At 44.7% G+C, this 119,275-nt stretch overlaps 3 protein-coding genes and 1 long non-coding RNA gene across 7 annotated transcripts in view; 3 read left to right on the top strand and 1 right to left on the bottom strand.

The window, feature by feature from the left end:
* The first annotated feature begins 18,275 nt into the window (after window positions 1–18,275).
* Window positions 18,276–67,429, top strand: zmynd19 (zinc finger, MYND-type containing 19). Its single transcript, XM_060048860.1, has 6 exons — window positions 18,276–18,552; window positions 28,839–28,898; window positions 43,242–43,348; window positions 63,141–63,281; window positions 63,762–63,942; window positions 65,451–67,429. The coding sequence occupies exons 1-6, from the start codon at window positions 18,502–18,504 to the stop codon at window positions 65,592–65,594; spliced, it is 684 nt and encodes a 227-aa protein (XP_059904843.1). The 5' UTR covers window positions 18,276–18,501; the 3' UTR covers window positions 65,595–67,429.
* A 1,189-nt stretch (window positions 67,430–68,618) lies between these two features.
* Window positions 68,619–69,737, bottom strand: LOC132455523 (uncharacterized). Its single transcript, XR_009525262.1, has 2 exons — window positions 69,301–69,737; window positions 68,619–68,825 (listed from the first exon to the last, which is right to left on the bottom strand). It is a non-coding gene; the product is annotated as an uncharacterized LOC132455523 (long non-coding RNA).
* A 2,838-nt stretch (window positions 69,738–72,575) lies between these two features.
* tmem141 (transmembrane protein 141) lies at window positions 72,576–85,368 on the top strand. 4 transcript variants are annotated; one of them, XM_060050622.1, is made up of 5 exons: window positions 72,583–72,757; window positions 72,939–73,005; window positions 74,085–74,168; window positions 81,714–81,824; window positions 85,040–85,368. In XM_060050622.1, exons 1-5 carry the CDS (start codon window positions 72,704–72,706, stop codon window positions 85,177–85,179), a joined length of 456 nt encoding a protein of 151 aa, XP_059906605.1. In that variant the 5' UTR covers window positions 72,583–72,703; the 3' UTR covers window positions 85,180–85,368. The 4 variants fall into 4 exon arrangements, with proteins under 4 accessions (XP_059906607.1, XP_059906605.1, XP_059906608.1 ...); XM_060050623.1 differs by lacking the exon at window positions 85,040–85,368 and adding an exon at window positions 82,590–82,806 and having other exon boundaries at window positions 72,588–72,757; XM_060050624.1 differs by lacking the exon at window positions 74,085–74,168 and having other exon boundaries at window positions 72,576–72,757.
* Window positions 85,369–114,333: 28,965 nt separating this feature from the next.
* The window catches only part of sapcd2 (suppressor APC domain containing 2), a 17,999-nt gene continuing 13,057 nt past the window's right edge, over window positions 114,334–119,275 (top strand). Inside the window, exons 1-2 of the mRNA XM_060048828.1 lie at window positions 114,334–115,380; window positions 118,987–119,120. Coding sequence (XP_059904811.1) covers window positions 114,591–115,380; window positions 118,987–119,120 — 924 coding nt within the window. The 5' untranslated portion in view covers window positions 114,334–114,590. The remainder of the gene's footprint in view (window positions 115,381–118,986; window positions 119,121–119,275) is intronic.

Below are 119,275 nucleotides of genomic sequence, written 5' to 3'. Positions count from 1 at the left end.
ATTTGGTAAACGTTTGAAAGAAGATTAACAGTTACAAATTGACCGAGTTGCGAAGTCTGAAGTAGTTGAAGTGTCAGAAATTGGGCCGATGGATTTGACGTCCTCCAAATTTCTTTCATTCCCAATTTCTTCCAATTTCTCCCAATTTATTCGTCCTCCATATTTCCTAATATGTCACCTTTAAAGTGTAATTCTGGCAAAAATTGAAGCAAGGGTCTTTGCTTTGGCCTGTAAACTCATTAAATACTTTTTTCATTAAAAAGTCGAGTATAGTGTTCGCCCGGCGCAATGTTTGGCTTTCATGTTATTGGCTAGGGGCACAGCGAACAGGCTTCAAAATTTGTATTTTTAACCACTATAGGGCAAAATAGCACCAAACCTCTGCAGTAGCATGATTAGGGTCCCTACACATAAGACGAAGCATCAACAACTTAGTTAGCGTTAGGGGTGTAACGATTCATGCGATGCATCGATGAATCGATTGTCAGTCCTACCGATTCAACTAAATTTATCTGCTAAAATAAATAAATAGAATGAATCGCTTTGGCTTCACCAATAATCGATATAAATGCTTTAAATCGTATGAATCGATTATGATTAATGTTTTAAGACTTAGTTTACACGTTTATTTTGTGAAGTGCAGCTCGGTAATCCGTAACTCTGTCATCAGCTAGTCAGCTTGCAAGGAAGTCCCACGAGAGTTTTTTTTCTCCCTCACCCTCTACTGGTGCATTTCAAACATGGCAGAGAGCGGCAGCGAGATTGTTAATGCACCAGCAAACTTGAAATCCAAAGTGTGGAAGCATTTTGGCTTCGCAAAGAATAATGGTAAAATTGACAAGGGGTGTGTGACGGGGCGCATAGCTTCCGTCAATGTTGCCTGTGTGTGTTTGTCTTGTTTGCAGGGATGCAAACACATGTATGACAAAAAAAGAGAGAGCTACCCGAAGTCTGAAAAAATATGACGGCATGATATCCTATTATCATGAGAAGGCCTATGCTATATGCTATATGCCAAGAAAGATAAAAAATATATTAGTTACTCAGTTAAAGTGACTTTTTAAACTAAGTTAATTTATTTTCACAAACACACACCTCTGCATTGGATATGTGATCACAGGTACAGGTACTGGCAGTGTAGGCCTGGCACTGTCCCTGATCTTATCTGCTGCTTAGGGGGTTTCTGGAAGAGGGTTTCGGAGAAGCTGTGCAACACTTTGTGTACTTATTGTTGTTGTCACTTTCCTCCGTTGAATGTCTGCCTTACAGTGTGCATACAGGGCATGTACACCCCTGCTGGCAGAATTAATTTCTTTAATGCAGAGTGTGCATTTAGCACATCCTTTTTTCAATTTTTTTTTGAAAAAGTCAGACAGTGGAAAGTTATGCTTCACTGTATTCACCTTAATCGTGCCTTCTAATTTTAGCCATGATGACCACTTCCAACTGACCTTGCACCCTGCGTCCTGCTGTACAATAAGTGCATCCGACCTTCTCCGATATTTCCCACCACTATCCTCGGGCCGGGTCAGGCCGGGCCTTTGATCGAGCGTTTTTATTTTTATTTGTATCATTGGTTTATTGGCCTAATCTGAGGAGAAATCTATGCCATAAACAGAAATATTATAGGCCTTTATTACACAGGTCTTCTCAATGCCGTGGAACGCTCCGTTCACTTTGGAAGCTAGTCCGGTGACTTATTAACCCCAGTGTCTTCCGTTGCAAAGTGACGTCACCGTCTTTGCGGACAATTTATTATTGCACTGCTGATCAACACTACGAATAATAATAATAATACATTTAATTTAGAGGCACCTTTCAAGGCACCCAAGGTCACCTTACAGAGCATAAAGTCATCATAAATCTTTTAAAAACAAGACATTGTGAAAAAATGATGAATGAATGCTGGTAACGAATAAATTGTAAAAAGGCGCACCATGTGAAGTTATTTTTTTAGTTTCGGCAAGTAGCCGTGTTATAAGCGGGATCATGCATAGAACGTCGCCGGTCATTTTCGAAAATAAGCCCCTTCAGGGCGAAGCAAGACGCCTTCGCTGCGCGTCGGTGTACTGTTCGCCCTGTCGGTTCTTATTTTCCCGATAATGACCGGCGTTCTATACATTATCCCTTACATATATGTTTAGCTGAGTAAGCCTAGTAACAAATGTGTACAAAGTTACATATGTGTTAAAATAATTCCTCATCCTCATCGTCATCCGCTTATCCGGGGTCGGGTCGCGGGGGGAGCAGCTCAAGCAGGGGGCCCCAGACTTCCCTTTCCCGGGCCACATTGACCAGCTCTGACGGGGGGATCCCGAGGCGTTCCCAGGCCAGTGTTGAGATATAATCTCTCCACCTAGTCCTGGGTCTTCCCCGAGGTCTCCTCCCCACTGGACGTGCCTGAAACACCTCCCAAGGAAGGCGCCCAGTGGGCATCCTTACCAGATGCCCGAACCACCTCAGCTGACTCCTTTCTAAGTAAAGGAGCAGCGGCTCTAATCCGAGTTCCTCACGGATGGCTGAGCTTCTCACCCTATCCCTAAGGGAGACGCCAGCCACCCTTCTGAGAAAACTCATCTCGGCCGCTTGTACCCGCGATCTCGTCCTTTCGGTCATCACCCAGCCCTCATGACCATAGGTGAGGATAGGAACGAAGATCGACCGGTAGATCGAGAGCTTTGCCTTGCGGCTCAGCTCTCTTTTCGTTACAACGGTGCGGTAAAGCGAACGCAATACCGCCCCCGCTGCTCCGATTCTCCGGCCAATCTCACGCTCCATAGTACCCTCACTCGCGAACAAGACCCCGAGGTACTTGAACTCCTTCACTTGGGCTAAGGACTCATTTCCTACCCGGAGTAAGCAATCCACCGGTTTCCTGCTAAGAGTCATGGCCTCAGATTTAGCGGTGCTGATCCTCATCCCAGCCGATTCACACTCGGCCGCCAGCCGATCAAGTGAGTGCTGAAGGTCACAGGCCGATGATCCAATGAGGACCACATCATCTGCAAAAAGCAGTGACGAGATCCTCAGACCACCGAACTGCAACCCCTCCCCACCATGACTACGCCTCGATATCCTGTCCATGTATATCACAAACAGGATTGGTGACAAGGCGCAGCCCTGGCGGAGACCAGCACCCACTGAGAACGAAACTGACTGGCTGCCGAGAACACGAACACAGCTCTCGCTTTGGGAGTACAAAGATTGGATGGCCCTGAGGATAGACCCCCTTACCCCATACTCCCGCAGCACCTCCCACAGTTTCTCCCGGGGGACCCGGTCATACGCCTTCTCCAGATCCACAAAACACATGTAGACCGGATGGGCATACTCCCAGGCCCCCTCCAGGATCCTTGCGAGAGTGAAGAGCTGGTCCGTAGTTCCACGTCCGGGGCGAAAACCGCATTGTTCCTCTTCAATCTGAGGTTCGACGATCGGCCGAACCCTCCTTTCCAGCACCTTGGAGTAGACTTTACCAGGGAGGCTGAGAAGTGTGATACCCCGGTAATTGGCACACACTCTCTGGTCCCCCTTTTTGAACAGGGGAACCACCACCCCGGTTTGCCACTCCTTTGGCACTGTACCCGACTCCCACGCGATGTTGAATAGGCGTGTCAACCATGACAGCCCCTCAACACCCAGAGCCTTTAGCATTTCTGGCTGGATCTCATCAATCCCTGGGGCTTTGCCACTGCGGAGATGTTTGACTACCTCAGTGACCTCCACCAGGGAAATTGACGACGAAACACCATCAACCTCGAGCTCTGCCTCCAACATAGAGGGCGTGGTATTCGGATTCAGGAGTTCCTCAAAGTGTTCCTTCCAACGTCCGACGACCTCCTCAGTTGAGGTCAACAGAGTCCCATCCTTACTGTACACAGCTTGGATGGTTCCCCGTTTCCCCCTCCTGAGGTGCCGGATAGTCTTCCAGAAACACTTTGGTGCCGACCGAAAGTCCTTCTCCATGGCCTCTCCGAACTTCTCCCACACCCGCTGCTTAGCCTCCGACACGGCAGCCGCTGCAGCCCTTCGAGCCTGTCGGTACCCTGCAACCGAGTCAGGAGTCCTCCAGGATATCATATCCCGGAAGGCCTCCTTCTTCAGTCGGACGGCTTCCCTGACCACCGTAGTCCACCACGGTGTCCGAGGGTTACCGCCCCTTGAGGAGCCTAAGACCCTGAGGCCACAGCTAGCCACCGCAGCTTCAGCAATGGAGGCTTTGAACACCGCCCACTCCGGCTCAATGCCCCCAACCTCCACAGGAATGCCAGAAAAGCTCCGCCGGAGGTGTGAGTTGAAGATACCTAGGACGGGGGCCTCCTCCAGACGTTCCCAGTTCACCCGCACTACTCGTTTGGGCTTACCAGGTCTATCCGGAAATTTCCCCCATTCCCTGATCCAACTCACAACCAGATGGTGGTCGGTTGACAGTTCCGCCCCTCTCTTTACCCGAGTGTCCAAAACATGCGGCCTCAGATCAGATGACACGATCACGAAATCGATCATCGATCTTCGGCCTAGGGTACTCTGGTACCAGGTACACTTATGAGCACCCTTATGTTCGAACATGGTGTTTGTTATGGATAATCCATGACTAGCACAGAAGTCCAATAACAAACGACCGCTCGGGTTTAGATCAGGGAGGCCGTTCCTCCCCACCACGCCTCTCCAGGTGTCTCCATCGTTGCCCACGTGGGCGTTGAAGTCTCCCAGCAGAACTACGGAGTCCCCTACTGGAGCCCCATACAGGACTCCATTCAGGGTCTCCAAGAAGGCCGAGTACTCTGAGCTGCTGTTTGGTGCATACGCACAAACAACAGTCAGAGTTTTCCCCCCTACAACCCTTAGGCGCAGGGAGGCGACCCTCTCGTCTACCGGGGTAAACTCCAACACCGCGGCGCTCAGCCGGGGATTTATGAGTATCCCCACACCCGCCCGGCGCCTCACGCCCTTGGCAACTCCGGAGAAGAATAGAGTCCAACCCTTATCCAGGAGTACGGTACCAGAGCTGAGACTGTGCGTGGAGGTAAGCCCCACCAGATCTAACTGATAGCGCTCCACCTCCCTCACAAGCTCCGGTTCCTTTCCCCACAGCGAGGTGACGTTCCACGTCCCCAGAGCCAGCTTCTGCCGCCCGGGTCTGGTCCGTCGAGACCCCTGACCTTCGCTGCCACCCATGTGGCTGCGCACCCGACCCCAACGGGTCTTCCCACAGGTGGTGGGCCCATGGGATGAAGAGAGGGGGGGTGCCACGTAGTTTGTTCGGGGTGTGCCCGACCGGGCTCCGTGGCAAACCCGGCCACCAGGCGCTCGCCATCGAGCCCTCCGTCTGGGCCTGGCTCCAGACGGGGGCCCCGGGCTTCCTCCGGGCCGGGTCACATCTCCTCTTTTTTCGTTATTCATTGGAGTTTTGTGAACCATTCTTAGTCTGGCCCCTCACCTGAGACCACTCTGCCATGAGAGACCCTACCAGGAGCACAAGGCTCCAGACAACACAGCTCTCAGGTTCACAGGGACACGCAAACCTCTCCACCACGATAAGGTGACGGTTCCAGGAGAGGGTTAAAATAATTGTCGGGTTGAAATCGGGCTAGGGCTCCTAATTACAGTTAATGTGTCGGGTCGGGCCGGGCTCGGACAGAACGTGCACGGGCTCGGGGTCGTGCTTGATTTTCTGAGCCGATCCAAGTTCTACCGTGCGCATGCGCATCCAATATTTTGACGCGACGGCAAGGGCGAAAAGAAAAACTCTTCGGATCTGCACGAACCACACAGGGCCCCAAAATGTATGATAAAAAAGCGACTTGCGCCAAAAAGCGCGCCGTTTGCATGTCTGTGTTTGACTATGTATTCCGTTACCTTCCTACTGTTTTAAAATCATTTATCAACCATGTCATTTATCATGCGCGCTACGACAGTTTAATACAATCTTGCAAGTACCATCATTACAACGTTCTGTTTAATACCATTTACTAGTGATGGCAGTGTGACACGCTTCGATACGTACTTCAAACCCTGATCTACAACTCCCAAGAAGCACTGCTTCGAAGCTTGCTTCAGAGCAAAAAAAATCACGTGACATGTGACGTCCGAAGCAGCAACTGGTTCGTTGCCTGAATGAATCCGACTGGTCCGCGGCTCGGTGGAGAAGCTTTGAGCAAAAAAAAAGAAACCGACTCAATCCATAAGGCAGCCTACCTCAATACAAATCTTTGAGTGTCTAACCCCATCCCAAATAATCACCCCCTAGAGTTACTCAAGCACACCCAACCAACCTTGCCCGAAGCCAGCTGGTCACCGCCTAATTATTTAATGAAAAAAAAAAACACAATCGATGCTACAATCGTTTACGGGAGTTGTGCATAGTAGAGTATGTAATAGAACGACGTAAGGTATCGATTAGAGTAGGCTAGGGGTTAACACACTGACTGTGGAGTGGAGGACCCGGGTTCGAATCCCATTCCTGGGGGGAAAGTTTTTATATGCTGTTTCAATTATATCCTAGCCTACATCAGTTAGCCTATCTGGACAGAAGGCTAGGCATATCCCTTTAAGAACAATTTAGACATCTGTATTTAGATCAATCTTTATTCGTGAAAAGATCATGCTATTAAGTATTTGGGTTTGTGTGTTTGTGCGTCAAATAGTTTTCAAATCATTATTTCGATCATTATTTGTCAAAGTTCAGGTACAGGTACGGGTACAGCGAAATTTGGGAGAGCTCCCCCCTGGTGCTTAAAAAAGAGAGGAAAAGGAATATACATAAACAATACATACAGTTTGATAAAAAAATAAACATTAATACACATCTAATATGAAAAAAAACTAAAACTGAGTTACAGTGCAGTTTAATGAGTTGTAAACATGATAACCCAATATTGCACAAGTCCTTAGAAAGTGAGTGAGGCAGGTAGATAAATAGAAGGTTCACAGTAGGTAATTGCACAGTTCCCTAGTAGCTGCCACATGTTATGTGCGAGTGCGCTATAGTACGAGAGGTCAGGTTTTGGCAACGTTCAACGTCTGTATGGCCCTGGGGTAGAAGCTAGATTTTGTTTGGTTTTGTTTAGTTTGTCCGTGCAGCCATAGTCCTGAAACGGATCCCTGAGCGCAGCAGCACAAAGTGTTCGTTACCCGGGTGGGTTGGATCCCTGGAGATCTTGGTAGCCTTCTTGAGGCAGCGGATGTTGTACAGTTCCTCCAGAGAGGGGAGAGGGCAGCCAATGATCTTGTGGGCCGAATTAACGACCCGCTGTAGTGCCTTTCTCTCTGCAGCTGTGCAACTGGAGAACCACACGCAGATACAGTATGTGCTTATGCTCTCTACTGAACAGTGGTAGAAGGTCACAAGCAACTCCGACCTAAGGTGGTAGTTCCTGAAGACTCGCTGTTGTGCCTTCTTGATGATGGCTGTGTTGTTGGTCCAGGACAGGTCCTCCTGGATGTGCACCCCCAGGAAGCAGAAGGCTGCGACCCTCTCCATGCAGCCACCGTCAATGAGCAGGGGTTGGAACACTGTCTTCTTCCTCCTGAAGTCGATCATGACCTCCCGGGTTTTGAGCTGGTTCAGCAGCAGGTTATTAGCCTTGCACTTCTTGCTCAGCTGCTCCACCTCGTCCCGGTATGTGGTCTCGTTTCCCCCTAAGATGCGGCCCACCACGGTGGTGTCGTCCGCATACTATGTGATGTCATTGCTTGGGTGGACGGGATGAAGTCGTGTGTATAGAGGGGGTAGAGCAGGGGGCTCAGCACGCAGCCCTGACGGGACCCGGTGCTGAGTCTGAGGGCTGTGGAGGTGTGGGAGCCCACCCGCACCCTCTGGGGGCGGTCAGACAGGAAGTCCTTAATCGAGGTGCAAGTGTTGAGTGGTAGTCCCAGGTTTGTCAGTTTGAACACCAGTCTGTCCGGAAGTATAGTGTTGAACGCCAAGCTGAAATCCATGAAGAGCATTCTGGAGTGGAGAGCCATCGCGATGGCGTCTTCTGTGGACCTTTTGTCTCGGTAGGCAAACTGGTGTGGGTCTAGTCTGGGCGACATGGATGAGATGATGTGGCTACGGACCAGCTTTTCAAAGCACTTCATGGTGATGGGTGTGAATGCCACCGGGCGGTAGTCGTTGAGGCAGCTCACCGTGCTTTTCTTTGGGACCGGGATGATTGTGGAGTTTTTCAGGCAGGGTGGGACTATGGCCTGGGACAGGGACCGGTTAAAGATCTTGGTGAGGACTCAGGTCAGCTGGTCAGCACAGTTCCTTAGCACCCGTCCCGGAAAAACGTCCGGCCCCGCTGCTTTTCTGGGGTTTAACGCCTTCAGTGTGCGTCTCACCTCGTGTTCTGTGAGGGTGAGGCTGCTGGGGGCTGGTGGGTGTGGGGGTTGTGATATGGCTACCCCCCTCTGCCCCATCTTGAATAGCCCGTAGAAGGAGTTCAGCTCTTCCGCCAGCTGTGGGTTAGCCCCGTCCGCTGAGAAGCTGTTGGCTCTGAAGTTGGTCATGTGCTGGACCCAATGCCACACCCGCCTCGAGTCGTTGCTCCGGAAGCAGTCTTCGATCTTGCCCTTGTACTCCACCTTGGCCTCTTTGATGCCTTGGTTCAGGTTGGCCCTGGCGATGTTGTAGAGGGCCTTGTCCTTTGACCTGAATGCGGAGTCTCTCTCTCTGAGCAGCTGCAGCACCTTTCTGTTCATCTGTTGGGGTAAACCCGGACACGCTTGTCCACAGTGAACGAGTCTGCACAGTTCCTGCCGCGTTGGAGGACCGTTGATGTGAACCGTTCGAGGTCCTCATGCTCGTATTTCTCCCATCCTGTGTCATGGAGACTGATCTGTAGTGGCGTGGAGTCTGCTGGCCAGGTTTTGACCATCCTAGTGGTGATTGGAGCACTTTTCCTGATGGGGGTGTACGCTGGAATCAGAAAGATTGACACATGGTCTGACTGGCCTAGGTGAGTCAGCGGTCTAGCTATGTAGGCTAGTTTAATGTTGGTATAAAGATTTCCCAGTGTATTTGCTCCCCTCGTGGCTAGGGTTGAGCACCGAAACTCGGTTCCAGTAGGGAACCGGTTCCGACGTAAACGGTTGTAACGAGATCGAATAAGAACGTACATTTCCGTTCCTCATAACGGTGCCTGACGTTTTTTAACGCCCCCTGCCCCGCCCCCATGGTGTTGCGGCGTCAACTTGCGTTAGTGCTGGGCGCTATACCGGTTCTCACTGAATAACGATGTGTATTTTCGTTAGGATATGATTTTTTTATACACCGCCATACCGGTGTATTTGATTACACAACGTTCGGAACGCAGCGCTGCGCGACACCGTTTCAGACGGGACCCTTTTCAATGTTGCGGTAAACACGCATGGTACGACTACGACTTTCTTTATAGGTCCATGACTGCGAGGCGTGGTATTTCAGGCCAACTGGTAAAATAGTGTGTCACGGCTTTCAAACATATAAACCATGAAGCCTATGGGCGCTTCGAGACTCGGGACGGACTTGTCAACGCGCTGTGGCATCGCTTACTTGATGTTGTTTTGATTGAAGATCGGCAGGTTGTAGTGTGTGTGTGTGTGTGTGTGTGTGTGTGTGTGTGTGTGTGTGTGTGTGTGTGTGTGTGTGTGTGTGTGTGTGTGTGTGTTGCGAGCTAATGTAATTTTAAAGTAACAAACAAACTCAAAGCCGATGCATGCATCCAAAACTTGCTGTTCAAAAACCAAATAAACAAATCAAAAACAGAGTCGTTATTCGCTTCAAATACTTTTTCTTTTCAAAACTTGGGAATTAATACAGCGGTACCGAGCGGTTGAAAACAATGTTGGCGTCTCCTTTGGCTGCCTTGCGCACATGAGTTATATTACTTAATATGACTTTGGCAGTAATGTTGCGCCATGTTGGTGCCTGCCTGCTTTCAGTGAGTAATTACAATTATTTGTAATTTTAAAAAGATATGTATCAGTCACAGCACTCACAGCAGCCTCTTCGGGTAAGTCGAGTAATTTAATGCCAACCATAAATCTTGCATATCAAGTAGGCTAGCAAACACCGTTGCCATTCAACTCAGTGTCCGCTGACATACTGCTTAATGCAAGTGTGTGCGGTTTCGTTTTTTTAAGTACCGGTTTGAGAACCGTTTTAGCACCGGAACCGTTTGAAAAGTACAGAGTAGGCACCGGTATCGGATAAAACCCAAGCGATACCCAACCCTACTCGTGGCACATTTAGGCTACGTTTACACGATGACGGTCTGACCAGAAGACGCAAAAGTGGCGTTGCGTCTTCACTTTTTATTCCGCGTTTAGACAAGCGTTTTCGGGAGGAAATCTGCGTGCATACGGTGACGCAAAAGTGTGTGGAATTCGATTGGGTATGCATGCCAGGCGGCTAGGTGGTGCTGTGATACACTATCACACAACACCGCCATGTCTGAGCGCATGCGTAGAATCTTCCTTCTTCTCGTATCCGTGCCGCAAAAACCAAAAAGATCCTTCTCTGTTCAGTAACACTATCTGTACATATCCTGTACATTTCGTGGAAAGACTCCTGTACGCTTGTTAGAGCTGCCAGAGCAGCTTGAAGGTCTGACGCATGGAAATAATCGGACATGTTTGTTTATTTCCTTGTACTGGCACATGTATGTGACGTAAACGCGTACGCGACGTGAGCAGATCTGAGCAGTGTTTTGCGTCTTGGCAGTGTAGACGGAAACGCTACGGTGGAGCGTATTCTACTTTTCCACTCTGGAGGGTGGTTTCAGATTTATGCGTTTTCATGCCCTAAAAACACCGTCACCGTCTAAACGAAAGGCACTTCCGATAAAATATTTCGTCGTTTTCACCTGCAAGCGTCCTCGTGTAAACGGGGCCTTAATGTGCTGGTAGAATTTCAGAAGTACTACCTTTAGATTGGCGTGATTAAAGTCCCCCGCGATGATCTTGACTGCCTCAGGGTCCATGCTCTGCTGTTTTCTGATGCCGTCATGTAGCTGAGCTAGTGCTTTGTTTGCATCAGCGTCGGGAGGTACGTAAACAGCTGTGAACAGCACGGCATTGAATTCCCTCGGGAGGTATGTAGGCCGGCATTTAACTGTGATATAATCTAACTCCGGGGAACAGTGGCTACTCACAGTTCTAGTGTGGGAGCTCCAGCTGTCTTTAGCGAAAATTAGTAGGCCGCCACCGCGTTGTTTCCCACTAGCCTTAGTTCTATCAGCTCAGTGGATATACGGCTTTCCAATGCTACCGCAGAGTCTGCAATGGATGCCCGGAGCCAGGATTCCGTGAAAATAAGCACACAGCTATCCTTCACGATGTTGTTAGTTGAAACCCGCAGCCTCAGTTCGTCTTTCTTGTTAGCGATTATTCTTACGTTGGAGAGGATAATACTCGGCAATATACAAATTTCATTCTATAATTTTTTGCAGGGGAAGGAGGGGTGGGCAGCTGAAACAAGTCGTAGTGAAACAAATGTTGTTTCGGCCCAGCCTCCAAGAGGGCTCAGTGAACGGCTCTGTTAACTTTTTGTGTCCAAGGTTTTTTCTTTTACTTAACATAAATGACGTTGATGGTTTTTAGGCACTGTGGTGACTTTTTATCACTTAAAGTCGCCGAGGGATTTGTAGACTGCTTTAGCTGTTGGACGTGTACACGTTCCTCTTCTTGCGATCATATATTGATCCATTTATTCAAAATATCCAAAGACAAAGAACGGGTTCATTATGGTATCATTGTCAAAAAGTATTTTTATTCTGTTGTTATTTTTACTGCTCTGTATTTATCTTTGCTCTGTTTTGATGTTGTGCAAATGATCTTTTAACAATAATGCATGCAACTCATCCTCAAAGGTGCCCATAAATAAAACCGATTTTATTATTATTATTATTAATATAACATTATGGCTCCATCAAAAGCAATGTGCACCTGCCATTTACAGTAATCAGTTATACTACCTAGACATCTTTAATCTTATTTTACATAAAGTAGGCCTGATTTCCTCTGAATGTTGAAATAAAAAAAATCTCAAAATTGTATTTCTGTGAATCAGATCCCTGTCCATCATACTCCAAGTTGTTGTCTTCCTGCACACCTCATTGCCTCCTCCATCGATTGCTGCCATAGCCCTCTCCCTGGACAATATTTCACGATAAATATATTTCAGGATCCAGTTTGAGATTCAGTTTCAGTATTAGGCCTACTTGTTTTTGAAACCTGAAGTGGGACTGGCACCCTCATATCTGTTATTTTTAAAACTGCTCGTCATGAGAGTTTAAAATCACATTCTTCCTCACTTGCTTTAATCCATGATTATTAGTTTTATAATCACGTTATTTGATTTAAAATGTGTTGCTTGCTGGTTCCATGGCTTATAATAGGTCCATGGTTCCATGTGGATAATTTCAGACTCCTTCACTTCCTAACATCTTGACTGAATTGGTGAGTTCCCTGGGTACACCAGCTCATGGGTCTGTGTATATTTTTGATCATTTGATTCTCGTTTCCGGAACAGAAAAATACATAAAAAAACAAGTGGTAATTAGGATTTTTGTTTTAAATTACAAAAATTAAAATCTACAAGGCGTTTTTCTTTATCAGGTCAAAATGGGACGTAAGCCCGCATTCATTCATTTTTTTTAACACTCACTCGCGGTAAAAAAAATAATTCTCACGATCAAATACTCATCAATCCTAAAAGTTATGGGCATGTACACGATGTCTGTGTCAAGAAAATATGTGTTTGCTGTACGGTGTTTGCAGATGCATTGATTTAAAAGTACAACTTATTACCGCTGTATCAGCTGATCTTTCCCAAATAATTTACCAAGAATGTGTGACTAGGTAGATGAGAAGCAAAGTGTATGCGCAAGGTGCACAAGCAACATTATGCATGCGCCCTTAAAATAGCATCTGAACAACGTGGTTTCTGAAACTGCAAAATAGCACCAGGGAACGTTTGCGCTAGAACACGCCTCTGTAACACCCTAAGGCCGCGTTCACATCTAGCGTTTTTTTAAATCTGCCAGCGCTTGTTTTACACTATATTCCTATGGAGCAGAGCGTTTCTGGAAAAAGTCACGGCCGCTTTTTTAAAAGCCTCTCCCAGCGTTTTTTTCTGCCATATGGAGCGTTGAAAAAAGTTCAACTTTCAGGAAGAAAGCGGCCGACGTCAGGCGTCTTTTGGGCAACTGACCAATCACAAGCGGAACATTGACACTTCTTCACGAAGGAACATTCTACTGTCAAAACAAGAAACATTGGCAGACAAATCACTCGGGAAAGTGCCGGTGGAGCGATTAATAGTTTTAATTGCAGAACATGTCGAGATCTACAACATGTCTAATGGGCTCTAGCCTGGATACGTAGTAGGCGAATAATGTCGGGTCTAGAATGGATTCGTTGCTAGGCGATAGAAAAAACGCTCTCGGCGCTTTTAGGGCCAAAAACGCTGCCAGCTTTTCTTTTTGTTGAAAAAACGGTTGGCTCAACTTTTCCCTATTACAAAAACGCTAGATGTGAACGTGGCCTAAGAAGGGGAGAAGTTAATAACCACACTCGACACATTGCTCTCTCTGTCGCGCCGTCGACAAGAAATGAGGCATCGTGGCCGAGAGCTTTCCGGGTTGGGTAAGCGTAGCTAACCAATCAAAAGGTACTCTTCCAGGACACGTTTAAAATGACTTTTTAAACCTTATAGTTATGAACTATTTGAGTAAATTCTCTTTTAAACTCTCTTTAACCATTTTAATTGCTTATTGTATTTACAATATTACAATAATAGATTCCTAGCATTTTAATTGCTTATTGTATTTACAATATTACAATAATAGATTCCTTATGAAATCAATCAAAATATATCTATTACACCTCCTCCTTTCACCGAACCACCCCTTGGGGCGCAAAATCATTCCCTAATTTACCGACGCGTGGCGAAGGAGGGAAAAAAACGCTCTGCGCCAGTTGCAAACTAGCAACGACACATGCGCCAGTGAGAAAGTAAATTTCGCCGGATGCAAGATAGGGCCCAGAGTGTTAATGTCTGATTTCAAATCACAGAAAAGTGAGATTTCAGTTTGTTTGTTTTTTTTGTTTTTTTTAAGTGCTTCGAAATTGTCAGCATAGTGTCAGTACATATGACAAAGTAATTTCAGGTTATTTTATCGATCTATTCTAAATTAGTCTCACAAAAGCAGTGACACATATGCATGTAATATCTGATGATTAAATGGAGTCCCAAATTTTGTTACACTGATAAAGGCAGTAAAATAGGATTGTATCTTGAATAACAGAGAATGTAAAATCATATCCTATGCATGTCATATCAAGTTTAAATTCATGAAAGTAGGTCAAATGTTATGTACCCACTGTTTGTAGCTGAAGCAAGAATTGTTGAAAGCTCAAACTTGATCACGATTTAAGATGGATGATCTTGAGAATATAAGTTTGAAGATGTATAAAACAGTATGAAAAAAGAACAGTCAGATATTCATGTTAGGAGATGAATCAGTATGATGTGCACTTAGTATATATACATTAATATAAAAGCATGTCTTTGACACGTGTAGAGCATGTATGTTTTATTTTACGTCCTTTTTTTTCTTTGGACAGGTTCCTCTGTCACGAAGGAACCACACTTAAGAACCACTGATATGCCAGGATGTCATGCACGGTGACTTTCACCCCAACCCAACCATCTCCTGTCCTCAAGGACCATCCTGATAAAGATAATTCATAAACATTGTGTATGCCTATTGTATACTCTTGACGGGTAGTGTGTGCATTTGTTGCTTATGTGTTCGTATACATGTGTGTGGGTGTGTGTCTGTGTGTTTGTGTACATTTTTGGTTGCTCTTGGTGCATGTTTGTGCGTGTAATTTGTGTTTGCGTTGTGTGAATTGGTCTACACAAGTTGGTGTATTTGCGTGTGTTGCTCTGTGAGTTCAGTTTGTATTGTGTGTGATTTTTCTTTTTTGTTCATTTTCCCCTCGCTGCCCCCAATACCAAAAATCTTGTGTGTGTGTGTGTGTGTGTGTGTGTGTGTCTGTGGAATTTGTGTTGATAAAAAAAAGTATAATGATGTTTATGTTTTTCTTCTCGTGTTTTATGTGCGTGCAATAATTTGTGAGTCCTCTCACTCTGTGTGTGTGTGTGTGCGTGTTATAATTTTTGTCATGCGCTTTATTATGTGGATGTGTGTGTTCATAGGCTTCAGTTAGAGTGTTGATTGGTATCCTTTTTGGGTGTGATAGAGGTACGCACATTTTCCACGTTCTCTTTCACAAACACACACACACACACACACACACAGTTCACATGGGCAGAATATACACGCATATACCGTAGGTAGCAAATTCGTGTTTTGGTTTGTATATTTGTCCACATAGATATATTTCTATATCTCATGTTTTTATTGACAAAGAGTTCACTTAAAATACACACACTTATTTCACACATGCGCTACATACAAACTCTCTCTCACACACACACCCTCTCTCTTTCTCTCTCTCCGTGTCTCTCTTTCTCCAAACACGCACGCACGCACACACACACACACACACACACACACACACACACACACACACACACACACACACACACACACACACACACACACACACACACACACACACACACACACATTTTGTACACCCTAAACACTACAGTGGACAGCGTAACTTAAGTCCACACACGCGCAAAATATTCATGACGTATACCTAATACCTCTGAACCAATCTGGAGGCAGGATTTTACTGTAATAGGTAAACCTGTTTGGGAAAAAGAGATTTTCTTCTGGGCCCTCTATAGTATCGCTTCTTATTTCAATTTCTTAACATCTTGTGAAAGAGGAAACCAAGGCTCAGTCTCATTCCTTTGCTCCAAGCAAAATCTCAACCCTACGCCTCGCTGTTGCGCCTTCAAGCTCAGCATAGGGTCATCACATTTTTATTGAGGGGTAAGGGGAAAGGGTTCAAATTTTCGAAGGGCACCCTTGCAACACTACAGGTGTGACTTGCTCCCACAATACCTTGCGAGAAAATGGAAAATCAAGAAAAATCCTAGGCAAGATAACCATCCACTAATAATCATGAAATAAATGATGATGACCATCGCATTATCATTATGCCGTTTGAATAGGCATTTTCTTTATAACAAGCACAACTACTAAAACTCCCGGAGCAGAGCTCCCGGACTCACACCGTGGGCTCGCAGCACTGCCACCGGCAGACCGGCTGCCGGCTCCGCGGCCCGGGAGCTGCCGGGCCCATCATCCATGTTCCATTTTGTTCAACAAAATGGGTTGTTTTATGACTACATATATGGCCCTGATGACCATGATCCTCTGTTTGTGCTATTGTACAATGATAGTCACATTTATTCATAGTCACTTTATGTAATGTCGGGCACTTTGTTTACAGTTCAGTCACTTTGCACACTTTATTTACAGTCATTGCTCATTATTTTTGCATTGTTGAATTATTAATCAGTTATTATATATTGTACATAAAATGTGGCCATATAACCTAGTCCTTCCATATAATTCCTTTTTATTTGTTATGTTTTCTTTCAGGAGATCACCGAGGCCGCTGCCATCACAGAGCCCATCCCTCCACCTCAAGCACCTCTTCTGCATTTGGTAGCCCTAGGCTAAAGGGCTGATATAGTCCCACATTCACGCAACGAAAGGACCACGCAGACGCTTCGACGCAGTCGTGAACCTGTTTTGGTTCTGCGTCGGGTTTAAGTGAGTGGACCAATCACAGCCCTTGCTGCTGCGTCGCCTCGACGGAAGGTTAAAATATTTTGGAGGCGCACGTCAGGCCCTTGCGGTGGACGCAATGAGGGTCCGCAAGGACGTAACGGGTACCTCATCCCCATGTGTTGTGTGAATGTGGGATCATAACTAGGGATCGTCCGATATTCGCGTTTTTTACGTGTATCGGTATTGGCCGATACGCGGCTGATTTTCGCCGATATTTTTTTCGGCAATTATTTATTTTTTTTACTTGTTCTACCTCACCTGTTTTTAATTTTTTGTTAAATATTGTTCATCTACTTGTTCTTACTTGTTCTATCTCACCTGTGTTTACTATTTGTTAAATATTGTTTTTTATATTGAAGTTCAATAAATGTTCCTTTTTTTAAATTGAGACTTGTAACATTTGTTTTTTGATTTTTAATCATTTTTTTTTATGATTGAGGGAGCAAAAGCAGTATCGGCTCTAAATATCGGCTCAAGAAAATCGGTATCGGTGTATCGGCGTATCGGCTAAGGCTGATGAAAAAATATCGGCATCGCATCTGCCCTAAAAAATCTGTATCGGTCGATCCCTAATCATAACCAGCCCTTAACCCCCGCAACCCCCAGGAACATAAAAATATTAACCATCCACTGATGGTTTAAAACAAACCGTTTGTTGAGCCCCTTTGAAAGAGTTATTGATAAAATGTGATGGTTGATGCCTTTTTGTAATGTGCAATATTAGTTCCATTATATCACTGGTTCTTGTATGTATGATATTTATGTTTTACATGGATGGCATACTACCTCAAGTTCTATGATTGTTCTGTTTTTATCTTTTATGTTGATCTTAATGTTGTGAGCATGAATAATATTCTTATCTAATCATATCGTGTTTTTCCATGTGGGTAAGGTTGCATTCCTAAGACATTCAAACTATACAGTGAAATTCAAGTGAAAGATATTGTATGAAAAGATCAAAAAATTTAAATTAAAATAAAGATCAAAACCCTGTCAATGACTACTAATGACGTAGTGTAACTGGGTCTTGAAGGGTTGTTGTCCCATTTCGTAGGAGTAGGGTTGAGGGGTAGGGTTAAGGGTTTGGAACAAGGGGTGTAACAGGATTGGGCCCAAGACAACACTAAGCAGGACAGGGATTTTTGGTGGGTTCACATCGCTGGAAATTATGGGGAAAACATTTTTGACACCTCATGACGCTCTTATGATTCTACTTCCGTTCGGCAACTGGGGCCAGATTTTGATAACAGACGTACCCAGTTGGTGACATGGTTTACTAGTGACGCACATGAACATGGCGGAACATTAACGTTTTATTTTATAAAAAATAATCAGCCGTCTCGTTATCATCACCAGGACCATGAACGCGCCTTTAGCGCCAAAACTTCTGACGACTGTTGACGCTGAGAGGAAATGTGATTGGCTTCTGCTTTAATGGGCAGGGCCTTAGAAAATGTCTCTGTATCCTATTGGTCTGCGGAGAAGAGGGGGCTGATGTCAAACTGCACACATGTAAAACCATTTGTTAGGGTTAGGGTATTATTGGTTGGTGATATTTAGGCGTTTTGTCCCGCCCATTAAACGTTGTTCGGCTCTCCTCCGCCAGCGGTGTGTCGGCCGGTTCTTTCTGAAGCCACAACCACCACACCATCCAGACAGGTTGATTATCGGGGCTGCGGGGTCGCCCTGACGAGTTGAAAACGGGAAAACGGTGAAGCTGAACATCCGCTTCGTCCACTGACCGTCTGATCTCCCGATGTCGGACTTCAAGCTCGGGATCGTTCGGCTGGGCCGTGTGGCCGGGAAGGTGAGCTGGATCAGGCTGCCATGTGCGACAAGGGAGGGCCCGGCGGTATCAGACCTCCTGAAGTGTTTAAAGTCTAACAACGGCTAATATGAGGACAGCTTACATTGACAACGGTCGTGACATGCGGTTCATGATGTATACACCGTGTGAGGAGCTGTTTACACCCCGCACTATGTCGGCTTTCCCTCCGCCAGGCACAGCGTTGCAAAGCTAGCGTTGGCTAGCTAAATAGCAACTTACGTTAGCGGATAATTAACCCTGACAATAACGCATGCAGTACCTGGGAACCATAACCCATGGATACAAGCTCTACTCTTTTCAGTCTAGTTCATGTTATAGTTATAAAAAAAAAAATGGTATAATATGCCACTGCTTTGTTATAGAGCATTTGCATCGGGTTGGCATTCTACCTTAAGTTTACGTTAGCTGTGGCTAGCTAGCTACCTGTGATGCTTTAAACGTCTCCTCTGTGGGCCACTGCGTGTGGAACACTACAAATATGTGTGGACCACTAAGGGGAAAGACGACTCCACTCTTTGGTATAAAGCAATTCTTTTTATTGAAGTTGCATAATCTTGACATGCACTTCGGCGTTGGATTTGTATGCACATTATCTTGTCGCTATCAACATGGGTTAAATTCATCCATCGAGCAACAATGACTCCTGTTGGGGATTGACGTTCACTATTTGGGATGTCTGAGCCCGGTTTATTGTACATGTCTAATTTCATTGCTAATATCTCTGATCCTTTCCTCGATTTAACTTTATGCAGACTATAACCATTATTGACTTGCAACCTACAGCAATTCTGCTGTAATCTAGAAAGTAAACTGATAATTGCTCTGACAGACGGACTGATCTGATCTGTTATAATTTTTTTTCTATGATAATGATGAGACATAACCATAACACAGTGGCGGCATATCAACAGCACAATAGTGCTGAGTATTAATTGTCATTGTTGGGCCAAACTGTTACAAAGCGTGAATTGGCAAATATATATAACGTAATCACGCATTACCATGCGTTTCGTAGCCGGGATCGCGTGGACATTGAAACTGTTTAAAGGTCCCATGACATGCCACCGGGGCGGTTTCCCAAAGTGAAGGCTGCAGCCTTGCTAGAACACTGGTCGCGTCCTATGAAGATGAGACTAGAGTGCTGGCTCGATTGCTGCCTAGCGTTTGTAAAGTTCGAACTTTGGACCGACTTGTTAGTGTGGAAGCGCTTCCGCTTGTAAACGCATGTGAGCTTATGAATAAACCAATCAAGCTGATATTATTTGAATTTTGTCAGTTGTGAATACGGTCATGTCTCCTTCGCATGGAGCCTCTTTGAAGAAGTCGAAGTTTGATCGAATTGTCTTTATAAAAAAAAATATATATCATTTTTTATAAAACTAAGTGAAATTGTCTGAGAACTTAATTTATGCATCACGTTTACAGTATGGTTGATTGCTATTATGCAGGGGAAAAAAAGACATTGTTGGTAAACATGTGTTTATTTGGATATATTATTTAACTGATCTGATTCATTCATGTATACCTATTACCTACCAGTGCTATGAACACATAAGGCCAAGGCCTATGAGTTTTTCAATTGGTGTTATTCAGGCCTATCTCCTAAAATTTCTAAAACTTGCGTGGATTTATTTTTATGTTGCGATAAGGACCTGAGAGATATCAATGATGTCACGTGGTGCGTGCGCTGAAACAAACTGGATATACCCGGCTGGCTTAGGCCCAGTTCAGACCAAAGATTTGCGTCGCAACTCCTTGCGACTCCTTTTGACGAGACGGGCTGCGACGTTCTAAAACTGGGCAGTTCACACTGCTGCAACGGGCGGAGACGTCAGGTGGTTTGTACCCACTTCGCGAGTTCGCTTCTGTTAGTTCAAAGTAATTTAAAAGAATGGGGAAATGCACATTTTCGGACCTCTGGCTGGAGGAATCGATCTTTAAAGAATGATCTCAAAAAGAACATTTGTTTGACCGGTTATATGCTATAGACCCTATAGTATCTGTGGTATAAAGGCTGGGACAAATTTCGAATTATAAATGTAACGTTAGCTCTCTAGCTCAGCTGACTAAAATACCTCCCAAGTCGTAGCTAAGGTCCGTCCTATTTATGTGAAAAACTTTATATTTGGATTGTAAAACGCATGAAAATATAAATGAATGATCTTAATTCCTTTTCTTTGGCAAGTGACCGGTATAATGCCGCGTTTCCACTGCAGGGTGCGGAACGGATCGGATCGCAAAGGTGCGGTAGGGAGGGGGCGGTATAGCCCAGCTCAGTTCCGAGGTTGCGTTTCCACTGCCGACAGTACCCTTTGTGGTAGGCCGGATGTCGATCGCCGCGGCAGCTACGTAAACATCGTAAACAACGTCTTCCTCGCCCAAGCAAGCGTTTTACGCAACATGTTAATTGTAAAGAATAATACCTCGAGGCTACTGTTTGTTTGTTTTTATCCCTGCGTCACCCGGAAGTGATGATTCTGTCGACCAATCAACGGAGGGGGTGTGTAGCTAGAATTTCCCGGGACCCTTTCAGGCGTCTCGTCTCGTTTTCGGTACCCCAACGGAGGAGTCCCGAGAACGAGGCCGGAACGGGTACGGCAAAGTCCGGGTCACGCCCACTTTTGGCGGTGGAAACGTGACCCGATCCGCACCTATCCGATCCGTTCCGCACCCTGCAGTGGAAACGCGCCATAAGCGGGATAATGCCCTTTGAGGTGTCAAAAACCTGTTTGATCGATCGTAATTAAAGGGGACTACTTTTTGAGGGAGATTAACTCAGAGCATACTAGGGCTGTCACTTTTTCCAAAAATGAAATTCGAACGAATTTCGAATGTCCATAATTAATTTGAATACATTCGAATACATTCGACCCCCCCCCCCCCCCCCCCATAGAACTATTAAAAAAAAGAAAAAAAAGAAACACGACAACAACTGTTGTCGTGTTTCTTTTTATTTCTTGTGGAAATCACGTATACCTACTGAATTCATAACAGCACAGGATAAAAACACATCTTTGATAACACATTTGTAAACACAACAAGAGGAAGCTCCGACACACAAGTGCGGCTGTCTTTTACGCATTAACAATAACTGCTCGGAGCGCGATATGCGGAGCGCATGTCGTCCATGGCACACACAGCCTATATAAACGAACAATCTGTGAGGCCGACCTCCAACACGGCATGCTGCTCTTTTGTACTTGTAAAGAAAATTACTAGTAGTCTCGCAGCTCTCCGTTACCGCTGCAGCTGCAGCCGCTACAGGCTGCCCATCGCGCCCAGCGCAGCAGCGGACTTTTCTCCCTGTCGTGTGCGATCAGTGTCGGTCTCCGTTTCAATGAGCTCGTGTGAAAGGCTTTCAGTCACGAGATGTTTCTGTGCAGGGGAAAGGTGGACTAACCGGGAGAAGCGGGGATCCAGGAGGGCCGCTTTATTGAGGAAAAGCCACTCGCCGCTCTCTTCTTTATAGCGCATTTTTACAGTTCGAATGGAGAATTACACTTCGAATTCGAACTTTTCACCCCACCTTCGAACGAATATTCGAACTTCGAATAAAAAGTGACAGCCCTAGAGCATACATTTAATAAGCATGCAATACGAATAAGAAAAAGCATGATCAGTGAAGTATTTGAATTGTTTTATTATGTTGGCAAGCAAGAAGTAGAATAAATGGGATAATCAGTCTTATTAAAACGGTTTGTGCAACCAACCGCACAACAAGACATGATTGCGGCTCTTGTCGCTCTCGTCTCTTTCTGCCTATGACAGGCTTGTAGAGCGGGGAGCGACGTAGACTGATAATCCCTCTATAGAAAGTACACTGGTGTGAATTTGCGCTACGGTATGGATTTTGACGTTACCGTGAGACCGGTGTGACCGGTACAGGGGTTGACATTAAGGTTTCAAAAGCACTGGCCCATCGGGCAAGTACAGGTCAGGTTCAACTTGCCCGAATGTGATGTTCACTTGCCCAAATTATAATCAGAATCTTGAACAGGCCTCTTTTTGCCAGGCACGCGGCCTGGTTTTGGGGGGGCTCAGAAAAATCATCCTAGCTCAGACTGAAGCTGAATGTTAGCTTCCACACATGTTGTGTTTAAAAAATAACAAACTTCCCTTTGTTTACTTATTTATCGAGCGATCACATCGTGTCATGAAGTGATTTCAGTCCACCGTTGCAACCTATTAAAGCTATCGCCAAGTTATATGTAGACCTGCATGATTTCATGCAAATATACTTAACTAAATGTCAGAGGTAGTAGCAAAGATACGTCTTTTTTAACTTTCACGTTTCTTGTAGCTCTAACTGAATAATCACAATCGCGTTTCTAGTAGTGTTGTCAGTCACGATTAGGGCTGCAACTAATGATTATTTCAATAATCGATTAATCTGTCTTATTTTTTCGATTAATCGATTAATCTGATAAAAATGAAACATTTGGAATTGCCGCATCTTTATTCAAAAACTGAACATTACTTCAAATTCACAGTGCAGACTGAAGTGTAAAAACACCACGTTATTGCTCCAACGTCCCAGAACTATTAAAAGTAATATTAAATAATAAAAAATTAAAAAAACATAACTGGGATAACACAAAAAAAAACATACAATGTATGATATACCTTAATATGTATATGAGGGATGTCCATGGTTAACCGGTCGAACCTATTGATACCATTTTCGAGACTCCTTGAAATAGAACTTGTAATATTGCTTTAATTGCTGATAAGATGATAGTTCAAGATAGGACATTGAACAGGTCATAATTGAACGCATTTGAACGCATCAATCATATTACTGAGCCGACCTGAACACATCACATTTGACATTGTTTGTGACCATTGGTTAGTTTTTAAGCTAACTAGCTCTATATCCTGCCGATTTTAACATGGATTTAAAAACTGCATTACTATTTTTAACTGACGTGACTTTCTACACCCTCCGGTTGCGTGATTACTACCGCTGCTTTGAATGACTGTTGATGCACGCGGTTCCGAGCCCGTCTGCACAACGTCTACAGCAGCAGCAGCTGACAGAGTTTTCGGTTGGACTAGACGGATACTGAGTTGAAGGAGTTTTTTTAACCCAAAGACAGTGAAGGTCCAACACTTTTATGTAGGCCTACAGTCCAGTTTTAAGATATGACCAAAATACAAGCTGTGGTCGCTCACACTAAAGCTCGCTGTGGGCGTGCATGAACCATGAACCAACCTGTCGGCGGCTGGTTGTAAACAGTGCTGCGCCTATGAGTAACTTATTAATCGTGCGACACAACGAATCGACGACCAAATTCGTTGCCAACGCATTTATTAATCGATTATCGATTCGTTGTTGCAGCCCTAGTCACGATACTGGATTTTCTAACTTTGACACTATGCTTGGAAAAATATCGATATTCTATACCATTTTCGATATCAGGGGAAAAGTTCAGGAAAGAACATACCCAAAGTAAATAGAGTATATCTCCACAACTGCAAGGGCGATAATGTCATCTTTATGCCAAAAGAAAGATTGTTGTGCAAGTGAAATATTCAATGGGGATGATACTTGGTTAAAGTGAATAAAGCCATGGAACACGGCATAAGTGGAAGATAACATTTCCACCTGAAATAATTATCAGTTGGTCGTTATCATTTGGGAGCGATGTCTTACTCTGAGACACAAATAAAGGTAGATATCTTACAATTTTGACACTTGACACCTCTATTTAAATTTCAGGGCAAATATATTCGAATGCACCAAGCCAAACACTCGCAAATAAACATATGGCCACTAGATTTCGATGAAGAATGTTTTCTGATTGAAGGCAATTTACCTATTTCCTAAGAAACCTTCTCTTATTCATTGATTGAAAATACCATGTTTAGTTGCAAAATTTGGCCCAGACACTGGGTTATCTGTTTATGGTGGTTTTATTCGACCAGAATCAACTTTGTGGACAAAAATCACAAAGGTAATACTTCATTTTTGTTTGTTAAAAGAAAAGGGGACGTTTCTTCTTAAGTTGTTATTTGCGAGTTTTAGTCACAGAATGATATGGTTTGGACTGTTGGAATAAGTGGAGGCTCAGCTTTCATGTAATATATAGTTTGTGAGGGTCCAATTTCGTGAAAAAGATCGCTATTGCTGTGCATGTGCACAGTTATGAAACCCAAAACCGTGTTCTTGCATATGACTTTCCTTGGTAATTTGCCTCAATCCTAAGTACTTCCAAACTGCACTCCTCCATCACTACTCCATTTTCCTTCTACCTAAACCGTTCGCGGAGGCGCTGCACTTGCGATGCTAGCTTTGTTGGCTAACCTTTAGCCAACACCTTCGAATCACGGCCAGAGAACGCACTGCGAGTGACAGAAGGCGGGGCTATATTCGTACTGAAGTGAAGCGCAGACATGCAAACGGCGCGCTTTTTGGCGCGAGTCGCTTTTTTATCATACATTTTGGGGACCTGTGGTTCGTGCAGATCCGAAGAGTTTTTCTTTTGGGGGGGGGGGGGGTCGATCGGTGCGTCGATCGGTGCTCGCGTACAGGTGCCAATATTCCGTAATCTGATTGACTGAGACCCCCCGTGCCTTCGAGGTAAAGAAAAGTGATTCCGGAAATGATTTTGTTAGGGGACCAATCACAGCCCTTGCCGTTGTGTCAAAATATTGGATGCGCATGCGCACGGTAGAACTTGGATCGGGCTCAGAAAATCAAGCCCGACCCCGAGCCCGTGCACGTTCTGTCCGAGCCCGGCCCGACCCGACACATTAACTGTAATTAGGAGCCCTAGCCCGATTTCAACCCGACAATTATTTTAACACATATGTAACTTTGTACACATTTGTTACTAGGCTTACTCAGCTAAATATATATGTAACGGATAATGTATAGAACGCCGGTCATTATCGGGAAAATAAGACCCGACAGGGCGAACAGTACACCGACGCGCAGCGGAGGCGTCTTGCTTCGCCCTGAAGGGGCTTATTTTCGAAAATGACCGGCGACGTTCTATGCATGATCCCGCTTATAACACGGCTACTTGCCGAAACTAAAAAAATAACTTCACATGGTGCGCCTTTTTACAATTTATTCGTTACCAGCATTCATTCATCATTTTTTCACAATGTCTTGTTTTTAAAAGATTTATGATGACTTTATGCTCTGTAAGGTGACCTTGGGTGCCTTGAAAGGCGCCTCTAAATTAAATTTATTATTATTATTATTCGTAGTGTATCAGCAGTGCAATAATAAATTGTCCGCAAAGACGGTGACGTCACTTAGCAACGGAAGACACTGGGGTTAACAAGTCACCGGACTAGCTTCCAAAGTGAACGGAGCGTTCCACGGCATTGAGAAGACCTGTGTAATAAAGGCCTATAATATTTCTGTTTATGGCATAGATTTCTCCTCAGATTAGGCCAATAAACCAATGATACAAATAAAAATAAAAACACTCGATCAAAGGCCCGGCCTGACCCGGCCCGAGGATAGTGGTGGGAAATATCGGAGAAGGTCGGATGCACTTATTGTACAGCAGGACGCAGGGTGCAAGTGCAGTTGGAAGTGGTCATCATGGCTAAAATTAGAAGGCACGATTAAGGTGAATACAGTGAAGCATAACTTTCCACTGTCTGACTTTTTAAAAAAAAAATAGAAAAAAGGATGTGCTAAATGCACACTCTGCATTAAAGAAATTAATTATGCCAGCAGGGGTGTACATGCCCTGTATGCACACTGTAAGGCAGACATTCATCGGAGGAAAGTGACAACAACAATAAGTACACAAAGTGTTGCACAGCTTCTCCGAAACCCTCTTCCAGAAACCCCCTAAGCAGCAGATTAGATCAGGGACAGTGCAAGGCCTACACTGCCAGTACCTGTACCTGTGATCACATATCCAATGCAGAGGTGTGTGTTTGTGAAAATAAATTAACTTAGTTTAAAAAGTCACTTTAACTGAGTAACTAATATATTTTTTATCTTTCTAGGCATATAGCATATAGCTATAGGCCTTCTCATGATAATAGGATATCATGCCGTCATATTTTTTCAGACTTCGGGTAGCTCTCTTTTTTTGTCATACATGTGTTTGCATCCCTGGAAGCGTGTCTGTTAACTTGCTTTCCGAGAGAAGAGAAGACGGCGCGCTGATCAATTGCAAATACTTATACTTTGTGTTATTTTGCGGCAAACAAGGTTGTTCTGCAGTTTCTAAAAACATTTGAATGAATAGCCTTTATATTAACATCCAACCAAAATCCACTTGCCCGTTCGGGCAACCAGAAATCAATCTCAACTTGCCCAAATATGACTTTTGGTTGGCCCGGGCAAGCGGGCAACCGTTAATGTCGAGGCCTGCCGGTAGACAGCCACATTTACATGGACACTTCTGATCCGATTAGTAGTGGAAGAACGGCTCAATCGGAATAAAAAATTATCATATATATACGGCTCAATCAGAATACAATTCTCTGATCTGAATAGAATTCCATGCGGAATAGAAGAAGTGGTGTAGTCCGCTATAGTCGACATGTATATTCCGATTGGTTTGGGATGGGTTCGGCTACTTTTTAACTTGGAGAGATGGTATCGGCAGCTGCTGTATTTTGCAATTGGTCAGTCGGTACTTTTATGCATACCGAACTTGACCACTGTCATTGAAAGTGGATTTTTTGCCTGATTCACGTCTTACTTCTCACTCCGTAAGTCTGGTAACTTATCAACCCCAGCGTGTCCGGTTTCTAAGCGAAGTCAACGTCTTTGGTGGACTATTTCTCTGCTGTTTGTATAGAACGTCGCTGGTCATTATCGAAAAAAAGACCCTTCAGGGCGAAGCAAGACACCTTCGCTTCGCATCGCGGTCCGGTTCGCCCTGTCTGGGCTTATTTAGGCCTACCCGATAATGACCGGCGTTCTGTACTATAACATTATCCCTTGCATATCATATAAGTCCAGACCAACACAACGGTTGTGTGCGAGAGATATACGAACGTAAGCTTACCACTTTTGTAAATGCCATAGGCCTATATACAGTACATTCTGATTGCATGATAGGAATAGATCTATTCCGATTAGAAATCGAATCGGATCAGAAGTGTCCATGTTAACGCGGCTAGTGTTGTGTGTACCACAGTACTACGCGGTACTATTTCATGCAAAACCTTAACACTGTGATAACAATATTAACAAGTTAATTATAACTTAACTTCAACACTGGACACAAAAACTCTCTCTCTGACACTCTCTGTCTATGTCTACTTTGTGACATATTGATTAAAAACTAGGGATCAAGTCCCGTTGGGACATCTTGATTAATCCAACTCCTATGGTCTCTCTCTTGAAGTCGTGCTGGTATTAAAAAATATGGTGAAGGTATTAAAAATGGTATTAAAAGGTAGTAAATTCAACTCAAGAATTTCTGTATAAACCCTGATAAAAAGCAATATGGCACAAAATATTTCTGCCATTTTTATTATCCCGTGCAGCGTGTGAACGCAGAGGATTGTGGGTATTTTATGCTCGTCGAGGATCCAGCGATGCATCCTTGAAAATCTCGGAATTCTCTAAAACAGGACACGAAAAGGGTGCGAATTTCCTAGTGTTCTCAACATTAGAACAGTGCTTTTCGGCGTTCTATGATTTAGCATCCTTAAAAAGGCAACCGTTGAGCATGCTTCCTTCACATTGGGAAACAGCCCAGGTGTGAGTGTGATGAGCTTTATGACATCACAAGTGGGCGTGCCAATCTAGATGTGTGACGGATAGTTTCTACGGTCCACTGGGTTGACTGGTAGACTGATCTATCACAGATCTATCACCTTTCACACACAGGTGGACATGCCCACTTGTGACGTCATAAGAGTCCGATTTTCAAACGGCTTGTAACGTTGCACTCACACTTGGTGGCATGTCAAGGGACCTTTTAAATATCACTAGTCTCTATAGTTCTAACAATAAATTGATTAATAGAAGTCCCCAGGTTTTCACAGGAACATTATCTTCCTCCCTCCCATTGGCTACCGGTTCCCGTAGGGTCGATGCACGTGTTTTCCCTGGAAGGAGTCGGTTAATGTCCAAACAATGTGTTGGGTGGTATGCAGCTCTGCCGCCACGAAGGGGGGCTTTTTTTTTTTCCTTCACTTGTGTGATGTCCATGTACTTGCATTTAAAAATAGTGTTATTGTATAACTGTTCCTCTTCTCTAGGTAAGAATGCTATTTTTATTTTTGTACAACAGGTTTTGTTATCATGACCCTGTTTTGTTGTTTTCCTTTTCCAGACAAAATACACACTAATTGATGAGCAGGACATACCTCTGGTGGAAAACTATGCCTTTGAGGTAAGCTGCAGAACTGAGTATACATGATCTGTATTCAACACTGGCTGTAGGCATTAAATGTAAACTAAACAAATGCAAGAACGGGACTGGAGCTGTGTAAATTGACACCTGATTCAACTCTGAGCAGGTGAACAATTCATTTTTAAGTCAAAGTTGAAATATTATAGCTCTAACATCATCCTAGCTCAGACTGAAGCTGATAGTTAGCTTCCACACATGCACGTTTTTAAAATAATAACAAACTTCTTCGTTTTCTTATTTACCTAACGGTCACATCGTACCATGAAGTGGTTTCAGTCCAACGTTTTAACCATTTAACGCTGTCGCCCTGTTATATGTAGACCTGCATGCTTTTATCGGTATTTTATGCAAATGCACATAAATGTCCAAGGTGGAAGCAAAGTTATGTCTTTTTTAACTTTGAAGTTTCTTGTAGGTCTAACTGACTAACCACAATCGCGTTCACAGTAGTGTTGTCACGATACTGATTTTTTTTACTTTGATACTATACCTGGGGGAAAAAACGATATTCTATACCATTTTCGATACCAGGGGAAAATATTTTTTTTCAGAAAATAGTGTACCCAAAGTAAATGGAGTATCTCGACAACTGCAAGGGCTATAATATGTAATCTTGGTGCCAATAGAAAGATTGTTGTGCAAGTGAAATATTCAATGTGGATTCTACTTGATTAGCGTGAATAAAGCTGGAACACGGCATAAGTGGAAGATTACATTTCCACCTGAAATAATTATCAGTTGGTAATTATCAGTTGGTATAACTGTCATACTATGATACACAAACGGGTAGATATCTTACAATTTTGACACTTGACAGCACCTCTATTTAAAGTTCAAGGCAAAAGAATGACACCATGCCAAACACTCGCAAGTACACATGGCCACTAGATTGCGTTGAACATGTGTTCTGATTGAAGGCAATTTACCCGTTTCCTCAGAAACCTTCTCTTAGACATTGATTATAAACACCCTGTTTAGTTGAAAAATTTGGGCCAGACACTGGATTATCTGTTTATGGTGGTTTTATGCCATCATTTTCAACTTTGTTGACAAAAATCACAAAGGTAAAACTTTATTCACAGAATGATATGGTTTGACTGTCGGAATCAGTGGAGGCTCAGCTTTTATATAATCTATAGTTTGTGCAGGTCCAATTTCGTGAAAAAGGTCGCTATTGCTGTGCTTGTGCACAGTTATGTGTTTGACTTTACATGAGTCTTGTGACCTGCCTTGGTAATTTACCTCAATCCAAAGCAGGGCTCTAAAGTGCGACCAATTTGGTCGCACATGCGACCTAATTTCTCAATGGTGCGACTAAAAAAAATCAGAGGTCGCACCGGTGCAGCCAGCTGTTCAAAAAGAAAAAACCTCCAAGATAACCACCATTGCATGTCTTCGTGATATTATATATACAAATATTATATTATATACTATTATATTATATATAGAGCTCCGGGAGTCGCAAACGGTAACATTCACTTTATCCTCCATGCTGCAGTTCACCCCGGACTGAACTGCACTGAGTTTGACGGTTGAACGCTGATTGGCTGTTACGTTACACATGTGACTCAGTGGCCACGCTGTTGAACGCGGATTGGCTGAAATTTGCGTCAAAGTTCAAATATTTCAACTCGAGCGAATTTGTTGCACCACAAATCCTCGTGAACGCGCTCGCCTGTGCACGCTGCACGGCGAAAGTGTTGCGCGATAAATCAAAACTTGTCGCCGGTTTTCTCTCGCAAAAATTTTGCCCGATACGCGTCTATACGTTCACTTTGTATGGGATCCTGTCGCCCCGTCGGGTTTGGTGTGAACACACAGTTTAGACAGAGGGAGTGGATGTGGAGGAGTGTGACCAGACATCCCCGTTTTGGGTGACCTGTCCCCGGTCATAAAGTGTGTGTGTGTGTGTGTGTGTGTGTGTGTGTGTGTGTGTGTGTGTGTGTGTGTGTGTGTGTGTGTGTGTGTGTGTGTGTGTGTGTGTGTGTGTGTGTGTGTGTGTGTGTGTGTGTGTGTGTGTGTGTGTGTGTGTGTGTGTGTGTTAAAGTAAGTTGTTTATCTGAACTGAAGACCTAACGTAACGTTATAAAAGTCAGTGGACGTTAACATTATGAAAATGTTTTCATATCTGTCATTAGTGACGCTGTAACGTTAGCATGAGATTACCAGATGATGACATTGTATGTGGCTCTGTTTTGGAAGAGGGGGAGGTGGAAGACTGCTTTGGTAACATATGATTTTCCTGTAGGCATAGGAACATGAGACTGTTAAAAATAATAAATAATAAATCAATGGTTGATAGTTGTGTAACTTCTGTATTTTGTGTCGGGCTGTGTGGGTAACTAATGACTGTAGTAGTTATAAATGCAGACCATCTGATTAGCTGATGCCCTGAGTCATGTAGCCTATAATATTAATATACTCATATGTTTTGACTTGGTCATTATTATTAATTACATCTTGATGATATTTACGATATTTATTTATGATAATATTTAATGATTTTTCACAGTGTGTTTCACGGCATGTGACTGCAATTGAGGATAGTCCATAAGACATAGAGCCATGAGATGTTCAGTTTGAAGTTTCAGTTTAAAACACTTGCACTTTTAATTTAGATTTTCTTTTTATTTCATTTATCTTGAGATGTTTTTAGTTAGATTTCAGCTCAGTGAAGCACTTTAAGCACCAACATTTTTCAGTGAAATTACCTTTCTTGTGCAAACATTCAAATAAAGAACTTTATGTTGACCAGATTCTTAGTTCATTTACAAGTCAATAATGCCCATATGGGCAGCTATTTAAAAAACATGAACCTGTGAAACTGCAGTGTTGAATGCGATAGGTCGAAAATTTGGGTGCACCTAACATTTGCGCTGGTGCACCTAAAAAATAAAGTTAGGCGCACCAGTGCAACCAGTGAAAAAAGTTAGTTTAGAGCCCTGCAAAGTACTTCTCAACCGCACTCCTCCGTCACTACTCCGTTTTCCTTCTCTACCTAAACCGGTTGCGCAGGCACTGCACTTTAGATGCTAGCTCTGTTGGCTAACCCTTAGCTAGCAATCTCACACAGAGCATTGAGACTAGTGCCGAAACTGCCAAAGACCGCACTGTGAGTGAGTGACGGGAGGCGGGGCTATGTTGGCCCTGAAGCAATGCGTGCCCTTAACCCGCTGTCCGAGAGAAGAAAAGACAGCGCATTGATCAATTGCAAATATATCTATTTTGTGTGATTTGGCGGAAAAAAATAGGTTGTTCTGCAGTTTTTAAAAACACTTGAATAAATAAACTTTACATTAACCAACCAAGATGTGTGCTGGATAGATCAGTCTATCAGCCTACCCAGTGGACTGTAGCAAACGTTGCTCATCTATCAGTCACACATCTAGGTGGACACGCCCACCTGCAATGTCATAAGGGGCAGATTTCCAAAATGACTTGAAACGGCTAATCACACCACACCTGGTGGCATGTCATTGGACCTTTAAGCAGAAAGATCTTGGGTATTCAACCGATATGGACTAGTGCTGCCACTAACGACTAATCTTTCGACAAATTTTAGATTAGTTGACTAATCTAAACAACCAATTAAAAAAAAAGTCACGTTTATTTTCATTGTTTCCATTTTATTTTGAACTCGACTGAAGGGCCAAAACATAAAATGTCACCCGAGCCATGAACATTACAAATAACTTAAATGTTACCAAATCAAAAATAACATGTAAACAATATAAATAACTTTTATATAACCAAATATAAAATTAAGCGCTGAAAGCAGGCAGGCACGCAGCTAGCTGATCTCGTTTACACTTGCGTGCATGGCGGGGTTTAAAACATTGCTGCCAAAGCCCTATTTAGTAATCAAATGCAGGTGCGCAAGGCACACACAGACTGAAGGAGAAATTGTTTTCAACTGCTCGGTACCATACTGTATCAATTCCCAAGTTTCGAAAAGAAAATATTAGAAGCGAATAAGCGACTCCCGTTTTTTGAACAAATAGTTTTGGATGCATGCTTTGATTTTGTTTGTTAATTATAATGAAATCGCATACGCTCGCAACGCAAGCACCCGCTACAACCTGCCGATCTTCAATCCAAACAACGTGATGCCGCAGCGCGTTGACAATTCCGTCCCGAGGTGTCCATAGGCTTTATGGTTTATATGTATCAAAGCCGTGCCGCACTCTTTTACCAATTGGCCTGAAATTCTCGACTTCATTCGGAGGACTCACCTGCCTCAGCCATTTTTCATATCAAAGCAGTTAGGTGGGGGGAGGGGGAAGAAAGAGGATAGCAGATTCACCAGCAGGGCGCGCACAGCGCACAGATTTGTGTGGAGGTGAATTATAGTGAGCTGTTCGAGACGAGATAACAAAAATAAATAGGCGGTCAATAGTAAAATGACTCGTCTACTGAAAAATTGCCGTCTACTAATCGGGGGAGCACTAATATTGACGCGCCGCAGCGATCTGAAGTGGGGAAGTAAAGATGCGGGCACTAGTAGGTGTTCCGCAAGACTGGCAATGTGTATCTGCCCAGGTGGCGGTTGGGCCACAGCAACAGTGGCACTCTGGTGTGGTCGTAACGCCAGGACTCCAGACTTAACTTCTTTCAGCAGAAGCACTGTGGCCCCTAAGGGGCGCAACCAGAGATGTTAGGGGCACACAACGTTAATCAACAAATATTCACAATTCTTCTAATTTCACTGTATTACTAATACTTATTTGATACAATAGATGCAGAAAGTACAATGTGATGTTTCAAATTCAGTGTCAAGTTTTGTGCACTTTTGAAGATGCAACATGGAGGGTACACCGACAGCACCATCGCTGTCATGTCTATATATATATATATATATATATATATATATATATATATATATATATATATATATATATATATATATATATATATATATATATATATATATATATATATATTAACGGCGCTAATACAAACCAATTTTAACGGCGTTAATTTTTTTTTACCGCGCGATAAACGCTATTTATTTAAAAAAACTTTTTTTTTCTTTGCCTCAAAACAAAGAAGTAGCCTGACTGCTATGTTCAAGGCAGTGTTTGTATGTTCATCGTTTAATTACACTATAGGCATTTTTTTTGTATTGTCCTGATTTGATCAGTATATGCCAATGTTATCAATAAAAAAAAACATTTGCACAAGGCAAGCCGATGCACTTCTCCATGTTGATAAGAGGATTAAAATTAGAAATGAATGGGACAAAGAAATCAAGGGATATTTAGAATATAAATAAAATTGCGATTAATCGTGAGTTAACCATGGCATTAATCGCGATTAAATAATTTAATCGTGATTAAAATATTTGATTGCATTAATGTCAGTTGACTCGTGATTAGTCGCCCATTTTTTTATATTCTTAATATCCCTTGATTTCGTGCTGCTAGCCTTTTAGTGAGATCAGATTGTTGAGAAGGCTAGTAATAAAATATATTTGGTAAGATTGATATAAGAAGAGAGACCCGCAGTGAATTCAACCCGGTCCACTTGACATCGGGTAGGTGCATGACGGTGGTAGGCCTACCGTAAATCTTCAATAGCCCAGGCTTTTATTTCTTTCAATCACAGAACTTTCGAACAAAACTCTTGCTCAGCAAAGATGGAAAATATAAAATTTATTATTTAAACCAGTATGAATATTCGTACTGTACGTAGGCCTATACACATTACCAGGCTACACACACGCGCACACGCACACACCTTTCTACATTATAGGAGATGGCCCCAGTCTTTAGTCAAGTTCTGTGTCTTGCAGTTTAGAGTAGGTTTGACTGTGCGTTCACACCAAACGGTAATCGGGAGAATTCCAAGTGGGCCATTAACGTTTCGGGGCCGATTACTGCGGGATACCAATATTGCGTTTATAAAAGTTCCTTCCAGCGCTGTGCGCACGCAACCTCTCACTCACTCAACGACGCAACACTCACAAACTGTCAACATCGCAACGAATTCAATTTTGTCAAAGAGGGGAGTAACTGAGCGGCCCCTCCCGAAGTGGCACAGCCCAAGTGGGCCTTGAACTGCGATTGGTCAGAAAGACGTAACAGCTAATGACAACATTGAACTCTCGTGCAGGCTCGAACAGAGTGACACACAAAGACACACACCCATGACATGCTATTTTATGTATTCTTTAATATAGGTATTAGTGGGCAACTAACACAGTATTCAAAGACGTTCCCGAAATTCAGCCGTGGTGCAGAGTTACAGCCACTCCGAGCCAGTCGCACATTGAGCTTCCCCCAAATGCGCTGTTTTGGTGTCTGTAGCTATAATGCAAATGAGGAGGAGCGAGGCGGGTCAAGGAGGAGGGTGGGGGTGTGGCCCTGAGCAGCTTGCAGCCACGGTACCATGCGCTCTGTTTACAGTGGATGTATCGCAATGGCGAGGCGCACAGCCTTTAGCCGTGTTCTGTAAATATTCTAGAACACACGGGAGTCCTGGAGCTCTATATCTAAATATTATCATATAGCCTACATAGATATCTATATCATATAATATATATTATCACGGGCCATAGCTGTGTGAGCCGATATTATGAATCTCAAACGACCGCGTTGGGTTCTCCGACGTTCCTGGTTCTTCAACGTCCTCATCAATGTGAAGTAGACTGAACCACGACAAGGAGGAGAAAGGGATCGTTGCCGGGCAGCGCTTGGGCACCTCCCCGTCCGGCGGTGGTCCCTCCAGCGGGTCTCAAGCGGGAGACATTCGCCGCCAACAATCCCTTTCTCCTCCATGTCGTGGTTCATGTTCTTGAGGGAGTCAAAGCCAAAGTTACTTCCCCCCAATTCATTCTCAACCTTGGCTGAGATAACCCCCAATACGAGTCTCGTTGTAGAAATACCAGAGACGAGAGTCCGACGTGTTATGCGCCATAACGCCAAAAGCAGAACGGTTATCCAAATAACAAGGAAGTGTACAACACTTGCGTTACAGTCCTGGAGCTCTATATCTAAATAATATCATATAATACATAGAAATTAGGGCTGTAACGATGCACAAATTCACGATTCGGTTTGTATCACGATTTTTGACCCACGGTTCGATACATCCCACGATTCTTTTAAATTTAAAAAGCATTTTATTTAAACAACACTTAAATACCAATTATCTTAATGTAACATTTAATAACAAATAATTTGGAACACTGAACAGATTTGATCCGAAAGAATACTATTAAAGTATAGCTAAATTAATAAAGAAATAACCAAAGATTGCAGTTGGAGGATGCTTTTTGCTGGTAGGCATAATAGGGCCCCTTTGACTGTTTGGTTGGTTTATTCAAATATCCTTATTAGCGCTTCTTATTAGGCTATGTAGCTTAAATAATGACATAATCAGGCCGTATAGAATGCAACATGTTTAATAGCCTAACTTTCAATAGATGAGGAAAAACATGAACGTCGCAATAACGAGGCATAGTGTTACGAGTAGCATATGTGTGTGCGGGAGAATGGCAGTGTGCGTATGCGTGTGTGAGTGACGTCAGCGAGTGAGTGGACGAGCGAGGAGAGCGAGCGGTAGCGCGTGTTTCTAGTGAAGAAGCGAACGAGTCCGGTAGAATAAAGTACCCATCCTGTCAATAATCGGTGGCCGCTTCATTCCGACCTATAAGCAGACGAACTGCCAGTCAAATCACACAATACAATAGAGACAGGATCACACAGGCATTTTTTTTCGCGCTTAGCCCACTCTGGATAAATGTCGTTCATATCGCATATGAGGACTTCGACGGCTGTGGAGAAATGCAATCCTCCGTAGCCACGGAGAGCTTGGATCACAGAGAGGGCATCTCGTCACATATTTACGGCATCGATAGGAGGGGGCGCTGTCAGCAGACTATTATTTAGACAAATTATTAGCAAATTTCAATCGGACAATTTGACCGAAGAGTTAGAAAGGGCATATCGCGCTTCTGCCTTCTCACACCGCGAGACAGGTTCGTGGCTTTGAGTATCGCGATTTTCGGTTTGATACGCGTATCGTTACAGCCCTAATAGAAATCTATATCATTTAATACATATTATCACGGCCAAAAGCTGTGCGCCTCCAGACGATATTATGAATCACAAACGACTTTGTCGGGTTCTGCGACGTCTCTGGTTCTTCCACTTTCACATCAACCTGAAGTCGACTGAACCGGGCGCTGCCTGCTGCCGGCTGCCCGCTGCCGGGCGATGGTGCCTCGCGGCAACCGGCGGCATGTCGCAGTTCATGTACTTCAGCGAGTCAAAGCCAAAGTTCCTTTCCCCCAATTCCTTCTCAACCATGGCTCAGATAACCCCCACAACAGTCTCGTTGTGGAAATACAAGACGCGTCAAAGAACCGACAAGAAACACTTCCGTTACAGTGCGTGTATTCACACACACACACACACGCGCACACGTGGCGCTCACACGGTCGAGTCTCATTGGCGGGCCAACGTCTCTGGGCGGGCCAGGCAGAGTAAGGGGAGGAGCTGAGATTATTGGTGACGTCATGAATACAGACATTCCAAATCAGCGCACTTGAGCCTCCGTTTTTTCAAAGGCGAGCAGAACAGCTAGTGCTCGTTTTACACCAAACGCAAGTTTTAGCCATTGGGGGACCATAGGCAGGCTAGGAGAACTCATATTTATGTTAGAAAACCTCATAAAGTGAGATTTTCATGTCATGGGACCTTTAAGAAGTTTTTTACCCGCTCCGTATCCTTGCTTGCCCCAACAAGTTTGTGCGGCGTGCTTGTTGTTTTGTTTCCGGTGTAGATCCGGTATGGTGTTGTAGTTTTTCTATCATGACTAGGACTAATTGCACGATAAAAATCGTCGTTAAAATTGGTTTGCATTAAACCGACAGCACTTATATCTACCGTATTGGTCCGAATATAAGACCCCCCCGAAATAGGTCCGGAAAAGTCTTATATTCTTCTTGTATTCGGGGTCTTGTATTCAGAGTTCAGCTTCTCCTCTTCGCCTCTCCCTTTAAATGTCAATACTAGGGATGGGCACGAGTAGTAAATTCCAAACTCGAGTGATCGAAGGAATTCCTCGAAGATCAATCGAGTACTCGTTTAATAGAATCTATTTTTAGAATGCAACGCATCTGCAGCAGGAATAGGCCTAATGATGAACAGCAATATTACAAACCAAACATGTAATGCTTATTCTCCATCAAAACAGTCAGTTATCAGAGTATTCATTATTGATTTTTGCAAACGTTCAAAATACATTTTCCTTACAAAAATAAATATGCGTCTCACAATTTAAATCACGTCGAACCAAGGCCTGTAACGGTTTAAAAAAAAAAAAACGAAACAAGTAGCCTAACCATTGCAAATAATTTAAAGCTGCAAATAAAACGGCAGCAAATGGACTATGGAAATACTCAGCGTTGTGATCTTCACTACACGGCCGGGATTACATCTGCCTCTTGCGGCGGTGAAATAGCCGACACACTTGGTGCGGGGTCTGCGGGTCTGCTTTCCCGAACTCACCGTTGTTTCAGGAGCATATGTTGCCGAATAGTACTTGTAGTACTCTGGTAGCTTGATTTCGCTTGGCATTTTTTACATTTCACCTTATGATCTCCTATTTAAAGTATTTCAATTCTTCGCTTTGCTTTAACCGCCATCTCTTAACTTTTTTAATTGTGGCGTGCCTGCACACGGCACAGCACGCGCCACACAGAAATTTGATGCATTTCATTTTCTTTGTGCCCACGGCATGCGTTAGTGGCGCCGCACAGAAAATTGATACATTTGCTTCAGAAAACTTTGTTTGTGTGTATATGCAATCTCGAGTTTGCCTGTCCACCAACCGAGTTCATTTGTAACGAGGAGTACTCGAGTAATCGATTCCCATCACTAGTCAATACTAAGGCTGGGGGTAAACGATTATTTATTAAACGATTAATCGGGCGATTATTTTATCGATTATTCGACTAATCTAATGACTAATTGGACGATTATCTATTTTTCTGTTGCTCGATTAATAAAAACCATAATGTATCTCAAATAAATACCAAAAAATTCTTAATAATATACTTTATTTAATACGGAACCCGTAAAGGGACATGAAAAAAAATGTGTGCGTATACTCTCTTGCGCTCCGCCTCCAACTACGAGATGGTTAGTTACATCTTTCCTGCTGTCGGCTCCCAGACCGAGGAGCAACGGTGATACGTTCCCTCCAGGGCCGATGCTCTCTCGGGGGCATGACCCTTCACTTTGACCGACAGTGAGTCTGCTTATAGGTCGGAATATGATGGAATGAAGCGGCCACTGATTCTTGACAGGCTGGGTACTTTATTCTTACACACAACCGGACTCGTTCATGACTTCATTAGACTGACACGCAAGCTATCGCTCGCTCTCCTCGCTCGTCCACCTACTCGCTGAGGACACACACACACACACACACACACTGCCAGTGATATGCGCACGATATTTCCCCGTGCTCATGAGATACTTTCTCGTGCGCACGAGATACTTTCCTTTTATTGTGACTTTCGTCCATTTCTCTGTTGAAAATCGTCGACGGAGAAATTTGACGTCGACGAATTTTTGACGTTACAGCTCTAGTCAATACACATCCGTGGCGCCAAAAATTGGTTCCGGGAAGTAGTCCTGTTTAAAGATGGAAAGACAGGCTGACCATTTAGAGACAAGTGGCTCAAAAGTGGGTCAGGTCAATCATCAACAGCGGAGGAGCTATGATGCCAATTTTTAAATAATGGTCGTCAATAAGGCAGAGTCAAGTAACAACTGCCAAGCTGCCAAGAAGTTCGGGGTCACGGAGTGTAACGTAAGAAGTTGGCGAGCACAAAAAAGTCTTGAATATGCCAAGTCAGCGCAAATCTGGTCTGCAAATCTTTTTTTCTAAATGTTTGTGTTGAAAACGGGGGGTCGTCTTATAATCAGGGTCGTCTTATATTCGGACCAATTGTGTGTGTGTGTGTGTGTGTTTGTGTGTAAAGTCCCTATTAACAAAGTGCTTGGTAATCTTTCGGTCATTCCACAGTTAAAAACAATTTAACAAATATATGTAAACATTAGAAAAAAAGGGTTAGAAAAAAGGGTTTGTTAAAAACTAGGGATGCACCGAATATCCTTTCGGCCGAAGGAGTAAAACGGCCGAACATAATACACAGAGAAAAAAATAAATAAATAAATTTACTAGGGCTGTGCAATTAATCGAATTTCGATCGCGATATCAATTTTGGGGTCAAACGATCTCCAAACTCGTATAATCGAGTTGAAACGATTAATTTGACATTTTCCATTTTAAAGTAGGCCTAGAGAGTTTATGAAAGTTTATGAAAGAGACGCGCATGCGAAAGCATTCAACGCGGCGAGAGGGAGTACAATCTAACAGGCGTGCTGCATCAGGAAGTATGCCGTTGGCAGGAGGCGGGACATGCCAGTGAACCGCCAATCAGCAGCATCGACTGTTGACACATGTTGGAGTAGACCTACCGCGTGGAATCTAAAGTTTCAGTAACGTTACAGTTTGATGAACGATAACAAGCTCCTATAGCAGACTTTAACTAAGAGTTCTTTAAGGCAGAACTGCCAAGTACATCTTGTATATGTATTTCTGTTTAACAACAATATGATTTTTATTAGCCATGTGTTTGTTATGGCTTTGTGACTTTTAACTTTGCTATGGAGAAATGCTGGGACCGTTGTTCTCTAGACATTAAATAGGTTAAGTTAATTTTGGATACTTATACGTGTTTCTGTGATATTTGATTGTCTTAATATATTGTATTCATGAAATGTTTTATAAAAATCAAATGTTAGATTCAGAATGTTGTGGCAGACAGTACACTTACACACGAAAAAGGTTTTATTTTGGATACTTATAATATACGTGTTTCTATGTCATAATTGATTGTATCAATAAATGCATGTTTTCAAACTCAAAAATAATCGTTTGAATAATCGTGATATCAATATTGACCAAAATAATCGTGATTATGATTTTTCCCATAATCGAGCAGCCCTAAAATTTACTCATTTATTTAAAGGTACATTGTTCTTAAATTCTTGCTATAATGTCTGCCGGAATGTTAGAAAACGTTCAGTATTAAATAAATATTTTGTATCAAAATTTACAGAAAAGCAAGACAAAAAAAATGTCATTGTTTGATTTATGCAATGGTGAAAAATTAAAGGAAAATGAATGAAAAACAGTAAAAGCCACATTTGGTATTCGTTTTCGGCCTTCGGCCAACTGTTTCAGTATATTCGGTTTCGGTTTCGGCCAAGAATTTTCATTTTGGTGCATCCCTATTAAAAACAGATAAACAGTTCTAATCTATCCCAACAGTTTCCACATGTGCGTGCATGCGTTCAACGAGCACGGAAGCAACAGTTTCACTTGAGTTCTCCCGCTTGTCTTCGCGCTTGATAGAACGCTGCGCTTCCTCTCTGCCCGCTTGCCCCTCTATGGCACCTGAAGCAGACGCCTAAAGAGGACTCTTTTGATGTGTTATCGTGGTGGGGAGAGCACGGTTGTTCATTTCCCAATATTGCTCAGATTGCCAGATTTATCCTCGCTATCCCTGCCCAGTGCTCCAGCGCAGCAAGCGAGCGAGACTTCTCCGGTGCTGGAAATGATATTGAGGAGCAGAGGAGTCAACGAAAACCATCATCAGTGGATGATGTGCTATTTTTGCAAAGCAATCTAAAGCAACACGTCAAACCTCAGATAGTGTAACTCACCGGGGTTCTATCTAATGTTTTCCTTCGGGTGTGGATCGGGTGTCGGAATAAATTTATAGCGGGTCGGGTGCGGAACGTAATTCACTCTACTGTCGGAACACGGGTCAGATACGATTTTAGTATTGCGAGTACTGCTTTGCAAAATAAGACCTGTGCAGGACTCTGGCACTAGGGCTGGCCCGAATTATTCGAATACTCGTTTATTCGTTTATTTTTTCACGTACGTTACCAGAGCGAGGGAGGCAAACTATAAGCGACACCAAGCAGAGAAGTGAGAGAGGTGGAGGAAGAATAGATATCTTGTTTCCCTTTACTTTATAACACAACATTAGCGGGATCTCGGGAGGAAAAGTAATGCTTAGCGAAATGCTAACTTTAGCTTAGCTGTTAGTTTACGTTCGCTGTACAGCGCCGCGCCCATCAACTGTGACTGGCTTGCTGCAGAGCGTGAGCGTCTTGGGAATACCCGGTCAATATAATGGATATAATATGGACACATAAGACAATCAATATTCTGTATTTGTTAAGGATTTATTGTACAAATTCCCTGAAAAGATGCACGTTCCAGGATGAATTTGAAAAGCCCCCGTAAGGGCTGAGATGGCAGAGAGGACAGCTGATTATTAATGTTTTTGATTCATTATTCTGTAGGCCATATAACCGTGCAGGCCTTGTCAAAGTTGGCAAAATGCATAGAAGACACACAGCATTGTAGGCTAGACGATGTCATCCATGCTACAATGACTTCCATTAGCAGTATCTCGGCTTTAGTTTTAAATGTTTCCATCCCTCGGATGTAGACATCAAAATAAATTGCTGCTCAGACAGAGATTTACACCCCGTAGCGTTAAACTCGGTTTCCGGACAGCCCCTCTGTCTCTGATGCAATTATCAAAATCAACGGACTTCTAGAAAGCGCTCCCCATGTACATCAAACGCACTGTCGCAAAATATAGGTCTTATTTCAGTAACGATGATAAAATGACATTACTAGGTTGATGATCATATAAGACATAACGTTTACGGGGAACGCAAGCAACTCTTTCCAGCTCCTGCAACAGTCATGCTGTCGAGGGCAGGTGTTTGCAGCACACAAAGATGCAGATGCCAGCTCAAGCCACAAAGTGCCTGCAAAAAAGCAGGTTACCTTGGAAGCAGCTATCATTCCTTATGACAAGATAGGGCCCTGGCAGTTCATCACAAATGTGGATATATAACATCATAAAAATATGATCCCTATTTATACTGTAAAAAAATAGGGGTTCATTAAGATGCTGCAACCAAATATTAATATATTATACCAAAACAGCGTCAATAGGCAAAGTCACCGTAGTTTGAGAGGGCTTGACTTTGAGTGTACAGGAATTGGTCGGCCAGCAGCATCATTGCCGTGAGGAAAAAGGGACCCCACCCATTAAATCTGTGTGAAGGAAGGTGATGGACTTATATTATGTGAGGTTGCAATGGCTTTCAAGGAATGTCATTTTCTGAAGCTTGGTCCTGAATAATATCCCTTAATAACACCCTTAGAAGTCAATTACGTATTCTAATGGCATGATTTTCATCCACTGACTCCTAGGCACGCATGGAGGTAGATGCAGACGGCAATGGAGCCAAGATCTTTGCCTATGCTTTCGACATCGGTAAAGGGCGCTGGGCAGGAAGACCCCTGCACGAGCTGCTCTGGTGAGTGAGGCTTCCGATTGGTTGTCCATCTGCTCTGTTGAGTGAGCATTCCTATTAGTTGTCCAAGTGCTCTGATGAAGGAGAAGCCCTCCTATTGGTTGTCTAAGGGCTCTGATGTATCCGAAGGCCTATTGGTTGTCCAAGTGCTCTGATTAAGTGGTAGCCCCATGGAAGTACTTCTCCTGTAATATTGATCTCACTTAAGTATCCTAGAGTAGGGCTCTCAATTTTGAGTAATGAACTTTGAATGGATATCGAATATCAAGCAAAATTACCGATACCGGTGCCTACTCTGTACTTTTTAAACGGTTCCGGTGCTTAAACAGTTCTCAAACCGGTACTTAAAAAAACGAAACTGCACACAATTGCATACATGCACGACTTGTTATGAGTTTCACATTTAGCAGAAAGTCAGCAGACGCTGAGTTGAATGGCTACGGTATTTGCTAGCCTACTTGATATGCAAGATTTATGGTTGGCATTAAATTACTCAACTTACCAGAAGAGGAAAGGCTGCTGTGAGTGCTGTGACTGATATAATTTTTTTAAATAAAAATAATTACAACTAATTAGGGATGCACCGAATTTTCGGCCGAAAATGGCCCAAAAGCGCATTTTGCAGTTTTCGGCCGATATACTTTCATCTCCGAAACAACACGGCCGAAACAGAAATTTGTGATGTCGCAAACAAAAAGCGCGGCCAGCACTTGCTCGTCAGTGTGGATGTTTTTCAATGTTTCTGAGAAAGACCCACATATAGCGATTTGCAAAAATTGCAATGCCTTGATTTTAATGAAGTTAGTACAGTCATAGCCATAAATGCAATGGTACTAGGGTTGCCGCGGTGTGGACACTGAGTATAAATGGTATAAACTTTGAAACTAGGTCAACCGCCATCTTCTCCGTCAACTCTCCTCTCGCACTCGGTGACAGCGTCTGGCAGCGCGCCAATTCTCGGTGACAGCGTCTTATAACGTTCTATATATAATAGTATAATATAATATAATTTTATATATAATATCACGGCCAAAAGCTCTGTGCGCCTCCGGATGGCCGTAGCGCGGGGAGCTCTCGTAGAGATTGGGCTTCGCGGTGTTTGTTTACCGGCGTTGCTATGGTTACCGGTCTTGTGTGTTCCAACGCTTTATTAGGTCGCCTATCTATTAGGTTTGTATATATTTTTTTTTTATGAAAAAACTAGGGCTGTAACGATACACCAACTCACGATTCGGTTTGTATCCCGATTTTTGACCCACGGTTCGATATATCCCACCATTTTTATTATGTAAAAAATCGACAATTAAAACAATTATCTTAATGTAACATTTAATAACAAATTTGGAACACTGAACAGATTTGAACAGAAAGAATACTATTAAAGTATAGCTAAATTAATAAATAAATAACCAAAGATTGTAGTTGGAGGATGCTTGCAGGTATGCAAAAAACCTCAACTAGTTTGGTGGTTTAGTCAAATATCCTATTGGCGCTTCTTATTAGGCTATAGGGATGGGAATTGAGAACCGGTTCTTGTTCAGAACCGGTGCCGAGTCAACCGATTCCTTGGAATCATTAGCAAGCCTGCTTAACGATTCCGCTTATCGGTTCCGGTCGCGGCAAATGCATCATGACGCATCACTAAACAATAATAAAACCGAAATAATTGTTTTTGGCAAATCCGAACTGCTGGATGGCATCGACAGTGTTCTTGGTCCCCTTGCCTCCTACAGCTGCCCTTCTGTCAGAAACCTCAGTTATTTTCGACTGGTTTTAAATTTAACAAGCAAATAAGCTCAGTCGTGAAGACAAGCTTCTTCCAGCTGCGACTCCTAGCTAAAGTAAAGCCGTATCTCCCACCAAAGGACTTTGAAAGAGTCATTCACCTGTTCATAATGTCCCGTCTAGACTACTGTAATTCTCTTTACTTTGGTGTGGACCAATGTCTGCTCCGTCGCCTGCAACTGGTCCAAAATGCTGCTGCACGTCTCCTTACTGGGAAAAGGCGATATGACCACATTACCCCTGTCCTGGCCTCTCTTCACTGGCTTCCTGTGGTTTTTAGAATTAAATTCAAAGTCCTGTTGTTTACTTTTAAATCTCTACATGGGCTGGCACCTAAATATATGTCAGAGCTGGTCTGCATCCATGCTCCATCTAGAGAAATTCGGTCAGCTCAGCAGATGCTGCTGGATGTACCCAGGTGCAGACAAAAAACAAAAGGCGACAGAGCCTTCGCTGTGGCCGCTCCTAATCTTTGGAACAGTCTCCCCCTGAGTCTGAGATCTGCCCAGTCTATAGATCAGTTCAAAACGCAACTAAAGACTCACTTTTTTACATTGGCTTTTAATACAGATTAAGATTTTATTTTATCTTATTCATTGTTGTTGCTAATATGCAATATTAAGCCTTCTTGTTCTTTGTTTTGTTTTTTATATTGTATTTGTGTACAGCACTTTGGTCAACTACTGTTGTTTTAAAATGTGCTATATAAATAAACTTGACTTGACTTGACGGCACACACACGCTGCTTTGTTTTGGTTCAGAACGTAGCAAACATAGCGCCGCCGAGGAAGAAGCCATTGTGCGTTCACATCAAACGCGACGGGGCGACAAGATCCCATACAAAGTGAACGTAGAGACGTGTATCGGGCGAATTTTTGCTGTGATGATAGCCAATCAGCGTTCAACAGCGTGACAACTGAGTGACATGTGTAAAGTAACAGCCAATCAGCGTTCAACCGTCAAACTCAGTTCAGTACAGTCCGGGCTGAACTGCAGCATGGAGGAGAAAGTGATTGTTGCCGTTTGCGACTCCCGGAGCTCTATATATAATAGTATAAACTATAATATAATTGTATAGATAATATCACGGCCAACAGCTCTGCGCCTCCGGATGGCCGTAGAGAGGGGAGCTCTCATAGGGATTGGGCTTCTCGGGGTTTGTTTACCGGTGTTGCTATGGTTTCCGGTCTTGTGTGTTCCAACGGTTTATTAGGTAGCTCTGTCTAATCAATACTTCATTTTGTTTAGGGTTAGGCAGCGTGAGAATCGGAGCAGCGGGGGCGGTATTGCATTCGCTTTACCGCACCGTTGTTACGAAAAGAGAGCTGAGCCGCAAGGCAAAGCTCTCGATCTACCGGTCGATCTTCGTTCCTATCCTCACCTATGGTCATGAGGGTTGGGTGATGACCGAAAGGACGAGATTGCGGATACTAGCGGCCGAGATGAGTTTTCTCAGAAGGGTGGCTGGCGTCTCCCTTAAGGATAGGGTGAGAAGCTCAGCCATCCGTGAGGAACTCGGATTAGAGCCGCTGCTCCTTTACTTAGAAAGAAGTCAGCTGAGGTGGTTCGGGCATCTGGTAAGGATGCCCACTGGGCGCCTCCCTTGGGAGGTGTTTCAGGCACGTCCAGTGGGGAGGAGACCTCGGGGAAGACCCAGGACTACGTGGAGAGTTTATATCTCAATACTGGCCTGGGAACGCCCCGGGAACCCTCGTCAGAGCTGGTCAATGTGGCCCGGGAAAGGGAAGTCTGGGGCCCCATGCTTGAGCTGCTCCCCCCGCAACCCAACCCCGGATAAGCGGATGAAGTTGAGATGAGATACTCGTTGAAAGCAGGCAGGCACGCAGCTATGCTGCACGGTTTGCACTTGCGTGCATGGCGCAACATTAGGTTACTGCCAAAGTCATTAAGTATATAACATTGTTTTAAACCGCTCGGTACCGCGCCGTATTAGTTCGCAAGTTTTGAAAAGAATATAAAGTACTTGAAGCGAATAAGCAACTCTGTTTTTGGTTTGTTTATTTGGTTTTGAACAGATAGTTTTTGATGCATGCATCGGCTTTGAGTTTGTTTAATTGTTTGGTTACTTTCATGGACCTATAAACAATAGGCTTCGAATACTTGTTGGTTTTTCCGAGTGAATATTCGAATACTCGTTCCAGAAAAAAACACCATCAAAAACAAAATTAATAATCCCTATATACTCTCTGGAACCGATTTTGACAGTATCTGCATATTTTGTTGAAGATTTAATAGCTTTTGAACGTTAATTAGTAGGCCTAAGTAGGTTGAGGTTCCTTCGTTTTTCCCTGTGAAAGCGAACAGCTGTTGCTCCGTTCCAAATTAGCTGTTCTCTGCCATCTCAGCCCTTACGGGAGCTTTTTAATTCATCCTGGAACGTGCATCTTTTCAGGGAATTTGTACAATAAATCCATAACAAATACCGAATATTGAAAAAAAAAAACTAGGCTCCGAATACTGATTTAAGCTTTGAATACTAATTTTCCGAACGAGTATTCGAATATTTGAATATTTCAGGCTAGCCCTAGTTGTAACGAGACATACCCAAAGTAAATAGCGTATATCTCTAAAACGGCAAGGGCTATAATATGTAATCTTGATGCCAAAAGAAAGATTGGTGTGCAAGTGAAATATTCAATGTGGATACTACTTGGTTAGAGTGAATAAAGCTGGAACACGGAGTAATTGGAAGATAACATTTCCACCTGAAATAGCTATCTGTTGGTAGACCTGTAGTACTATGAGACACAAACAGGTAGATATTTTGAGAACCCATTATACAATTTGGAAACTTCACCCCTCTTTTGAAAGTTCAGGGCAATTATCATTGACTGACACCAAACGAAACACTCACAAATACACATATGGCCACTAGATGGTGCTGAAGGACATGTGTTCTGATTGAACGGAATTTATCTATTTTACTCAGAAACCTTCTGTCATTGATTGTAAACACCATGGTTAAGCTACGGCCGCACCAAACGCGTTACGCGCGTAAGAGGCATAGAAAATCAGCATTTTTGTATAGGGAACCCTTGGTTAAGGCGTGTAGATGTGTTACACGAGCTAAAGCAGCGTGTTAGCTGCGTTTTTACGCACCTAACGCGCCCAACTCACCTACGTGCGGAGTTCAACATTTTTTACTTTTTACGCTCCTGCGCGTGACGCATAGCCGATCAGCGTTGAGCTTGACCCGAGGTCACTGGCAGAGTGACGGAGTAAGCACAGAAGCAGAAAGAACATGGAATACCAAGTCATCGTTTCAGTGCGTTTCCTACATTCCTCGGACTCCCACAACAAAAACAGCGCAGCAATGGTGGTGATCTCGGCCATGTTTGTGGAGCAAAAGATAAATAGAGGGGGAAAAATAAGTTCTACATTTTTCATTCGGTGACAGCAAATCATGAATTACTAAGTTTAAGAATAGAACTCCATGTATATTCTGCTAAAGAGAAGCCCAGGTCCTGTTCCAATTTTGTCCATAGGGGCGTGTCTTAGATCCAACGTCCTGCCATACAAGGTAGAGATGATTCTCTTTTGGGATGGGTTTAAGAAAGAGAAATATCCATAAGGGTTGTGTCTTCTGGTATTGAATAGCTGGATCTTTTGATACAATATTTATTTTGGATCAAACATAATACAAGAACAACATAATGTATAAAACCAGAATAAATCGCCTTATTGACTATGATTTTCGGGATTTTCCATTTTCTCGCAGGGTATTGCGGCAGCAAGTCACAACTGTAGCGTGGGTGCCCATCGAAAATCGTAACTTCAAGGGGATGTTAGCCCTCCCGCTTACCCTACCTTAAAATGGCTTTCCGGACATGACTCGCTGCACGTGAACACGCAACATCGAGGCATAGGGTTGAGAATTTGGTTGGAGCAAAGGATTGAGACTGAGCTTAAATTAGTTGTTCAATTGATGCTAAAGTTTTACCAATAAACAAGACCTTGAAGCTAGGGCTGGGCGATTTGGCCTAAAAATAAAATCTCGATTTTTTTCTAACTAATGGACGATTTTCGATTTAAACCTCTTTTTTTTTCTGTTTTTCTCTAAACAAATTCCATTGAAACCCATGTACGTGTGTGGCGCTTATGGGGTGTCGCACCACACTCACCAACGCAGGGGTCTACAACCCGCTGATTTAAGAGTATAACGATTATCAACAATCATGGAAAGCTGAGTAGGTTTATCAGTTTTAATAACAGTATGAACAAATAGAACACAAAAATGACAAGTTGTCCTTTGTATATCTATAGTAGCAATAGCACATGCTAAACAAGGACAAAATCTACTCAGAATAATTGAATGAACTGTTTACATCCATGGCTAACCAGTGCATGAGAAGGAGATGACAGGAGACTAATGTTTCACTCTTTCAATTGCTCTAATTTGAGCTCTTACTGTTATCTAACATACCATACAGTAATTTAATTGTGTAAAAGTGTGAAATTACTGCACCTTAAAAATGACCATGAATTAGCTATACTCTCATTTGCATAGTGATTAACATTATGAATTTCAATTGTGTATACCAACTGTATGTTGGCTGACATTTACCTATAACTTTTTTTCCCTCCACTCTAACCAAGGATGCCTGTTTTTAAATTCCCTAGCCTGACACCCAGTCTGAAAGGCTGGCCAGGGGTTCTCATCTAAAAGTAACGAGGAGATATAAAGTGGGATTAAAACATTGTCTTCTGTTGACTACTTATTATGTGGTTTACAGATTCATATGGGAGGACTGGACACACGCACGCACGCACGCACGCACGCACACGTGAGAAGGAGGGGCTCGGCCCGCCAACTAACGTGCAGAGATGCAGGGGCAGCTTCGCGCTTCGTAACAGCTTCGAATTTTATGAATGGTGAATGTAGGAGATAACTTCCCCTGCTTAAAGTATTTTATTGCAGTTATACCCAACCGATATTTCCGAAAAATAAACACAGAAGTGAAAGATCTGTCACAAGACGATTGATACGTATCCGTGCACATTTTTAAGTGGGTATACGCAAATCCTGGTGCGTTCCTAGTGGGTATACGGCGTATACCTGCGTATCACGTAGACTACACCACTGCTTGTAACTAAGAGAACACACATGTGAGTTGTTGATCACAAATTATTTGTATACATAACGTCATCTTTGCAAAAGACGTTTAACTGAAAAGTGTTTCAATCGACCCGGCTCTCCCCCAAGTCTGTCGGGGGCGAGGTGAATGTGATTGCAGTAGGCTGAGTTTTGCGCGCGTTCTGGAAAGTGAGAGAGGAGGCTACTACGGAGTCTATTCAGCAAAACAAATTGGAAGAGTCTAGAACTGTTTTTAAATCGCGATTTTTCGGTTCAGCCATTTCACAAACCGTAGGAAAGAAAAAATGCAAATTAATCGATTAAACCGAAAAAATCGCCCAGCCCTACTTGAAGCGCACAATACCCTTCCTATGCCACTCTTTAAAGACAGGTTCTTGGGTTGATGGTTCAAAAAGGTGGTTTGATGCAATAGGGCTCAGTAGGGAGAAGTTCTGCAACCCAAAATATTTCCTTAACTGAGCGCATATCCTTAAAGAGTGTTTAACCCCCAGATTTTTTAAAGATTTAATCATGGGGAGTGGAAGTGGGGTTCCAAGTAGGGCTGGGCGATATATCGATATTTTTTCAAACGCAATATGAAACGAGACCATATCGTCAATATCGATATAATTTAATTTGCGTTGAAATTACAGCACATTTGTTCCAAATAACACCTGTCTCTCCCGCTCTGCCTCCGGCTCACACACACAGTCTCTGCCTGCCCCCCCCCACCCCTGACTCACGTCACTTTTTGAAACATGAGCCGTGTTCGAAATCGTTCACTATTCATTGGGTATTTTAAGTGCACTATATTGTGCATGAAATTAACCACTGAGAATTCGAACACCACTACAAAATGGCGAGCACCCTATATAGTGCACTATATCCGTGATAGGGAACGATTTCGAACACAGCTATGGAGTCCGCCTGCGCATGCAGCTCCGAGGAGCTTGTTTGCAAGCGAAAGACCAACGGCTCCATAGTATGGAAATGGTTTGGATATAAGTTGTCTGACGAATTACAAAATCACGTAATTTGTGGAGTGTGCTTAAAAACTGTCGCAACCAAAGGGTTGCAATTCTGTCCATAATATTCCGGAGGTGCGCACAGCTTTTGGCCGTGATATTATATATTATAATGTTCTCAAATACGAGGCGGAGGCAGTGTCTAGTCCACGGTTTATTCAACCATCAAACTGTATTCAATTCTGAACGGTAGGAATATTAATTGTAAATCGAAACGGTAGGTAGGTATAGTAATAACGGTAACTCCACAGTAACTTCAAGGTTTCTCACTCCGCGAGACCAAACATAAAACATTAAAGGTCCCATGACATGAAAATCTCACTTTGAGGTTTTCTAACATAAATATGAGTTCCCCTAGCCTGCCTATGGTCCCCCAGTGGCTAAAACTTGCGTTTGGTGTAAAACGAGCACTAGCTGTTCTGCTCGCCTTTGAAAAAACGGAGGCTCAAGCGCGCTGATTTGGAATGTCTTGGTCTGTCACAAAGCATCTAAGCTCCTCCCCTTACTCTGCCTGGCCCGCCCAGAGACGTTGGCCCGCCAATGAGACACGACCGTGCGAGCGCCACATGTGTGTGTGAACGCACACACTGTAAAGCAAGTGTTTCTTGTCGGTTCGTTGACGTCTCTTGTATTTCCACAACGAGACTGTATTGGGGGTTATCTGAGCCATGGTTGAGAAGGAATTGGGGGAAAGGAACTTTGGCTTTGACTCGCTGAAGTACATGAACTGCGACATGCCTCCCGTGTGTTCTAGAATATTTACAGAACACGGCTAAAGGCTATGTGCGCCTCGCCATTGCGATACATCCACTGTAAACAGAGCGCATGGTACCGTGGCTGCACGGCAGAATTTCGGGAACGTCTTTGAATACTGTAGTTGTCCACTAATACCTATATTAAAGAATACATAAAATAGCATGTCATGTCCGCCCCCCCCACGTAGTCGTTACGGTTCATAATATTTCGGAGGCGCACAAAGCTTTTGGCCGTGATGTTATATATTATAATGTTCTCTAATACGAGGCGGAGGCAGTGTCTAGTCCACGGTTTATTCAACCATCAAACTGTATTCAATTCCGAACGGTAGAAATAGTAATATCAAATCTGCGCACGGAGCACGCCCAAGTAATGCAGGTATGGACATATTATCAACTATGTTATTCCATGGCTACCCAGTCAGGGCAATTCAGCTGAATGTGAAAGACCAAAATGCAAGGCAGCACAGGTTAGCAGCCCAATAGTAAAAGCCAAAGTTTGGTAGAGCCAGGCCCCCAGCAGCTATGGCTTTTTGAAGGTGGGTCTTATTGAGACAAGGTCGCTTACCTCTCGATAAATAGGATGAAAGAATTGAATCAAGCTGGTAAAAGAATGACATGGGGATAAAAAACGGTAAGGCCTCAAACGGGTACAAAAATTTTGGTAGGTAATTTTGATTGAGTTCATCCGAATGTAGCACACTTGGATAATTAAACTCAAGAGTGACTTGAAGAATAGTTTATTTTACTGGGTTCTGTAAACATACACAGACATTGCGACACATTTGTTAACGACACGTTCTGTCCGCCATGTCTCAATACTGCTCTACAACATGTGTAGTTTTTACTATGTCTGTTTACTTCCTAACTAATTATTACACAGTTCACAAAAATACATATTAATGCACATGGTAATTACTAGGGGTGTAACGATACATCGATGTAGATCGATACATCGATTGATTGGCGAACGATCCAACTGCATCGATGCAACGGCCAAACATCGATGCATATCGCAGTATTACACCCTTTTATTATTATATATCTCCTTTCGCGGGTGTTTGTGAAACTATTTCTGCGCAAAGCGCCAAGCCGCTCGTATCCATTCACCGGTTAAACGAGGCAACAGCGAGCACGTGTGTGAGCGCGAGGATGTCTAGTTTCGGTTTGTGTTGCCAGATTGGGCATATGTCCCGTTTTTCCAGCCTAACGTGATTAAAAGTAGCCAAATCGGGCTGGAAAATGTGCCCAATCTGGCAACACGGACGGCTTATCTTAACAGCCAAGATGATTCCGAGGGATGTTTTGTTTTTAGAAGAAAACTATCCACACAGATAGGTTGGGAATGGTCTACGTTCAAAATGAAAGATCATTACAGGCTTTCATTTAAGCCATAAAAAACCTTTGGCACTTAAATGCAATTATGTGGCACTTTATTATTTGTATTAAAAATGGATTTTTTTGTTTTAAATATCCGGAAGAGCAAAGAAATAAAATGATGAAATTATAATTAAGTTGATGTGAGTTGATGTGATTGTAAGAGGTTGTGTTAAATGGGCATATGATATCGTCTCATATCGATCGCATGCCCCTGAATCGAAATCGTATCGCGGCAGACTTTTGATATCGGCAAATATCGTATCGTCGTCCAATGAATCGATATAATATCGTATCGTGATTTAACCAGAGATTTACACCCCTAGTAATTACTAACAATGGAAATGCATTAAAGAAAAGTACATTGTGGCTCCTGATAATATCCTCAGTTCTTAACCTTGGTATACAAAGTAAACGAACACAATCTACATAAATGTACCACCACCGGACCCTAATGGCACCGGGAGAAGATTAGCTTAGCTGCTAGCTAAGATGTTGCTTATGACGGTATCGCAACCCTTTAATACAACATTCACGGCAGAGGTAACCAGCCAACTCTTCCAAATTTCGGATATTTGCCTGAATGCGTTGAACGCCTGTAATATAGGTTCTTCCATTCTTTCCTTAAAATGCAAGTTTGGGAATGTTGAGACTGCTCAAAAGGTCAAGCATTACCTTAGGATCCGGTTGAGATTTGGAAGTGTTAGTTATCTGTAGGGCTGCAACTAACGATTATTTAAATAATCGATTAATCTGTCGATTATTTTTTCGATTAATCGATGAATCGGATATAAAAAAAAGAAATTGGAATTGCCGCATCTTTATTCAAAAACTGAACATTACTTCAAATTCACAGTGCAGACTGAAATGTAAAAACACCAGGTTATTGCTCCAACGTCCCCAAACTATGAGAAGTAATATTAAATGATAAAAAGATTAAAAAAACATAACTGGGATAACACAAAAAAGAAACATACAATGTATGATGTACTTTTATATGTATATAAGGGATGTCCATGGTTACCTGGTCAAACCTATTGATACCATTTTCGAGACTCCTTGAAATAGAACTTGTAATATTGCTTTAATTGCTGTTAAGATGATGATAGTTCAAGATAGGACATTAAACAGGTCATAATTAATTCTATCTTTACTATCTATTTTATATTACTGGGAAAACAAGTCTTCACCAAAATCTCAATTTTTATTTTTTTTTTTTGCTGCTGCATTTGAACGCATCAATCGTATTTCTGAGCCGACCTGAACACATCACATTTGACACTGTTTGTGACCATTGGTTAGTTGTTTTTTTAAGCTAACTATCTCTATATCCTGCCGATTTTAACATGGATTTAAAAACTGCATTACTATTTTTAACTGACGGGACTTTCTACACCGTCCGGTTGTTTGATTACTACCGCTGCTTTGAATGACTGTTGATGTACGCGGTGCCGACTCCGAGCCCGTCTGCCCAACGTCTGCAGCAGCAGCAGCTGACAGAATTTTCGGTTGGACTACTAGACGGATACTGAGTTGAAGGAGTTTTTTTTAACCCAAAGACAGTGAAGGTACAACACTTTTATGTAGGCCTACAGTCCAGTTTTAAGATATGACAAATACAAGCTGTGGTCGCTCACACTGAAGCTCGCTGTGGGCGTGCATGAACCGTGAACCAACCTGTCGGCGGCTGGCTGTAAACAGTGCTGCGCCTATGAATAACTTATTAATCGCGCGACACAACGAATCGACGACCAAATTCGTTGCCATCGCATTTAGTAATCGATTTTTATCGATTTTATCGATACGTTGTTGCAGCCCTAGTTATCTGACCACTTAATTTTTGCAGTGTAAGATATGATCTGCCCCTAAGGTAAGCCTTAAGGGCATCCCACAGTATCAAGCGAGATGTTTCAGGGGATATATTAGTAGGATGATTTTTTTTTATCTCACCTTTGATAAACTCCACAAACGTATCATCCGAGAGCAAAGTTGAGTTTAATCGCCACTGCTTGCCCTTTTTAGGGAGATCTGAAAGGGACAAGGCCAGAGAAATAGGGGCATGGTCAGGAATGAACCAAGAGTACAAGTTGGTTATCAAGAAAGAAATAATAAATTCCAGGATAAGTATCATGGACATAAGAGAACCTTTAGTATTCCTTATCTTGTGGGTTTAAAGAGCGCCACACATCACATACACCATCATTTGAGATAAATGCTTGAATAAAATAAGCTGATTTACTAACTGTACTGGAGTTTGTAGAGGATCTGTCCTAAAAAAAAGGGTCTAACCAACAATTGAAATCACCAAGTATTACATAGTATGTGTTCAGGTCTGGAAGTAATGAAATAAAAAAAAAACACATCTACTTTAGGGGTATGCAGTGTTTCCCACAGACAGGTAGCAAACACCATCGATTTCCTCCCCTTGGCACCGGTGAGGGAATCGAGTGTCAAGGTGCCGTGGGAGTCAGTCATCGGGTTGTATGCACGAGAGTGTGTGAAGCGGGCGGTGCTGATCACTTTCTGAAGCTGCGATGATAAATATACACCTGTATGCTCATCTTTTGTCACCTGTCCCAATTTTTAAAGTTACAAAAAGCATTTTAAATTATTCCGCTCAATATTAATTCTTTAAAGTAAGTTCTTGAATAGGAGAAAACTAAACATTTTTAAAAGAACCCTGCCTGCACTCCTTGCGCCAATTCCATACATTACAGGTCAGGCCATTATAATTAGTTTGCTCATCATACAAATAGCTGGGGCCTCATTTATCAACCGTGCGTAGTTAAGGATCTAAATTCTCTTAACATTGAAATTTAGGATGTGCTTAGGTAAAAAGAAATCAGTATTTATCAAACGTGCGTAAGGCAATCGTACGCACATCAGTAAGTAATGAATCCTGATAAATCCCACCTGTTCTTAAGTACCATGCACTTTCATGCTCAGACCATTTGCGTTCAGAAACGCCTCTTATTAACCATAGATGGTCAGACTGCCATATATGGTCAGACAGCTCCAGCAAGTCCCCTTGCTGGAGATGCTTCCCCAGAAATCCGTCCCCGGATAAGCGTTTTGAAGAGGAGGATGAGGTAACAAAGCATCCCTTTATTAACCATGTGAATGTGTTTTTCCCCTCACCACTATAATGGCAAAGAGCGAAGAAAATAAACTTCCAACACAAAAATCGAAACACTCATCAAAGAGGTTGAATTAAACCAAAAGTTACTTTTGGCTAACTTGGTGGGAGGCATTACAAATAAAAGAAAGCTTGCTGCATGGGAAAAAGTGACGGATACAGTTATTTCAGTTGGGTCGGGAGTCACAGCCCACAGACGTGAGTTGTCTGCAACTCGTCAAGCAGATCGGCATGATCTTTGAAAACGCCCTCCCTGCAGAGAGCAGTTTGCCAAGTCATCCAATAACGCAAGATAAGCCATTGCACTAAATTTAAAACCTTTTTCATAGCTGACTTTTATAGGGTTTGACACTAATTTGTCTGTTTAAAATTAGACAAAGTAGTAGTTATTTAATGTTTTTTAATTAAAGGCAACACGGGACATATGTGGATTTTGATTGCTTCATGCATACGTTGACACTCTTAAATGCTTTGCTTTTTGCTTGTAATATCGCTATTCTACCACTAGATTTGTTCCGTATGCCAGGTCAGGGCTGTGCTTATATTTACACTAGGGATGAGCCAGTCGCGACCGATTTGTTCACATCGAACAAATCCCGAAGGTGAACGACAAGAACTGGTTCCCCAAAACAAGAGAACTGGTTCTTTGATTCTTTTTTTTTAACTTAAAACAAAAATATTGTCGCTTAAATAAAATATTCAAACGAACAGAGCTTCGTCTCCACGCAACCTTGTATTGATTGAGTCTACTACGTTCTCAAAGATTCAGCCAATGAGAGGTAGCAATGGTGTTGCCATGGCACCTGGGTAAACAAATGACAAGGTGGTACCGTCCGCCACACAAGTTAACTAATTGCTGTAGGCTTCCTTATCATGCAAGCACTTTATACGTTTTCTTTTTATTTTGTTCTACAACACAGCATGCTTTAATAAAGTATTTTTTTACCTACCATTACGAGTCTTGTTTGGTCTAATATTAATAAGCAGTGCTTAGAGCTACTTGGAAGACGTCATTTAATTCTTACTGCACCACTTTATTTATTAAGGATATTTATGAAAAAAAAGGCACGTATGTGCTTTATATATGCTTAATATTTGCACTTAACCTGGGTAATTTCGCCAGAAAATTAGAAAGTCAAAGTAGTAGGCTACGTGCATGCATGTTGAACATTTATTCCATAATTTCAATGACCAACATATCCCGTCACACTTGGTATGGGCCGAGTTGTTCGGCGCCGAACTTAAAGGAGAAAGAGGGGGGGGGGGGGGTGGGTCTTGATTTATATTTTAATGTCAAACTTTTTTTAGAGAACAGAGAAATAACTATCATGCCATTCGACGTTGGGCCAATCATATATCTCCCTATATTTCCTAAAATAGACTTGACCTCCATCAGTTTATTGGATAAACGCCTTTTCCCAATCCCAGGAGTCTTTGTTCCATTCTACGTCAATTCAAGAACAAAGAAATTAAATTGCAGTTCGTATTTTTTATTTATGACCATGAAAGTTCTGTAATGCCTGAATAATGAAGAATTAAATGTAAAGTAAAAAGTGGTATAAATATTGGTGGGACGTTTGGTTATACTATATAGTATATCTTGTGTATTTTCACGGAGGGTAGAGCCTAGAAGTCGTTTAAATTATGCTCAGGGCCGTCTCGCGGGGGGGGGCAGACACCTGTGAGATTCCCTGTCAAATGACGTAATCTGACGTAACGAACAAATCAAACGAACAAATCGTTATAGTGAACTGAAAGAACTGATTCCCCGAAAAGAATCATTTTGCCCATCCACAATTTACACGCATTCCTGAGTATAAGTACATCGCACCAAAACTGACAGCTGTCTACTGAAAACTTCTTTCTCGAATGCCGCAAGAGTTTGTTGTTACAGGTGACGTAAAGAGGTCAGCCGGTTGCTCTATTACCTAGTTGAAATGGGTACAGCGCCACCTATCGTACCAGGGTATGACATGCTTCGGCCAATGAATCGATGTTCCCAATGCCATGTATAATCGGACAATTGCAGTGGTCCAATTGAGGAGTATAGTCAAACTATGGCTTTAATCGGATTTAAAGGGGACATATTATACCATCAGGTGTGAGTGTGATTAGCCATTACAAGCTGTTTTAAAAATGGGCACTATTGTGACATCACAGGTGGGCGTGTCCACCTAGATGTGTGACGGATAGATGAGTAACGTTTGCTACAGTCCACTGGGTAGGCTGGTTGACTGATCTATCCAGCACACATCTAGGTGAACGCGCCCATCTGTGATGTCACAATGCTGCACATTTTCTAACCTGCTTGTAATGGCTAATCACACTCGCACCTGGTGGTATGATATGTCCCCTTTAAGCTGTGCATTAGGTAAACGTCCGGAGCGTTACCTCTCATCCAGTGGAACAAGTCCTAAAACAGTCTAACGCCATAAGGTCACCTTTTTATTGCTCTCCATAACTTTTATATAATGTGAATGAGTTTTTACCAAGAAGCATGTTGCATTCCATGCAACCCGTAATCCGTGTTTTCACAACCTTCTACCCATGAAAATGCCCTGGAATGGCAGACAAACCCGCAACTCACTACCCGTGAACTCGTACCAGACCGATTCCCTCCCAGTTCCAGCTCGTAACTTATGAGCTAAAAATTTTCCCTGGAACGCAGCATCAGGTGTAGAGAAATGCTTGTCTTTATTTGAAGCACAATTATATATAAAAATAAAGTGTTTCAAGTTTCTCACTGAGCTGAAATGGAACATTTCAAACTAAAAAATAAAACATTTCTAAATAAAATGGCTTGTGCGGTTATTCAGACTCTCTGAATAACTACTCTCAGTAGTAGGGCAGGTTGGAACAGTGGGCTTATTTTTTTACCTCCCTTATCTTTCCCCCTCTTTTGTCGCGTTTATTTTCTTTATCCGTTTCAGTTATTCTGGCGCTCAGGTCGTTCGCAATTTAGTAATTCTTAATAAATATTGACATCAGTAGTTTTAGTTATATAAACTAAGATGATTAGAGCACTATACAACTGTATTAGTAATACAGAAACATGAGAAATACAGTATTACTCATGTTTCTCACCAAAAACTAAATTTACCGCTTCTTTGTCACATTTGAACTAGGGGTGTAACGGTACACGTATTTGTACCAAACCGTCACGGTACAGGCACTTTGGAGCGGTTACAGAGGTGTACCGCGGTACGTAAATGTGGCATGTAGGTCTAGCTGCCTAAGCCCACGTTGAAATATTTTTGATGTTGAATGTTGATGGCGCAGTTGTTGAAATAAACAGATTGATTTCATACAAATCATAAAAGCCTCTCCCTGTGTCATTGCGTGTGCGTGTATCCGAGGTGCGTGCGTGGGGGGTAGGCATGGGCATTCGATTAAGTTGTCTTAGTCGATCGTCGGGAGAATTAACGATCATTCAACGATTAATCAACGATCGATTAATCGTTAATAATTTTACATTAAAATGTAGTTCCGACCAACTGTATAACAGTACCGGGACTTTTAACCATACATGTATCACTCCCCTGTTTATGTTCTGCTAGCTAATGTGTGTGTTGCTTTGCAACAGTTCAGTCCCAGTCGCGGATCGATTTGTGTTGGCGGTGCCAAGTAAATCATTAAATAAACAAACAAATGTTAACTAATTAATGGTGCTTGTAGAACTGTTGTATAAAAGCAATATCGCACTTGAGGTCGTGCTGTTGTAGTGATTATCTGCACGGCTGTGATTATCTTCGGCACAATCACAGCCATGCTGATACAACGCACTCCCTCTCGTGTGATTTTGCTTAAGTATTTATATGCTATATTCAAAACGAAATGAAAATACAAAAAGTGTGTTTTCCTCATTGGGATCTTTATTATTAGATGAACAACTCAGTTAAATCAGATCCGTTCAATAGTTATGCGCTACTCTGCTCTAAGCAATTGAGCCTGCAGCTCGAAGCCGGTGCTCATAAATATAACTAAAAATAAACACAACCCTAGTTTCTTCCCAAAATAATAACAATAATAATATAAAAAAAAATCATGTTATAACTTGACCAAAAATATATTATACTTTATTCAGGTTTTACCAAATGTAACGCAAAATATGAAAAAAAGGAAGAGAAAGAAGGCAGAGAAAAATGAATTGGGCTTAGTAACAAAGCTTCTGAAAATAGAACCAGTAACTCACACAACTTCAGCACCAGTCTACGGATTTTTGTTCGGTAAGATGAGCATGTTGACATGCTGGGGTCAGACGCGACCGCAGCCTGGTGACCATCAGTCCAGCCGACGAAAACACCCGCTCTGTGGGGGCCGACGTTGCTGTGATGCACAAATACCTCCGCGCCAACTTGGCAAGGCGGGGGAACAACTTTCCACCAGCCTGTAGGGGTGCAATCCAGGGGCTCAGAAAGTTCTTTATTTCTGCTTCGATGCCAACCTCGCCTTGAGTGGAAGGCCTATAGTGCTCCCCAAGAAGTCATTTTTTAAATCATAATGGTCCCAAATCAGACTTCGCCGTGGCCTCGTCCGCTTCTTGATTACTTTTGAAATACATCGCCGTGTTCCAATATCCATACTATCCGTATTTACTAGCCTAAGTTTGAGTACGTAGGGCGTTCCGATTCAGATCGGGCGAAAATAAGTGTACCGAAAGGACGCGGATGGTGTACTCAAAAAGGTCAAATCGCGAAGTGTGTGGCGATGTACACTTTTCGTACTCAACGGCAGCCATCTTGGCTACGTAGCGGAAGAGGGCGGAACCAGGCTGAGCCAAAGTCGCCGCATTTTCCACATAGCCTGCATTAATAGTCATTTTGTGGTTTTTAAAGCTGCTAGGCGTAAGGAGTTCACCGCTCAAAGCGGGATGTTTATTGCGGGGGAGGTGCCGCAAATTTAAGTATTGCCCCCATGTGGTAAAATGTTTAATTGCACACTGCATTCGTTTAATCGATGAAAAATGTACGTAATCTATGAAATTCTTAACGATCAATTAGTCGGATCGTCGATTAATCATGCCCATCCCTAGTGGGGGGTTATTGATTGAGCGATTTTCAAATATTATTCGAATACTTATTATTATTCGAAAAAAAGTATTTTTTCCAGAAATACACATCCCTAGCACTCGCATTTGAAAAGGCACCATCCAGGTGTTACTATCACTGTTGCTGTGGGAAAAAAAGGAGCTGTGCAAACCCAGCTCACCACACTATTTCAACAACCCCTGTCTGGGAATTCAGAAATGCAAATGCCATAACCAAGTTCATTGGTGTTTTCATTGCTGCTGACCTATGGCCATTCTCCGTTGTTGACGAACAAGCAGTTTTAAAAAAAAAAATCCCCTTAACTACGAACCGTACCGTACCGTGACTTACAAACCGAGTTACGTACCGAACTGTGACATTTGTGTACCGTTACACCCCTAATTTGAACGCATCATGATAACCTAACAGTGGTTTTACTGAGCCAACCTCAACACATCATCACGCAGCACATCTGAAACTTTATTTACTTTTTAAGATAGCTAGCTTGTATGCTGCTGATTGTAACACTGATTTCACAATTGGATTACTATTTTTAACTGACGGGACTAGCGACAATGTCTGTGTGATTACCGCTCGTAGTTTGAGTGGATGATTAAGACGGGCCCATCTGAGGTGCGACAGGAGAAGGAGGAGACAGTCATTTCGACTCGGAAACAGTCGAAGGTACTGCATTTGGTCTTTATTTGATGCACGATGCTGTGGGACTGGCCATTGAGGTTGTGTTCCCCCCTTTACAATAATTGATTTTCGCCTGTTCAGCCATTCTCGCGAGCAAACTCAACTGCCAGAATTCACTTGTTTTACTTGTAATACCTGTTTGCTTACAATTCCATTCAAAAACATTGGTGGACACGCTGCAGTGATTGGATTGATTTGATTTAAATGACATGACGCGAATCGAGGGACAAAACATTACGTTACAGGACCTACGGGACGAAAAAAATTATCAATGAACGACACGACTCGATAGTGGTATCGATAAGCCCAAACGTTAATGATTTTCGGGTTTTGAAAAAAGTGGCACCGGGTCCCCATCCCTAACCATGAGTGTGAGTTTGATTACAGGAGAACACAGAGAGATGATGCGATTGCGAGGAAATTTATTTTCTCACCCGGGCAGCGTCAGGTGCACCAGCGTGACCTGTAAATAATATTAGTCGCACCCTTAAATATTTGGTCGCACTCTGGAGCCCTGGACATTTTCTTCAATAAACAAAGCTTTTGCCGTTGTCCAGAAATACCATTTGCTGTGTTTGCTTGTTATTATCTGCCTGTCACACGGCAGTGACGACTGTCTACCAATAAACGGACGCCGTGTGTAGCTCGAATTTGTTGGTACCATTTTAGACCACTCGGTACCCCAAAGGAGGAGAACCGATTTATACTGAAATGCAGGAGGGGGAAATATGACAAGGGTCTGATCACAATAGTTTTCATGGTACTGAGCACCTGACGTGAAATAAAGGATGGGGCCGCACACACTTATAGTCTTGGGGGCACAATTCTGTTTAAAATAAACATTCACCACTATAACATGATCAGTTTAATCTGATCTATATTGGACGTGTCCACAGGGAGAAACACAGAGGAGGCATCGCCCCCAGTTTCCAAGTGGTCCACATCAATTCGGTCACTGTGGACAATCGCCTAGACAACCTACGCCTGGTGCCAGCGGGATGGAGCCCTAAGCCAGAGGAGATCTCCAGCAAGCAAAGGTATTTTCTCACATTTTGGTGTTCAGAATGAACATTTCTAGGCCTCTTCTGTTACAGGCTACACATGCCATGTCTCAGATTGGTCTCATTCTGTATGCTTCTACATGTACTGCGGTCCTTGAGGGTACTTTATTCAATGCTTTATATGCAGGCCTTGAGCACGCCAGTGTTGGCTTTGCACACGGTGGTTAAAAGAAGAATAAAGAAAAGTCTTCAATGTTACTCATCAATAATCATATAGCCAGGTCAAACAGTTAGACTGCATCATTTATTGATATAAAGTTGAGATGGCCCTTTTCAATGGAGCTCTTATTTCTTGGAATATCGATATGCTGGGATAAGCGTATTTGTTTCTGCTCCCAAGGGATCTTGGCATAAGCGCTGACCTTATGATGGATAATGTGACGTATTCATCACCTGTGGCCAAATGTATTTTTAAAGTATTTTGTGTGATTCGGTCCTCTTGTTCTGTGGTGCCAGGGAGCAGTCTCTGTACTGGCTGGCCATCCAGCAGGTGCCTGCGGACCCGGTCGAGGAGCAGTACCTGGAGCTGAGCCGGACCCGCTACTACAACGCCAATGGGGAGCTGGTGGAGGAGGAGGAGTGCTCCTGTACCTACTACGAGTGTCACTACCCGCCCTGCTCACTCATCGAGAGGAGGGTACGTCTGCTCTTTCCCACAGGCTTCTTCCAGAAAGAAAAAATCCATTGTTTTAGGATTGGTTTTGGATTGTCCCATTTGGTGTTGATTGGGCGGCTCAAATTGTTACCTGCTTCACATAATTTGGATCAACTGAGCTGTGGAAAGCTTTTTATTAGCAGTAGCTTGACGTACACTTATTAGGGGGGCATTTCGCGTTTGCTCATTTCAAAGTGGACCGGCCCACCAGGAAACCTCCCAATCTTCCCGATCTCCAGCCCCTGCTGCAGAGCGAATTCAAATCGCCGGTAAGAACGGTACCCATTCCAACACTGTAATCAATCTAAACTATAACCGCATTTCACATTAATCGCATCGTTTGCTGCGTTACCAGCGTTGTCTATGCTGACTTAGCGGGATGTTCAATATCAATAAGGCTGAGTTCATGAGGCTAACATTATCTTTTCTGAGTCAACAATAATTCTGCGCAGGTGTGTTGAGCACAGTATATCATACTAAACATTGGTAAACTCCAGATGTCGCAGACCGTCTTCACTGTGCCAAATATCCTGCTGCTTTGGGTTTTCCTTTGTAGGCGAGTTGAGAGGAGGAGCAGGTGAATCCGCTGTCAGTGCGTGTGCATGTACCAGTGATACGCGGGTTGATCCAATAAGTGGTAGTGTACCCGTGCACCATTGGCATGTGTGCACGCTTGTCTCTGTGTGCGTGTGCGTACGAGAATGACAGGGAGAAAGAGTGCTATGCGGAGATGAATGAACGGGACGATATTTATGTTTCAAAAATCGCCTAATAAATAAATAAATGCAGAATCAATTTGTGGCGCTCGGTGTTGATTCTTTGGCGCTGTGCCACACATTGGTATATGTATGGGAAACACTTGAGTTTTCAGAATTCCTTTTTTTTACGATTTGTGCTAATTTTATCATCAGATACTTGAATTAACAAAACGTCAACAAAGATGTATAACGGTACAGAACTGGCTGTTTAGAACGCTCTTCAGGAGTTATCTGTTGTTCAAACATTCGGGCCAGTGAGATTTTTTTTTTAAGGCAGTTCTTATTTTCGCGCAACGTTTGCACGAGGACTTCGCCATCTCAGATGGCATCTTTGACATGTTTCTGAAAGTAGTTGTGAGTTGACGACCCCCCTCTCAAAATACCGCGATCAAAAACTGCATCATGTATTTATGGCTACTCTGTTATAGTCTGTAATTAAATAATTAAGGTTACTGCAATAATCAGGCCAACTTTTGATATTATTTCTTGATAAATTATGAAAAATGTAGCATATTCTGCAATATTCCACGTTTTACAGTCGATCCCACTTTTAGTACCAGATACCGCGATTCCCTAGATCTCCATTAGAACCCTGAGTATTGGATATCCACAATGTTCACCTGGGATCACACATCATGGGCTTGATAGATATGTATTAGCAATAGCAACGTCTAAGCATGTGAACTCCTCCCACCTGTCCCTCTCTGATCACCCTGTGTTGTGTCCCCACAGCTGCGGGAGTTCAACATCTGTGGCCGCTGCCAGGTGGCGCGGTACTGCGGCTCCCAGTGCCAGCAGCGGGACTGGCCGGCCCACAAGAAGCAGTGCCGCGAGCGCAAGCGTGCGCTGGCGCTGGAGTCGGAGCCGGAGCGGTGATGCCCCTCCCCTCCCTCCTCTGCACTGGAGACGCAGGGGGGGGCGGTGTTAAGACATTGTGGAGAAGCCGACAGAAGGCGAGTGGGGGTGGATTGGTTGGGGACACAAAGTGCAAAACGGATAAATATCTGCTGACGGGAGACTTAGGCCGAGGACAATGATGGTGGCTGCTTGCGACTGGAAGTGTGTGTGTGTGTGTGTGTGTGTGTGTGTGTGTGTGTGTGTGTGTGTGTGTGTGTGTGTGTGTGTGTGTGTGTGTGTGTGTGTGTGTGTGTGTGTGTGTGTGTGTGTGTGTGTGTGTGTGTGTGTGTGTGTGTGTGTGTGTGTGTCCTTGGACCACAGTCGACTACAGATCTCCAAAGAAACTCTGAGGAGCAGGCTCAGAAGGCTACAAGTGATGGTTACGGACAGGTCTCTTTCACATGGCCACCATCCAACCCCAGATCAATCCTCCTGACCACATCCAAGTTGGCGGTCATGCTTCTCTGAAACCAGCTGCCACCACATGCCACAGATGGACTCCACTGATTGAAAATAACACTACCAGTATTGAGTAGGTGTACGTATGCGTGTGTCATGCCATTATGGACTGAAGGTCATTTGAAGAAGTGGGCTGGGTGTTTATGTATTGTTTGTTCTTTTTGCAAAAGGGGCCATATTATGGATTTTCAGTTTCATAAGTTAACTATTTGGTCCTAATCATAAATATTGTGGGTGGATGTTTTAGTTGGGGAGGGAGGGCTTGGGGGAAGTTCATTTATTTTGTTCTTTGTTGAACCAGCCGTTAAATAAAGGCTTTACACTTCATCTTCAAGAGATGTGGCCTCTGGGTTTGGTTTTTAAAAGGATCAAAGGAGAACTGTGATACTGTACTGTTGAATAGACGAGAGCTAACTCCATGCCCCCTGTTGGTTGATTGACTTGCTATTGGGAGATTCATGTTTACAGCTGGTCCTGATCTTCATTGGCACTCCTTCGTGGTTGAACCGCATCAACTACAAAATAGTCTGATATTGTCCAGGTTTGTATGAGGAGGTTTCTTGAAGGGGTTTGCTTGACTTGAATTGACATCCAGGGTCTTTGTTGTGATCCAGTGGCTCTTGGAGGTGCATTCATTGAAGCAGCTCACACCTTTGCGGTCACTAAATTCAACATGATATCCGTGCAGAAAAAACACTTTGAAACCCTAATTTATGTTTCGCAGGGTGTGCTAATTTCTACAATCCATGCTTTCAGTTTTATCCTCGTGAAAAAAAATCCCATATTGCACGAAAAGTCACTTGAACTTCCACTCGTATTGTAACAATGGTTGAGAGTCAACGTTTTGTTATCGTTTCCTTTGTAAGAATGTATGAGAACTGAAGTGATCCTACAGTCCAGTTTAATATTAAGCCCTTTGTGACATCACAAATGGCCAGGTAGGATCATTCCAAGATCACAAACTCATCTTCAAGAGCTGAATCGATTCTCCGAAGTGTTAATGGGCCTTTTTTTTTTTTACTTTTTTATACTTCCCAGCCTGGTCCCCGATTCTGTTTACACTGCATTTGACGTAATGCAGAATCTTTTCATTTGTCCTATTATGTGTCCTGGGTTGTGTCTGATACTTGCATACAACCATGTACCACAATGTTTTGGTCGTCATATGTGAACAGGTTATTGAACACTGCTCAATGTTAAAGAATTGTTCTTGGTGTGGATGAGGGGTAATTGGTTAATTAGAGAATCTTTATTGTTTTAACTAATCAGAAGAGTAACAGTATGTGAAAGGAATTATGGTGGGGAATAGCGCATTTGTTCACTGTAAAATGCTCAAATAAAAAAGTAAAGTTTGATTTGTGTTTGATTAAGTGCAACTGTCACTGAATTGAACCCGATGTTAATAGACTTATTCCACCAACTATGGGTCTGCTCGTTCTATTTTCCAGGGGGCTTAAAGGGAAACTAGGCAACTTTGGCCACCTCTTCGCTGTTTTTTTTGGTGTGCGCTCGCAATGAGCTCCCCCTACAGGATCGGAGGAGATATTTTACAACACTGTCATAACTCGTTTACCACCCTTCCCTTCGTACACTTCTACGCTAGCCATGTGCATTTGCTTAACAAGCCGGCGAATGCGTGGTGCGATGTCCGAGGTAGATGTTCATAAAGAGTAGACGAGGTTATACATTTTGAAAGGGTGTATGTTACAATAGAGCTGTCAAGCGATTAAAATATTTAATCGTGATTAATCGCATTGATGTCATAGTTAACTCACGATTAATCGCAAATTATTTTTCTATGCTAAATATCCCTTGATTTTTTTTGTCCCATAATTCTTCTCATTTTAATTCTCTTATCAACATGGTGAAGTGCATCGGCTTGTCTTGTGCAAATGATTTTTTATTGATAACATTGGCATATACTGATCAAAACAGGACGATACAAAAAAAGAGCCTATAGTGCAATTAAACGACTGCTTTGAACAAATGTCATTTGAACATAGCAGTCAGGCTACTGCTTCTTTGTTTTGAGCCAAAGCAAAAAAAAAAATATTTGCGTTAATCGCGTGATAATTTTTTTAACGCTGTTAAAATTGGTTTGCGTTAACGCCGTTAACGCGTTTAACTGACAGCTCTACAATAAACCCATCCTTCTTTATAGTTGAAGGAGAGATATTGTATCCTAGATTAGAATTGTTTTATCTTTGGTTGAACAGAACGATCAGTGTAAGAGTGTTGGCCAACATAATACATAACGATAGAATGAACAATTTGCACAGCAGTCCTACATTTTCTGTATCTGCTGAAGTACGTCCCTTGTGTACAAAATTACAGGGAATGGATTCAGAGATCGAGACGGTATGCTGTCGCTAATCCCCGCAGGAGTTGCCATAGGCAGATGCTGTGCAGGATCAGGGAAACACTTACGTTTACGTGTAAATGCCTGCAAATAATCATTGTACATAAATATAATTGTATATGGTTTTAAAATGTTTCCATTTTTTTTAAATAACATGTTTGTACTATTTGTTCAATAATACACACTTTGGTTAGAATTTTTTTTATTTTGGATATTGAAAGAAATGCAAGTGACAGTTCTTTTTTTGGTGTAACATCTTCTTGAGGGTTCTCTGGATTTCCTCGTGACACGGGTACCCGCACAAGTTCAGATGTGGGTGGTGTTTGTACCGGGGCAGGTAGTCCGAGCCGTCTTGGGTCATCAAGCCTCATGTTGTTTGCCAACACTTGTAACTAAGAAAAAATACAAAGCAATCTTTTTACAAACATGTTTACAAACGGGGAACTACAACAAAGGTATAACATGGCTAAAGCTATAATTGAGGTTCACGTATCGTAACATTTCTGATACTGATGAATATGTGCTAACTAGCAGCTCTCGTGCAGGTATTATATGGCCAGCCTGACATATCACATGATACAGGCTATACACTCTTAAACAATCTGAAGGCATTTGAATAGCGGTCTAGTGATCTAGATAAACAAGAACCTGGATTCGGGGATTTAGCCTGTATCTGGGGGACGAGACAGACGAACATCAAAACAACCATGAAAACAAATGGTTTGGTAGCGAGGACGCTAACATCCCAGCAAGCTAGAAACATACAGGGCTCGCCACAAAACAGTCAAGCAAACATTTTTTTACAGAGACTATCAACATTAAGAAGCCACAATACAAAGAGGACAAAGTTCACCCAAGGGTACTTACAATTTGAAGAGCAACACAAGGCCATGGCAAGTCGGCATCCGATTTGCAGTCTTCTTTTTCTTTCAGAAAAGCTCACCCAACGTTTACTCGTGTCTGGCCTCTCTGTCGGTCAGTCTGTCGGTCCTTTTCTCTCTTTAGTCGGCTGATCCATGAAGAATGTAACAATCCCTTCGCTACTTGTGGGTGGTTGTGGGTCTGTAGTGCCATAAAGCAATTCGGTGCTGCGCGAGACCCGAGACTCCGGCGAGAATGGGTGGTGGGTCGCCGACAGAAACTTGCATATTCCCTTTTTTCCGCCATTATGCGCAAAGAGTCAAAACAGCGACCAATCGACCAATAAGTGTTATAGAACTCTTAACCTGTTATGTTAATGTAAATTGAGCCAAAAAAGTTGCATAGTTCCCCTTTAAAGCCTTTCTACTTTAGTCTCCTGCCCCCGGCCCTGGTATATAAAGAGGAACCATCATAAGCATTTAGATGACACCTGTGTTCATCCCAGGATAATGATAATAATAACAATAATAATTTATCCGTTTTTTATAGCGCTTTTCTAAATACTCAAAGAAGCTTTACAAATAAGAAAGGAATACATACAGACAGTACAGACACCACAACAATAGGCAACACATTAAGAGAGTGGAAGATGGCGGAGGATGAGCAAATGTCAAATGTTGTAAGTGGTCCTGAAGAGATAGGTTTCAAGTTGACTTTTGAATGAACAGAGCGTATCAGAGTTTTGGATGGTCAGAGGGAGGGAGTTCCAGAGGGAGTAGGGGCGGCGAAGGCGAAGACTTTGTCCCCCAGGGTGCGATACTTGGTCTTGGTGATGGAGGTGAGAAGGTTGGCAATGGCATCAGCGGAGCGTTGGTGGCGAGTGGGGGAGTGGCGATGAAGGAGATCTCTTATGTACGAGGGTGCAAAGTTGTTTAAGGTTTTGTAGGTGGTGAGGAGAATCTTGAAATTGATGCGTTGTTTTATTGGAAGTTAATGAGTTGACGGAGGATGGGAGTAATGTGTTCTCCGGAGGGGGAGTTAGTAAGCAATCAGGCAGCAGAGTTTTGTACATATTGCAATTTTTGAAGAATAGTGGAGGGGAGGCCATACAGAATGCTATTGCAATAGTCAAGTCTGCAAGTGATGAAGGCGTGGATTAGTGTTTCGGCAGCTGAGGATGAAAGGGTGGGTCGAAGGCGTGCAATGTTGCAGAGGTGAAAGAAGGATCTGACGCTGTTTATGTGTGACTTGAAGGAGAGTGTGGGGTCCATGATGATGCCGAGGTTGCTGACCAGGGGGGAGGGAGTGACAGAGTGACCATCGATCCAAAGTGAGAAGTTCTGGTAGGTGGGGATGATGGTTTTTGGGCCGAAGATGATAATTTCAGTTTTATTGCTGTTGAGTTTGAGGAAGTTGTGGTCCATCCAGGTTTTGATGTCCGTGAGACAGTTGGTGAGAGTGGATAGGATGGCAGGAGTAATGGCTGTGGTGGTGATATATAGTTTGGTATCGTCGGCGTAACAGTGAAATTGAAGACCATGGCGGGGGATGATGTGACCTAGTGGGAGCATGTAGAGGATGAAGAGGATGGGGCCAAGCACTGTGCCTTGGGGGACTCCGTGTGAGACAGGGATGGTGTGGGATTTGTGGTTGTTGATGGAGATGTATTGTCATCTTTCAGACAGGTAGAAGGTGAACCAGGAGAGGGCGGAGTCAGTGATGCCAATGGATTGCAGACAGCTGAGGAGGATGGAGTGATTGACGGTATCAAAGGCAGCACTGAGGTCGAGGAGGAGGAGGAGAATGGTGAGGGAGCCGGAGTCAGAGGAGAGTAGGAGGTCGTTGGTGACTTTAAGTAGGGCTGTTTCAGTACTGTGTGTTCGGAAGACGGATTGGAATGTTTCGTATAGGTTAATATTGGATAGGAGGTATTGATTGAGTTGTGTTGCGACGGCTCTTTCCAGTAGTTTTGAGAGGAATGTGCGGTTGGAGATGGGTCTGAAGTTGTTGGGGTCGTCGGAGTCAAGGCCAGGTTTTTTAAGGAGGGGGGTGACGGCAGGAAGCTTAAGAGGTGGGGGAACGGTGCCAGAGTTAGGGAGGAGTTGATGGTGTCTGTGATGAGCGTGGCGAGAGAGGTGAAACATATGGCGACACATTAGTGCCATAAAGTGATAAAACATGCATTTGGGCGTATTATATCATAACACACGCGTAGATATTAATTGCGAGCGCGCAAATTATCTCTGCGCGCGAGTGCACTCAGAGCGCTGCTCCCCGAGCGAGGAAAACAGCTCCTCGAGAGCATTACCTCGTTGCAAGCGAGAGTGGGATATAACTTCGGTCGCACAAAACAGCCTCAGCCTCTCGCGAATGATGTTCTGCTCTCGCGCGAATTTAGTTTTGGCACTATGGGGATGAAACCTCTGTTAAGGGTGGTTTGGATTTGAAAGACATGCAAAGGGAAGGAAGTGTGGCTCTGCGATTTATAAATTGTGAAAAAATGCAATTTATTTATTAATCCAATTACAAATCGTTAACTCCGCAATTAATTAAATGTGACTGAATGGTCCTGGTAGCATGTACAACAGATGGCATGTGATTTAACCTTCACAGTATCTACCAACTACTGCCTTAGTTAAGCCTAGTTTAATTTGTATCTTCCATTATATCAAATATAAGGCATGTTATAATATTGTTACTTAGATAGGGCAACAGGACCCTGATACAGAGCCCAGTGGTACGGCCCTGGTGATCCACAGAGAGAAACAAGTAGAGAGGGTGGGATCTACCTGGTGAAGAGTCTGAAGGTTTAGATGGAGGAATATTTATAATTTATTATGGGGGCCGTTTGTTAACTTTTGCTGCTGAAAAACATGTCACTTGTTCCACATTTAGCTCGAGCTTTGCACCATTTTTCCCGGATATGGCAAATGAATACCCCTCCGAAGTGCACTGCAATCCTCTGGTCACTTTTTCAGAAAATTTGAATTATATGTTCAATCGAATCTACATTTTATATCTTAATCTAAATCTTATATCTAATCGAATCCTGAATCAAAATAATGAATCTGAAGCTATATCTTATGCATAACTAAATCTTTATATCTAAATCTGAATCCTAAAGCTTTCTGTGATTTCATATAAAATTCCCTCTTCATTTTAATAAATCAACATTAAGCTTCCCAATGCAATTGCAGTGTTTCTATATGATTATTTTCCCAATCATGCCTCCAGGCCACTGAGCGTCGCTCCATGTCCCTGCTGCCGTCTCATCCTCTTTATGTCTTCTTGTGTTTATGTTCTTTGTTGGCGTCATTCGGAAGGGGAACCTTTCATAACATCACTTTTGTTTGCCCTATGGTTTGCTCGAGCCGCGTACATTTTCATAGACTTTGCAACGACAGGCTAAATGGTTAATATAGGACTGAGGAGAGTAGACGATGCCCTGGCTGCTAAACACCCGGTGGGTATATTGGTTCTGATTAGTTTACTTTTACTCCAGGATAGGGATGTAATGTTAGACAACAAATGAGTAAACAACTGATCAGTTGTTACTGCACAATCATGCTTTCAGCAACGGTAGAGGATTAATAATTACATCAGTAAGGAGATGATGTTGACATGTTGTTTTTTGTAATTATCAGGGTCTACAACAATATGCTGCTTGTCAGTCATCAGCCTTCATGAAGGGCACTGGGACGTTTCTCTTAGGTAACCACTCTGATGACACCATAATAAGCCATAGTAGCCTTGAATGTGACTATTCATACTTTGCACGTGACGTCACGACGACTGGCTGGCGGGCAAGAACAACGTCCTCTAGACACCTAATCAAGGATCTGCCAGGACGTCGCCAGTTCTACCATACGAACCGAAAGTTGGTATTTTGAGGTGAAAACGATATGCCAGATAGTTGCTGTGCGATTGAATGCATCAACCGAGTGAAGCCGGGGTTATGTTTTCATATGTTTGCCATAAGTAATGTATTTATAAAACTACGGAGTAAATCTGCCGTCATGGGGATCGCCAGTGTTGCCAGATCGGGCGGGAAACCTGGCCCAATCTGGCAACGTTGGCGGAGGCTTCACTAAACGATCCTAAGCAGTTTTATTTCAGAGTGCAGCAAAAGACTGCTGCGCTGGAACTTCAGAAATGCTTGAGAAAATGTAACTTGTGTGGACGCTACCGCATTACATTACTTGGTCAATAAAAGAGCTACTTAAAAGTTATTTGATTCAGAAAAAAACTATTTGTTGGTGGTTTTGCGAGCAGCTAGATACTCACTCACCTTTGCTTTGATTATGAAGATATTCCTGTTTTTCCCCTCCCATACGACAACGTTGTTAACCCACCCACTCTTGAAAAAAAGTTAGTTATCCGTACGTTTGTAGGCTTTCATTTTTTGTGCAGTATAAGGTGACGGATTCTCTATAAGATAAATATAAATATCTCCAAACTCCAAGTCTGGTCGAGACCTTGCCAACTTCCAAGCAATGAACACATCAGCGGGTGCTGTGTATGGATCACAAGTTCCGAGTATGTTTATCTTTTCTTGATATCTCATTTGAACATTTATGTTTAAATAGTTGATTGATAGTAGTATTGAAAATCTGAAAGGCTGCAATTCCCCTGGCTGGCCGCTGTTCGTCGCCATTTTGTCGGAGTTTGTTGTCCTCCAGGTAGCCATGGTAGTCACGTGACTGCAAAGTATGAATGGACCACAGACGTATGGCTATCGTCATTGCACATTGGCATTTTTGCATTTTTAACCCTGTCATGTATAATTCTAGGTACTGCTGGTTTTTTTGTTCTTCAAAAAGCTTTACAAAAGAGGCTTCCTTATGCACTTCAGTGGAACCTGCTCGTTTCATTTGGTAAGAAATGCATGAAAAACGTCCGGTCAGGGATTGATTTCATACGTTGAAATATTGTATTTTTTCTGCACCTCCCGGATACCCGCAATGTTTATAACTTCACTGGGGTTGGGTAATAGAGTGGCGAAGTCACGCCCCTTCCGGTAGGGCTCATGGGACCTATGAGATCGAAAAATATGAATGGGTGTCAATGGAGAGAAAATAATTATTTTCTGGTCCCAGTCTTTATATGCCCTGGATTACACATTTGTTGTTTGTGGATTTAAATGATCATTTTTCATGCAAAGAAAACTAAAAATGTTCGTGAAGAAGTTTGATAATTTTAGGTTTTATGTGAGGCCGCTTTGTGAACTACAGCTCTTCGCTGCTCTCGACGCATATGATATACGTCACCACACCCGCCCTTGGAACTCGGCACAGAGATGGCGATCTCTCTGCCCCACTTCACCGCTTTTTCCAAGGGGAGGATAAAAGCATCGAAAGAGGTGAAAACCATTATAAGTCGGGGCACGTGCAGAGTTTCAGTTATGCCGATGGGAAGATTGTCGGTCTTCTCCACGCCAGTCGCAGGGAGCGTGACATCACATACGAGCCGTGTAGTCTTTCTCGTTGTGTTTTCTCTACAGCCTTTATCTGAACAATTGCACAATAAACGTTCGAACTCTTTGCATGAAAAATTATCCTTTAAATCCACAAACAACATATGTGTAATCCAGGGCATATAAAGACCGGGACCGGGATCATATTTTTCGATCTCATAGGTCCCATGAGCCCTACCGGAAGGGGTGTGACTTCGCCACTCTATAGAGGGCGATAGAGGGTCTAATAGACCTCTGAAGAATAAGTCCCGCCTCCGAGCCTCCCGGTTCCCTCGATCAAATTTCTGTGGGAAATAACATTGGGTTGTTGTATGATCGTCAATAACAAACTCGGAATCGTTCACTATCACGGATATAGTGCACTATATAGGGTGCTCGCCATTTTGTAGGGGGGTTCGAATTGGACTTAAAATGCCCAAAATTTGACTGAACATATGATGTTCCCTACACGTTCCTCCCGTATACCACAATGCAATGCGGTCGTGTTTTTCCGGAGGAGAAGAAGAAGCCGAATATCTGCGAAAACGAATACATACTTAGCTCGCTCGTTTGGCTCGTTAACTAAACACAATGGGCCAATTGCTCTGTCAGTTAGCATTGCTGTGCTTTAAAAACGTACTCCTTAAAACTGAGGTTTTGGAGTTTAACAAGCAGCTGCGCACAAGGTTGAACGTGATTGCTGTGTAACGACTCCTACAGGATCAGCTGATTCCTAGCTGACTCAGAATAAACTGCTTGGAAACTGGAAGTACTCCGATTTCTAGTATACCCCAGCAGATGCAGTCTTAACTTAATGGTGGATGCATTTTGTGCTATAATTACCAACAAAAACTTAATGGGAATGTAAAGTGAACTTTAATATAATAAAACTATCATAAATAAAAACACTAATAATGTGTTGACATATATTATGAAATAGTCTAGGCTACTTTTTTGGAAATCTGAGTCTGGAAACATGCCCTCAACTACGTCAATCAATTACTTGTCATTGTTTTCTCTTGGTGTGTGTATGCAAACTTGATTAATTAATTAATTGAAGACGAACTAATAGGCCTATGCAAGTTATTAGGGTAATGTCAAGCCTATTAATTCTCGGAGAAGGAGAGTAAGGATTATGTCGATTAACATGTCGCGGATAGAGAACTACAACGAGAGCAAAAAAAAATATTTGCAGAGAGCAAAAAAAAAATCCTAGTTGGGCACTTTAAGAAACTCCTATATTGTAGCCTGTATTGTACTGAAGGCCTATCTGGTGTAATAAGTGTAAATGTATCATACCTATTAATAATAATTCATAAAACTAATTGTGTGTGTGTGTGTGTGTCGGAGATGGAGCCTTGTTTCATCCTGCAAACTGGTTTAGTCTCCTCTATAACAGTTAGTCAGTTTCGAGATTAACATGCACAAAATACGCCCTCTACTGATGTGAATTACTCTGAAGACACAGCAATTGAGATCAAGGTATAATGCAGCTGCAGGCCAAACCACAAGTACATATGACACAGCAATGGAGCTTAAGACGTCACGTGACTTCTTGAGTTTAAAACCGTGTTAAACTCTTAAAAGTGTCTAAACTAGCGACAGAGCAATTGCCTCAACAAATTTTGGGCTATTACAGCTTACAATCGGAACACATAACCATAGTTAACAAAACCACACTTTCACACCATCGAAATGTCAACAATTTATTTGCGATTTAACATAGAAAATGTTACATTCAAAATAAAAGAAATAAAAGAAAACCCTGATCAAGGAAATGTAACATTCAACATCAATACAACCTCCAGCTTTCCTCGTGAGTGCTCGGTTTGTTTATATTGTGGTGAATATCAAAAGCAGAGGCGTGCTATATTCTTTCAGTGACTTTATTGAAAGATCCCGAGTTCACCGTAACCACAACCAAAGCTCAACGAGCACCCCTTAACCACAACAAAGCTCAACGTCTTTTTAACTCCTCCCCTAACTTCCGCACCGCAAAGCATGATGGGAACACATCAACCAATAGCAGTCGTATAACAAAACAACAAACATAACCCCGGCGCTACATTGCCCCCCACCAGAATGTCGCCTGTCCTCAGCCGACAACAAAGTCCTGATAGCAACGGGGAGGCCGCCGCCGCCTGTGAGCCCGTGGGGTCGCATGCCCCAACCCACCACTGTCTGTTCGAGTCGGAGGACTCGTCGGTGTGAGTGGAGCCGTGCTGGGTGAGCTGTGTTTGTCGGGAAGTCCGGCCGCCAGGGGTGCCAAGCAGTCTCTGTGTAGCACCACCACCCGCCCATGGGCACACATCTCACCCGATACACAACATCGGAAAGTTGTTCCAGCATCTCACCGGGCCCCATCCACTGGCTGGTCAGTTTGGGGGAGACCCCCTTTTTCCGGGTTGGGTTGTAGACCCACACCCTCTCCCCAGGCATGAAGGAGTGGCCCTGGCAACGGAGGTCATACCCCCGCTTTTGTCGTGCCCCCGCCTGTTCCTGACGCTGCCTGGCAAACTTGTGAGCCTCTGCCAGACGCTGCTGGTTGTCCCGCAGGTACTCGAAGCCCAGTATCTTGGGGAGATCAGTGTCGGGGGGGGGGGGGTGCCGAAGGCTAGGTCCACAGGCGTCCGCAGCTCTCTGCCGAAAACATAAGTGTGGCTGGCGTGCACCCCGTGCTCTCTTGCACCGCTGAGCGGTGCAAGGTGGCGGTCCCAGTCTCGCTGGTGTCGTGAGGTGACGATGGCCAGTTGCGTGGGAAGCGTCCAGTTGAACCGCTCCACTAGCCCGTCGCTCTGGGGATGGAGTGGCGTTGTCCTGGTCTTGCTTACCCCCATGCGTTTGCACACCTCAGCAAAGACTTGAGCCTCAAAGTTCCGCCCCTGATCGCTGTGCAGTTCTTGAGGTGCCCCGAACCGACAGAACATCTCACACACCAGACGCTCGGCTGTGGTCACCGCACTCTGGTCGGGGACCGCATACGCCTCCGGTTGTCAACCCACTGTCCCACCCTGGCCAGTGTGGGGTCACTCTCCTGTGCCGCCTGCCACTTCTGGTCTTCCATTGCAGTCAGCCAACCTTCACCTGGCCCGACCTGTCCCGTGGCAGCTACCCGGAGAGTAGCTCCATCTCCCTCCTCCTGGTGTTCAGTGTCTGCAGTCCTCACAGGGGCGTCGGGACAGGGCATCTGCATTGCTGTGCAGACGCCCAGCTCGGTCCTGTAGGGCCTCGATCCTCCGGGCCACCTGACTCTCAGGCTCCTAGAAGCTGAGCAACCAGGTCAGGGACACGTGGTCCATCCGGAGAAGGAACCGCTGGCCGTAGAGGTAGGGGCAAAAGTATTTGAACGCCTCAACCACCGCCAGGAGCTCACGTCGGGTGACGCAGTAGTTGACAAGGAGCGACTGTAGTAAGCCATCACCCTCTTGCCCCCTGCTCCCCCTTGTGACAGGACTGCCCCCAGTCCCATGTCACTGGCATCCGTGTCCACTACGAAGCTGCGGCCAGGGTCAGGAAGGGCCAGGATGGTTGCGGTTGTCAGAGCAGCACGGAGCTGGGCGAAGGCGGCTGCACAGTTTTCCTCCCAGCTGAACTCTCTCCCCTTGTCCGTGAGACGGTGCAGGGGGGCGGCAATTGATGCAAAAGTCACGGACGAACCGTCGATAGTATGAGGCGAGCCCCAGAAAGCTGCGCACCTCACCGACATTTCGGGGGATGGGCCAATTCCTCACCGCCTCCACCTTGGCAGGGTCCGTAGCCACGCCTTCTGGCCCAACCACATGGCCCAGGAACCTGGTCTTGCGCTGCAGTAGGTTGCACTTTTTGAGGTGTAGGCGCAGGCCTGCACCCCGAATGGCTTGGAAGACCTGGCGGAGGTTCTGCAGGTCCAGCTCGAAGTCCCTGGCGTGGACCAGAAGGTCATCAAGGTAGACCACGCACTGTTTTCCATGGACGTGAGTCAGAACCCTCTCCATAAGTCTCTTTTACGTGGCGGGAGCATTGCAGAGACCAAAGGGCATCACCCTGAACTGCCAGAGCCCTTGGCTGATGGTGAAAGCCGTCTTGGGTCTTACATCTGGTGCCAGCTCCACCTGCCAGGAGCCGCTCCGCAGGTCTAGTGAGCTGAACCACTGAGACCCTGCGACTTTGTCCAAGGCGTCATCTATGCGGGGCAAGGGATAAGAGTCCTTTCTGGTTACATCGTTCAAGTGACGATAGTCCACACAGAACCTCCAGGTGTCGTCCTTCTTTTTGACCGGGAGGGCAGGGGCAGCCCAGGGGGATGGCTCTATCACCCCCGCCTCAGCCATCTCCCGGATCATCTGCTCTGCTGCTTCTTGTTTGGCGAACCCTAGTCGGCGGGCTCGCAGTCTAATGGGCACGGCCGTGCCAGTGTCAATTGAGTGCTGCACCAGGTTAGTTTAGATGCAGTCCTGATTTCTTGCAGCAAAAATGTCTGTAAACTGCTGGAGCAGGTCTCGCAGCTGTTGACTCTGCTGAGCATCGAGTCCTTCACTGCTCCGCTGGTACAGTTCCTGGATCGCGTTGTCAACATCTGACGATGGGGGCTGAGGAGTCTTAGCCTCCACGGAGGTCGCTGTTGTCGTCTCAGGGGATGGCGGCGTCGATGGTGTGGCGCCTGGTGAACACAGCTGGGCTTGTGTACACCCTATCTTCCCCCCTTGACGGCGCTGGAGGGTCAGCGTCTCCGTGCCGAAGTGAATGGTGTTCCTTAACACATCCACCCTAGCCCCCCAACGAGTCAGTAGATCCAGCCCGATGATGCAGGGGTCTAGAATTTCGGCCACCCAAAACTTGTGGGTGGTTTCGGTGTTCCCCACCTTCACTGGCAGCGGGATTCTCCCCAGCATCCCAGCTAGTCCGGTCACTGTTCAGATCTTACAGTCGGTGGGCGTCCATCCTGTCTCTGGAAGCACCCCTGGGCGCACAATGGAGATGGTGGAGCCCGTGTCCACGAGGGCCCAGCAGGGGTGTCCCTTGATGGAACAGAGGAGGTAGAGGCCTTGTGCGTGGCCCAATCTACCAATCTTGTCGTTGTTCTCAATGGGGTCTATGGTCCGTTGGACGGGTGGCAGTCTCCCCAGGGTGCCTACCCGCATTAGTTTCCCAACTGTGGGGCTCTGTGGTGTTTTGGTGCGGGGGCGAGGCAGTCCGGGGCCCAGTGCCCCACCTCTCCACAGCGCCAGAACGGTTTTGTTGAAACGGCGTTCCCGGGACACGTGGGTTGGTCGACGTCGGTCTGGTCGAGTTGGCGACGGACGAGCCTGGAAGACGACCCTTCCCTCGACATTCCCTTCTTCATCGCTGACGTCGGCCCGGAACCTGGTCGTTTGCATGGGATCGTAATAGCCTCCACCCTCTTTGACTCATCCAGCGCAGCGTTGAGGCTGGTCGGTGCCATGATACGGAGGTGTTCTTTCAGTCTCTCTGGTGTGAGGCCATGGATGAAGCGCCCAGGGCTAGCTCCTCAAGGGCTGCTTCCTCAAACGTGGGGTAGCCCCGACATGCATAGAAGTGCACAGATGCGGCATAAGTACCCAGCGTCTCACCCTCTTGGCGGCGCCAGCGGGTCAGCTGGTCCCTCATGTTGTCCTTTGAAACCCGTTTGCCAAAGCGTCGTTCCAACGCAGCCGCCAGTATCGCGTAGTTTAGTCGCTCGGTGAGCGTAAGGTCGAGCAAGACCTGCTGCGCCTTTTCCTCTAGTGCTAGAGCATCGTGGGCAGCAGTGGCTTGGTTGTTCCACTGGTTATTCACTGCAGCAAGTCCAACTTGCGCTAGGTACGGCTCCAGGGCTGTAATGCCGGCGTATCGTGGGAGCTTGAAGGTGTCCCGTGGTGATGGGCTAGCGATGGGCATGCTGGCAGCAGCGGCCGGCGGTGAGGCGGTCAGCGGCGTCCTCCCGGCGGCGGTCGGCGACGTCCTCTCGGCGGCGACGATTGACGGCAAGCTCTCCACAACGGTCCGCGACGTCCTCTCCACGGCGGCGGTGAGCTCTCAGCTCCACTCAGCGGCGCCCTCCTGACGGCGGCGGTCAGCGACGCCCTCTCCTCGGTCAGTGGTGGCAGTCTCTCTGCGCTGGTCACTCGTCGGCGGTCAGCGTGCTCCACTTCGGCTGACACCCCTCTTGCATGGCGGCGGGGAGCACTGGCACCGTCGGTCGATCACTGACCTCCACAGGAAGATCTTCGCCAAGACGCTGAAGAAGAACTTCAATCTCGTGGATTTTCTTCGCTAAATAGCTTCTTGACATAGCCAACTTCGTATATAAAAATATAAAATCTGTTATAAAATCCTGTCTTCATCACGCAAATTGACGCAAATTACGTTTAGAAATGTTCAGCGTAGTGTCGGAATTCTCGTTTGTTCGTTCCCTCTATAGCCTATAGTGCACTATATCATCAACACTATATAGGGAATAGTGAGTAAGTGAATAGGGACGATTTCGATCCCAGCTTCTATTGGTGGCGAAGAAGTAAAAGCTGCGTCATGTTTTGAACTACACGCTTTTTCCATCTAGTTTTGAATGGTTTTTTTTTGCAGACAATCACAAAAAAACGATTTGAACCTAAATGGAAAAAGTGTGTAGTTCAAATTGTGACGCAGCTTTTACTATTTCGCACCTACAGTATTTGTTATGTACGATCATTCAAAAAATCCATGTTATTTCCCATAGACATTTGTGACCGAGGGAACCGGCGCCTCGGAAGCGGGACTTCTTTTTCAGAGGTCTTTTGCTGACAAGCACAAAGCGTTGGACCTACAAAATAGACAGTTTTTTAAACGTAAATGAACAGTGTGAGAATAATAAGGGGTATTTTTAACATACAGGCATGAAACCCTGATCTAGAAATGCCCCCAGATCCAATTATTAACCCTAAAAAGGCATTATGTGATAGCTTTAAATCACTGTAATGAGATCACACCGAACATCACCTTCTGCCCCTAGTGGCCTCGTCTGTCGGAAGCTACGCAGTGACGCGCTGGGAGACCAGGAAATGCACTGAGCTGTGGTTGCTGTTGGAAAAAGGAGAAATTCCAGATCCAACTCCATCAAAAGGTGAGTACATGGTTAGGGTGCACTCACACTAGGCCATCTGGCCGTGGCCGTTTTAGCACCTAACCGTGCTCAAATCTGCCAGTATGAGTGTGGCCAGTGTGGCCAGGCCGGGCCAATTTGGCCACTTGGGAGAGGTGTGCTGCTACGGCACGGGCCACTACGGTACAGATGCTAATGAGCCGACACGCGCACACGCACGGCTACGCAACCTGAGCTGGATGACGTATAGTCAATGCGACGACCACGGACATAATAAAGGCGACGAGCCTTCTTTCCCATTAAACGGTAAACATCGCGTCAAGCAGTTCAACTGTTGGTGTGTTCTCTGTGTTGTTATCCATTGTTGTTAAAACTCTGACAGGCGGCAGACTTTATTATGCAGCGGACGCCTGGTGATGACGTGTTACGACGTGATTAAGTATGTACAAGAGCCTTCCGTGGCCAGGCCACAGCTGCGACGGCCAACGGCCACGGCCAGTTGGCCTAGTGTGAGTGCAGGCCAGAGAACAATGGGGCCATTTGAGCATGGTTAGGTGTGAAAACGGCCACACGGCCAGGGCCAGATGGCCTAGTGTGAGTGCACCCTTACAAACCTGTTTGTTGAACAGCTTCTTTTAATAGTTAAAGTTTGCCTCAGATCTGTCTTCAGTTAGTATAAAAGGATGATGTCAGTGCTGAAATGTGTCCTTTGTGAATTCCCGTCCATCTGTCCGTGTTAATGAATGCCTATCATTGATGTCATTCTCAAACTTGTTTTAATTTTAGTTCTTAACTTGGAGGAACCAGCTGCCCCGAAAAAGACTTTGTATGGAGATGTGATGGAATAGCATTGAAATGTTCTTTGTATATAAAAATGGCCATGTATATTCATGAATTGCCAAATTATATTTAACTTGGGCTTCAGCAAATCTATGTGTCTGCAATACTGCCTTTTGATTGTTAATTCATTTGTAACTAAAGAAGTAAACAAAATTGGCCTGAACCTTTTGTAATTTTTGTTTGGTGTTAATTTATACAATTCATTCTATCAATGTTGATAACTCAGGCTTTAGTTTGTTTAAAGGGGAAATGCATTTACTATTATGCATTATTTGGCATGGCAATATAAAGAATTAATAAGTCTACATCTACTCTTCTGGAAGGTTCACACAAAAATCACCATACTATCATTATGTGCTCTGTGCTGATCACGTAAGAAGCAGTGGCAATCATCTGCACAGGTTTGATATTATATTAATATATTATATTCAGGGCATTTAGCAGATGCTTTGGGCCAAAGTGACGGTCATTCATACAAACATTAGCATAGCAGCCAGCTCGTCATGGACTTTGATGACATTGCTGTTCACAGGCTACTGCAGTGTTACCTGTGAATGCAACACATTGGCATGTCAACTATCAGAAGGAGGCTTCCTTAACCATAAAAGCTTTCAGAACGGAATTTAGGAATTCCGTTCCTAATTTATGGAACGGAATTTAGGAACAGTAAAAGGGCCCTTGTTTAACAATCCAGACGGAAGAAAGACCTGCAATCTATGTAACTAGATAACTGACTAACTATCTACCAGCCTATCTATCCATGATCTGTTTGGACCACACTCCCATTGGTGATGTCACATTAAAGTAGCTTTTGAAATGGCTTATAATGGCTTATGAACATCACACCAGGGCCCTTTTAAAAAAAAAAAAAAAAAAAAACTGGATTGGATCAATGTGATCGAAATACCAAATTTCAGGATAATCAACTGAATCCACCCTTCTGATGGGACGTGGGTTATCCTGTTTTTTTGGATCAAATAGATCACAAACCAGGTTCAAAGTTTGGAAAAACCCAAAGGGCAGGTTTGATCCAGATCAAATTTAAGATCCATGATCTGTTCTTAGTTCGGAATCAATCTTTTGCTTTGAAAAACCCAATTCCAAGAATTGGTCCAATCCTTTAAATCCCACTGGATTACTTTAGAAAAAATGGGCCCTGGTGATAAAATAGGGAAGCTTTAACATGATCAAATATGTTTGACACCTGAAATGCGTCATAGCAACAATGTAAAGGCCATCATTATAAACAGAACGGACCAGCTAATGTCTGAGTTGTTTTTCAAAACAGCAAAGTGTTATTCTCAAAGTACTGTGGTTTTAATTGTTTATTCACTTAATCCGATTACAGCCATAGTTCGACTATGCTCCTAAATTGGACAACTGCAATTGTCCGAGTATACATGGTGGTGAGAAAATCTATTCATTGGCTGAAACATGTCATAGCCCGGTACGATAGGTGGCGCTGCACCCATTTCAACTAGTAATAGAGCCACTGGCTGACCTCTTTACCTCACCAGGTACAACAAACTCAGGTGGCATTCGAGAAAGATACCGTAAGATGAGCAAGACGAAGCTACTTCCTTCTACATTTTGTGTGTGATATACATGAAAATGTCGTGGATAAAACCCACGGTCTAATATTCTAACCAATTACGAAAAGTCGAGAGGACTAGTGTTGAATGATCAAGGCTTTATTGTCAACGCAGAGAAAAACAACATCACCTGAGTTGGGAGCATGGACATATTATAAAATGGACAACGGATTCCAAAATGGCGCCTATTCATTCCTATGTAAACTGCTCAATGGCGCAGGGCAACATCAAGGAGAGATATGCTTCTGCATCATGGGTCCATAGCCACGCCCTACTCCATGATATACCGGATGCAGAAATATTCTTGTTTTTTAGCATTGTTAGCATTGGAGCATCATAAGCGCGAGGTCTGAGCGATTGCAGTCGCATTGTTTACCGACCATGGAAGTACAGGTAACTAATCCCCCGATGATTCTCTATATGTTTAACAATGATTATTTTAGATTAGTTTGCCCCTTTTTGACATTATAAGAAAAGCACCTTGTATATACCTTTTTGAATGTTAAAACAGAAATAATAATTACCACTCGTTTTTTTTATATATTTCTGTTTCTGAAACGAGAATCAAATGCCCAATATATACATAGACCCATCAGCTGGTGTACCCAGGGAACTCACAAGGTGTTAGGAAGCAAAGGGGTCTGAAATGACCCCACATGGTATCATCAACCTATTATGTGTGGGTGCAATAAATAAGACAGATATGATGGTGGCGGTGCCAGCCCCACGTCAGGTTTCAAAAACAAGTAATACTGAAACTGAATCTCAAACTTGATCCTGAAATGTATTTAACATATTGTACAGGGAGAGGGCTGTGGCCGCAATCGATGGAGGAGGCAGTCAGCTGTGCAGGAAGGCAACAACAGGAGTATGATGGACAGGGATCTGACATGGACAGGGAATTCTTTTATTTAAACATTCAGAGGAAATCAGGCCTACTGTAGGCCTGATTTCTGATTTGTAAATAAGATTAAAGATGTCTAGGATAGTATAAATGATATCTGTAAATGGCAGGTGTACTTTGATTTTGATGGGGCCATAATGTTATATTAATAAAAAGCATTTTATTGATTGGCACCTTTCAGGCCACTTAAGCACACCTTACATGCATAATTAATAAAATATTAAAAACACTTGGGTGGAGCGTGTGTCACTTATGTGAGAGAGCTGGAAAGAGCTGAGTAACGGAATAAGATGCAGCTGGGCAGGGCGCTGAGAGGTGATGCATGAGGCATGATGGTGGCACGGCAGACAAGTACAGGAGCATGATGGACTGGGATCTGATGAGGAAACAAAGATTTTCTAACTTAAGATAAAATATACTCTGAAGTTTCCAGTTTCTGCAAACAGAAGAGAAGGGGTTTAGTTACGGCTTTGTATCATTAATACGATAGACTGTGACAAACAATCAACGTAAAGATAATCATAAAGATAATTATGAGCCTTTGATTGATATCCAGACATTTTTTGCGGAGACACATTCCTGTTCCCCACTTGTATTGGAGTGAAGGGAGATATACAGGTCCTTCTCAAAAAATTAGCATATTGTGATAAAGTTCATTCTTTTCCATAATGTAATGATAAAAATTTAACTTTCATATATTTTAGATTCATTGCACACCAACTGAAATATTTCAGGTCTTTTATTGTTTTAATACTGATGATTTTGGCATACAGCCCATGAAAACCCAAAATTCCTGTCTCAAAAAATTGGCATATTTCATCCGACCAATAAAAGAAAAGTGTTTTTAATACAAAAAAAGTCAACCTTCAAATAATTATGTTCAGTTATGCACTCAATACTTGGTCGGGAATCCTTTTGCAGAAATGACTGCTTCAATGCGGCGTGGCATGGAGGCAATCAGCCTGTGGCACTGCTGAGGTCTTATGGAGGCCTAGGATGCTTCGATAGCGGCCTTAAGCTCATCCAGAGTGTTGGGTCTTGCGTCTCTCAACTTTCTCTTCACAATATCCCACAGATTCTCTACGGGGTTCAGGTCAGGAGAGTTGGCAGGCCAATTGAGCACAGTAATACCATGGTCAGTAAACCATTTACCAGTGGTTTTGGCACTGTGAGCAGGTGCCAGGTCGTGCTGAAAAATGAAATCTTCATCTCCATAAAGCTTTTCAGCAGATGGAAGCATGAAGTGCTCCAAAATCTCCTGGTAGCTAGCTGCATTGACCCTGCCCTTGATAAAACACAGTGGACCAACACCAGCAGCTGACATGGCACCACAGACCATCACTGACTGTGGGTATTTGACACTGGACTTCAGGCATTTTGGCATTTCCTTCTCCCCAGTCTTCCTCCAGACTCTGGCACCTTGATTTCCGAATGACATGCAAAATTTGCTTTCATCCGAAAAAAGTACTTTGGACCACTGAGCAACAGTCCAGTGCTGCTTCTCTGTAGCCCAGGTCAGGCGCTTCTGCCGCTGTTTCTGGTTCAAAAGTGGCTTGACCTGGGGAATGCGGCACCTGTAGCCCATTTCCTGCACACGCCTGTGCACGGTGGCTCTGGATGTTTCTACTCCAGACTCAGTCCACTGCTTCCGCAGGTCCCCCAAGGTCTGGAATCGGCCCTTCTCCACAATCTTCCTCAGGGTCCGGTCACCTCTTCTCGTCGTGCAGCGTTTTCTGCCACACTTTTTCCTTCCCACAGACTTCCCACTGAGGTGCCTTGATACGGCACTCTGGGAACAGCCTATTCGTTCAGAAATTTCTTTCTGTGTCTTACCCTCTTGCTTGAGGGTGTCAATGATGGCCTTCTGGACAGCAGTCAGGTTGGCAGTCTTACCCATGATTGCGGTTTTGAGTAATGAACCAGGCTGGGAGTTTTTAAAAGCCTCAGGAATCTTTTGCAGGTGTTTAGAGTTAATTCGTTGATTCAGATGATTAGGTTAATAGCTCGTTTAGAGAACCTTTTCATGATATGCTAATTTTTTGAGATAGGAATTTTGGGTTTTCATGAGCTGTATGCCAAAATCATCAGAATTAAAACAATAAAAGACCTGAAATATTTCAGTTGGTGTGCAATGAATCTAAAATATCTGAAAGTTAAATTTTTATCATTACATTATGGAAAATAATGAACTTTATCACAATATGCTAATTTTTTGAGAAGGACCTGTATACTTCTGGGTCCCTTGAATCGAGGGACCCGTCCACAGCCCGCTTAAACAGCTGCAATACCAGGCTTGGCCGCTGAGCACTGGTGGATTGCGGAAGTATGCACTGTTCCTGGGGGCTTGGTTGGGAGAGACACGGGAGAAGACTATACCAGAGAATGTCTAATATGAGGAGAATAGGCACTCGCTGGTTAGTTCCGGTTTTCTGGACTGGTTGCAGTAATAATCTCTGTCCAAGCGGGGCGCTCGCAGGCGAGTCCAGAATGAATGGAAGCCTATGGGGTTTTACCCTCAGAATCCACTTTTCTCACACTGTAATATTTTGTCAAGTAATTTGAAAGTTGCGTTCAAAAGGTGGGGCTAAGATAATAAACTCAGCTGAATATTGCATTTTTTAAGGTCACGTATCTGTTCTAAAAAGGCGTTAAAAAAATGCGCTGACGTCACACATTGTCCAACTGTCAGAGGTACTGCTTTACGGCAGTTTCTGAATCACTTCCGCATCTTTCCCTTTTCTTTTGGCATCCGCAACGATAACAGGAGGTAAGGCTTTTTTTTTGCTTAATACACGAGTTACAGAGAGTTTTAGTGAGCTAATGTAAAAAAATGAAATGCGTGAATGTTTTACATATGTATGTTACTTACAGAGAGTGTTTTTTTTACTCCTCACTAGTGCCGATGATAAAGCTATTGATTTCTATCTAGTGCTAGCTGCTATCAGCTGGCTGGCTGCTGGCTGTCGGCTGATTATCTATCTTTCTCCTGAAATAGAAACCTGGATTTGAATCAGAATTGTAAGATAATTGTGCATAAACTTAGTTTACATCAGTAAACGATCTCCTAGAAAGCACAGTGTTCTGTTGTACTCCTCCTCATGCCTCTTCCTTTCTTGATCTCTATAGTTGGACCTTGATGCTGTGCTTTGGAGGCCAGCGATTCAGGTGGGATTTTGTCACGGCCGACATCTCCTTTCCCCTCCTCGCTGCGGATTTCCTTTGTGAGCACAATCTGCTTGTAGACATGAAAAACAACCGCCTGGTGGACGCACGGCCGTTCTCCTCGTTTGAATGTGCCCGCGGTCGAGCGGCTTACGGCGGGCTCTCCAGCTCCCTCTCAGAGGGGGACGAATATCAACGCCAGCTCAGGGAGTTCCCCGGTATAACCCGACCTACCTTTTCCGCGGTCACGGCGAAACATGGTGTAGAGCATCATATAGACACCAAGGGCCCACCCGTCTACACTAGGGCCCGACGACTCAACCCTGACAGGCTGAAAGTCGCTAGGTCGGAGTTCGCCAACATGGAGCGCCTGGGCATCATCCGCCGCTCGGACAGCCCATGGGCCTCACCACTCCACCTCGTTCCCAAGCCAGACGGCGGGTGGCGACCTTGTGGGGATTACCGCCGCCTGAACGACGCTACCACGCCCGACCGCTACCCAATCCCGCACATCCAGGCCTTCTCAGCACACCTGGCGGGCAAGCGGGTCTTCTCGAAGGTGGACCTGGTGCGCGGTTACCACCAGGTGCCGGTGCATCCCTCGGACATCGCCAAGACAGCGGGTGACGCCGTTCGGGTTATTCAAGTTCCTGCGTATGCCGTTTGGGCTCAAGAACGCGGCTCAGACCTTCCAGCGGTTAATGGACTCGGCGCTCAGGGAGATGCCCTTCGTTTTCGTTTATTTGGACGACATCCTGGTCGCCAGCTCCTCCGAAAAGGAGCACCAGGGTCACCTACGCAACCTCTTCATGAGGCTCGACCAGCACGGGCTAATCATCAACCCGGCGAAGTGCCTGTTCGGGTTGTCCTCCATCCACTTCCTGGGGTATCTCATCAACAAAGAGGGGGCCGCCCCTCTTCCGTCGAAGGTGGAGGCAATTTCTGCTTTCCCCCGCCCACACACTGTCACGTCGCGTCCTGCTACGCGGTCCAATGCCGCCATCTAGTGGCTATGGGACGCTGGTGGGCCTCCTTCTCCCGCACCTGGACGTAATTATCCTTGATGATCGTCCCTACATCAGCCGGGGATTTCCTATCAGCCGGCGTCAGTTCGTCGCTACGTCTTTACAGTTAGTATCGGTCCAACCAGCGTTCTCAAGTATTACAGCAGCCTGTCCCCGTAGTAACTCTCTCCTTCCCTTTCTAGTATTCCCCGGTCGCCGAACCCCTGCCTGCCTGACTACCCGCCTGCCGTCGCTCCCTTGCTTGCCTGTCATCGAACCCCTGCCTGTCTGACTCTCCTGCCGGTTCCTGATCCCTGCCTGTCTGACTCTCCTTCTGGTTCCTGATCCTCGCCTGTCTGACTCTCCTGCCGGTTCCTGATCCTCGCCTGTCTGACTCTCCTGCCGGTTCCTGATCCCTGCCTGTCTGACTCTCCTTCTGGTTCCTGATCCTCGCCTGTCTGACTCTCCTGCCGGTTCCTGATCCTCGCCTGTCTGACTCTCCTGCCGGTTCCTGATACCTGCCTGTCTGACTCTCCTTCTGGTTCCTGATCCCCGCCTGTCTGACTACCCCGCTGGTTCCTGATCCCTGCTTGTCTGACTACTCGCCTGTCTACGGAATAAACCCCTTTCCTTTATTCCGTCTCCGTCTCCCTGTGTCCAGCATTTGGGTCCCCTCGTCTGTTCCGTGACACACACGGCTCGGGCGCTCCGGGAATTCCTGGGGATTGTGACGTTTTATCACCGGTTCATCCGCCAGGCGGCTCACGTGATGTGCCCGCTGTACGGGGCTCTCAAGGACAAGTCCCCTGGCCAGGCTGTCGACTGGACGGCGGAGTGGGCGAAGGCGCTCGAGGCCACGAAGGCCGCCTTGGGCAAAGCCGCCATGTTGGCCCATCCATCACATGATGCCCCCATTGCCATCACCACCGACGCGTCTGACTACGCCGTCGGCGCAGTGCACGAGCAATGGGTCGATGGTGCCTGGCAGCCGCTCGCCTTTTTCAGTCGCCAGTTGACCCCCAGGGAGCGCAAATACAGCGCGTTCGACAGGGAACTCCTTGGACTCTGGCAGGCGATCCGCCATTTCCGGTTCCTCCTGGAAGGACGAGAGTTTGCGGCTTTCGTGGATCACAAGCCTCTGACATTCTGCATGTCCCAGGTGTCGGAGCCGTGGTCTGCCCGCCAGCAGCGTCAGCTTGCGTACATCTATGAGTACACCACGGACATCCGACACATTGCTGGCAAGTCTAATGTGGTCGCAGACTGCCTCTCGAGAACGGTCATCGGGGCCGTCCAACTGGGCCTGGATTACGTCTGCATGAGCGTGGACCAGGCCTCCGACCATGGGGTCCAGGCCCTGAGGGATTCGGACACGGGATTGCGCCTGGAGGAGGTCGCGGTTGGCGGCTCGGACGTGAGGCTATGGTGCGACGTCTCTACAGGCCAGCCTCGACTGCTGTGTCCTGGCGCCGGCCCGTTTTTGAGGCGTTGAATGGGCTTTCCCACCCCGGCAGGAAGCCGTCTGTGAAATTGGTTTCCCAGAGGTTTGTGTGGCAGGGGCTTAGAAAGGACGTTAGTGCTTGGGTCAGCTCATGCGTTGACTGTCAACGGTCCAAGGTGCACCGCCATATTAAGGCCCCCCTTGGAGAGTTTACTGTTCCCGAAAGGAGGTTCGACCACGTCAACGTCGACCTGGTGGGACCGCTTCCCTCCTCTCACGGGTTCATCTACCTCTTCACCATGGTCGACAGGACGACCCGCTGGCCTGATCCTCATCCCCAGGCGAACGGCTTGTGCGAACGTTTCCACCGTTCCATGAAGGCAGCCCTACGGGCCAGCTTGAAGGACGGCGACTGGGTAGATAGGCTGCCATGGGTGATGCTCGGCCTCAGGTGCGCCCCTAAGGAGGACCTGTGGTCCTCTTCGGCGGAGCTGGTCTACGGGCAGGCCCTACGAGTGCCAGGCGATTTTATTCCTGACGCCTCGGTTCCCTGGTCGGCGGCCAGACAACGTTCCACCCTGCTGGAAACCGCTAAGGTTTTCGCGCCTTTTACCACGTCGCAACACGGCACTCCCACTTTCCGCATGCCCCCCAATCTGCGCACGGTGGGCTATGTTTTCATTCGCCACGACGCCCACCGTGGTCCCCTACGCCCTCCTTACGATGGCCCGTTCAGGGTTTTGAGCCACGGAGACAAGTGCCTGGTGGTGGACGTCGGGGGTAGGCCTGAGACCGTTTCCTGGGATAGGGTTAAGCCGGCTATGGTGGACATTTCCAGACCGGTGGAGGTGGCGCAACCCCCACGCCGGGGACGTCCGCCTGCGCCGCGCCCCGCGCTGGCCGTTGAGACTCCAGCGACCTCGTTGACCCCGGGACCTCCGGGGTGGTGGACGGCGCCGACGTGCCTGCTGCTTCCTCTTCCTCTGCCCCTGTCATCCGCTCGAGACGGGGTCGGGTCGGCGCCCCTTCCCGTCACGAGGACTTTGACTATGTGTGAATTCTGGGGGGGCTTGTGTGGTGGTTAACATAATTCACCCACGGAACTATGGGTGGGGGGCGTGTTTAGCACGGACCCTTTTAGCGGACGGAACGACCATCCAGTTCAGTCCGGTTTGACTTTAAGAATGTACGTTTTATTGTGTTGTGTTCATTAAAACTGTGTGCTGGATACTCTGCCTCCGACTCCCGTCTCTCGGCACTACAGTATAATGTTTGTATAATTACTGGTTCAATGTGACCTAGAGCATATTTCTCATTTAACAAACATGTGTAGCTTATAATGTGTTGCAGGGCAGAGAAATTCAATTCAATGGCTTAAAACAAACCCATCTGTAAAGATCAGTGAATGCATAGAAATCAATGACAAGTGGTGTAGATGGTTTTCCCTCTGTGGAAGGTAATTAGCCAAAAAAAAACTACAGTAATAGCAGATGTTGAAGTTGATAAATCGTTAACAATTTGTATGAAACAATCGGTTAAGGTACTACAACTACTTTGTAGTTCACAAAGTGGGGCCGCTTTGTGAACTACAGTTCTTCGCTGCTCTCGACGCGAATGATTTACGTCACCAACCGCACTTGGAAGTCCGGTACAGACATGGCAATCTCACTGCTCCACTTCACCGCTTTATTCCAAGGGGAGGATAAAATCATCGAAAGACGTGAAAACCATTATAGATCGGGGCATGTGGAGAATTTCAGTTATGCCGAATAAGAACTCGCAGACAGTCTCGGAGCTCCGCTTTATATCCTAATTGTGTGTCCTCCCCTAAGATGTCCTTGGCCAATCACCATGCTCTAAACTACGGGCCCTTGACGTTCACGCCCACGATGTCCAAAATACATTCCATACACTTATTCAAGCATTACGTACAAAAGGGTTACATATTATGCATTACAGTTATATGAAGTGAGGTCTTTGATTAAAACCCATTCATCGCCTTGTTTATTAATCTTATCTTAAATCAACATGACTCACATGTGTTTAAGAGTTGAGTCCCGTGAAAGAAATATTAATTTAAACAGAGAAATATGTATTTTTAATAGTTAGCAATGCCACTTTAATTGTCTGGGGCATATAAAGTCATAATACAAAAGCTGGTAGTGTCTGATTTTATCCGAGGTATGGATTAGTTAATTTAACTCTAAATTGAAGCCTACAGAATATTCATTCTAAAGCCACAGATAAGAACCCATAAGGGGTAACAGATGGTTCTCTAAGGCCCCGTCCACACGGAGCCGAAACGGGCGAAAACGATCCGGTTTCGTTTTATACGGTTGAGGAATATATCCGTAAAGACGGAGTCATACAGCCTGTGCGCTGAATCCAAACATTCAGTCACGAGGAGATTCAACCTTTTAAATTGAGCAGAAATACTTTTTCATGTATAGATAGTAATTACATTTCTCAAGGGGCTTTATTTAAAGCTACAAAAATAATTCAAATAAAAAATAAAAAATCAACGCAAAACGAAAGTTACGAATGTAACTACGGTTCTATGAATCCTGGATGACCGCCAGAGGCGGTGCTTAAAGCACTGGATCTCCACCTTGCGCATGCGCATTTCGAGTACCCAATACCAACATAGTCACCTGTGACCCCCACGTGACACCGGGAGGCTATATCTTCCGGTGTCATCAGAGGATCTGTTCCTAGAATCTTCTCGCGAGAACACAAGGATTCTGAGTGACTGAACGCTCTGGCGGTCATCCAGGATTCATAGAACCGTAGTTACATTCGTAACTTTCGTTCTTTTTCATCCTTACTGACCGCCAGAGGCGGTTCTTAAAGCACTGGATGACCCATACCAAAAATGTCACGAAGAATCCAACACCCACCTCACTCATTGGAGGTAGCAGAGCTTGGCAGTAGGACCACACTCATCCGACACGCCTCTGGTGGAGTGGCACCTCAACCCGGATGGCGGGGGGCGGCCACTGGCCACATAGGCATGTTTGATGGTGTCGACGACCCAGTGGGACAGCCTCTGTTTGGACAAGGCACAACCTCTGTTAGGGCCACTGTGACACACGAACAGTTGCTCGGACTGCCGTATACCGGCCGTAGCAGCAATGTAAGCCCTAAGCGCCCGTACTGGGCCCAGCATCTCAGACTCCTTCCCCTCAGATGGGGAGTTAAAACGTGCAAGCCGGATAGGCTGGTTAAAATAGGTGCGTGAAAGCACCTTGGGCAGGAACGCCACATTGGGCCATAAAACCACACCTGAGCCATCAGGGTTCCACCGCAGGCATGTATCTGCCATGGATAGGGCGTGCAAATCCCCGACCCGCTTCGCAGTGGTAATGGCGAGCAGAAAAGCCACCTTCATGGACAGCCACTTCAACCCTATCTGGGTCAGAGGCTCAAAAGGAGGTGATGACATGGCCTCCAGCACCAGGGGCAGGTCCCAAGCTGGAGTCCTCAGAGTCCTAGGGGGACGCAGCCTCAGGGCCCCCCTAAGGAAGAGGGACACCAACCTGTGGCACCCCACTGTGGCTCCGTCGACCATCTCATGCCGGGAAGAAATAGCAGCCACATAGACCCTCAAGGTGGAATGAGAGCGACCACCATCCAGGAGGGACTGCAGAAACTCCACGGTGGCTACGGAGCAACGTGCTGGGTTTACTGCCTTACCCCTACACCAGTCAGAGAATAACTTCCATCTGTTGGCATACTGTGCCCTGGTAGATGGTGCCCTGGCATTCAGAATAGTATTCCTGACGGTCGCAGTGCAAAAATTCAGCAGTGAGTCAAGCCCTGCAGCGGCCAAGCCCAGAGCTGGAGGCGACGGGGATCTGGGTGCCAAATCTGACCCCCCAGCTGCGAAAGGAGGTCCTTCCTGCAGGGGAGGCACCATGGAGAGCTGCAGCAGAGCCTGCGCAGCAGTGGACACCAGAGTCTCCCTGGCCAGTAGGGGGCCACCAGAAGTAGCCTGTGGCCCCGCAGAAACACTCTCTGGAGTGTGGGAAGAATCAGGGGCAGTGGTGGGAAGGCATACAGAGGACTCTGTGGCCAGTCGTGAGCTAAGGCATCCTGTCCGAGGGGGCCGGTCACCTCCGTCCAGGAGAACCAGAGGGGGCAATGTGCGGATTCCTCTGAAGCAAAGAGGTCCACCTCCGCCCTGCCAAAGAGACCCCACATCGTCTCCACCACCTCCGGATGAAGCCGCCACTCCCCCGGTGGGGGCTTCTGCCGCGATAGGATATGCCCAGGCCAGCAGGTTCCGAGATACCCGGAGTAGCCGTGAAGACCGGGTCCCCCCTTGGTGGTTGATCTGGGCAGCAGCTGACCTGTTGTCGGATCGAACCAGCACATGCTTGCCTCTTAACTGAGGCAGAAAATTATTGAGTGCTAGCTGTACCGCCCTGAGCTCTAGCACATTGATGTGAACGTGGTTCTGGGCCGGCCACTGCCCTTGGGCAGTCCTGCCCTGCCAAACCGCGCCCCATCCCGATAGGCAGGCGTCTGTCGTGACCAGCTCCCTGCGGGATGGAATGGTGCCCATGGGTACACCCACAGACATGTACGACCTCTTTCTCCATGGGGACAGAGAGAAGAGGCACTGCTGAGACACTCTGACCTTTCGGTGCCTGTGCCACTTGGGGTCCAAGTGGAGGCTGTTCAGCCACATCTGCATAGGGCGCAGAGACAGCAAGCCGAGAGGCACCACAGCTGAGGCAGCTGTCAGCTTGACCAAGAGCTGCAGGAAAAGAATGAATGGCACCATCCTGCCATACCCGAAGAGGGGGAGGCAGAGGAGGATGTCGGTCACACGCTGAGGTGATGGATAGGCCCTCATAGCGTCCGAATCCAGGACCATCCCCAGGTATGTGACCAGTTGGGATGGGTCCAGGCGACTCTTCACAAAGTTTACCGTCAGGCCAAGCCGGGCCACGTGCAAGAGTAGCCGAGCCGTGTCCCGGGCCGCCTGAGACTGGGACGGTGCACAGATCAGCCAGTCGTCCAAATACGGCAGGACCTTCGTGCCCTGCTTCTGCAGGGGTGCGAGAGCTGCCGCCACCACCCTGGTGAATACCCTCGGGGAGAAAATGCCGGCCGCGAAAGGCGAACCGGAGGAAGTGCTGATGGCGCGGTGCAATTGGGACGTGGAAGTATGCGTCCCTTAGGTCCACAGTGGTGAACCATTCTCCCCTTGCGACCACCCGCAGCGTGTCGGATGCGGTGAGCATGTGGAATGGTAGGACCTTCAGGAACCTGTTGAGTCCCCTCAGGTCGAGAATTGGGCGAAATCTGCCATCTTTCTTTTTTACGAGAAAGTACTTTGAGTAGAATCCTCTGGGGTGCAGCAGAGGATCCACTGACTCGATTGCCCCCTTGGCCAGGAGGGTGGACAACTCCTGGTCCAGAGCTAAGGCCTTTGCCGGGTCGTTGACGACAGTCATTTTGACCCGGCTGAAGGCTAGGGGCCGGCGTCGGAACTGCAATTCGTACCCTTGGGTCAAGGTGGAAACCACCCAAGGGTCTGAAGTACAGGCAGCCCAGTAACTGAGCTGCTGATGGGAAAAACACCCGACGACCGGCCCCGAGGGCCTAGCGCCTGCCCCCCCGGCCTCCTGAGGCTCTGGGGGGGCGTCGGTTGGGTTGTGGGGCACGAGGCTGCCAGGAAGGTAGGCGTTCGGGGGCCCAAAAGCCATCCGTAGGCTGTTGCGCAGGCCGTTGAGACCTCCGTAGGCCACCGGAGTAATCAGGTGGCTGAAAGCGCCGCTGGGGGACTGCCGAGGGGCCCCCAGGCCTGCTAGGAGCGGACACACTCCTATTCAGACCGGACAGCTGCTGCCTGGTCTGCCTAGCTCGGGCAGCCCCTTCCAGTGCTTCCAGGGCAGCTGACCCAAAGAGCTCCCCTGGTTCCACCGGCACCGCACGGAGGACCCTCCTACACGTCTCTGTCAGGGGCGACTGCGCAAGCCACACCTGGCGGCGAGTCTGTACGAGGGTGGACATCGTGCGCCCTAACTCCCTCGACATGAGGGCAAAAGCCTGCAATGAGGCGTCACTCAGACTCTACAGCGACGGCTCGACCTGGGCCTGCTGCAGAGAGGTGGAAAGACCCAGCAACAGGTGGGAAAGGGAGTTCCCAATACGACCCATGCGCGCCGCTGCGTCGTAGGCTTTTGACAGGAGGTCGTCTGTGACCCTGCACTGTGGCCGAGGACACCTGGCATTTGGTCTCAGAGCCTCATCAGGGGCCAGAATTATGGAGGCGATGGCAGGCTCGACCGATGGCATGCGGCCCAGCCCAACCTGTGCCACATTCTGCATGGCAGCCAGGGTCCGGGCATCCGACGTTGAGTGGGATAGGGCCCTAGTGTCCCTCCAGCAAGCATGGAGCTCCTTCAAGTACTCCTCTGAAGGAGGGACGGAGAATGCGGCCGGGACAGGGTTGCGCCTGAAGAAGGCGCTGGCCTTGGCTGACTCTGTCTGCGCCGCATCGAGCTGTAGGCGAGCCAGAGCGGTCCGCAGGACGGCCGCCATGGAGGTGTCTGTTGCCCCTTGCAGGGAGCCTTGTGCAGAACAGCAGGAGGCCTCGTCCAGTGTGTGGGAGGCATCGCCCTCAGTCATAACCTCATTAAAGAGGTTTGCCGAAGCCGCCAGAGAGAGGGCATCGTCGAATTGGGACGAGGGAGGGCCAGGCTGTAGCCCCGCCAGCCCCTGACCAGTCCCAGGCTGAAGGGCCAGGAGGAGGGACCGTATTTGCTCCATGTCGGCCGCCAATCCGTCCACCTTGGCAGCCAGCCCGCCCCTTGCCTTCTTTTTGGGGGGGGCACCCGTAGCCGCAGCCCCATCATGCCGCTGCCGCCCCGAATGACCGGGATGATTGGGAGGGAGGCTCATTAAGGCAGAGGGGTCGTTGGCTGTTGCCCGATTCTCCAGCTCTGCCAGCCTAGCCACTCTGAGCACCCAAGGCAGGAGGCTGCAGTTCATGCAGGCGCTGTCCGTGAGGCTCTCCCTCAAATGCTCGAGACCGAGGCAAGGAGGGCAACTGTCGTGGCCATCCTCAAGCTCAAGAGGAGCCGCACAGGCGACACATAGGTGGGCCATTATGGAGGCAGCCACCGGCTGCGTAACTGGGAGCGGGAGCGAGAGCACTTCCCTCGCCAGTCAATTGAAAAACAGAAACTAATTAGCCAGAGCGTGATCGTTGCTACTAATTGTCAACCAAACAAGGGCCAAATGCGGCGTTATCGGGAGTGGGAGCGAGAACACTGCCTTCACCAGAAAATTAAATCAACCGATATTAATTAGCTTGAGCGTAAGCGCTGCTGCCAACAAAGGGGGAAGCCAAACTAAAACGTTACTGGGAGCGGGAGCGAGAGCACCGCCTTCTCCGGTAAGTTGTAAGGAAAATAAATTGATGGTTAGAACTAGGGATGGGCATAATTAATCGATGCTCGATAATTGATCGTTAAGAAATGCGTCGATCAATTTATATTGTTATCGATTAAAAGGACGTTGTGTTGCATACTGTGAGTCTTGAAGCATTTAATTTAATATAACCCTGCCGACTGGTGGAAAGTGAATGGAAGAAGGTTCCCCAGGCTGTCAAAGTTAGCGCGACAATACCTCTGCATCCCCGCAACTTCGGTCCCGTCAGAGCGGGTGTTTTCTGCTGCTGGACTGACAGTTACAAGGCTGCGTTCGCGTCTGACCCCCGAGCATGTTAACATGCTTATATTCCTAAACAAAAATATGTAGGCTGGAGTTACTGTATGCTATGGACGACAGTCACCACCATATGTGAGTCGCTCTTTTCTTTCTTAATGTGTTGACTCTCGCTCCGCTTGGTGCCTCTTGGAGTCGTTACATTTTGCCAAAACTGTGATATTTTAGCAACAAGTCCAGCCTTATATATGTTCAATAAGGTATTGCTTTTAGATAGACTAGTTCATGCAATTGTTTGTAAATGGGTGGCTCATCTTTTTGTTGCGAGCCTTTTCCGCGCGCCGGCTGCAGGCATTATATGTCGGCCTTCCCCCCCCCCTTTTTTTTTAACAGTTATACAGTTTAATGCCCACTTTTAGCCTACTGCCTTTGTTTGATTATTGTTGTCCGATAAATTCGCTACTTATTGTAATTGGAATAGGCTACAGATTTAGTCTTGTTGAATCGTTTCCAAACCTTTAAGAGCGCCTGTAGGCGCATTGTTCGGACTTTACGAGCGCCGCATAGGCCTATAACCTATAATGCCTGTATTTATTATTTTAAAACTGTTAAACAGTTGTAGGTCTTCAAGTTAACTGTATTGTATTAATTTTGGCCCATACATTATTGTTGGAATAAAGATTTAATTGATAAAAACATTAGAAAAAAAACATAGAAAAAAGTTAATGATTAATCGATAATTTATCGATAACTCTAGCGATGCTCGATCAAGAAAATTTCTTCAAATGCCCATCCCTAGTTAGAACAGAGAAAAGCTAACGGCTAACACAACAAACAATAACAGAGCAAAGAGGCGAACGAGTGCTGGGAGCGGGAGCGAGCACACTGCCCTCACCAACACACGCCGGCTACTCTTCTTATCTCCTTTTCTAGTTATTTCTTAAATATCTGTATAAGCTAGCCACAGCCTCTGGAGGACGGGTTACCCGCAGCTCCGACCTTGGTCACGAGGCTGCACGTAGCCAGCTGTAACGAATTTCCTTCCTTTCTCAAACAAAGGTTCAATACGGTACCTGCGCAGCGAGAAGATGTAAAGGAACAGATCCTCTGATGACACCGGAAGATATAGCCTTCCCGGTGTCACGTGGGGGTCACAGGTGACTATGTTGGTATTAAGTACTCGAAATGCGCATGTGCGAGGTGGAGATCCAGTGCTTTAAGCACGGTCAGTAAGGATGAAATAGAACTGACGTCCCACAGCTGCTGGGGGGCTAAGGACGTCATTATTTTCGTTTCAGGCGTCCACACGAATTCTAACACGAAACCGCATAGGTCTTTTTCCATTTCCAGAAGGATAACTGCTCTTCATTTTCGTTTATTCATTGCATTTGAATATTCGAGAAGAAATGTGACGAATCTTGAGTGACACAGATTGATGATGGGAATGACAAGTTGAAGAACGAGGGGGCGGGGCACTCAAGGGGGGGGGCTTAAGGGGGTTGTCTCAACTTGTCGTTGAGAGAGTTGTCTCAACTTGTCCTGAGGGAGCTGCAGTCACTGTGTAAAACTGAGTCATTATGTCTGTCGGCCCTTGGGGGGCCCCCTGGCGGCTCGGGGCCCCAAGCAGTTGCCTGCCTTGCCTGTTCACAAGCTCCTCGTCTGACCGCGTGTGACACTTTTCTGCTCGTATAGGCTGCTTTACTGAAAAATAAAAAAGACTGCAAGGCAGTGGTAAGAGCAAGATTATTTATGAGCTAAGTATAACAGAAAGATACTCGATTACATTTACAAGGAACACATCCTAGATATCTATGGAAACCTCAGCATTGCCCTTCGTCTGCTACTAACTCTTCCAGTCACTGTTGCCTCTGGAGAGAGAAGTTTCTCACCTTTAAAAATAATAAAAACTTATCTCAGGTCAACCATGTCTCAAGAGAGACTTTCAGGAGGACTGGCTCTAATTTCTATAGAGCACACTGTGCGAAGGAGTTTAGATTTTTAGGACTTAGCGGCAGCATTTGCCCTAGCAAAGGCCTGCAGCATTTCTAATTTGGTAGCAGTTCCGTGACCGTGGCGAGTGACAGTTTGTTTCTAACTGGATGTGTCATCTATAAAGGTTAGAAAAAAAATTAGCTGGTATGCCCCTCACAAAAATGTGGGGACATTTTTTTAGAGCCCTATATGATTGCCATCAGCCAAGCTGGAAATTAAAATTGTAATGGTATTATACCGGTATTGTGAAACAGTTGAAGTTATTTAAGATGTTATATATATTTTTTTAAATAAAAGGTTTTTGTACAAGACACTGCTTTGGTTTGGATTATTTATAATATAATGGAAATTGATTGATTGATTGTCTTTGTTTCGGACATGTAAGCAATAAATACAAAGTTAAAATAGAAGTGGACGAATAAATAAAAAAAAAAAGCAAAAAACAGACATACTTTCCACACTTGTTTTGCTCATTTTCTATTAATTTGAACTGAAATAAAAGTTGTCTTTGACCTGAAATTCTCCTCACCAAAATATACCAGATTACTTCTTTTACATGTTCAAATCACAAAAAAATATTGCCCCCAGACCCCTATACAGGGGTTTGTTTTCGGACATTTCACCTCTTTCATAGCTTATGAGTTTGCATGCCTACATAATGTATGTCCTTATAATGTTATTACGATTATTATTTTTTTTATATATATATATTTTTCAAAATAAAAGGTTATTTTACAAGACACTGTTTGGGGCAGATAATTTATAACATGATGGTGATGAAAGTTGGTTGGAGGGGCCCCCTAGGAATTTTTGCTTAGGGCCCCACAGACTCTCAAATCGCCACTGCACGCGGTTTGTGCGCCCTTCTACGGTGTGATTCGGTGCAGGCATGTTGTTCGCTGTTTCGGACCCTGCAACCCGCTGCTCATCTAGAGCTGCAGTGGCCTCCCGCAGCAGCTCCGCCACCGTCTTTTCCACCATTTTCACCTTATTAATATATATGTCAACCCAGTCAAACCTAGCACATTGTTAGGCATAGAAAAGATAGTGCCACGGTCTGATGAGGAATTGATTGAGGATGACGTATTCCAAAAATTTGCAAAATCTTTTGCAAAGCGTTTCGCATAATCTTTTGCAAAACGTTTTGCAAAATCTTTTTCAAAGTGTTTTGCGGATTGAAATGTAATTTGAATTTCGAAACACACGGAGCGTGGCGAAGTGTGTTTGACAATGTTATTCTATTTTTATTGTTATACCTTTTGCAAGTTTTATTGAGGATTTCATTGTCTTTCTGCATATTAAAATGCTCTTGAATAACGTATTTGAAAATAATATTATTAAATTGCATAATGAATTGTCAATTGCATAATGTAATTTGAATTTTGCTATATGCTTCCATAGCATCCGGTCAATTTTCGAAATAAAACACAATACTCAGCTCATGTAGCCTATCACAACTTCACATCAACATTACGTCATGACCGGTGGCACCAGCAGTCGGTTGCACCAGCAGAACGTAAAGCCGATCATAAGTTCGGGTGTAAAGTCCGCCTTAACCCTACGCTCGACGTAGCTAGTGTCAAACTAAAGGTGTTCTAAATTTTGGTTGCACCACCATAACTTAAATTGTAACGTTACTAGTAGTGTATAAATTGTACCAGTGTCGCTTTTAATGACGTTTAGATAATTTCAAGCCAATCATTGACAGCTAACAATGTAAACAGGAAATACCGGCAAGTTTCCACCTTATCCGAGTGAAGAGGCGTTAGCACCCAAATGAGAGGGCAAACAAAACAGTTTCAGTCATTTATTCTCTAAAATTTGCTTAGACGGTATAGGCGTGAGGTTAAGCTATTTGATGGGGGATTTTATGATAAATAAATATAATATAATATTCCGCCCGGCAAAACCGAAATCGCGCATATAATTCAACATCATCATAATAAAGAAATGGATCGATACTGTTAGATTTCAGCTTATTTCTAAACTGTTCGGACAGACTCTGCGTTGTGTATTTTCAGTCGTAGTAGTAATTCTTGAAGTCGAAATCAAAGCAGCTTGACAGGTTGGATCAGAGGGTTGAATAGATGGTTTATTCCAGGATGTAATACAGTGAGATACAGACTTAGGTTGAATAATCTATAGTGGACCCGGTGGTCGATGACTTGTTCCTTGGCTGTCGAACCCTCTTCTCGTCGAACCAAAGGGTTGGGGCGAGTATTATACAAAAAAGGGATATATGAATAACACGAAAACAGACGCACTCTCAGCATTGATAAGGTATCTGGCCCTGGCTATGTCCCGGAGGACCAGGTCGGTTCAACCTTGTTGAGACATAACAATGGCAGAACACCTTGTATCAGTATGAGAGGCCCTGGCCTGTCCCTAGACTAGAAATGTGAACAACAGAGAGACACTAAAATACACCAACATTCTACAATACGTCACGGACAATTCGTTCCCGGCGCAAACCGCGTTGAAACTCCTCTTCCCATTGCTCAAAACGAATAGCCATCTTTACCCTGCGTTAGTGTTGAAATTTTTTTTCAACACTAGTTGAAAAGTTTTTTTCTTTTAACGGTTCTTTATTGTTAGTATGGAACTTACACCAGCTAGAGGGGAGGTGTAAAAGATAAGTTATAACTTAGTGTTACGTTGAAACTATCTGCTTGGTGCAACTGCTATTTTTTTAGTAGAGTGTAAAGGCGAACGTTTGGGTGATTTACGTTCAACGTAGCCTAAGTGGGACCTTACGTTCTGCTGGTGCAACCAGCTGCTGGTCATCAGTCAATCAATCAAAGGGTCTCAGAGGATCGGCAACATGGACGACGAGAGACTGATTGTGGAAGTCGAGCAACATAAAATAATTTATGAAATCAATCATCCTTTTTATAAGGATAATGTCAGAAAGGACAAAGCCTGGCATTTATTTGCAATAGTTTTGGGAGTGGAAGCTGAGTACATTAGGTTTAGGATTATCGCGTGATCTCGCGTGAATACGGCTGGCTCGCAAGGCAGCGCCATGCTCCCGTTACGCGCCAGGTGGGGATTGAAGCAGGTCAGAGTTCGCAGCCGTTCCGCGGCGCGTACGTCCCCGTTTGAAATCGGGCGTTACGTCCTCTCCCAACGAGAGTAGGTAAGAGGAATATTGGGTCAGAACAGTCATTAATAATGAATGCACAGAGAAGGATTCACAAATGTATTTTGGGATTTATACATAAATTACTCTCTTCTCACAAAAATATTTCAATGCACACTAAGGCTGGGGGTAAACGATTATTTATTAAACGATTAATCGGGCGATTATTTTATCGATTAGTCGACTAATTGGACGATTATCTATTTTTCTGTTGCTCGATTAATAAAAACCATAATGTATCTCAAATAAATACCAAAAAAATCTTAATAATATACTTTATTTAATACGGAACCCGTAAAGGGACATGAAAAAAATGTGTGCGTATACTCTCTTGCGCTCCGCCTCCAACTACGAGATGGTTACATCTTTCCTGCTGTCGGCTCCCAGACCGAGGAGCACAGGTGATACGTTCCCTCCAGGGCCGATGCTCTCTTGGGGGCATGACCCTTCACTTTGACCGACAGTGAGTCTGCTTATAGGTCGGAATATGATGGAATGAAGCGGCCACCGATTCTTGACAGGCTGGGTACTTTATTCTTACACACAACCGGACTCGTTCATGACTTCACTAGACTGACACGCACGCTATCGCTCGCTCTCCTCGCTCGTCCACCTACTCGCTGACGACACACGCACACACACACTGCCAGTGATATGCGCACGATATTTCCCCATGCTCATGAGATACTTTCTCGTGCGCACGAGATACTTTCTCATGCGCACGAGATACTTTCTCATGCGCACGAGATACTTTCTCGTTTGAGATGCTCCAACATTGCTGTCGTGCTCTTGTGATATGCCAACTCCATTTGGCAAAGAGTGCAAATCACAACACCTTTCCGTTAAGGACTTAACTACTAAGTATTTCCATACCTTTGATGATTTCGTGCGCGGACATTTTCCTTTATTGTGACTTTCGTCCATTTCTCCGTCGAAAATCGTCGACGGAGAAATTTGACGTCGACGAATTTTTGACGTTGACGCGTCGACGTCATCGACGCGTCGCTACAGCTCTAATGCACACACAAATGGATATCGGTATGTATAAATGTAAAATAAATCCATAAACAAAAATAAGTTTCACAAACACATTTCTGATCCACACACAAATGTGCCTTGTTTTAAATAAATGTAATATAAATCCATAAATATATTAATTAAAGAAATATTTGCAATTTTCGTCAAAAATGTATTTGGATCTTGTTACATTTATATACAAACTTTTAAACTTGAATTTACAAGACGCTTTTCATTTGTGAACTTGTTTGGATTTGTGTGTGAACTGGGGCCTCATTACAGAAAATTCCTAACTCTGAAATCCTATCCTATCTTGAGATAGGAAGGCATTTAGGAGTTTTGATAATACAGAAGGAGGTTTCCTAACTTAACTTAGGAAGAAATCCTATCTTATCTTAAGATAGGAATTTAGCCATTACAGAACTATCCTAAGTTAGGAATTTCTTAAGTTAGGATCCCTAAGTTAGGTGGCCATACACCCTGTCCTAAATTCAAAATAACTGTCAATAACAGAAGAAAAAGATAGCAGCACTGCTGGTAGGTCTGTATGACAATGAAGACGAGGAACATCACAACAGAAATGTGATGGCTAAAAGGGTACAGAGACCGCATAATGATTTGTTACATTTGTATTTTAATTTCATTTTTTCGCCTGCAAAGACATTTAATTTTGTATTTGGTGGAAGAATAACTTTACTACTTTATTACTACCTCTTCTTGTTCTCTGTACCAATACCCGCCATGCTACTAGCTTGATGTCATTAACAAAGATCCTCAACAGTCTCTGTTAACGTTAAAAGTAACTCATTCTATCAATCTCATGCACACTCTGAGTGCAGAAACAGACAAAACCTGACGATTGCCGATCGAAAAATCTGTTGAAAGAACAGTTAGGGCTACCTAAATTAAGATAAGATAGGATGCCAAAAATAAGATAGGAAACGGCAAACAGGTTAGGGACTGCTTCTGTAATAGGAAATTAGGATTTTTCCTATCTTTGAGTCCCTAATTTAAGATTTTTTCTGTAATGAGGCACCTGGGGCCTCATTACAGTGACTTCCTAACTCTGAAATCCTATCCTATCTTGAGATAGGAAGGCATTTAGGGGTTTTGGTATTACAGAAGGAGGTTTCCTAACTTAACTTAGGAAGAAATCCTATCTTATCTTAAGATAGGAATTTGTCCATTACAGAACTATCCTAAATTAGGAATTTCTTAAGTTAGGATCCCTAAATTAGGTGGCCATACACCCTGTCCTAAATTCAAAATAACTGTCAATAACTGAAAAAAAAGGCAGCAGCACTGCTAGTAGGTCTGCTTGACAATGAAGACGAGGATCAACACAACAGAAACGTGATGTCTGAAAGGCTACCAAGGCCACGTAATGATTTCTTAAATTTTCCTGACCATTTTTTAATTTCATTTTATCGCCTGCAAAGACATTACATTTCGAATTTGGTGGAAGTAGACTTTACTACTTTTCTTCTTGTTCCCTGTATCAATACCCGCCATGACGTCATACAAGTTTAACTATCTTGCCGTTATTAACAAAGATCCTTTATCAACAGTCTCTGTTAATGTTAAAAGTAACTCGTTCTATCAATCACATGCACATTCTGAGTGCAGAAACTGAAGATTGCAGATCGAAAATCTGATTTACAGAGCAGTTAGGATTACCTAAATTACGATAAGATAGGAGGCCAAAGATAAGATAGGAAACGGCCAACAGGTTAGGGACTGCTTCTGTAATAGGAAGTTAGGATTTTTCCTATATTTGAGTCCCTAACTTAAGTTAGGATGAGAAGTTAGGATTTTTTCTGTAATGAGGCCCCAGGTCTGTATTTATAGGTGGATTTTTGAGACTCTCCTGACGTGGCTGGATTCACAAATGCATTTTTTCAACAAGGAACTCTCTATAGCCAATCAGATGCCTCCCTAGTTTTCAGCCAATCACATGACTGCAGTGACTGGGTTTTTACATTGTCGGTGCCGTTTAGTACTTTAACGGCACCGACAATCCCAAAACCCAGTCGAAACTAGATGGAAAAGGTGTGTAGCTAAACGTGACGCAGCTTTTACTTCTTCGCCACCTAGAGATTGTTATGTACGATCATTAAAAAAAAACATGTTATTTCCCACATTGGACATTTGACATTTGACAGAGGGAACCAGGAGGCTCGGAGGCTGGACTTAGAGGTCGGAACTGCAGTCATGTGATTGGCTGAAAACGAGGGAGGCATCTGATTGGATACAGAGGGTTCCTTGTTGAAAAAAATGCATTTGTGAATCTATCTTTTAAAATACAAGTTTAAGAGTTTATATATAAATGCATGCATCCAAATACATTTTTGATGAAAATTGCAAATATTTTTTTAATTAATATATTTATTGATTTATAGTACATATATTTAAAACAAGGCACATTTGTGTGTGGATCAGAAATGTGTTTGGAAACTTATTTTTGTTGATGGATTTATTTTACATGTATACATAGGCCTACCGATATCCATTTGTGTGTGAATTGAAACGTATTTGTGCAAAGAGAGTAATTTATATATAAATCACAAAATACATTTGTGTATCCTTCTCTGTGCATTTATTATAAATGAGACTGTTCTGACCCCATAGAGGAAGGGCTGGCAGGCGTATCAATGAACAGAGCATTTAATCGGCTTCACAAAGCAACGAAGAAGCTCTGGTTGCTGGTGAACACACAGAATGTGTAAAACTGGAACGAATGTATGCGACAATGGCTTAAAGGTCCACACAAGCAATCATAACTTTCTCAAAAAACCCAAAGTGTATAAGAGACAAGGATAACATTTGTTATAAATGGTAAGAAGACTGGATATTAAAGACGCCGGTTACGAACTGTTACCAAAGAAAGAATATCCAACTCTTAATACTAGCGTAACGCTGGGACCCCACCATGAGGCGAAGACAAGACGACGTAGCGTACATGAAATAAACAGAATCAAAGAGCGGCTAATTCAGTCTATTAACGCAGCGAAGAAGCTCTAGGCCCTACTTGCCGGAGAACACGCTTGTGCAACATGAGTCATGACCGTGTGCGACGGTGGACTAAAAGTCTACACAAGCACACAAAACCTTCTCAATAAACACAAAGCGTATAAGTGATAGGGGTAGCGGATCAATCATAAATTGTTACAGGACAGGATATTAAAGACGCTGGTAACAAACCGTGACCAAAGCCAGAATAACCGGTCACTCTTATGGTGTGATCCAGATGCCTCGGACACCAGCCTTCCGAGTTGCAAATTTCCGGTCTTGGAGCACTTATAGCGTTCCCGTTCGTCTTCGACAAAATAATATTTTTCCCTTGACCCCTGAGTGGCACCAGCACAACCTCCACACACTATGAGGAGGTGAGCGGGGCCAGAGAGTAAGCGGATGGCAGTTGCTGTCAGACATACGCCGTGCTCATGAAGGCGACACAGGGAAATTTCCTGTGAGCCTTGTGAATAGGAACGGGGAAGAAAAACATCCTTGAGATCCAGGGATGTGAACCAAGCGCCCCCTCTCACCCAGCTCTCACTCTTTCAGAGCAACGCTGTGGTGATGAGCATTTTTCTGCGTAACAACTGATTTGTTGAAGTCGCAAGATCCAGAATGGGCCTGTCTCAAGAGACAAGCCACCTCTGCAGCGGGGTCCGCCAACCTAGCTCAATAGGCCGAGGATGTGCAAAACACAACGGCTCTATAAAGAACCCTAAATTCTCAGAAGAACACGCAAAGCGATGATCAGGAGAATGAGCGAGTCTGTAACTTCTGACTCAACCACATTTCATAGAATCTATGAAAAAAGGGTGATGCAGAGAAACAAAGCTTCTCCTACGTCTAGGAAAAACCCAAGCCGTAAACAAACGTTATCCCAACCATGTTGAGAAATAACGTCGCTCTCGCCAACACACAAAGCCAACCTTCACATCTCGTGTGATGTCCGGCTCGTCTGGAAGCAGAGAATAACGCTGCAGGGCAGGCCAAAGCGACAGGGCGATAGAGGAACGTACCACGAGCAACTCCACCTTCTCCTTATAGTCAAACCGACTGTAGGGAGAAACGCTCATGCCAACGCACATAGAAGAGGGCGAGCAGACAGCTGATTAAAGCTGTCTGGCCCCAACCCACCTTCATATCGTGTGTGATGTCTTGCTCGTCTGCAAGCGGAGGCATGCCGAAGAGACCGAGCGATAGAGGAAGGTGCCACGAGCAACTCTGCCGTCTCCTTACAGCGAACCTACTGTTGGGAGAAAAGGGTAAAATGTCGGGGTCTAGGGGACTGGTAGACGAGGCCGTACATGCGGCAACGTGCGACGTTGTCCCCAGCCCACTCATGAAGCACACAGGATCGCCGCATGGAGGCGATCGAACACGGACTACACTACACCACACTACAACCACTGGGCTGAAAGGAGGGCGAGGGAGCGTGACAATTATACACGTGGTTGTGTAAAGTGTGACTTTATAACTTTCCATAAATTATATATGTAACATATATATCATTATGTGCAGAAAGAAAGATAAAACAGGTCGGTTCTTCCGCGGCCTGGTCCCCCTCAACGTAGCGATGACGACGGCGTTTTACACGTCGTCCGGCTGGAGACTGTCATGGCCAACAGGCAGAGGAGAGCAGGTTATGGTGGCACGAGGCGTGCTGCTGGAAGTGCCGACGGGCAGGAAGAACAGAGAGGCCTTACCTTTGTGGGCTCCGTCACGCCGCCGCTGCATTTCTTCATCGTAGAAAGTCTAAGTAGTTGACTGGTTTCAGCAATTGCTGAAAGAAAAGGCTGCTCTGCGCCACGTCATATACCAGGTACCGTGGGGAATGTTGGCGGTGCCCACTTTGTTTGGTGCATAGCTGAGATTTTCAGTGCGCACGAGCAAGCGCACGGGACAAACCCATAAGGCAAAGCCTAGGCGGCGTAGCCTACATGAAATAGAACCGAATTATTGGGTTGGTCCGAATATGATAGTCGCATTAATCGTGCATGTATTAAATCGGATTGGAATCGGATTTTGTGTCCTGCGCATGCTTGAGATTTTTCCCCGGGCCGTAAGCCGTAGACGGAGACGAGAATAATTTTGTTGTCGCCATTGTGCATCTATTTTGTGTAATTATCATGACCATCACATACAAAATGTAGAAGGATGTAGCTTACTCGAATGCAGCCTGAGTTTGTTGTTGCTGCTGAGGTAAAGAGGTCAGCCGGTGGCTTTATTACCACTATTTGAAATTGGTTTAGCGCCACCTATCGTACCGTGGTATGACATGCTTCGGGCCAATGAATCGATTTTCTGACCGTCGTGTATACTCAGACAATTGCAGTTGTCCAATTGAGGAGCATAGTTGAACTACGGCTATAATCCGATTAAGAGGTGCATGTAAACGTATTGGGTTACATTAGTACTGTGATTAGTTGCAGATTAGCTGTGATTAACGTAAACTGGACATTTGAAACAATATAACCTTTCACGCCTTGCACGAGGCCTTAAAGATCCCATGCCATGCTATTTTATGGATGCTTTAATATAGGTATTAGTGGGCCACAAACACAGTATTCAAAGACGTCCCCGAAATTCAGCCGTGGTGCAGAGTTACAGCCACTCCGAACCAGTCGCACATTGAACTTCCCCCAAACGCGCTGTTTCGGTGGGTGTGTCAAGGCAGGTCAAGGAGGGGGGTGGGGGTGTGGCCCTGAGCAGCTTGTAGCCACAGTACCATGCGCTCTGGTTACGGTGGGCGTGTCAAGGCAGGTCAAGGAGGGGGGTGGGGGTGTGGCCCTGAGCAGCTTGTAGCCACAGTACCATGCGCTCTGTTTACGGTGGATGTATCACAATGGCTCTTAGAAACCCATATTATACATAGATATCTATATCATATAATATATATTATCACCTGGCCCTGAGCAGCTTGTAGCCACGGTACCATGCGCTGTTTACGGTGGATGTATCGCAATGGCTCATATGCCGCTTTTCCACCGCACATGTAGCTCGACACGACACGACACGACTCGACACGACTCGACACGGTAGCAGCACGGGTGCTTTTCCACCGCAAAAAGTACCTCCTGGACGTGGGCGGGGTCGGCTGCGCGAAAGGGCAGTGACGTATTTGTGTACGCGACGCAAACAACACATACGCAACCCACACATGGACAGAACCCACATAACAACAATGGAGGACATCGATCGCATTACTATTATTAGCTGGCATGTTGAAGAAGTTGGAGAAGTGGAACATGTTGGCTGCGCGCTGCTATGGATGTTACCAGCATGGTTGCCATGTCGCTCTCGTGACTTCGTCACACTCTCTGGCCAATCAGTCGCCGGCCGTCTGCCGACGTCACCTTTTAGCATCGGCTCAGCTCGCTTGGAACCTAGAGCGAGTAGGTACTAGAAAAAGCAGCCACTTCAGGTACCAGATACCATGGTACCGCGGTGGAAACGCAAAAAATGCGAGCTGAGTCGAGTCGTGTCGAGTCGTGTCGAGCTGGTACCATGCAGTGGAAAAGCGGCATTAGAAACCCATATTATACATAGATATCTATATCATATAATATATAATACATATTATCACGGCCAAAAGCTGTGTGAGCCTCCAGACGATAGGCTATTATGAATCTCAAACGACCGCGTCTTCTTCAGATTGATGTGGAAGTGGAAGAACCAGAGACGTCGGAGAACCCGACGAAGTCCTTTGTGATTCATTATATCGTCTGGAGGTGCACACAGCTTTTGGCCGTGATAATATGTATTATTTGATATAGATATCTATGTATTATATGATATTATTTAGATGTAGAGCCCCAGGACTGTAACGCAAGTGTTGTACACTTCCTTGTTATTTGGATAACCGTTCTGCTGTTGGTGTGATGGCGCATAACGCGTCGGACTTTCGTCTCTGGTATTTCTACAACGAGACTCGTAGTGGGGGTTATCTCAGCCATGGTTGAGAATGAATTGGGGGAAAGGAACTTTGGCTTTGACTCCCTGAAGTACATGAACCACGACATGGAGGAGAAGGGGATTGTTGGCCGCGAATGTATCCCGCTTGAGCCCTGCTTCCCGCCGCCTCGGCAGCGGTCAGCGCTAATCACCGCCTCCTGAAGCCGAGGCGGTGGTCCATCGGCAGCGAGGCTCCGGCGGGAGACGACCGCGGTCAACAATCCCTTTCTCCTCCATGTCGTGGTTCATGCCTACTTCAGGGAGTCAAAGCCAAAGTTTCTTTCCCCCAATTCATTCTCAACCATGGCTGAGATAACCCCCACTACGAGTCTCGTTGTAGAAATACCAGAGACGAGAGTCCGACGTGTTATGCGCCATCACACCAACAGCAGAACGGTTATCCAAATAACAAGGAAGTGTAGGCCTACAACACTTGCGTTACAGTCCTGGAGCTCTATATCTAAATAATATCATATAATACATAGATATCTATATCAAGTAATACATATTATCACGGCCAAAAGCTGTGTGCACGTCCAGTCGATATAATGAATCACAAAGGACTTCGTCGGGTTCTCCGACGTCTCTGGTTCTTCCACTTCCACATCAATCTGTAGTGAACCGCGCGCAGAACCGCGCGCTGCCTGCTGCCTGCTGCCGGTGCGAGGCACCACCGCCCGGCTGCCCGCTGCCGGGCGGTGGTGCTTCGCGGCGGTGGTGCCTCGCGGCAACCGGCGGCAGGCAGCATGTCGCAGTTCATGTACTTCGATGTCGTTCTGCCATTGCATTCAAAATTCTGTAACTAGTCTGTTACTACGAACTAAGCAACTACCATACACGTATTAGCATTTAGAACTAGCTCAATCACGACTCCTTCAGAATTCTTGTGGGTGGTTACGAACCAACCAAGTGGGCAGGGCCATGAATAATAGTTTGACAACGCTACGTCACAGTGTCACCTTATCCAGATCGGCTCATTTCTTCTGCCTTTTTCCTTTCATTGCCTATTGCATTCAGCAGACAAACTGCATAGATTTCAAACTTACCACAGCTCACAAACTTATTCAGACCTATGTTATTTAACAAACAATAGGAAAAATGTGATTTTAATGGCATGGGCTCTTTAAAGGAAACTAAATTACCAAAGTCCATTATTTGAACACGGGAAGCCTTTGTAAGCCTTAGAACGACTCCACACAACCTGTCACTAAAGCCAGCTTTCTCGCTCTTTTCATTTCAGTTTATACATTTACAGATTTTCAAACTGACAATGTTCTAATTCTGACTAGTCAAATAAATGGTCTCTTTTTGGTGTTCAGCATTAGCAACGGCAACCCTGCCATAATTGGGGACATGGACCATATTAAACCAGGGCTTCATTATGAACAAAATATCTATGTCTTTGCCAAAACAATCCATACGAACAGAACTAAAATGTCCTATTTGTGTTCTCCCTAATGGAGTTTCACTGTCATTGATTGCTCAAAAGAATATTCTACTTGGCTTAAACCCTAACCTCAATTTAAGTAGCCTATCCAATGGCTTCCGCCTGTCATTTCTTTCCATATTTAATGTCACTAATACTCAATTGTCATGGTCTAATTGCCGCGATTCTGATCGAATAAGAGATTGCAATAACAATAACACTGCTGTTTGTGTGTGTTTCCATGTTTGTTTAAGAAAGTGTGTGAGAGGGGAGAGAGAGAGAGTGTGTGTGTATGCATGTGTGTTTGTGTGTGCATTTGTGTTTGTGAGTGAGAAAGAGATGGAGAGTGTGTTTGTCCATGCTTCTGCATGTGTGTGTATACATGGATGTGTGTTTGTCTGTGTGTTTGAGTGAGAGAGAGACCACAAATGTGTGTGTGTGTGTGTGTGTGTGTGTGTGTGTGTGTGTGTGTGTGTGTGTGTGTGTGTGTGTGTGTGTGTGTGTGTGTGTGTACATGGGATCATATTATGTGTGTGTGTGTGTGTGTGTGTGTGTGTGTGTGTGTGTGTGTGTGTGTGTGAGTGTGTGTGTGTGTGTGTTTAGTAGCTTTGTGTGCCAGCAGAATGCAGAGTTGGATGAGAGAGGTAGTCTGACCCTCTCTGTTTAATAACCGAAAGGGACACGATGAGGCCATGGGACAAAGAGTTGGCCTTTCTCTATCCCTTCATCTTCCTTCCTCTCCCACACACAGAACTCTTTCTGCGGTCAATCCAATTATTTAAAAACAATGCCACCAACTCCTTCTCTCCACATTTGTTTGGGTGTTGCCCCCGTGCAAGGGCTGAAAGATGGCAACAATAGTGTAGCGTAATTGAGTGTATGTATGTATAGGTTGTATGTGAAGGATCTTCGTAAGCTATCATGTTTATAATTGTATTATTATACCATACCACGATTGGTTGTTCATTCAAGAAAGCACATTGATAACACACATTCGATAATCAGTAGAAAACCGTAGGCCTACGCGCCCTGATGCGATTATCACTAAGTGACTTGTATAATCATGACACAGTTAATAAGCACTATTTGATGTGCTTTAAAGCCTAATGAAGGAGCTGTGAAGTCAAAATACTATCAAACCAATCCCAAAATAAAGTATAGTTATAATAGAATACTGATAATATAGATAATGATAGTATTTGAAGTTTTCAAATACAAGAAATCGGATATGAATCAGAAATCAGATATGAAAACGTCCCGTTTGCAATAAGAAGCGCAACTCAAACTTCTTGGACCAATCGGAGCGAGTCTCTCCCTCACCGTGACCAATAGGAGCGCGTCTCTCCCTCACCTGACCAATAGGCGGACGCCTTGGCAGACAGACACAGACGTTTGAAGGGCGGTGATGCAAAAGGTATTGCGAGCGACATGAAAGAGGTTTAGTTCTTACGGAAATATTTATTTTATTGTTTACAACTCTGTGGCATAATTTTAACGGAAAGACCTCGATTACATTGGAAAAGCAAGTTACCGTATCCGATTATAACAAGCGAACACGGCGCCTCGGACCTGAATCCATGCTATAGGTTTAATGTCACTCGGTGAAAGTAACCTATACCCATAAATGGCTCTGATACCTACCGATGACTGTAAACTGAACAATCAATCTACAACTAATGGGAGAATCGGTGCAAGAAAAACAGGTTTTCAGGGCCGGTCTGGCAGTTTTAAAAGTGTCAGAATGCAACCTAAAGAAAGTGACTATTCAACCGATGGCTTACCGAAAGCCTTCCTCCTCAGCCTTAGGACACTCTTTGATATTTTAGATGACGGAAGGAGAGGTTTTGTCCATATATCAGAGATAGAGGGCCGATGGCAGGGCGCAGACACACAGGACCTGCCCGGCGGGGTGCTGGAGTGCTTGCGGCGGGCGGCTCCACCACATGGCTGCCTCACCTTCCAGAGGTTCGTAGCTGGCCTACGCTATTCAATGCTCAACCCCGAAAATAATAATGATCACTTTAAGGCAGAGGCGGCTCTCCAGACCGCAAAGCCGTATCCAAACCATCATTTGCCCCCTCCACTGACAAAATCCGCCTCCCATTCTACGTGCAATGTCGGCACGCGAATTGATAACAAACCTCGGCCTCTGGGGCCGAGCAATGTGGCAAATACGCAACAGAAGCCCCGAGCGACCCCGCTGCACGACCGGGTCCGGCCGGAGGACGGGAGGAGGTACCCTTCCTGCGGGACAGCGAGGTACGACGCGGGGTGCGAAAGGTCCGGAAGGTGTCTGGAGCGGGTCTCTGTTGTACCCGTGCAATATATCGGGAAGCAAGGTCTTCAGCCAGGTCGTGTCCGGGCCATTGATTTGCTTGCGCTGGAATCTTCACAGTTCCTAAGATCTACGACGTGTGAGTATCTCATAAAAGTCTTCTCAGATGATATGTGTTAATGTGTGTGTGTGTGTGTGTGTGTGTGTGTGTGTGTGTGTGTGTGTGTGTGTGTGTGTGTGTGTGTGTGTGTGTGTGTGTGTGTGTGTGTGTGTGTGTGTGTGTGTGCGTGCGTTGTAGGCCTCTATGCACTGTTACAATACCAAACATATTATCTCATTCAATGCATGCATCAATACAGATCTGCAGCAAACAAAAAAAAACATACGGTTAAATAATGCAATAATACATCAATGTGAACATGCATTTATATGATCTTTGAGCTAAACTGGGATGTACAGTGGAAGAGGTAGATCTCAGTTACTCTCTGATGAGGAGTGATTCCTGGATTTATGGCTGACCCTGACCCAACACATGAGGTCTAGACCACCTGAAGGCTCTTGTAGGAGAGTCAGAGAGATGAAGGTAGAGTTCGTCTTTGTTCTCTTGATGGACGTAGATTTAAATTACACTTTTTATACAGCAGAAGAGAATAACAAAGAAATTATTTATAACTGATGTGTTGTTTACTTTCTTCTTGTTTCTGTCTCTTTCTCTATTTTTCCCATCGCACAATGGCACACATAAAGACACACACACACACACACACACACACACACACACACACACACACACAGAAAGACAGAAAGACAGACAGACAGACAGACAGACAGACAGACAGACAGACAGACAGACAGACAGACAGACAGACAGACAGACAGACAGACAGACAGACAGACAGACAGACAGACAGACAGACAGACAGACAGACAGACAGACAGACAGACAGACAGACAGACAGAGAGAGACTTTTGTCTCTCTCTTTCTTGCTCTCCCTTTTTCTGGCACTCTCCGACTTTCTCTGTTTCTCCCTATTTCTTGCTCGCTTTCTGTCTCTGTCTCTCTACGACTCTCTCTCTCTTTTGCCTGTATCCCTCCCTCCCTCTCTCCCTCTCTTTTGCTCGTTCTTTCAAATGCCCAACAAGCCTTGGATACTTGCATCTATTGGACTCAGGAAAAAGTTAGACAGAGAGAGAAAGACAGGCCGAGAGAAAGAGAGTCCTCACAGACAGAAACACAGACAGACAGACAGTGCTGTCATCGTCGTCATGAACCCTGACCATTGGATGAGGCCAGATGACAGCATTCATGCCCAGACTATCGTAAGCACCTGAGAGGTGAAACCTTGCCAATCCTTCCCCAGAGTCTCCATCTCCTGGCCATAATATGCCAGTTTCCCCCCAATGCCTTGCTCCGTTCCCCTTCTCTCCCCTCTTCTTTTTGCGCTATGAAATTCCAATGTAGGGTGAAAGGTCAGTTGTACAACTGGTTCTGGGCTGGATTGTTGTGGATGTCGTGTGTGGGTTAGGGGGAGGGTTTGCTAGTAAAACAACGATTTGGGTTGATCGGGTTGGGCATCATTTTTGCTGATGTATTAAAACATTTTTTTTTTAATGATGATAATAATAATCCATGGATCATTCAAACCTTTGCTGCATAACATGCATAAATAACACAGCAAAATTCTCATAGCTGGATAGAATGCATCATATATAACTTACAGAATCCCTACTAGGCAGTGATGTTGGCACCAGGGTAAAATTGTCATAATTCTGTTCATATTTGCACATGTCAGAGATTGTCTGAAAAGACGGAAGAGTTCTTTGGAATGGGACATAGCCCATGCTGGCTAAGTCAAAGTCAATATCCTTTCTTGAAGGATTGAACATATGTATAACTACATAATGAATGACCCTCCTTGGGGTTCACATTAACAGTTGAGGTGTTAGGTTGAAAACGACCACAAGAATGTTGATTATATAAAACTAAGTTGGGTGTTATATACCGTAGTTATGGCGTATTATCTGCTCTTTTCCAATATTTCTCTACTTGCTCTATAACATGGCTCTCTCTAGTGGATGACAATACCCATAACATGCTGAAGTTAAAACAATATAACAACATCAACAACAACAAAAACATCCTGCTCCTAACTGGTAACTTCTCTTTTAACGTTCATATGAAGCTCTAAAAAATATGATTAATTAATTATCCAAATGTAGATTCTGGTTGACCCACAAATACTTAGTTGTTTGCTTTTGTGAAAGCATAAGACCTAACCCTACCTGTGGGGTATACGAACCTCGCTGAACATACCCATGCTTTCTTGGGAAAGCCTGGATCGACGGAGACGCAACTCGCAATTAGAGTTAAATGGTACTACGACGCTCACTTAGGATTCTATTAGTCGAGCTATGTTTTCCACTTTAGGTTCAATGCGTGTTCACGTGAAAGGGGAATTTATTGCGTAATTGTACTCACCTTTACAAACTGGATAGATCAAGAGCAGTCTATTTCACTCAAGAGGAACAGATCATAATGAACTCCTACGAGGAGTTAAAAAATCATATAAATGCTAGGGGCAACACAGTTGCAGATAATAAGGATAGGGAGGCGTCCTGGCCAAAAACTGCCGATAGTCAGTGTACGTATAAGTGAAAAGATTCTTCATATTGTCTATAAAATAACTATGCCAAATGCAGAATTGTTCGCCATTAATCCCAATAGAGTGATGATGATTTCAAAATGCATAAGCAACGTTCAGCCTGCCTTATTCTATAATTTAGGGAATTCACTTTAAATACACCCTATGTAAGAAATATATAGCATATGTTTTCGACCGCTGAGAGGTAGTGGCGGTGGCGTAGTGGATTACTATAAGACCCGAACGCCAGCGATCGGGGTTCAAATCACGCTGGTCAATTATCATGCCTTTTACCCCAATAGATGTGGTGCCAGCATGGCCTTGAGAACTTGGGTTCAAGTTTGAAATAAACACAAAAATATAATTCCATAACCTTTATTGTATACGTTTTCCATATGACATAAGAGTTGGGAGACGAACCCTGTACACAGAAATTCAAGACTGACACGCTACCTCCAATCTACCACTCTCTCACGGAGACACACTGCGCAACAGTAGAATTGCCTGCATAAGGTCCAACAAGGATGATCAAATAGCGAATACTCTCTGATGAGAACCTGCATGTCTCATAGAGAATATTCTCAGGCAATGCCAAGGGATCGAATCTGTCCCGAAAAATCCTCTGTCGGAGAGACCCTTGTACGATTCGGCTCCGTGGTCCACAGGAACACCCAGTAATGATGACCCCATTGTCAAAGGGGGGCCAGGAAACTGCGCACGCCGATCTAACCCGATAGACTTAGCTGATAACCTGCTCCCGATCAGGTTTGGTTGACAGCATAAGTCACTATGGTGATACAGCGACACTAAAAGAGATTGACTTTCGTGTCCCAGTTAACCCAGGCTTTGAGCGCAACATACCTCGCTAACCCACTAATCGAGGTTCGTAGTACAGGGCACAGTTCAGCAAAGACATGTATCCAACCCTCTTTTGTTGAAATGAAATGATAGCAGTAGTTGTGATTGCTGATGTCTTGTTATGTGATTGCAGTTGTTTGACAAAGCAGACATTCCTTGCAACTAAGCCCAACCTTGATGGCAAAGAAGGTTGGCTGTGTCCATAAAGATGAGTTAACGTCGAGCCCCTGTTCTGGTCCATGCAGGTGCTGTTGAGGCAGGGCTCCAGAGATCTCGGAGCGAATCAGCGAAAGGATTAAGGGCCGGCTCAATGCGACATCAGCGGAGCCGAGAAGAGCAGCGGCGCCACACCATCACCAATGGAGTCGATTACGGAATGGTCGATGCACACACACGCACGAGCACATGCACACACACACAGACACACACACACTGGTTCAAAACAATGGACACTTACATACCATACTACTTTTTGGTCCTTTTCTCCCCTGCAAAATAATGGTGTATTGTGTTGTATACCAGGTCATGATTCAT

This window comes from Gadus macrocephalus, chromosome 4 (genome assembly GCF_031168955.1).
Source record: "Gadus macrocephalus chromosome 4, ASM3116895v1".
In the NCBI taxonomy this organism is placed as follows: Eukaryota; Metazoa; Chordata; class Actinopteri; order Gadiformes; family Gadidae; genus Gadus; species Gadus macrocephalus.
The sequence above is the reverse complement of the archived record's forward strand: the minus strand, read 5'-3'. Positions and strand labels throughout refer to the sequence as shown.

Bases quoted from the DNA above. Each gene is read 5' to 3' on its own strand.
- tmem141 (XM_060050622.1), top strand. From the start codon at position 72,704: ATGGTTAATATAGGACTGAGGAGAGTAGACGATGCCCTGGCTGCTAAA. The intron at 73,006-74,084 runs GTAACCACTCTG...GTATAATTCTAG, and splicing joins CACTGGGACGTTTCTCTTAG to GTACTGCTGGTTTTTTTGTT. The intron at 81,825-85,039 runs GTGAGTACATGG...CATATTGTACAG, and splicing joins AGATCCAACTCCATCAAAAG to GGAGAGGGCTGTGGCCGCAA.
- zmynd19 (XM_060048860.1), top strand. From the start codon at position 18,502: ATGTCGGACTTCAAGCTCGGGATCGTTCGGCTGGGCCGTGTGGCCGGG. The intron at 18,553-28,838 runs GTGAGCTGGATC...TTCCTTTTCCAG, and splicing joins TGGGCCGTGTGGCCGGGAAG to ACAAAATACACACTAATTGA. The intron at 28,899-43,241 runs GTAAGCTGCAGA...ACTGACTCCTAG, and splicing joins TGGAAAACTATGCCTTTGAG to GCACGCATGGAGGTAGATGC.